The 144179-nt window shown below is 42.1% G+C and overlaps 2 protein-coding genes, 1 non-coding gene and 1 pseudogene across 9 annotated transcripts; 1 reads left to right on the top strand and 3 right to left on the bottom strand.

The window, feature by feature from the left end:
- Positions 1 to 9501: 9501 nt before the first annotated feature.
- PIGV (phosphatidylinositol glycan anchor biosynthesis class V) lies at positions 9502 to 19531 on the bottom strand. Of its 5 annotated transcripts, XM_037135910.2 has the most exons (6): positions 19079 to 19530; positions 18396 to 18480; positions 18110 to 18190; positions 16303 to 16436; positions 12162 to 13283; positions 9502 to 10438 (listed from the first exon to the last, which is right to left on the bottom strand). In XM_037135910.2, exons 4-6 carry the CDS (start codon positions 16378 to 16380, stop codon positions 10157 to 10159), a joined length of 1482 nt encoding a protein of 493 aa, XP_036991805.2. In that variant the 5' UTR covers positions 16381 to 16436; positions 18110 to 18190; positions 18396 to 18480; positions 19079 to 19530; the 3' UTR covers positions 9502 to 10156. The 5 variants fall into 5 exon arrangements, with proteins under 5 accessions (XP_036991805.2, XP_036991806.2, XP_036991804.2 ...); XM_037135911.2 differs by lacking the exon at positions 18110 to 18190 and having other exon boundaries at positions 19433 to 19531; XM_037135909.2 differs by lacking the exon at positions 18110 to 18190.
- A 7767-nt stretch (positions 19532 to 27298) lies between these two features.
- ARID1A (AT-rich interaction domain 1A) lies at positions 27299 to 96552 on the bottom strand. Of its 3 annotated transcripts, none has more exons than XM_037135928.2 (20): positions 96389 to 96552; positions 70484 to 70696; positions 67921 to 68373; positions 66733 to 66849; positions 44545 to 44785; positions 44168 to 44257; positions 43451 to 43618; positions 42448 to 42760; positions 40877 to 41022; positions 40669 to 40778; positions 39266 to 39475; positions 36666 to 36873; positions 35432 to 35564; positions 35083 to 35258; positions 34566 to 34716; positions 34343 to 34477; positions 34166 to 34259; positions 32811 to 33702; positions 32341 to 32471; positions 27299 to 30361 (listed from the first exon to the last, which is right to left on the bottom strand). In XM_037135928.2, exons 2-20 carry the CDS (start codon positions 70682 to 70684, stop codon positions 28634 to 28636), a joined length of 5697 nt encoding a protein of 1898 aa, XP_036991823.1. In that variant the 5' UTR covers positions 70685 to 70696; positions 96389 to 96552; the 3' UTR covers positions 27299 to 28633. The 3 variants fall into 3 exon arrangements, with proteins under 3 accessions (XP_036991823.1, XP_036991822.1, XP_036991821.1); XM_037135927.2 differs by lacking the exon at positions 96389 to 96552 and adding an exon at positions 94950 to 96147 and having other exon boundaries at positions 35083 to 35255; XM_037135926.2 differs by lacking the exon at positions 96389 to 96552 and adding an exon at positions 94950 to 96147.
- Positions 96553 to 109056: 12504 nt separating this feature from the next.
- On the bottom strand, positions 109057 to 109163 carry LOC119042281 (U6 spliceosomal RNA). The gene has a single exon (XR_005081196.1). It is a non-coding gene; the product is annotated as a U6 spliceosomal RNA (small nuclear RNA).
- Positions 109164 to 128223: 19060 nt separating this feature from the next.
- Positions 128224 to 128343, top strand: LOC119042284 (uncharacterized; annotated as a pseudogene).
- Positions 128344 to 144179: the final 15836 nt, after the last annotated feature.

Below are 144179 nucleotides of genomic sequence, written 5' to 3' on the forward strand. Positions count from 1 at the left end.
GGTGGACTTTGTGATCTTCTGTAATCTGTAATTCCAGGGCCAGGCTTCACCTATTTCTTGATGACTGGCCAGGCAGGTGTTTTACGCGGCAAGCAGGAGTGCGTGTGGGGACACAATCTTCTTTGAAAACCAGGGGCCTGTTAACTACCGCCTTGAATTTCAAAGTGCCCGGTAGTTGTGTGTGTGTGTGGGGGGGCATATGCGCTGGCCGCCCTCACTCAGCTCCGTGATCCTAGGTGACACTTCATGTGGAGTTCTTGTCTCATGGCCCCAGTGTCTTTCAGGAATTCTTGGTGTATTCATTTTCTATTGGTGTGTAACAGATTACCACAATTTAGTGGCTTAGGACCACACACATTATCTCACATGTTCCAGGTCAGGAGCCCCCACACAGTTCAGCGAGTCCTTTGCTTAGAGTCTCAGCGAAGGCTACCATCAAGGTGTCAGCCAGGCTGCAGTCTGTCCTGGAGACTCAGCTGGTAAAGAATCTGCTTGCAAGTCCATTCCGGTTGTTGGCAGAACTTACTCCCTGGGGATTATATGACTGAGGCCCTGTGATTTTTGCTGGCTGTCAGCTGGAGGTGTCCCTCAGCCATGTGCAAATCCTGGAGGTTACCATAGTTCCATGTCATGTGGGCTTCTCCAACATGGCTGCTTACTTCATCAAGCTCACAAGGAGAGTCTATAGCTCTAGTCTTCGAAGACACTTTTTTATAGTGTAACTTATTTCACAGTTGACCCTTGAACACCATGGCTTTCAAATGCACATTGATTTTTTTTTCAATAAATACCTGTACCTTTCATCCTTTCATCCACAGTTGGGAGTCCACAATGAGGAGGGCTGATGTATGCCATTTTCTATAGGAGATTTGAGCATCCGTGGATTTTAGTATCTGCCTGGATCCTGAAACTAATTCCCCATTGATACCAAGGGACTACTAAGTTTTTAGGGAGTTGAATGTTAAACATGGATTTTTTACTGCACAGGGGTAGGCGCTCCCAGCCTCCACATCGTTCAAGGGTCAACTGTATATGCAACAAGAGCAACATCCCATCACCTTTGCCATATTCCACAGATTAAAAGAAAAGTCACAGGTTCCACTTCAACTCAAGAGCAGAGGATTACATAAAGGTGTGAATACCAGGAGGCAGAAATCACTGAGGGTCAGTTAGGGTCTGTCCACCAGACTGAGGTTATTGGAAAACCTAAGTAAAAATATAGGAAAAGGGAGAGCTGGAGTCCTCGCTGGTGTGGCTCAGTGGACTGAGTGCCAGCCTGCAAACTGAAAGGTTGCTGGTGCGATTCCCTGTCAGCACATGCCTGGGTTGTGGTCCAGGTCCCCATTTGGGGGCAGGGGCATGTGAGAGGCAACCCATCGATGTATCTTCCATCAATGGATCTCTCCCTCCCTGTCTCTCGGAAAATAAATACAATCTAAAATAATAAGAAGAAAAAGAAGAAGAAAGAAAAGGGAGAGCTGGAGACTAGGGTAGGAGAGAGGAAGGAAGGAAGTCAAAACATGATGGGAAGTGGAAGGCAACAACAGTAACCTCAAGGATCACTAATTGGTACACATGTCTAAGGCCACCCTCTTGGTGCCAAAGATTCTGGATTTGATGAGCCCCACCTTGAAGGAGTCCACCAAGCTGTGGGCTTTCTATCCTCTCACTACTTGTCTATGGAACAAAGTCACAAAACTGGACGTACTGGTTCCAGTACACATTCTTGCTGTCCCACTCAACTGGGTCCTCTTGAAACCCTAAACCTTTTCTTGTTCCTTGTCACTTCATGGAAACCAACTTGACTTTCAGCTTCCCTCTTCTCTACCTCATAATTTGTATTTGAATCAATTTTTTCCTCACATCTTAAAAATGTGGACCTCTGGCTCTGGCTGGGTAGCTCAGTTGTTTAGAGCTTGTCCTGATATGCCAGGGTTGTGAGTTCGATCCCCAATTGGGGCACATACAGGACTCAACCAATAGATGCAAAAATAAGTGGAACAACAAAAATTGATGTTCTCTCTCTTTCTCAATCAATAAATTTTTTAAATTTTTTAAATTCGTATTTATTTATTTTTAGAGAGAGGGGAAAGGAGGGAGGAAGAGGGAGAGAAACATCAATGCGTGCTTGCCTCTTGCAGGTCCCCTACTGAGGACCTGGCCTGCAACCCAGGCATATGCCCTGACTGGGAATCGAACCAGTGACCTTTCAGTTCACAGGCCGGTACTCAGTCCACTGAACTACACCAGCCAGGGCTCAATCAATCAATAAATTTTTAAATAAATTTAATGTGGACATCCCTCTTCCCATAGCCAACCCTCCATTCATGTCTTATCACTTCTGTTCACTGAGACTGCAAACTCATACTCAACTCTCTATCAGTTAAAAAGCAAAACTAAGCTAAAACACTAACAATTGAAACAGCTTTCCACGTTTGGCTACCTCTTTGCTGTAGCTTCAGGTTTATCTTTTTCTTTCTCACTAGAGTCATATTAAAGAGCAGCTACCATTTCCTGGTCACCTATTCATTTCTTTTTTTTTTTTTTTAACCTTTCGTGATTCTCCTTTTCTTTTTTAAAAAATATTTTATTTATTTATTTTTAGAAAGAGGGGAAGGGAAGGAGAAAGAGAGGGAGAGAAACATCAGTGTGTGGTTGCCTCTCATGTGTCCCCTACTGGGGAGCTGGCCTGCAACCCAGGCATGTGCCCTGACTAGGAACTAAACCAGTGACCCTCTGCTTCACAGGCCCATGCTCAATCCACTGAGCTACACCAACCAGGGCACCTATTCATTTCTTAACTTCTTACAATTTATCCTGTCTACATCACTCTCCTAAAACTTCTATCTTAAATGTCCCTACTGACCAATTTCGTGTGGTATAAACTACTCATTCACCAATATTCACAGTTCCCAGGCTCTCTTACAGATAGAAGTGACTGAATTCTGTCTAACGAAAGTGACTGGAAGTGACAGCCTGACCCATAAAATTTCCACGTGCTGACCCTTGCTCTCCTTCCTGTCTGCTAGCAGAATACAGGAGACTCTGAGAACCTAGAAGAAAGTCAAGTCAAATGTCTCCATTCCAAGTTTTAGGGTCCCACTCCTCAATCACAGAAGATTTAGTTTAGTAAGACTAAATTAAACTGATGTAACGCTGCACCATGCATAATTCTTTATTTCATTTGTAGCAAGTAAGTCCAGTGTTTACAAGAAATAAGATATTATTTTATGGCTATTATGGAATGTCTATGATTTTCTGACCATGACTTAAGGGACGAGTTTAAAGACCCAAATTTGTCATTTACTGCAAGGACTCTGATACATTCAGAAGAATTCCTCCCACACCAAATCCCTATAGTCATCATCGCTGCTACTGCAGTCAAGTGCAACAACCATTGGGCCCCCAAGGCACTTGCTCTAGCTGGCACTTTATCACAAATAACCCTAGGTGATAATTTGATTAATCACAATGCCACAGCATGCCATGGATTAGTAGCATCACCTTTCTCATTGGCAAGGAGCCTAACACATTCAAACTCAATGACACAACCAAACCAGCTTCCTCATCCTATCTTTTGAGGTCTACTTCCTGGGACCACTACTAGTACCAATTTCAGTAGCAGTCGGTGTCCAGCCAATGAGACAGCAACCACACCAGCCATTGGACAGAAAGAATTTAATATAAAGAATGGTTGGAATGGTTAACTAAGTATAGAGTTGTTAAATAGATAAGTGAAAGGGTAAAAAAACAACAACTCTAAGATATGGGGACAGACAGCAGGAAGCATCTATAATTCCTAGAGCTATGAGAGCAAAGAGAAGAGTTTGGAATTACTAAAACTTACACACTTAGAAGAGGGGCCTGCCCTGGCTGGTGTAGCTTAGTGGATTGAGCTTGGGCTGTAAACCAAAGGGCGGCGGTTCGATTCCCAGTCAGGGCACATGCCTGGGTTGTGGACCAGGTCCCCACTGGGGCCATGTGAAAGGCAACTACACATTGATGTTTCTCTCCCTCTCTTTTTCCTTCCCTTCCCCTCTCTCTAAAAAATAAAAGGAAAAAAAGAAGAAGAGGAGCCCTACAGAGCTGACACTCAGACCTCCAAGTCAGGTACTGATGTCTCTGAACTTGGAAGAGGGACCAACACCTCTGAGAAAAGGGGTTCTACCCAGTTGGTGTAGTGTCTCTGAGGGGGACACTCTGAAGCTGTTTCTGCAGATATTGGAAAAAACTGTAAAGTGGCCCTGGCTGGTGTGGCTCAGTGGTTTGAGCACTGGCCTGAGAACTGAAAGGTTGCTGGTTTGATTCCCAGTCAGGGCACATGTGTGGGTTGTGGGCCAAGTCCCAACTTGGTGGCATGCGAGAAGCAACCTATGATGTTTCTCTCCCTGTCTTTCTCCTTCCCTTCCCCTCTCTCTAGAAATGAATAAATAAAATCTTAAAAAAAAACACAACTGTCAAGTGCATTCAGCTCCTGCTACAGGAAGGAACTGCTATTGCCAGGATGAAAGCATTGCTGGGGTGACTTTACAGGAACAGGAAGCAAACAGGAATCCTTTCTTCCTCCTCTAGCCTCACTAGCTCCCTCTGGTGGCCCTTATGGGCAGAGCCAAACATAGACCGGGCTGACAGAGCAATGTTAGTCGCAGAATCCCAGCTCCAGTATCTCAAAAGTGGAAAGTAGAAGGGAGGTTTTGGAGCTGAAAGACAGTAACTTAATAACTAGTACAGGTTCCTTTATAAAGTATTATAAATAAGAGGTGGACTTAGGTGAGAATTAGCTGGTATTCAAACAGACATGGAAAGGAAAAGGAAATACAGGGTGGAGCAGAAGTAGGTTTACAGTTGTGAGTACACAAAAGTTTACTCTTGTATTATTATTGTGTATTAATTATTGTATGATTTTCCATATGAACAACTGTAAGCCTACTTTTGCCTGAACTTGTAGAGAAAGTCTAGAGGTGGTGGGCATTTCAGGATGGGAAAAGCTGACTGATTCTGGACAACAAATAGTATAAGATTGGAAAAGGTCTTGAATCACTGGAATTGAAAGATGTTATTACCACTAAGGCACATATCAGGTGAAGAGCATGACCTTCCCACTTATTAACTCACACAGCTTTAATGGAGCCACTATTACATTGAGAGTGAGGCAAGAGGGTGAAGAAGCAAATAAGTAATCAGGTTAAGAAGTCTATCTAGGAAAGAACTTGAGTCTGGTTAGTGTCACGTGGATCTGACTGGAAGCAAATAGAGCAGAAATCTATTGCGTTAATTTTGTGTGTCAACTTGACTAGACCACAGTATGCAGATATTTGGTCAAATATTATTCTAGATGTTTCCATGCAGGTATTTTTTAAAATGAGATTGACATTTGAATCAGTAGGCTTTGAACAAACCAAACTATTTTTCATAAAGTAGGTAGGCCTCATCTAATCAGTTGAAGGTCTTAATGGCGGGGGTGGAAGTCCCAACAGACTTTCCCCTAAGAAAAAGGGAATTCTACCAGCATATTGTTTTTGGACTCAAACTGCAGCATCATCTCTTTCATGGGTCTTCAGCTGCTGGCCTACCCTGCAGATTTCAGACTTGCCAGCCTCCACAATCATGAGCCAATAGCTTACAATCTCTCTCTCTCTCTCTCTTTCTGTCTCTCTCTCTTTTCCTGTCTCTCTGTCTCTGTCTGTCTCTCTCTCAGAGGGCAGAGCCACAAAATGGAAGAAGCCAGGGTCCCAAGTGACTGGGTAAAAATTGTTTCCCTCCCCAAATCTGCATTATACTACAGTGTAAACAAGAAAAAACTTTTATTTTTAAGATACTGAATTTTGGAAGCTGTTATAGCAGTTAGTGGACTTTTCTCATCCTTTCTTTAATCCTAACAGCATGATGCTGGTAACAATTTCTTCTTGAAACTCTCTTTCCCTGAAACTATTTATTTATAGTCCTTTAATAATGATGATAATGATAATACTGATAGCTACCATTCATGAAATTCTTTCTTTTTTTGTTTGTCATGAAGTTCTAAGTGTCAGGCACCATGCTAGTGCTTTATTCAGTGTCTCGTTTAATCCTCATAACTATTCTGTATGATAGGTGCTAATACCCCTATTTTAGAGATGAGAAAACTGTTTTAGAAAAGTTGAGTCATTTGCCCAAGGTCTTATAGACCCCCTTCTCCACACTTTTCCTTTTGACAATCAAATCCAATCTCGTGGCTGCTGTAATGATCATGTCTGGTTAGATGATTCTCTGATCCCTTTCCTTGTCTCTAGTTCCACATTTCCTGGCATATGAATGTGCTGATAGTGTTATAAACTCAATATGTCCAAATGCAGCTATTCCCTTGTTAGTACTGTTTTAAACACTTTTCATTTAATACCCACAACAAGCCTATGAGACAGATAATGTCATTATTCACATCTATGAGCTATAGTGTTACACACATTTTACAGAGAAATAAACTGAGGCTTAGAGACTTACTATCTGGCTCCTATTTGCACAACTAGTATACAGTAGAGCTGGTCTTGGGGCTGATTTCAAGGCCTAGATCTCAATAATGACAGTACCTCAGTTCTACTCAAACTAAGCTCTTCCTGTCCTGTTCCATTTTCTGCTTCCTATACTCATTCTCTGCCCTTAACTTTCAAATCTTATCTGTCCTTCGGAGTCCAGCCCAAAGGCCATTTCTCCATGAAGCCTTTTCAAGTATTCCAAGATGGAAGGGATTTTCACTTTATTTGAATTTACAGAGCATTTACTCTGTACCTCACTTACATTTTCCTAAGCATACCAGTAAAACTTTAATTCATCTTGATCATAAAAAGTTAAAGCAGAGCAATACACAGTGAGACATTTAAGTATTCCTTTATTTCCCAGAATTAATCAGTTTCTATCTTGATTAATATTTCTGTGTATCTGCCAGTAACTCTATGAGACAGTTATTTGAGGGCAGGAGGTATCATTTTATTCCCCTAAAATAGGAATAAACAATTGCTGAAAGAATCGGTCAACTTGAAATCCCTTGAGCCTGCACACATTACATTTTTAGATGAAGGTAAAAGGGTCTGTTCAAGAAAAGGAGTGATTCCCACCCAGGGGACTGGTGAAGACATGTCAAACACTCCCCCTCCTCCCACCTTCATTAAAGAACAAAAAAAAAGAATCAACTTCTAGATACATGAAGCTCTGGTTTCTGTTTTAGCTGGGTCTCAGAAGGAAATTACTTTTGTCTGAAATTGTAGAAGCCCAACCCAGCTGCAGCATTGTTAGACCTCAGGGTAAACAGGAAGCTTCCTGCCTTGGGCCCTTCATGTCCCTCTCCCAGACTATTAAAGACTGTTAGTAGGATGGTAAAAGGACAGCTGCTGACCATAAAATCAGCTCATTCCTTAGATGCTTAGAGAAGAGCAACTCCGTCCCTCCAAGGTCAAAGAGAAAACTGTGTCTGTAGGTCACACAGGTGAATCCACCTAGCTGCGGTCCTGTTATATCCTCCATGGTCAACTGAAACCATAATGATCTTTGCTGGATACCAGAGTGATTTTGTTGAGAAGAATGGAATTCTCATTTATAAGGTCTATAGTCCTTGAAATCACTCCCCCCCCCCCCCGGGGTATAATGAGCTCTAGTATAAAGGTGAAGCTGAGACTGCTAGAGCAGTGAAATCACTCCCTCCCCTGTGGAGTGATTATCCACCAACAAGAGGCAGAGGAGAATGCATGAGAGCAGAAACTAGTGCTCCTTCCTCTGCAATGAAGAGCTGAAACAGAACCTCAGCTCTTCCTGCACACAGGGTGGAAGTCCCTGGATTTGCAGCTGTTGGTGAGGAGGGAGGGAACAATTTCTGCCAACTGGAAGGACACTAGGGCAGGGATGCTCTTTTGCCAAGAAGGGCACTCGCGTGTCTTGGCAGAAGGCAGAGGGCTGCCCCAGTCTGTGTGTACATTTTCAGAAGCATTTGACTCTGGACCAAATTCTCTCAGCTGTGCTAAAGCTGGGGCAATGGATGGGAAATGCTTATTGGCTAGGCTGGCTAGAAGCTCCAACAGAGGGTGCTGGGACTCAGCCAGGAGCTTCCCCTTCAGCTGGCAAGTTTAGCTTTCTGTCATGGTCAGAGGGAGTGTGTCAAAATTCCAATTCTCAGGGTTCTCCAGAGCTGCTTATGATTAACCACTTATTTTGATGAAATTTTTTTTGCTCAAATGGGGAATGAGTGGTGATGATGCAGAGAGCCTCTTACTTGGCTCAAGAGTAGGCAACACTGGCCAGTGTGGCTCAGTTGGTTGGAGCATCATCCAGTAAACTGAAAGGTCACAGGTTCAATTCCAAGTCAGGGCACATGCCTAGGTTGTGGATTTGGTCCCTGAATGGTTCTCTCTCTCCCATCACATCCGTATTTCTGTCCCTCCCCTCCCTTCTAACTAAAAACCAGTAGGCATATCCTCTGGTGAGTATAAAATTAAAATAAGAACAAGCAAAAAATTGCCCAGCAGGAGTCAAGGATCTTACTACCACTAAATGAATGGGCTCATAACCAATGGGGCCAGTCAGATACCATTTCATTCAACCTTGGACTTAACTAGTTTTTCAGCTCATGCTGCCATGTCGGTTCCTCTGACTCATGTCTACCAATCAAGCAAGCACAGGCACTTGGACACAGCAGGCAAACCAGTCACTGTTTTGACCACTTAGTTGCCTGGCACAGGCTTACTTATGCAGAACAGGAGCCTTATTTGCCAGGTATCACTGCTTTCCCTTATTCCGAGAAAAGGTCACTTAAGTTACTCCTCAGAGTTGCACCCAAAAAGAGGCAGAGTTTCTTTTAAGTGCTGAAAGCAGAACTGAGTATTTTCTCCTAAAGTCTCATTTGAGCCTCTATGTAAGTGTTTAGACTGGGGTGATTCTATTGTTTAAGGCTGCTCTTAAGATCTTAGAGAAGAAAGGGACCTACAAGAAAGTATATGGTTCTTTCCCTCTCCCTACCCCTTCCCCCTTATGGGCTAATATCATTTCCCTAGTTTCAGAAAAGGTTACTAAGGCTCTGAGAATTCTCTCAAGGTCACACAGCTGGTAAGTGGATTTTACTGAGAGGACTAGAATCCAGGTCTCCTGCTTCCTTGTGCAGTGCTCTTTCTATTGTGACTTTTTTTCCTGAAGTAGTTTGTATTTTTTTTAAAGATTTTATTTACTTATTTTTAGTAGGGGAAGGGAGAGAGAGAGAGAAACATCAACATGTGGTTGCCTTTTGTGTGCCCCGAACTGGGGACCTGGCCTGCAACCCAGGCACGTGCCCTAACTGGGAATCAAACCCATGACCCTTTGGTTTGCAGGCTGGTACTCAATCCACTGAGCCACACCAGCCAGAGCTAACTTGTATTATTTTCTTAAAAGGCAATTGATTGCTCATATAACCAAAAGTTGTTTAATGTGCATATCTTTATAAGACTTTTCATATAAATACATGAACAAATCATTTCAAAAATAATCAGAAAGTGTCCCATTAAAAATTTTTTTTAAAGATTTTATTTATTTTTAGTGAGAGGAGAAGGGAGGGAGAAAAAGAAAGAAACAGCAATCAGTTGCCTCTCACGTGTTCCCAACTGGCAACCCCCTGAAGAAACATGGATCAGCTGCCTCTCATACGTGCCCTGTCCAGGGATCAAACCTGCAACCTGGGAATATGCTGAGGTCAGGGCAACAATGTCTCATTTAGAAAAGAAGGTCCCACTTTACTTACTACCTGCCACTACACTGTTTGGACCTCTGCCATCATGTGTGGACTATTACCAGTCTGTTAGCTAGAGCCTTTGATGAAATTTACATTTACATTTACAAGTGGATCAGTGGTAAGTTCAAGACTATCTCTGCTGTGCTTGGTTAAAGAGACAGATTCAGGTATACTTTAGACTTAGAATAAGATGTTTGCACTTTCTGTGAAAATACTCACTACTCTAAAAATTTTCCATAGCCAGGACCATTAGGGGGCTCTCTGGTGGCTCATACTGCTCCCATTCCTAACCAACCTTCAAATAGAGAAAGAGGTTCTAATTAATGGACAGAGTAAGAATCCCAAGGCAGTGCAGGCAGTGTATTTATATATTTGTACTTTCAGCCCTCTGGTTTGTTTGGTTTCAAGCCTGTCCCCTGAGATTCTAGGTCATGTCCAAGGCAGGAAGTTGCAATGCAGGAGCAGTCCCAGGAGCCAGTAAGTCAGGAAGTAGCCTAGAATACATCGTGTGACTAGAGAACAGGTTTTCCAGTTGTACAAAAGTCCCATGATAGAATTTCTGGGGACCTTTTGTCCTGGTGGGGAGTCCTCTGCAAGAGGCTTCCAGGGCACCGTCTCTAGGGATCTCAGCAGTGGCTCTTGATCCTGAAGCAAGTGAGCTGGAAACCAGTACACGATAGGTGTGGAAGAGCCCAAAAACCTGGTGAGAACCTGGAAATCATAAGAGGGGGAAACCCACAAATTTATTGGAATGTCACTGCCTCAAATTGGACCAGTCTGGGGACTCCCTGCTGCTGGGTGAACTGTAACCCCATGACTAGACATTTATTACACTGGACACAAAATTTAGTAGAGCTTAGGATCTGCCTTATAAAGCTGTGTGTGATACCAGCCAAGTGACCTCCATGTTACAAATAAACACGCTACAGACTAATTACCACAGTAATGATGAGTCAATACAAAAAAACTTTGTGGGGTCCTATTTTAGAGCATGGCCTGAACTATAAACTCTAGGCTGTGATGTGGGTCTTTAGGAACCTAAGGTGGTTCCCCCATCGCATGAGATAGCAAAGCGGAGGGAAAGGAGGATACTATTTATTGCTCAACATTCTTCCTTCTAGGGGAGTTCAGGGCCAAATGGCCTCCCTCCTCTACCTGGAAACGCTAAACTTTGCTGGCATTCTCTCTAGCTAATCCAGCTACAAACACAGAACATTACTTTCTGTCTCCCCTGTGCCTCTTATTCACACAGCTCAGAGAACTTTACAAACAGCCGATGTGTGCCTCTAAGAGGCAGAAACTCTGGCACTGCTAAGGAATGGCCAGCATAGAGAAAAAAAAAAAAATACTTCCTTGGGGTTAAGATGAAACTGGGGCCACAGCAAGGAATAAAAAAAAATCAAATGATCAAAACCTTCCCATCCCTCTCTATCTGTCCCCCAAACATTGCACAAGATGTTTCCTCTGAAAACTGAGCACCCACTCAGAATACCTCAGAAAGTCAACTACCAAGTTGCAACTGTATTATGGGAAGGTCCCAGAGGTATTTTCTGTGCTTATTCCTGTATCTAAGTCAAATCAAGTCACAACTCTTATGTCTTTGTATACATCCTTCATTTGCCCAGAATGTTCTTCCTTTGCTTCTCAAATGGAATTTCTTCTTATTCTTTATGACCTGGACTAAATCTGACACCCTCTTTCAATCAGCTTTTTTCCTCTGTGCTTCCATAGTACTTTTTCTCCATAAAAGCAAGTCCTTTCCCATTCCACTTTGCTCTAATTTTATCTGTTAAATGTCCATCTCCCATTTCTACCATAAGATCCACTAGGGCAACAACTTTTTTTAAAAAGATTTTCTTTATTTACTTTTTAGAGAGGGGGGAGGGAGGGAGGAAGAGATGGAGAGTAACAGCAATGCGCAAGAGATAGATGATCAGCCCCAGCTGGTGTGGCTCTATGAATTAAGCACTGGCCAGTTGGGGCACATGCCTAGGTTGCGGGCCAGGATCCCCAGTGTGGGGGGTACAAGAGGCACCAAACATTGATGTTTCTCTCTCCCTCTTCCCCTCTGTCTAAAAATAAATAAAAATATTGAAAAAAGAGATACATGATCAGTTGCCTCTCGCCCACCCCCAAATGGGGACCTGGCCTGCAACTCAGGCATGTGCCTGACTGGGAATGAAACCAGGGACCTTTCGGTTTGCAGGCCAGCACTTAATCCATTGACTCACACCAGCCAGGGCAGTTTATCTTATTCATGTTTCATCCTCCATGGCCTGACCCACGGTCTAGCACAAAGAAAGCTCCCCACGTAGTTGAATAAATAAATTAGACATAGGTCACTCAAATGGGAAAAGTTAGCTCTCCTCCCCATCCCTGGTCTAGGGGTTTTGCCTGTATTTACATCCTTTTCCCAGCCAGGAATCAACCTTACCTGAACGTGCATGCACAAACAGCCAAAGAGCAGCAGTGCTACAGCGTGAATCAGGTACACAAACACCTGAGGACTGAGGAATCCAGGATCGGGCTTTTCTAGGGTCTTACTGTTCTTGTTCCTCCGCATCCCAAGTGTAAGGCAGAACCAAGGGTGGGTGGTCACATATGTCCAAGTTGCCCAGGCAACCAGAATAGCCACTGGTGCAGCCAGCAAAAAATTGGGCAACTGCTTAAGCTCATAGTACCTCAAAAAGCCAATATTCCAGTAGATATCCTGGATATAGCTGTATATTAGGGGAAGTTCCCAAGAGCACCAAGGTGGCTTATTTCCCTCTGCAATTCGGTAGCCCTTGTCCAAAGCTAACTGCAGCAAGGGCTTAGGGATGGAGTGGACCGAGCCTGGCAGACAGAACTGGGTGTAGGCATAATACTGAAAAGAGGCAAAGGGAAGGCCAAGTATGAGCATGGACAGGAACACAGAGCCCATTAGCTTCAAGAGCTGTCTCAGAGGATTCAGTACCATGAGAGAAGAGAAAAAGCCTCGGCACTGAGAATGAATGAGGAAGCCAACACTGACCAGCCCATTGGAGCGTACACCAGTGGCAAGGGCAAAGAGGAGTCCACTAGTCCAGCTTTGGCCCCTTTCCAGCTGCCCCATGGCAGTGAACGTTAGGAGGGCAAACAAAGCTTCTGAGTAACCGGCAGTCAGGAAGACATTGGCAGGGCTGAGGCAGAAAAGCAGTGCTCCGTAAAAGGCCTGGCGGGGACAGTGCAAAACCAGACAGCCCAGGTCATGAAGTGCAACTGCAGCCAGAACAGAGAACAAGGAATTGAGCAATGCTACTGAGATTAACAGGCAACTCCGTAGGCTTAGTAACCCCCGCAGGGGTCTCAGCAGTTCACTCCCCACCAGCAAGACCAGGGGGAAACCAGGGAAGAAGGCAAAGTTGTGCTCATACAGGTAGCCATGCTCAGCAATGAAGAGAAAGTGTTCAGCATCCCAGTGAGACAGGCCACCCAGGAGACTTTCCACTAGTTGGTCCACAGAGCCTGAGGGAGCAAGGCGAGGAGGAGAGAAGGCTTCTGCACGGTGATCTGGGATGATGGCATTGAAGAGTGCCTGTGGAATGAAGGAGAACAAGGATTTTGGTTGAAAAACTGGAATAAATTTTCATTTTATTACTACTTAATAAAATGAAAGAGAACATATTTGTTGGGGGGAATCAGTTTAGTTTTGGACTGGTGAAGTTTCAGTTGGACATTCCAGTGCAGAGGTCAACAAGGCAGTAAGATACATGAGTCCGAAGGTCAGGAGAGTGATCAGGGCTAGAGATACAAATTTGGGAGTCATCCGGACCAGGGTGGTATTTAAAGGTATGAGACGAAATGAGAGCACTAGGAAGTACAGATAAAGAAAAAAAGAGAGCCAAGGACTGGGCCCTGGCCACACTGACATTTAGTCACTTGAGAGAGGGTAAAGATTAAGAACAAACAGTGAGGTAAGGGGAAAACCAGGAGAGCCTGGTGTCTTAGAAGCAAGTGAAGCAAGAGCATGATTAGCTCTGTTAAATGCTGCTGACTGGTTAAGTAAGATTGGGACTGAAAACTGACCACTAGACTTAGCAATGTGAAGGTCACTAGTAACATTGACAAGAGCTATTTCAGTGGGGTGGAAAAGAAAGAAGATTGCTTAGGCTGAGTTCAACAGCAAAGGGGAAAGGGGAGATAATGCATACAGACAACTACTTGGAGGAAGTTGGCTATAAAGGGGAGCAGAGAAAGGGTTAGTAGGTGAATGACAATGTGGGGGTAAAAAGAAATATTTTTTTAAAAGTTGGGAGATAAGTATTTGTTTGCCAATGGGAATAATCCAGCTGAAAGGAAAGGAGTACACAAGAAAGGAAGTGGAGGATTGCTGGAGCAGGCAAAAGAGGATGGAATTTGCTGCACAGGTAGAGGAGCTAACCTTGGAGAGGAATACAGACAGCTCACCCAACCTTCCACAGTAAAGGTGCACAGTGAAAATGTAGTTATGCTGATGGAGGTGGTGCAGGCATGCAGAAAATCACTTTTGATTGCTTCAATTTTTCTGAGTTTTCACTTAAAAAGGCAACTTGGAGAAAAGATGTTAGAGACTTGACCCTAATTCTCAAAATAGACTCTGTACTGGAATCACCCAGGTAGTTTTACAAATACTAATGCATGGGTTTCTCCCCCAGAGTTAATGATTTCACTGGTAAAATCTCAGCCTGGGCACTGAGATTTTAAGCTCCCCCAGGTGATTCTGATGTGCAGAAAAACGGGGAGAGGGGGTGAGTGGACCAAGGAATACTCTAACATTGGGTAGCACTAAGGACTCATTTGAGTTAATGATCTTCAATAAAATGAAACTAGTTACTATAGTTTTGTGTTTTACTCTGGGCAGATGCAGGCAAAGAATGGAGAGAGAATTGAATTTAACCAAGGTTGGGCATAGGGAGAAGGAAGCAAGTGAGTTGTGCAGGAATGCCTAATGGAGGATGGAATCTAGCTGGGTAAGAAGTGAAGCTGAAGCCTTGAGGTGGATGAGAGTCAATGAGACAGTGGCAGAATCAATGGATTATAAATCCTGAGGCGCGGGAAGAATTGTTAGAGTACTAGAGAAAGTGAGCTGAAAAGAGAGGAGATAGTAGTCAGGTGTATCAGCTTTGTTAATATTCAAACTACCAAGAAATCAGCAGTTGTGCTGAAAAGAGAAACCATGAACCAGGAGATAAGACCTTAACAATGAGGAGGAATGAGCCATCCTTAACACAGATGACAGCAACAATTAAGGGAAACTAGCAATATATTCTGATGGCATGAACTTTAAAACTAGAAGGTGGGCACATTGGGAGAAATAACAAAATAGTATTATTGTTAAATGTCTTTTTGACCCATTAGATTGTCAGTTATTTAAGGGAAAAGAGACCATAACTACTTTTATGCTCACCACCTAGCATGTGGAACAGAGTAGGTACTTAATAAACTTTGGGTTATTGAGTGAACAGTCTGGAAAACATCCTTGTTTCAAAATAACCAGCTGAATTAGAACCCAGCTGTCTTGGTTTCCTATTCACAGTATTGCTCCACTGGTTCTGCCAATCAAAGTTATCATCGAGCCACTTTCTCCAGCCTGGCACCAGGAGTATAACTCCATTTTTAAAGTTCTTTCTGTTTTTGGTCAGTTTATTTATTTGTTTTTGTAATCAGGCAACTTCAAACAGTGAAAACAACTGGGACAGGGTTGACAGTTAGATAACAACCCTAGTCTCCTAGTTGAAGATACTTCTCACTAAACCTGGGCTCTAGCAAAGCCTGCTATACCTCTTATAGTGAGGGAGAAGAGGAAAGATTTCCACGAAGAAACCAGCTATGAGCCTCAGAATGAAGCTTGTGATAAATGGCACACATAATTACGCTAATATAACATATCTAGGGTGTAGACTACATTCAACAAGAACACATATGGAGAACCTGCTAAGCACCGGGCACTGTGCTAGGCACTGGATATAATTCATATGTATATGAAATCTGATTAAAATATGTATAAGGACAGGCTTCAAGGGGGAGTTTTGCAAAAGTGAGTGCATTCTGAGGGCTGTGTGAGGGTAAGGCAGCAAGGGGAAACACCTGGGAGAAGACCAGGGGACACTACTGACTAACCAAAAGCACACAGATGGTCTCGGGGCAGTGCCACTTCTTTCCCTCTCCACTGACTGACAGAGTGCTCAGTCTCCTGGTTAGGGGACCCAGGGCAATACTTTGAGCTGTCACATCCAAATGGCATCTCTGGTTATGGAACATCATGGTCTGCTGCAAAGACCACTAGATCAAGAGTTAGAAAACCTGGGGTCTGATTCTGGCCCTTCTCTAACTTACTGTGTGACTTTAGGTAAACCACTCAACTTTTCTGGGCCTTTCCTGTTTCATGTGTAAAGCAAAGGGTTAACAGACCATTCCTGAGTCCTGCCCACTTTTCAGCTATGAAGCCTAAGTGTTTATGGTTCCAACCACAGGGAGGGGTAAACCTGAAAGGTAAAAAGGAGATGGGGACTATTCTTAGTGTCTATCCCAGTCATGTGGCAAGGCATGTTCAGGACAAAAGATCAGAGACTGACCTGCAGCACCAGAGTCAGGACACGGCAGCTGGCAGCAAACCTCAGCACCTCTTTTCGGGATGGGTCCAGGAGCCACATCCTCTCACCACAGGAATTCAGGGGTGTTGCTGCCAGGACTGAACTCCCTCAAGCTTCTAAACTCCAAAACCCAAGGAGGAAATGTCATACATAGGCTGAAAGTAAATTCTTGAGAGCATTCTTCAAGGGAGACTCCCCTTTCTGCATTACTGGGCAAATTTAACCACTTAACTTCCCAGACAAGGGAAAAGCATCTTGAAAGCAGATGTCACTCTGAAGCACTATATTCTTCTTGGGAAAGTTTCACACGGATAAGCATGAAACTGGAAAGCTAAACTCAGAGAAAATCTTTAAAAAGCCTGTTGAGTACCCCCTATGCAGGAACTAAAGATCTGGGTTCAAGTCCTGGCTCTGTTACAAGTTCTCATTTAGTTCTTCTGAGTCTCAGTTCTTTACATATAAAATGGGATCAGCCATGGGTGGTGTATCTTAGTGGATTGAGTGCTGGCCTGCAAACCAAAGGGTCGCGGTTTGATTCCTAGTCAGGGTACATGCCTGGGTTGCAGGTGAGGTCCCCAGCAGGGGATACTCGAGAAGCAACCACACATTGACGTTTCTTTTCCTCTCTTTTGCCTCCCTTTCCCCTCTCTCTAAGAATAAATAAAATCTTTTTAAAAATTGGGATCAGATTATTTTGCCTGTCTCACAAAATTATCGTGATGGTATAATGGACTAATGTGTGAAGAAGTACTACTACATCTATGTTGTGGTTGCTGTTATTTGGTGTGTGCCCTTTTCCTCTTGCCCAGAATAATAAACTAGGTCCCAAACCAGAGTCTCAAAAATGAGGCATGGAACTGAACTGGAAGACCATAATCACTATACACTCTAGCTTAGCTCTCTGATGTGTGTTCAGCCAGTCTGTTAAATTAAGTGGAGAAGGGAAAGAAAACCACCACTCAGCAGGACTTTAGCCAGCTCACACTGCTAAAACAAACTCAGAGGACTCAGGAAGATAGAGTTGACTACCAGGGATGGAGAAAACTTATGTCCCATCCCTTTGTTGGAATGGCAGCAACATCCAAACAGTTGCAGTCATTCTGAGGCAAGGAATGCACATCAAGGCTTTTTTCTTTTAAACAATTCCTTGGGCTAAAAGAAGTAGCAATGCCTTCTACAGAACCAATTGAGGAAATCAGAAGCGAGGACAAAAGCATCAGAGGCAATTCTCTGACTTGGTGTTCTTCCCCCAGTTCCATCCTGAAAACATCCAGAATTCCCCATGTGTGTTGAGGCTCTATCCCTAAAGGAAAAAAAATACCTAAACTGAGAAATTAACAGGAGGGCTGGAAGACTTAGTTCTGTCTTCTCTTATCTGGCTAATACCTATCAAACCTCTAGGTATCACTTGTTTCTGGAATTCTTTTCGACCCTCACTATGCTCTCATTGTACTCTGCCTTGTGGTCTTTACTGCTACTGCTTAATTAAGTTGCTTGGGAGGGCTTTGTCTATCTTGCTAACAACTATCCCCAGGGCCTAGCATAAAAACAGACATTTTAAGCCTGTATTCTGATTGAGTGAAAATGGCAAGAACAGAATGTGGCATCACCTGTCATTGGCTCTGGATATAAAATCCCTACTCCAATAGTCCTCTCACCATACTCACGTTAACAGCAACACTACAAAGTCACAGAAGCCACAGGAAAGTAAAATTTCTCCGGAAAGGGAGCAAGACGGGCCAATAACAACAGTACTTATCCTCAGCACCAGGGGGCGCCCGCTGCTTACTCCATCACCGTGGAGCCCGGAGGGAGGGGCAACGAAAGCCGCACGGTTTTGCTCATCAAAATTCAGTTCAAAGGCAAGCTTCTGAAAACCCAGAGGACAGAGGTAGTTTGTGAATCTACCCAACATTTCCAATACTGACTCGCCGAATCGAAAGGAATCCTAGAAATAGCCACAGCCAACGTCACAGGCCGCTCGGTCTCTATCTTGGGTGATTTTATCTTTTTCCCTTCGTTACTTCCCACCCACATACATGCAAAAAAGTTGGGAACAGAAAAGCACAACCCACCTCTGCCTCGTCACCAGGCTGCCATTCTTCCTCTCTCCAGAGTCAAGCTCTAGCCCCAGCGACCACAGGAAACTTGTAGCTTACACTTAGTTTACAGGTAAATCAAGAAGAAAGAAAATAAAGCCAGTGAGTTCTCCCTCTCAGCTAATTGCCAGCCTCGACTTCCCAACAACTCCTTTGCCAAATCACACTCTGACCTGGCAGGACAGGGAGCAACTAGTTTTACACTGTTCACGCGAGATAAATATGCCCCAGAGAAGTGAGTAATAAAAACCTCCCTAGTTTTAAATCAGAGATCTCATTAGACCCTGTGACGCCAGTATAATTACCGTCGCCATTTTATGGATATGGAAACTGAGGCTCGCTGGGGCCCTCAGACACATTCAAGGCTATATTTAAAGAAAATGTCTTAATTTTTTTTCTTTTTAAGTTCTGAAACCTCATGGTGTTCCCACCAGGCCTTACTCCGGCCACAGGGGACGTGCTCTTTCTGAGACATGATTACAACCCGTCTCCTAAATCCAACCCCACTACACTTGTCCAATGGCGGCGCAAGCCTTCTGCTGAGTATTTTGAGGGAAGAGAGGGCCCTATCTGAGAATACAGGGAAGCCTGCTGAATTAAAGCCCTGGGTTCTCTGGGTAAGACTGACATCCTCTGCGGGGTGGGGAAATGGCTCTAACCAAGCGTTCTCAAGGCCAGAGGCCTCGCGGGCCGTAGCGAGCCAGGGACCGCCTGCTGCCAGCCCAGCCGCGCCTAAAGCCCGTTCTAGGCCGCTTCTTTCGGACATAGTCCCAAGCGGGGATCGAGTATATCTTCTTCCCAAAGGCCTCAAGGGATATTTCCGAGGGGGCCGGCGAGACCAGGCGCTGCCGCAGGGCCGGAAGGCAGGAGGGCGGGAGACTCTAAAGGAAGAGGCGGCACTTGGAGGCCGCTATGGCGGAGGGGCGGGTTTCCGCGCTTCTCCGCGGCCTCCGTCTCCTTTCCTTCGGCCTCCGTTTGACAACTCCCTCCCCCAAGAAGTTTCAGTCTCTCACACCGGGGCTCTAGTCCCTAACGCCCACGCCAGCGCGTCTGTGTCTCAGGCAGGGCCCGAACTGTAACTCCTCCATCCGGGACACCAAGCTGGCCGCGCCTGCGCTTTGGCTCCGCCGACGGCAGATCCGCCCCTCACCTGCCCGCACTCTAAGTACCCGCCGCCTCCGCGGCGGCCATGATGACTCCGGGCAAGTGGGGCGCGGACTGCAGATCCCCTCCATTCCGCTCCCCTTTGCCTTGGCACCTTTCCTCCGTGGTGACACCTGGAGACTTCGCCCCCCACGCACTACACGCTCCTCGAGCTGCCTCTCCTGCCTTCAGTTAGTCCCCCGGGCCTTCTGTTTCAGAGTCGATGTTCTTGCCCCTGTTCCATCCCGCAAACATCCACTGAGTTCCCAATGTGTGACAAGGCTCTCAGAATTGGGGACTGCCCCGCGACCTCTTTCTTCACAGAAGCCAGAGCTGCACTTTCCCCGCTGTCAGGCAACAACAGCTGGGCACAGAGTCTGGCACACAATAGATATTCTTAGGGGGAAAAAAAGCTGCCTTGGGGTTCCTGTGGCCAGCAGCGGCACCCTACGTCGTGAGTGTGAAGAAAGTGGGGGATCCCCGACTTTCCACTCCTGCAGCTACCAGGGACCTTGTGTCCTACTTCAAGCCCCAGTCCCACCGCAGGTGGCTAATGAGGGTGGTGAAGGAAACTTCAGAGAACACCCCCAGGACTCCTTTCTTCTTCCTCATTCAAGTAGTTTCTCTCGCAGGAAGTGGGGCCAAAAAAGAAGAAGAAAAAAAGAAGCTAACTCAACAAAACCGTTTGTTAGGGAGGAGCGACCAGTTGGTACCCCCGTAACGGAAACTGTTAGAACAACTTTGCACCCTACTTAAAGGAAATAGATAATAAATCCTTCTCCGTTGGTGAATTTCTTGTTTCTCAGGATTCCAAAACCTTCTGTGGTTTCGGTTATCTGCCCTCCAAACGAAGCTAAAGGCTGGGTTAGCTTCTGGCCACAACCCTGGCTGAGGGAGGGGTTTATCTTCTACAACAGATACTCTTGTGGGTGGGAATAAAGGAGATGGTTGTTGTATCTCTCAGGCAAAGAAACTAGCCCAGATCAGTTTGGGGGGGACCAGGGACTGTATCTTTTGATTCTTTTTTTAAAAACATTTTATTTATTATTTTAGAGAGAGGGGAAGGGACTTGGCCCCAGAACTCAGGCACATGCCCTGACTGGGAATCGAACCAGTGACCTTTAGGTTCATAGGCCCGGCACTCAATCAACTGAGCTATACCAGCCAGGGTCATTGTCTCTTTTTTGTAAGATTTTATTTATTTACTTATTTATTAATTTTTAATATATTTTATTGATTTTGCTATTACAATTGTCTCATTTTTCTCCCCCTTATTCCCCTCTGCCCTGCACCCCCTCCCACTAGCATTCCCCCCACCCTTACTTCGTGTCCATGGATTGTACATATAAATTCTTTGGTTTCTCCATTTCCCGTATTATTCTTAACCTCCTCCTGTCTATTTTGTACCTACCATTTACGCTTCTTATTCCCTCCCTTTTCCTCCATTCTCTCTCCTCCTTCCTCCCCACTAATAACCCTCCATGTGATCTCCATTTCTGTGATTCTGTTCCTGTTCTAGTTGTTTGCTTAGTTTGTTTTTTGGGTCCGGTTGTTGATAATTGTGAGTTTGTTGTCAAGATTTTATTTTTATTTTTTTATGAACCTTAGTACAAAAATTTATTTAAATACCACCAAAAAGCCCTGAAAAAGTTAGTGTAAGAGTTTCAGAAAAATCAAAGTAAATGAAAACAGGCTTTTTTCTTGTTTATTGTTGCTCAGTTATAGTTGTACCCATTCCCTCCCATCTGCCCCATTGCTCTCCCCTGCCCTGTCCTACCTCTGCTCCCAAAGATCCCCCACCTCACTGTCTTTGTCCATGAGTCCTTTGTACATGTTCCTTGGTTCCTTGACCCTTCCTCTTATTTCCCCCTTTCCCCTCCCCTCTGGCCTCTATTGGTTTGTTCTTTATTTCCATGTCTCCAGTTTGTTTGTCTTGATGACTAGGTTCCACTTATAGGTGAGATCATATGATATTTGTCTTTCACTGCCTGGCTTACTTCACTTAGCATAATACTTTCCTGTTCCATCAGCCTATGTAGTATTCCATTGCGTAAATGTACCACCGTTTTTTGATCCACTCATTTACTGATGGGCACTTTGGCTGTTTCCAGCACTTGGCTATTGTAAATATTTTATTTTTAGAGAGAGAAGAGGAAGGGAGAAAGAGAGAGAAACATAGACAGGTTGCCTCCTGCACGCCTCCAACTGGGGCCCTGGCCTGCAAACCAGGCATATGCCTTGATTAGGAATCCAACCAGTGACCTTTTGATTCGCAGGTCAGTGCTCAATCCACTGAGCCATACCAGCCAGGGCTAACGACATGCATTCTTAAGTTTCTGTCTACCCACAAGAAATTCCCTCAAAAATCTATTTATGAAAAGGACAGGCGTCTCTTATGACAAGTCAGAATGTTTTCTAAAAGCTCAACTCCTCAACTGTCACCCTTTAGAGGTAGAACTTTGTTCAGATCTTTAGTTCTACTTTCCTGCAATTTTTCCTTCCTTTCTCTCTCTGCTACACACTCCCCTCCTCTTCCGCTGTTTCCCGTTTCATTTTCTGGCTCCTGCTCTGACAGGAAAACAAGGAAGCTGAATCTTGTGCTCTCAAAGCCCTAGTTTGACAGAATAGAACGCTAGGTGGGATGGGAGGGGGTTCTGGGCCTCCAAGACTATAAGTAGTAGAAGAGGCAATCTCTCTAGTCTGCTTTGAGTCAGCAGCTAAAATGGAGCCTGCACCTACACAGTGAGCCAGCTGAGTGACCAGCACTGTGGGAGAGTGAGGGAGACAGAGATGTATCCCAAGGCTCCAGAAACGCTCTACACCACCCAGCCACTTCCATTAAGAAGGAAATATCCTACACCACCAAGAAACAATTTCATAATACAAATCCCTGACCTAAACAGTGCATAAACAATGCATCACTGTTCCTAGAATCCTAGAAAATAACAGTTACAGAATTTCTGTTTCTTGAAATTGCCTGGCTCTGCTCTTGCTTGAAACACTTCACTGCCAGACCACCCTTTGGCAAGCCCATAGCATTCAGATGTCAGCTGAACGTTACCTCGTCCGAGAGGCCTCCCCTGACTAACCAGCCACAACCAACACCCTGTACTAACTATCCCATTTCCATTTTCTTCATAGCATTTATCACCACCTGGTTATTCTGTCCATAAGTTTTACTTGTCTGTTTTCCTGTTATGGAATGTAAGCTCTGTGAAAGTGGGGGCCTTATTCAAAGTATTACCAGCACTTAGAACAGTGCTTTGCACATTGTAAGTACTCAGTAAAGATCTGGTGAATAAATCAATTTGTTTAACCCGCTACCTATATTTTAAAGATGCAGGAACTAAGATTCAGGGGAAGTGACTGGGCTGAAGTTCCACAGCTAGTGGCAGAGGCGGGACTTAAATTTAGGTTTCTAGCTTCCCAACCTGGTTTCCCCCAAAACCCCTTGCAAAACTCCACACTATTTTAATGTTTCTCAAGTTTACCTCTTCCTCTCTTTTTTCCCCCACATTAACTAAGTATTTACGGGCTATGCCAAGAATACTACACAGGACACACCAATACCTAACTACTCTTTCCTCCACTAAATTCTTATCTGCTTGTTTTACTCAACAAAATGGGAATGTCTATTCTGTCAGAGGGAACGATAACACTGAACAAGGCAGATACAGTTCTTGTCCTCATGGAGATAATATCTACCTCATGGATTGTACAGTGCTTGGTATAAAGTGTTCACTAAGGATGGGCTGTTATACCTCTCTGAATGAAAAGAGGAGTGGTTTTTCCACTGAAGGTATGGAGGAAACTTCTCACGGAATACTCCCCTCCTTGAAGCACCCTGACAACTCATTTCTCTCTGTAGCTGCGTTGCTTGCTCCTGCCATATCTGGAAATGGCTTTGGCCCCAGGCTGAGCAGAGAAACAGCTCAGTCTATCTATTCTCAGTAGCTCAGTTTCCAGACACTAAACCTTCCATGACCCTAGTTGTATTTAAATACTGGAGAAGTTGACCCTGATCTGGAACTTTGGCTTTGAGGCCACGTCATTATGGGACAAAAATGACTATTATACAGACCTCTGATACCTGTCATTGCCAACTGTTAGCAGGCAGTGCTAATGACTGTGATGACAAGCAGTTGCGCCTTACCAGAACAGCATGCTACTTCTTTTTGCTATGGATAAAAGGCATTCAGTGGCAGTTTCCAAGGATCTTGGGTGACATTTACATCCATCCTGAAATCTGGGTTAGCCAAAAGCCTATGTTTTGGGCTTCTGTTACGTCACTTGAAGTTGCCCATCTACACCAGGACAAAGATCCTGCCCTACCTCCCAGATGTAGGACCCAAACACTTATCCTTCAAAAGCCATGGACACAAGTTTCTCATCCTTTCTTTGGTGTTTGCCTTTCAGTAGTTAGAAATCCTTGACCCCACTGAGAGGCCTAGTGGAAAGAGCCTTAGCTGCTTAGGGGTGGCAGTGGCTGTAAGGCAAAAGAGCCAATGAGGTTGAGAGTATTGTTTAGGGCAGACTTGGCTGCTCTCCAGCTATGAAAGAAGGTTAAGGTCATTTAGGGGGTGGGGAGGGAGGAGCCTGGGAAAAGAACTACTGGCCACACCCCTGGGCTCTCTACTGGCAAAGGCTCTATTTACTTCTCAAAAGCGAATTACTCACAGCTCAGTGGCTAGCAGTTCTTGGCTGGTGCTAACACCAGTCAGAAACTGGAGACCAGGCTAGGCTCCCCCTGCATTGCAAGAGAGCAGATGAAAGGAACCCAGGAAACCAAACTCCTAGGCAATGCTCCACACACAGCCCAGAAATGCACTTGCTACACTAGACAGTGGAGTTCAAGAGACCCAGAGCAAAGTAAGCCATTAGCATTATTATTGCTCACCAAAATATAGATACGAAAGTTTTCTCAGTTTTTTTCCTGAAGAGTCCCAGGAAATTGTCTTGGTCCATGGTTAGCCAATTGTTTCTATTTCTCCCTCTCTCAATACAGAAAGACTAGTTACTCATTCCTGTCCCTGACTCAAATATTAACAACCATATGCAGTTTGATGAACACTTGATTGGAATTCTCTCAATAATTTTACCTTATCCTAAATAGAACAAAAAACAAGTCTTGCTTGCTGAGCTCCACTGCTAGATCCAGTTAAGTCTGGTTGTCCTTTGACCCACGAAGGTGCAGCCTGGTGAATTAGGAAGAGCATGGGCCTTGGATTCAGGGAGATCTTGGTTGGTATGTGAGCTCATACAAGCCACCTCCTTCAACTATAAAATGGAAGCCAGAATACTGATCTCACAGGCATGGGACTGTTTTATGTACTATGTCTGGTACACACGTAGGTACTCAATAGAGAGCTGTTGTTTCAAGTTTCACTTTTAAGTCTTCACAATAATTTCTCTGTAACTGGTTCTGGTTTCTTGTTTTCTTGAAGTCGATGAACAGAGAAGCTATATATTGTTAACACTGGCCTATAAAAGTAATTGCATGTGGCCAAGGTCTACATTTTATTAATCAACTATGCACCAGACTGTGCTGTAGGACAGGGATATGGTGAACAAAATAACACCTCCACCCTCAGACAGTTTACATTCCAGTGTAAAGACCACCAAATAAATGAAAGAAAGAAAGAAAGAGAGGAAAAGAAAAAGGGAAAGAAAGAAAGAAAGAAAGAAAGAAAGAAAGAAAGAAAGAAAGAAAGAAAGAAAGAAAGAAAGAAAGACAACGCATAACATGCCAGACAGTAACAAGCACTACAAAGAAAATTTAGACAGAAAAGGGAAATAAGGCAAGGGATCAGATTGCTATTTTATTTTATTTTATTTTAATATTTTATTTATTTATCTTTAGAGGGGAAGGGAAGGAGAGAAGGAGAGAAACATCAATGTATGGTTGCCTTTTGTGCATCCTCTGCTGGGAACTGGCCTGTAGGGAACTGGTCTGCAACCTAGGCATATGCCCTGACTGGGAATCGAACTGCGATTGTCTGGTTCGCAGGCCCGCACTCAATCCACTGAGCTACACCAGCCAGGGCAAGATTGCTATTTTAAATAGAGTGGCCAGGGAAAGCTTCACTGGTGTATTTAAGCAGACTTGAAGAAAACTTCAACCATGCAGTTACCTGGTGAGTATTCTGGACAGAGGAATGGTAAGTGCAAAGGGGCCACGGTGGAGACAGCCCTGTATAGTGCAGTCAGCAATGAGGAAGAGAAGAGCCCAGAGAGGAAACAACAAGCTAGATAACTGAGGGCTTTGGAGGTCATTGTAACAATCTGGAATTTTACTTAGAATGAGAAGCACTTTCTTTTTTAAAGATTTTATTTATTTTTAGAAGAGGGGAAGGGGAGAGGGAGAGAAACATCAATGTGTAGTTGCCTCTCAAGTACCCCCTACTGGGGGGGACCAGGCCTGAAACCCAGGCACGTGCCCTGGCTGGGAACTGAACCGGCAACTCTTTGGTTTGCAGGCCCACACTCGCTCAATCCACTGAGCTACACCAGCCAGGGCCACCAAAGGATTTTGATCTAACTTGGTTTTAAAGGGAGCATTTTGGTTGCTATGTAGAGAATGGGATCAACCAAGCCAAGCAGAAGCATGGAGGCCAGTTTGGAGGATATTTCAAGAATTCAAGAAAGATATGGTAGTGTCTTAAACTATAGTAGTAGTGACTGGAGTGAGGATTAATTTTTGAAGAATGCTAACAGACTGGATATGAAAATTAAAGTAGTCAAGGACTTTTTTTTTTTGCCAAGCAATGGAACTGTCATTTACTGAAAAAACTATGGGAGAGGCTAGTTTCTAGGGAAGAAGATGGCATTTTAGTTTGGGCATGTTCAAATTAAACTTCCAGAGATGTCAAGAAAGCAGCCGAATGCTCTCATCTGTAATTAGGGGAGAGAGCCAGTCTGGAGAAATTAATGGTTAAGTTGGAAGCTGCTTCCAGATAAATGGGTGTCTTATTAACAACTTCTTTTTAAAATTTAATCTTTATATTTTTCCATTACCATTTAATAATGATTTCTAAGAAAAATAGAGATCACCCCCTTTGCCAACTATTACCAAAAGTTTCTAGAGCAGTGATTTTCAACTGGCGTGCTGCAAGAATTTTAAAAACATGTTAATACCTAGCCAGTCAACACACTGAGCTCTTTTCCCTTAGATTGTCAAATTAAAAAATGACAACAGCCATCTGGTGTAAACTCATCGAAATTACACCTCTTTTTTTTGCCCTGACCAGTGTGACTCAATTGGTTGAGTGCTTCACCACAGAGCAAAGGGTCATGGGTTTCATTTCCAGTGAGGGCACATACCTGGGTTCTGGGCTGGCCCTGGGTTGGGGCACATGTGAGAGACAACTGATCGATGTTTCTCTCAAACACTGATGTTTCTCTCCCTCTCTTCCCCTATCTCTAAATAAAATATTTAAAAAATAATCTTTGTTACATTGGCAAAAAAATGTATTTTTTGGTGTGCACAGAATTTTAGTAATTAGCTTATGTGTGCCACGAGATGAAAAAGTTCTAGAGTATCGTCAATTTCTTTGGCTATTTAAACCCAATTTATCTTGTGCTTTTAATGCCTAAAACTTCCTCTTGCAGGTGAAATGATCTCAGCTTTCTTAAACCGACACCGTGGAAAGACAGCACACCAAGGAAGAGTTGCAAGAACCACATCCCCAAAAGGTCAAACTTTTAAGTAGTTTGAAAACAATAAAAAGCCTCACAAATGTCTTACCAAGATTTAATGTACATTTATTCTTAACACGTGGAACATATAGTATAAAGATTTCATACTGAATAAATGATATTCATTAAGCCAAAAAAGGAAAAAAGGAGGAATTTACATCAAGTTTTAGCTACATTGTTTGAAATACAAATATGCAGATTTTATCACTGAAAAAATCTCAATTGTGTTTCTTCATCAGGAACTTCAACTGAACCTAGAACTTCACACCTCGATTAGAAAGAAAACAAAACAAAACAAAAACCCAGAAAAAAATAAACTATAAGTTGATTGGCTGCTGAGACAGCAAGGACTTTTTACAGAGACCTGTACAGCATCGCGCCATGAGGGATGATGTCTGGCAAGAGATTAAATAGCTTTGTCTCGCTTTGTGCAGGTCACCAACTTGTTAACTCGTCATACTATAAAGGGGTAGCTGGGAGGGGGAACCAAACTGTGGGGACCCAAGGGTATGTGCAATGTACAACGTCATATATATACACACGTGGCAGCACAGCGGCTGCAGCTAAAGGTTAAAACCAGTTCTAAGAGGTGATCTCAGGGTTATTCATACAATCAAGGAGGAGAGAAAGAGGTCAGGGTGTTGTAGGTTCACACATGATACTTTGGGGGAAAAGCCTTTTTTTTTTCTCCTCAACATTTAACTAAAAACATTTTTAAAAACTACAGCTTGCTGCTGACCCAGCTTTTTTTTCTGTTTCCATGTGAGACATTATTATTACAGTATGTTTACAGTATCAGGTGTACAGTACAGTACATGGAAGGGTCTACACTCTACTGCACAGGCCTCTCTAGTGAACAGGGTCTGTCCACAATTGCGAAATTCTCGGCTCCTGCAAGATTGTGAATGTTACAACAATAAACCACACACAGTTCAGCAGTCACCTTATTTTGTCCTTCAGAGGCTTTTTTTTGTATTTTTTCTTTTTTTTTTAACCATTAAAAACAGTTATGAAATGTGGCGTCCCATTGATGCAAGGACCGGGAAAGCCATTTTTATTTAATTTTTTTCCCCAAACTCACTGTAAACAACAGTAACTTTGGTTAAAATAAAAAAGTCTTCTATGTAGGCAGAGCTTTGTCTTTTCAAATAGGGTGAGGTCCTGAGGGGAGTTAGGTGAGGACAAGGAACAGAAAGGTAGAAAGGTGAGGGGGGCTGGGAGGAAAGAGAAATAGGAGAGACTTTTTTCCCAAGGGAGAAGCTGGACAGCACAGGGTAAACTGGATTCTGAGGTGGTTTTGCATAAATAAAGGGCAACAGTCAGTTTCTAAGTTCACACACGCACACACACACAGGGAGGGAGGTGTCCCACGGCTGTCATGACTGGCCAATCAAAAACAGTACGTCACAGATGACTTGTGAAACCAATGAGTTCATCAATGGTGATACCGAGATGTCCAACAGCCGTGACTCGTACAGCGTGAACTCTGAGTGGTTTTCGTCCACCTTGGCCAGGGCCAGCAGTGCACGGGCAGCCCGCCGCATCATGTCCACACTAGTTGGCTCAAAGGGTGGGTTCTGCATGTGCAGCAGGCTTGCCTGGCTCTGTTGGAACTGTGTGGCAGCAAGGCTGTCCTCCAGGAAGCCCAGGAGGTTGCCGATGCTGCCCTTCTGCACTGCGATGGCACGGGCTGCCAGGCTGTCGCCCTGCGCCAGGTTGGCCAGCAGTACCACGGCCATCTCCCTGCATACCGGGTTCTTTCGGTCACTGAGGAAGCGCACCATGGTGCTATACAACTTCTCCAGGCGGCTGAAGGGGGGTGTGGCAAGGATCAGGTCCACATTGTTGTCCTGGATGCTGAGTTTGCTGAGGGTTTCCAAGACCAGTCTCTGGGGGGAAAGGACGGCATTGGGGCCCAAGGTGGAGAAGGGGTCCTGGGCTTCAGCTGAAGGGCACACTGCCCAGTGTAGGAGTCCATCCAGGACAGGCAGGCAAATGCTCTCAGGGTACGGGGAGAGGTCCAACTGCCCCGAGATGTTGGCTAGAGTGACCAAGGTGTTTTCCCGGAGCATCTCCAAGCAGTCCCACCACCACTCCACTTTGTTGCAGCTCACCCCTTGGTCCTGTTCCTCCTCCTTCTCATAAGTTAGTGGTGCCTGCTTCCGTTCTGGATGCTTGTGATGTAGAAGGATCAGCTTGCCCAGGATTAGCAGCAGCCCTGGGTGTTTGGACATCTCAAAGTCGTTACCTGGCACAAATGACAGGCTTCGGATAGTATTGGAGACACAGACACAACGCTTGGCAAGGGAATCCTGCCAGTCCAGAAGGGTACACAGTGGGGTCTCATCTTTACTGTGAGGTTCATCCTCTAGGATCTTGATGTTCCGGTGGCTCTGTGCTGGGCTGATGCCAAATGGAAACTTGCTGCTCTCCTTGGTAGCCTCTGTACTCTTAGCTCCCTCCTCAGTCAATGTGCTAGACCGAGTGGACAACATATCATCCATAGTGGCTGTGATCCGTTTTTCTGGGGGGCCATCAGGTGGGGGGCCCTCTTGTTCTGTTGTCCCTTGTGTACATTCTCCTGCTATAACATGTTTCCGGGTGACTGGTAGGCAGGGCATATGAGGCTGAGTAGGCAGAAGCTCTGTCTTGCTCTCAAAGTGGGTCTGGATATGCTCAGTGGTGTCCCCCCCACCAATCCGCCAGTGCAGCAGACCACTGTCAAACTCCTGCACTCGCCCAAGCTTATCTGAGCAGTCCACCACAAACGGGTCATTTTTCTGCACGATCTTTACTGGAAGTTTGTCAAACTTACTAGTAAGTTTCTCCTCGCTATTTTCTGAGGCTGCCTTGTCCTTGCCTGAAAAGGCCATCTCCTCATCATTTTCAACTATTTCCTCTTCTTCCTCCTCTAATTTGGGACCTAGAAAATCTTCCTCATCCTCCCCCTCTACCGGGGCTGGACTAGACGCCTTGCTGAATCTCCCAGGGTCCAGTAGTGTTCTCTGTCCTGGGTCACCCACTTCATACTCCTTTAAAATGCCAAAGATCTCAATCAGGCAACGTCGGAAATATTCCACAAGGAGCTCTAGCAACCCTGGGAGCTAAAGAGAAAGAACAGGAAATAAATTAAGGGAAAAAAGTGAGCTAAAATAAGAATCCTTGACTTGAGAGATCTCCAACGGTCTATCTGCTCTCCCCCCTTTTCTTCCAGGTCAGACATTTGCATCACTGTAAAAGGCAGAGGTTTTCTTCCAAAGACTCTACACAGTGAGTCCTTTAATCTCTCCTATGACCGGCACAAAGTTCTTCTTTCTGCCCACCTAACCTACCTTCACTCAAATCTGCCTCCAGGATGGAAATGTTAACCAACAGCTCTGTGTACCTCACTACCATTGCCACCATCTCTCAGCCTCCTCTCACAACCAATTTCTGCTTTTCTTTACTAGGTCCAGTTTCCTACCCATTGGTCACTGTCCAACAGTGACCAATGGGTCACTGTCATTGTTCCTCTTAGAATACTACATATAGCCCACTGCCAAGTGGAGCACAAGGCTAGGCATGGTGGGATGATCCCTCACAACATAAGCTGAGGGAGGAAATGCAGTATGGACAGATGTTTATCTGTTCTCTTCTCCCCAAGCTCCCCAACATAGGAGGCTGGACATTCATAACTCATGGAACAGAATGAATGGGATGAGGCTCTGATTTGCCAAACACTGTTCCAAACTGGTGCTAGGGTCATCCAAATTCCAGCTTAGATCCTGTATAGGCCATTTACCTCTAGAAGAAAACAGTAATTTCTAATCAGATCAATTTCTGGTAGAATAGTATAGCAGAATGAAAATAGTAAGTGCTTTTGAATAGAAAGATCTAGGTTTCAATTCTGGCTTTTCCAGGAACTAGCTGGGTGATTTAAGTTTCTAAGCTGTGGTTTTTTCCATCTTTCTGGAAATTCCTAAACTTCACAGGATTGTTCTGAGGTCTAAATGGAATGTATCAAATGTGTAGACTATGGAAATTGCTAAATAAATATCTGTTTCTTTACTTTCTTATGGGAGACAATATTATGCAATAAAGTCAGGTTTTAAGAGTCAGAACAACTCTGTTAGGACCTGGCCAGTTAGCTCAGTTGGTTACAGTATTGTCCCAATATGCCAAGGTGTGGCTTTGATCCCCGGTCAGGGCACATACAAGAATCAACCAATGAATGCATAAGTAAGAGGAACAAAAACCTGATGTTCTCTCTCTGTGTCCCTCCCTCCTTCTCTCTCTCAAATCTTAAATAAAAAGAAAGAAAAAAAAAACAACCCTCTCAACAGCTGTGTGAACCTGGGAAAAGATAAAGACTCTGAGCCTATGGCTACACCTGCCTTGGAAGGCTGTTGTATGATATGAAAGAAAATATGAAGAACCTGGCACAAAATGAGGACAAAATAAACAGTAATAATTAATAATAATGCCTCCTTAGTCAGCTCCTAGATAGATGGGTTGGTCGGTAGACACTAAGAATGATTAAAAAAAAAAAAAAAGTAGGATGGTGCAGCAGAAACGCTTCCCAGTTACTGGGAAAACTCCAGGTGCATGTCTTGTGGAGAGAGAGTATGGAGAATCACCTCTGCAAGAACATTTTGAAATATCTCCAGCCCCAAGCACTTCCCATCCTACGCTTTAGGCAAATGGGATCGAGAAGAATCTCTTCTATTCAGAGTAGATGAAATAAGAAAGGGAATTAAGAAACTATTCTGCTCACTGACAAAGATCATAGGTTCTTCTTGGGAGAACTAGAAAACAGTGTCCTCACTGACATCCACAGAATCTTTCTTATCAGTACTAAAGAGTTTCTCTCCAATTCCCTTGGAAGTCAATACTGATACCTTATACACAAATTATTACTGTTCTCAGTACTCCAGGCCCATGGGCAGTGGCCAAGGGCTAGCAAGGAATATATTAGAGAAGGAACGAGAGAGAGACCATGTTGCCTGGGGATAGTGTAAATTCCCAGTGTCACTTAATATCAATGACTTTAAGAAAATACCAGGCCCTTGCAACCTTTCAATCTTCTCCAGGCACCTGTACTCACCTGACTGAGGTTGAAGGTCATGATACTGTTGTCATCATACAACAGGATGTTAATGGTGTCTAATGCCCATGTGCTCTCTGCCAGCAGCCCAGATTTGAGGGACATCATTACTCGCCATGCCTCTGGAGTTCCTGAAATAAAACTTCCAGGTCATCCACCCACCAAGCCCAGGATGGCTGGCTGATCAGTCAGGCTACTATGAAGATAACAAATAGGGGCAGTTCTTATCTGGGAGATGGCAGACATCTACTTCTCAAGGCTTTTAGGCCCTCTTAGGACATCACTGAGTAGCAATTCCTTTAAGTAAAAGCCTGAAATCAGCTGATTTCTTTCTTACACAAATTTCTTTGGTTCTGTTTTAATCAACACTGGTCCGGATTTTATTTCATGCAGAGTATCAGGTCAGAGGGAGAACGATGGACAAGATGGAAGGGGCAGATTACACAACCAAATCAGGCAGGTCTCCTTACCAATGTCTTTCATGGTGAGTCGCCTCCTCTGTTTCAACACAGGCTGTGTGGCTTCAACAGAGCCAGGTGGGAAGGTGATGTCCCGCCGGATCATGGGGGGCTGCACAGGGGCAGGTGCTATGTGCGAGGCAGGTACAGGGGGCCCTGCCTTTTGCATCTTCATCCCAGTGTGTAGGAATGGAGACTTGCTAGGAGAGGTGCGGTTCTCCATTGGCCGAGGCAGGGGAGCAGGGCTGGATACCTGAGGAATGTGATTCTGCATGCTTGGTGGGGGCTGGTAGTTGGAAGGAGGGGGCCTTGTCATGGTGGGCACAGGGGCAGAGGGACCATATGGGGGCTGGCGTGTGCCATGGGAAGGCCATGAGCCTTCATGGTTAGCCCTCTGATCCGTATGCAGCATTTCATCTGTTCGGTTCACACCATGATAGGCGGGGCCTTGTGGGGCAGAGCCTGTGCTCTGCCTATTGGTGTAATTGTAGGTCATGTCATTACGCCCTTGCCACATGGTGCCTTGCTGAGCAACCTCAGCTGATGCCTGTATGGGGCCACCCATCATTTGAGGTGGTATGTTCTGCTGGGCACTGGAACCAGGGGGTGCTGAGACACGGTCTCGGCCAAACTGGAATGGAAACTGGTTCTGGGGGCCACTTGCTGGTCGGCGCTCAGTAGCAGCAGCGGCAGTGGCAGGATATGCATTGCCATACTGGTTGTACACATCTTGCTGAGGTGAAGGCTGGGCAGCTTGTTGCTGGCTGGCAGGCTGAGGCTGGGCTGGAGGCAACTGCTGCTGCTGGGGCTGCCCCTGCCCTGCACTGTACGGCACACTGTACATCTCCCCCTCATGCCGCTTGGCAGTAGGGCCGTATGTGCTATCCATTGGCCGCTTGTAATTCTAAGACAGGGACAAGCAGAGGGAAGTTAATACTTTGTTCTCGGGGACACAAGAACTACAGCTGCCAAGACAGCTATGCCAGACACTCACTGGGCTTGCTTCTGCCCCTCTAGAAGAGACACAGACTCTAAGAGAACAAAGGAATAATCTTCTCAAATTATTTTTCAAAATTATCTCTGACAGCAAGAATTATTCTTTCTTCCTCTTTGGCTCTCCCTTACTCTAAGTAGAACTAAAGAAAAGTTCAAAAATCAAAATAAAAGGCCTGTTTCTAGTTCTTCTGGAGAACTAGAAACTGAACTGGATTCCAAATAGAACAGAGATTAAGGACATGGCTGTTTAGGTAGAACTAGCTATTTGGGTGGGAGAAGACCACCAAAGTATTTAAAGTGAGGTTCTTAGATTTTTCACCTTAAATTTCTAACTGGCTTTGTGTGTCAGTCCACCCTGATACCCTCCTCACCTGCTGCTGTTGCTGATACATTGTGGTCTGCTGGCTGGGGAAGGGGCTGCTAGAAGGGGTGCCTTGAGTGAACTGATTGCCATAGGAATCATGTCTGCAAGGAGGAAGAAAAACAGAATCACGGTCGGAAATGGCAAATCCCAAGGCACAGAGGAATTGAGGCCAGGCTTCACTTACCGTTGCTGCTGTTGCTGCTGCTGGGGAGGGTAGCGGCTAGGAGAATACATCCCCGATTCTGGGTTGGAAGGCATGAGATTTGGCTGTGGGGCTCCAGTGCCCATGTTTCCCTCGGGTCCTATTCCAGGCTCCGTCCTAAACAAAATAGGAGAAGCACAAACATGAGTCCATTAAATATAGCTATGGGGTGCTGGGGTGGGGCAGGAGTGGGGGCCATGCTTACCTCACTCTGTCATAAGGACCTCCATAAGGATAGTGCTGTCGTGGTCCCATTGCCACATTTGCCAGCCCAGGGCCGGCAGCTCGGCTGTAGGGGTCCCCCATCCCGCCGTTGGGGCCCTGCCCTGAGGACATGAAGGGATCACTCCCTGGAGCTGAGTGTAGAAAGGCAGGCAGTGAGCAAACTACTAGATGAGCAAGTCTAGCAATCCATCCCTTGCTTGCCCCAAAGACCCATGCCTTCTTCAGAGCTCTATTTTGTTCCTTTTGTTTTCTTGATAGGTTTAAAACAGAGATCTAAAGAGGCCCCAATCAACAAAGAACATGTACTTCTTAAGGGGTAATAGGGTGAGACTAGGGAGAGGAAGACAAGAAAGAAGGCGGGGATGAAGATGGGTGGTTAGGTTTGAAAATGTCCATCTCAGAAGATGGTTGACAAGAACCCTGAATCACTTTCAATCTATCAACCCACTTCCTCAGCTCTGTCCTCAATGGTAAAAGGCCAACAGCAAATTGGTCACCTTTCCTCATGCTGCCATAAGGATCCTTATTTGGCTCGTAGGACATGCGCCCCATCATGTCAGAGGTATTCATACTGGGCTGGTACCCAGGGTTTGGAGTCATGGAATTCCGTTTCTGGAATGTGGGGTCACCTCCATCAGGAAAAGCATCCTGGATCCCAACTGAATTGCTCCTACTCCAGAGCAAGGAAAGTCAATTAAATCACAAATAAAGCAATTCCTCTGATAATACAGGACACAGGGAGTCACTGGCTGGGCAGCCAGAGCAGAGTCCCCACCAGGCGGCATAGGAGCTCTTGCACTTCTGCCCAGGCTCTCCCAAACCACCTGCCCCTGCTTGTGGTCTTACCTCATGCCTGGCAAGGGGGGGATCTGACTGTGTGGTGTGGATGCTGGAGTCGGTGGCTTCAAGTCTCCCCCTTCTGCCATGGAACTACTGGTTGACTGAGGTGTCTGTGGCCCCTGCATAGACCCTGATCCAGCTGTGGACAGAGATGCAGGGTGAGCAGGACAGTGTTTAACTCTCACAGAGACCCATGCCCTGGGATCTCTTCTGAAAAGACTGTTATAAGGCCAAAGCCAGGGTTCTTTAAAGCCTAAATCACCTTCTCCACAGGAAATCTCATCAAGGCCAGGTAATAAAAAAGGGAATTTGAGGGCTCAACAGTGGTCCTTGCTGTTTCACATTAGGAGAATATGAGTGGTATGGCGATGCCATCACCATGCTGCCGATTCCTTGAGTCTCCACCAGATTCCTTGACTATTTTACTCCCCCTCCCCCATACCCCAGGACCCTGCTAACCATGTAATGCTGGTGCACAAGTTTCCATTCAGAGCCCCTGGAATCATGGGTATAAAGGCCCCAAACCAGCAGTGTACATTAGGAACACAGGAGTTCCCATTCTCAAACATCTAGCAGTGTCACCACTCAGGTTCAAATGTTCCTCTAAGCTGATAAGCACAGAATTACCAATAATTAATGTTTCCATTAGTTAACATCCCCTGAAGCAGACATCCCACTGCTTGGTGAGTCACCTCAGGTATTCATTACACCCCCGGAGGTAAACATCAGAGCACACATCTGTTTACACCAACCTTCTAGGAGTCCTGGCCTTCCCGTGCTTGCCCAGGCACCAGCCTCTTCTCAGAAAGGAGGGTGGGCAGAGACACTCCCATCAGAGTGTTGCATTCATATCTCTTCCCCACGTCCTCCTTCCCATTCATTACCATTTCAGCTCCCTAGGGAATTGAGGGCTCTAGTTTGAGCTGCATTCTAAGGTACTGACATCAGTGGGCCAAAGTTCCCAGATAGTCTTGCCTCACTGCTATTCATTAGATTCCCCCACTCCTCTGATGTCCCTCCTCACCAGATGCACGGTGAAAATGAAAACTTAAAAAACTTAAGGGCTACTGTAGACTACCTCTGAAAGGAGTTGCCTCTGCCCACTCTTTAGTGTACCAACTTGTTATGCCCCATGATAGGAAGAGCACGCATCCCTGGAGGCCAGTGCTGAACAAGGAACCTGGACCCTTGGATACTACCCTTGAAGGGTTAGCCTTGGTAGGGCTCACTCAAACCCTACCTGGAGAAGGAGGCTGGATTTTGGGCTGGGACTTCTTGGAATCAGCAGCTGCAAAGATGTCTGGGGGTGGGTCTTCTCCCCGTTCAATCTTGCACTCAAAGGCATAGAGACACTGGATATACTGCTTTTTCAAGGAGCTGGCAGCACTGCTTGAAGTGCCGACATTGAGGTTGGTCGCAAGTTCCCGCCATTTTTTGTTCTTGTTGACCTGCACAACCAACCAAAAGAGTCGGGGTACATCTTCTTGCCCGCAAGTCCCAAACCCCATCAGACTAACAGGTACCCATCTCTTATGGAATCACAATTCTCAGTGAACCACAAAAGTTAACCCTGCTTGATGGACAGTCCACAGTAAACAATAAATTCATGGCTGGCTTTCCTCTACCTTTGGCAGGCTCTATCCACAGACAACTATTAGACAAGGCTAATAGGGCAAATTTCATATCACTGTTAGAGAGAATGGGATTAAGAAGGTATGGTCTTTACACATGTGTACTACTGAAAAATTACGTGCATATCATCAGATCCAACTCCTATTTTAAATGTACCAATAAAAATTAACATTTCATAAAATAGAGATGTGTAGTAATATCAACAGCTTAACTTGCTTTGTCCAACTGGGCGTTTTCACGTCTGATTTCTTTTTTCAGTGTGCGGCTCTTTGCAATTTGACATTCTATTCCACAACTCTCCTGCATCCCAGTGACATAAAACTGTAAGCCCCTTTCCCTCACCAGTCACTGTCCTGACTGCCCAGGTGCTCTAGGCCCTGTGACTTCTTTTGTACCTTCCCAGAAGCCAGCCTACTCTTGCCTCTTTTCCTCAGCCTCAGGACACCGAGATTTCCAATCCCTAGGGTTACTGTTTCTGCTCTAGCCAAGCAGGTCTCCTTCTTCATGAATTCTTATGCTTATTCGCCCACCACATGTGGTAAGTCTGTGGAGATCTCAAGGGCTGAGAATGCTGGCTTTCCAGTCCCAAACCCACAAAGGAAATTCAGTATGTTTGTGATACCTGTTGATTTGATACCAATGATGCTAGAGAGAAGAGTGATAAGGAAGCAAAGAAAAGAACAAACTACATGGAGAAAATGTGACCAGGAAAACTTCTAGAGCAGGGAGATGGTGTTGGCAGGGTACATTCCAGACTCCCATCTCCAGGCCATCTAGGTCAGTCAACTGGAACATGGCCCCTCCTCCTACCTAAACCCTACTAATCCTTTAGAAAAGCTCAGGACTCATCTTTTATCTTCCTGGAGCCCTTACAAACAACTTGTAACAGCAATCTTTCCCCTCTGAACCGTCTTTAAAGTTCAATTATGTCATAGCACCTAAAAGGTTGGGATCCTTCTGCAAACTAAGATAGGCCCTGGCTTTGAGATTCTCTCCTGTACCCTCATCTTAAGTTCAGAAGCCCACTCAATTAAAAGTATGCTCCCCTGCCCTACAAATAGGAGGCCTGTGTATGAGAAACAGTGTACCAGGGAGAATGGCACGAATAAGTCCAGAGTCACCTCAGAAGTCTTTGTGGCTTTGCTTCCCACGCCACTTATATGGCAGTGCGCACGTGTCTTGTTTTGTTTTCCTTTGTGGGGGAGGGAAATAAAGCCTGAAGGGAGAAGGAATTCATAACTGACTGTTGGTTGGCTTTATTCCAATCACTTTCTTTTCTGCTGGTGACAGCTGTTTTCCTCTTCTGATTTAGAAGGTTTGGAATACATCCCTCCCAGCCACGCCTCCCCTGAGCTCAGCCACAAACTCAGAACCAACAGTAGTCTCCTGGTCTAACAAGTACAGTACACACACAGGAGGAAAGTCTGCAAGTCACAGTGTGCTGTTTTGTCAGGGTTGCCTCACCTGTTTGCCTCCTAGGTTAAGTGTAAAACAAAGCTGTGAGGTATTAGGGTAGAGGCTCAGGGTGCTGTTCAGTTCAGAGGTTTGTAGTAGAGGTGAATTCATTAACTTTAGTCTTCCATACAGATAACTAAACACAATCTCCTACCTACATCTCCTTTCACAAACGATTTCTGTTAAATTGCTCCTGAAATCCCATCTTTACTATGAAGTTTCTTAGAAAGGGTCAGCAACTACTCTGGCTGCCCCTATACAATCTTTCAGACCAATTTATGTGGTAGATATCTTTCTGAAATCTTTATTTTTTCTAGCCTTACACAGTATAGCAAGGTACACTGTCCCTACTTCATAGATCAGAAATATTAGGGCTCAGAATGGTTATAATAAACCTTTATCAAGGTCATGTAATAAGTGGCTAAGTCAGGATTCAAAACCAAGCAATTTCTCCAAATCTTGCCCTTGTGTACTAAGCAAGATTGTCTCTCATGGAATCAAAATGCCTACAGACTTTTTCTATCTTTGCAACCCAGTAGGATCCTAGACATATGGTAAACATAATGCTAACACTCATCCTAGCCAGGAAGTCTCAGACTTCTGGGAGCCTGTGCTCTCAGGTCCATCAGTATATGACTCAAAGAGCAGGAGAGGAAAATAACCCTGTGGGATGCATGATGCTAGGTGAAGCCACTCAGTACCTTAAGAGAAGCTTGAGGAAACCACAGGGGAAGCCAAGTGCCAGGCACTCACCTGAGTCAATCCACCAATCTCCTTCACAGACACATAGAGGCGATAGAGGTCCAGAGGTTTCCTACCCACAGCAGGCAGATTTGTCATGCCCATGGCCTTCTCCTCAGTGAAGGCCAGATAACGGTCCACCCACATCTTCCTCTCAGGCTCACCACCCAGCTCATACAACTTGGTGATCTTCTCATTGGTTGTAGTAGAAGAACTGGATTTCTGGAAGGAGCAGGTCAAGATTCTTAGGAACTGGTTAGATCCAAAGCCTATGCTAAGGGTCTTAGAAGTCCCTTAATTAAAGCAGTAACAAAGCCTCTTATTCTGGAATGGTTACTAACGCCTACCCTGCCTTCGTAAAGTTGAAAGACCAAAAGGAAGCTAGACCTTCTTCCTATAAAGAAAGAAAAATACTATATATTATACAATGTGTGCTGTGCTAGATGCCTTTACATATCAGGCATTTATAAATTATCCTCCTCTTAAAAGATAAAGAAGAAGGCACAAGGAGGCCATGCCTAAGATCTCACAGCTTTGAAGTAGCAGGGTTGAGTCAAATCCTTGTCCACCTTACATCGATGTCACTCCCACTTCCACACTACTTACCCAGGAGCCTGCATAACTTTCATAGATGGTTTCAGAGAACTCAATAAACTCTAAATATGATCTTAAGACAATGGGATACACTAAAACAAAAAGAAACTCTACCTCCTCTCAAGAAAGAAAAGGATCTTCCAACTGTTTGGAAGGCTTTGCACAGTATTCTATCCAAAGCAGGAAGATGACTAGAAGGGCCTGGGAGCCAGAGGTGAAGGTCCACAGGAGGTGGTAGCTGTGATTTTTTATTTCCTCTATTTTATAATGTAGGGGAAATAAGGTATGACAAAGGACAGAAAAGTTTCAAATGACTCTAATGCTGAATAGGTCCCCAGTTTGCCACATGGCCCAACAGAGAGCACGCTTAGGACCAACCTATGGGGGGGCTAAGGACTGAAATCCCACCTGCCTCATCTCCCCGATAGAATATAGGGTACCAACCATTCCCGTGGCTCTTAGGATGGTATAGGAAGAGAAGAGCAACTAGGTGTCAATGGTACATACCATCTATCAATGCATAAGGACAGAGGGTACAATTTCACAGAGAATTCTACACTGCAGATCTGACATTTCCTCCATAACAGGCAGCTGTGAGAAGATTATGTTTTATATATCAGAACCCTTAGAATAACTCAAACCTAATTCAGTGAGCTATTATAGTGGGACCCTTCATGATAACAAGAGGAAACAACAACCTTTCTCTGAGACAATCTACTTGGTGTCATAAAAAACGAGAGTCTAATCACCCTCAACTTTTTCCTTTCTATCACTGGAAAGGATGGGACAGAAAGTTGAGGAGTCAAGCTATAAATCATTACTTTGGATTTGGATTCCGTCTTGGGCGTTCCATCAGCTTTGTTGTTCATTTTGGTGGCTGGAGTTAACTTGACATCCCCAAGGCCCATCATCTCTGGGCTGGCTGCCATCCCTACGAAAGAGAGAAAAAAAAATCCTAAGTTTAATAGGTTTGTGACATGAAGATAACTCTGGAAGAAATCCCTGGAGTGAACAATGACTAGAACTTACCTGCTGAATTGTTGGCCATGGTTCCACCCATGGGATATGGAGGTCCCTGAGGGTTGATCATGCCAGCCATACTATTAATCCCTTGTCCATAGGGAGGTCCAGTTCCCATTATGCCGCCTTGATTCATATTGGGGTAACCTGGTGGCCTGAGAAAGAACATGGAAGAGAGGGAGTTAGAGACACTGAGCTTTCAGATTTGGACTTGAGCTAAATATAGGCTTCTGTGAGCCAAGATCATCTAGCTAGGCTTACAAAAATAAAATGTGTACGGGACCCTCAAACGATAATCACAAACTACCTAAATATTTTTATCTTTTACCTCCCACAAAAGGTTCTAAGAGGATTCAAGCCCCAATGGGAGACTATAGGTTAATCTGAAAGGAAACACTCCTTCAGGAATGAAGGCCTACCCTGTCTCTTAAATAGTCTCAGCCTCTAAGGCACCTGGAGAGTCATGTGTGTTTCCATTTAAGAGCCCTCTCTATGCCAAAGAGGACTATATCGCTCAATTTTACCACTCTTTGTTACATCAAATCCCAACTAAACTGGAGCCCTCAACAGTAAAGTACCTGGTGGTGGCAAGGGAGGCTTTGCTTTGCATTCTTGATGGGCCTACTACATACTGTGCTTTTATCATTCTGAAGTACTAACCAAACCCACCTCTTCATAGTTATAGTAAATCACCCTAATCTACCTTGGTTCATCAACATCCCAATACGACCTGTCACTTTAAGAACTGTAGGCACCAAAAATGGAGTACAAGGACAGACCCTCCAAAAACAGAGAAATCAGATCCACTGACATCCATGGCCAACAAAGAAGAGATGAATCTTCAAGTCATTAACCGTATCACATGAGCCTTCTGCACTTTAGCACCAGAGTCAAATGCACAGGGCCACACAGAACAGTAGAAGAAATGGCAAACCATAACCCTACCATTCTTTTATTTCTCATACCACAGATCCAAGTCAAGTGTATCATTAAAAATCCTTTCAGAAACTAAGACACTAGATGACAAAAGAAATGAAGAAACTCTGAAGACTTATTTTTACTAGTCAAAATAACCTGTGCTTTGTGAAGTTCTTTACACATGATATCTGGTGATATGAAATTTGATAACAATTTTCTAGGATGCTTAAGAATCAGAAATTTTGCCCTGACTGATGTGGCCCACTTGGCTGGGGCATTGTACCACAGGTTCGATTCCCAGTCAGGGCACATGTCTGGGTTGCAGGCTCAGTCCCTGGTAGGAGCGTGGGGCATAGAAGAGGCAAGCATGAATGATGCTTGAATCATTCACGCGGGGAATAGCATGAATGATGCTTTTCTCTCTCTAGGAATAAATACATAAAATCTTTTTTTAAAAAGTTGGTGTTTACTATAAAAAAAAAAAAAGAATCTAAACTTTTGTTGTGTTTTCCACTATAAGGAAATCTAGTTTTTAAAGAGCTCTTAATAAAATGCATATTTAACAGGATGACATGGTTTAGGTCCAGAAGTACCTCAATAACCTGAATGATGCCACAATTTATTTCCTTGCACTAACACCCTCTTCACTTGCAAGGCCTTACCTGTTTTGGATAGAGTTGGCAGCAACATGCATGGCGACAGCAGTTTCTTGAGTTTTCCGGTTCATGCCCCCTGGTGGGGGACACATCCCTGACCCAACCTGAGGTGGCATATTGGCCATGTTAGGGCCATATGGCCGGTTGCCCATGGAGGCGTGACTCATTCTCCCTGGAGGGAGTGTGCCATAAGGTGGGATGCCAGGCTGTCCATGCATCTGACCTCCAGCACCCATAGGGTTCATACTTCCAGCCATGCCTGCACTAGGGTAGTTAGCATTGGGCAAGGCATTATAGTTTGGCTGCCTGGGGTAGCCTCCTGGAAGAGGAAGAAGGAAAGAAGATACAGTGACTTGGTTAGTGATTCATTAGCAACTCACTAATACTGCTTAAACTCTCAAGTTCTAAAGATGATAAACAATGGGAATCATTAGAGATTTGGTCTGAAAAGAGACAAATTTCATGGCGGCCTTTACCCCATTAGAAAAAAAAAGGGAAAGGGGAGGGCAAAAGAATATAAAGAGAGGCCGCAATTGTCCCCTCATCTTAAAGACAGCACAGAATAAGACTGACTGGCAGGCAAGGCTGGTTTTAATCTTATCCAAGTCCAACAACTCCCAGAATTCTCTCCTTTCTACATTTTGCCTTCTGTACCATGTTATATGAGAAACATTCAGCTTTAGTTCATTGAGGGCTAATTTTGAAGACAGATCCATTCTACTGGGACTAATTTCCTAAAAGCAAATATAATAAGCAATAAGTATCATTTATTAAGTGCCTTTGCTCAGTGTCTTGAGTTAAACTTTATCCCTGTTGTATAGATGAAAAAGAGGCTCATAGATGTTCAAGAACTTTCCCATGGTGACAGTCCTTCCTCCCCTACTTTAAAGACTGGTCTTGGTGAATTAAAGGCAAAGAACACTCTTATTCTTACATCCCAGAGAGCAGCGTATCAAGTGACTGTTTTCTTGTCTCATCTCTGTGTACTCCTGAGTATATATATACTTACCCTGTGGGCCATACTGACTCCCCTGGGGACCATAGCTCCCCATGGAGTTCTGCTGGTAGGAGCCCATGCCTGTGTGCATCTGTCCTCCAGAAGGCTGACGTGGAGATAAGGCCGAGCCGGGCTGGGGGGAACTGTACTGGGGCATCTGGGGATTCCTCTGCATGTAACCTATTTGTGGGTAGTGCCCATATAGTTATTACTTTAGTACAACGGAACAAATGTTCTCCCTTATCCTAGGACTTCACCATCTACATTTTAGCAACTAATTAAATGAACTCTCTATCTTATTATATAATTGCATGACATTGAAGGCACCCTCCATAGCTATTAGTGCCTCCATAGCTATTAACCAGATCATGACAAATCTTTCTACTAAATGGGGATTTGAAAAGACAAACAGCAATTACACAAAAATAAAATGGAGCAGGATTTAAAGAGTAAAGATTCAGTGCTAAGTTTTAACATCTGCTGACCCAATTAGGCACGATGTATGTGGGGGAATTCATCAAAAGAGAAACATTGAGAAACAAAAGAATGACTGTGGGAGAAACAACACAGTTTTGGAGCTACAACATAGCCAAGCCCAAGCTTAACTTCACAGTTGTTGCTGGGATTGTCCTATGCTTCATGGTCATACAATTCTCCAAAAGCTACTGCACTGGATAATGAAGTGTCAGCCTTAGGCCTCCACCCCTCCCTCAAAGCCCAGGCTCTTACCTCGATCTTGGGCAATGCTTGATGGGTTCATGGAAGGATGTATGATGCTGTCCGACTGGCCACTGGGTGGCCGAGGTGGCATCTGATTGCCTGCTCCAGACAGAGAAAGTAAGCCAATCGTGGCTAAGCCTGGAACTTCTAGCTAGGAGGTCAATTCAGAGCTGGAAATGGCTCCTGGGAAGGCCAAGCACCCCCCAGTATCACATGCATAGAATGTTCCAACCGAGGGGCTCCCATCTCCCTTCTTCAAATGCTAAAGGGAAACTTTGCAGATAGGACCAGAGATGTTTTCTCTGCCAGTGGAACGCTGGGGCTCCTTGATATTGTTGGAAGCCAGTCCCCATTCCCTCTCCCCAAAACCCAGCACTTAAAGGTACCTGGCACTGCAGCAGGCGAGAGTGGTCCTGAGCGAGACTGAGCAACACTGGCGGGAGAGCCAACAGGGGATGGGGAGGGGCCTCGGATGCCAGGCAGGTGAGGGGAAGTATGAGGAGAGAAAGGAGACTGAGCTGGATTACTCTGTTCTCCTTGGCTGCTGGAAATCCCTGATGTGCTCACTCCAGGGCTCAGAGCTCCTTCTGTCCCCATGGGGAGATCGTCTATTGAACCAGACAGATCCTGAAACATACCATACAAAGACATAAGATTAGCAATATTAGGCAGAAAGATTCTTCTTTCAACAATGCTACTGAATGATTAGTATTTTCCTTAAATAACCAAGGGCAAGTACACTGCACACATTATGTTGTCATGATACTATAGTTTATATATGGTAAACTCTCTTAAGGGCCATATAGTCTTCTTCAAGTACAATTACTCAATTCTGTCATCGAGTGCAAAAGCAGTCACAGATAATATACATAAAGTTTTACTGGAATATAGTCCCATACATTTGATTATTTATAAAAACAAGTCACTGGCCCACAATCTTTAGTTTGCTGACCTCTGATCTACCCGCCAGAATTAGATCTAGTACTTTTATCTTCTTTCCCAGTCTCAACTTCCAGTCATGATGGAACAGCATTTCAGTGAGCCTTTAGTGCTTTTCCACTAAGGAACCTTGATAAAACACTGCCAGGATAGTACCAGGAGCCACAAGAGAATGTGAACAAGTAGGGGCAATAATCACAGATCCTCTCTCCATCAGATTATTATAACCTACAATTTACCAAGGACTCACTTTTTCCAAGTTACCATATTTTAAAATATAAGGGGTAGGAGGTGAAAAAGGGATATACTGCACAGGAATATATAAAGCTGGGATGCCTAGGCACGAATAACAGTGGGGAATGCAATAGTATTAATATTATCTCTCTGATTTGATTGATTTGAAGCCAATCTCTCAAACTGTCACTTTCATCAGATGGTAATGGGTCAGCATGGGGGTAGTTGATTAAAAAAAAATTGCCACCATCACCAAGCCTTTATTATATGAAATGTTAAAGGGACTTATCTAAGGAAAAGAAGATGATCAAAATATGAACAATAAAATGATAACAAACTTACAACTATCAACAACTGGACCTAAAAAAAAACAGAAACAAACTAAGCAAACAGCTAGAACAGGTACAGAATCACAGAAATGGAGATCACATGGAGGGTTATCAGTACGGAGTAAGAGGAGAGAGCACGGGGGAACAGGTACAGAGAATAAGAAGCATAAATGATAGGTACAAAATACACAGGTGGTGGTTAATAATAGTATAGGAAATGGAGAAGCCAAAGAACTTATATGTATGACCCATGGACATGAAACTAAGGGTGGGGGGAGGTGCTGATGAGGGGGTGTAGGGCAGAAGGGGAATAAAGGGGAGAAAAAATGGGACAATGTAACAGCATAATCAATAAAATATACTTTAATAAGTAAGCAAGCAAATAAACAAACAAACATGAAAAAAATTGCCCTGGCTGATGTGGCTCAGTGGATTGAGTACCAGACTATGAACCAAAGGGTTGCCGGTCCAATTCCCAGTCTAGGTAGGACACATGGCTGGGTTGGAGACCAGGTCCCTAGTTGGAGGCACGTGAGAGGCAACCACATATTGATGTTTCTCTCCACCTTTTTCTTCCTTCCCCTCTCTAAAAAAAAAATAAATAAAAAATAATAATAATAAACAGCCCTGGCTGATGTGGCTCAGTGGATTGAGCACCAGCCTGTGAACCAAAGGGTTGCTGGTTCAATTCCCGGTCGGGGCACATGCCTGGGTTGTGGGCCAGGTTCCCAATAGTGGGGGTGCTCAAGAGGCAACCACACACTGATGTTTCTGTCCCTCTCTTTCTCCCTCCCTTCCCCCTCCCTAAAAATAAATATATAAAATATTTAATAAATAAACAAATAAAATATTTTTAAAACATTAGAGAAAAAAAGAATTAGTCCTGGCTGGTGTGGCTCAGCAGACTGTGTGCCAGCCTACGAACCAAAGTGTCGCCTGTTCAGTTCCCAGGCAGGGCACATGCCTGGGTTGCAAAGCCAGGTCCCCAGTTGGGGGTATTCAAGAGGCAACCGGTTGACGTATCTTTAACATATTAATGCCTCTCTCCCTCTCTTCCCAACTCTCTAAAAATAAATAAATAAAATCTAAAACAAAAACAAAACCCCAAACAATTAGAACCAGCATGTTGGAATAGGAAGGGACAAAGAATTTACATCAATATTAACAGTAAATACCATTTGAGCATCTACGATGTGCCAGGCACTTATAGAGTTACTTAATTTTCTACAATTCTTGGGAGTACATACTTCTACCACTAATATGTTGAAGATGAGCAAGCTCATGCTCAGACAGATTGGGTTGTGTGCCCAAGTCATCCAGCAAGTAAATGGCAGAAACTAGATTTTGATCCCAAGTCTGCTGAACTCCAGAGCCTATGTTCCTTATCTCTCTGTTATGCCGATACTATATGAACTAAGGAAAAAGCACCACACCCCAGCTGGGAGACCAAGGCCCAGCTCTTGGTACTTATCAGTGGTGACCTTGGACAAGTCGGCAACAAACCAGGCTTTGGTTTCCTTACTTATCCAACAAGAGGACTGGATAAATCTGAGTTTGTGACACCTCTGAGGCATATTCATGAAACTCCACCTGGTACTATATGGTCAGGGTCATATGAAATATACAATACCAGTGGCAATACCCTGGAATTAGAGATACGGCAACACACAAGCAGTATAAGATGTAAGACGTACCCTTTAGTCCCCGTGGCTAATCACAAGTTAATGTTTTCATTGGGAAATGGGAGGGAGTTATAAGGGTAGACTCCAAAAGAAGTCCCACTCTATCTACATGAACAGATATTGCTCTGAACTCCATGTCCTTTTATTGCACAGGACACACCTCTGCTTTCTACCCTACAAAAAGCCAGTTTTTCAAGTCTTTTGTACCACAAAAAGCCGGATGTCTGGCTGTTGAGTCAGATCTCAATGTGCTTAATAAGTTTGGCTTTCCACAACATACTCATCACAGACAAAATTCAATCAATCCTAGCCCCAATACTCCCTAGTGGGGAGGTCACCTTTAACATTTCAGGACTCAGGTTCTCAGTTCTCTCAAAAGGTTCCACCTAACAGTTACCTTCTAGGACTACTGAAAGAATTATAGCACTGTCTCCTAAATGGAAAGATCTGTTTCTCTGGGTTTGCTCTCCTCCAAGTATAATCCTGCTAAGAGATGGGAGGTGAAGATCAGCTCACTCAGTGCCCTGCCAGTTCCAAGGAAGCAACAGGGCCAGGGAGGATTTCCTCACGTGTTTCCAATGTGTTTCATGCATTTTATTGCTCATCTACCATGTAGATCAAAAGCACTGGAGCAGGTCCAACTATTTCACACAGAATCTCACACTCCAGGCTGGCTACAGCCCTGAAAGCCTTCGTTTCTTCACTTGAAATACTGCCCAATGTTATTTTGGGATGTGACCTGATAGAGAAAGCCCATAGGGACTCTATGACGATAACTGTTCCAGCTGTGATTGGTTGCCCAGTCCCAGCAAGTGCCAGCATGGGTTTGTCAGGCTCTACAGACAAACAGAACCCGGCAGCTAACACCTTCTCTTTACACCACAACAAAACCATGCCCTAAATTACACAGTCCATACCACACTGAGGGGTGTGTGTACGGGGCGGCATGGTGTGCAGGGACGGGTTTGCTAGAGCTCTCACCAGAAGGCCTGCAAGTTCCAACATGAATTGGCTGCCTCATGAAGAACATTTTCAAGCAGGAAGATACCAGTTCAGGGTTAGATGAGAGGGGTTTAAACAATCTCCCAACAGAGCCTCAAGAGGATGACATCAGTTCATTTTGCTGAGCAGATTAAATAACATCAACAGGCAAATCTGAAGACCAGGCTCAAGGCAATGCTCAGATTCAGCTTTTTCTCATAAATTTGGCGGAATCTTTGGGAAATGGAGCTTTTGCAAACCCCCAGATGGGGTTCTTGTATTCTTTCATTTGTGAAGAGCTTTTGCCAAGTTTGCTAACTACTGGCAGGGAAACCAAACCACCCACCAAGAGAGCCAGGTAAATCCTACGCACATGCTTGTAGTAAGTTTGTATGTATGTATTTGTGTGGTAGGAACCTTCCAATTCAACCATACTCACTTATATGATGATCCTTGAATGAAAAGTCCAAACACACAGCTTGAAATGATCAAATCTGCACTAACAATTTGTCAAGTATTTTCCTAGCCTAACAGATTCATGGCCATGGCAGGAGGCTGCTTCCATGCTGGAGAATGGGAAGAAATCCTTAAGAACACAGAAAGGCTGGGAAACCTAACACTTAAGAAAGGCAGATGGTAGAAAAGGAGGCAACAGCTTTGACAAACTTCAAGACAAACTTAATGACATGGGAATTACTTAAGGCACCTAAGATTTTGGGAGACCTCGTTTTTCCATAAAGCCTTCCTTAAGCAACATATTTGTTAAGGGTCAGGTGGAGAAGTGGCTACCCTCTCTATCAAACACTTCTAAAAAATATTCAGTACAATAAAGTGTCGGTTGTGGGTTCTCTGGGTCCCCACCCCACCCCAGTCTTTGCTAAATAGAAGGAAGGGTGCTCTAATGCACCCCACATTGGTAGGGGCTCCAGGGTTTAAAATTGCTGCACTGACCCAATGAGTGGTCTCAGCCATCCCTGCCTAGAGAGCACACTAGCTTGTGCTGGCTTAAAAGCCAAGAACAAATCAACACACAGAATAGGCTGCTTCTTGCCGCTGGTGGTAATTCTACATCAGGGGTTAAGCAGGTAGTTAAGGAAGGGGAAAGAAAAGATGCAGAAGCTGATACCATCCTTTTAGCTTAAGATTGTTCAATAAGTGCCATCTCTTGCCTCAACTACACTCACTGTTTGGAATAGCAGAAATCACTCCAGGAAAGGTTCAGATAACTCTATTTCCTAAGCCCTAATCCCAAGTTTCCAACCCCCCTCCCCCCCACCAAAGCCCCTCTTCTCTTTTTCTACAACAGGCTATTGTTCTGGGGATAATGGATCATTTCTTTCTGGTATCTCCTGGCTGCCTGGTGAGGATACACGGCTGAGAAAGCTCAGACTCTTCTTGTCTTCAGAATTTCTAGGGCCCCGCCTCCAAGAGAAAAATCCCCTTTATATGCACATCAGAATGCTCAAACAAAGCTCTGGAAGACCAAATTTCCAAATTCAAAGGATGGTGAAAAGAGGAATAGAGCAAGTCCTTTTGTGTCTCCCTCTCAAAGGGAAGCAGAGCTGACATAAATATTTTGACTACCATGTATTCAACCCTAAAGTAAAAGATTAACTCACATTTTGTTCTCACAATCATCTCCTGATGTATATATCAATCCTATTTTTGCCCTGGCTGGTGTGGCTCAGTGGATTGAGTACCAGCCTGTGAACCAAAGGGTTGTTGGTTCAATTCCCAGTCAGAGCACATGCCTGGCTTGCAGGCCAGGTCCCCAGTAGGAGGTGTGCAAGAGGCAACCACACACTGATGTTTCTCTTCCTCTCTTTTCTCCCTCCCTCTAGAAAATTAAAATTTTAAAAAAAATAAACAAACCATTTTTACATAGAAGCAGGAAGCCCAGAAGTTACATGACTTTCCCAAGGACAGAGGGCTATTAGGAGAACTGAGGTCCAAACCCATAGTCCTGTGATTCCAAAGCCTGCACACTCTTTCCATCATAAGGTGGAACCTTGCCACTATCAAAGGTGCCATGTTCCAAGATCAGGCATCAACTTGTCTCCAAACATGCTCAGTGATTAGCTACATAACTCTAACTGGCTAACCTTACTAGGCCTCACTTAGATCTTCTGTAAAAAGAAAGACTAAAACTAGATAATCCAACTCTACAACGCTATGTATTCCTTTCTTAGCCATCTTCCTATAAACCACTCTTGCTTTCTAACCCTTCTTTCATGTTTACTTCAAATCGGTCCTTTCACTTTAACTGTTAATTTACACTAAAGAAAATGTAGGTGTAACTTTCTCTGGGTCCTTAGGAAGGGCACTTAATGTACAGAGGTGAGTGGAGAGGAATGTTAGAATCTAGGGAGACAAGCAGGAAATTAAGTCCCAGGAAGGTAGGTATCTAGTCTTCACTGGTTTTCATACTGAATAGGCCCCAATCCTATTAAGCACAAGGGTGTGGCCCAAAGAGAGACATTAAATATCCCTGACCTCTAGGTGGCCTCATCCCAGGCAATTTAAAAACCTCATGCTTTCCTCCTCACCAAGCCCTGCAAATACCCTTCCAAACTTCAGGATGATCAGGTCTTTTTTTTTTTAGGGTCTCTATGTCCCAAACTACAAGATGGGAAAGCTCCTCTCTGAGGGCAAAAGCCAAGTAAGCTTTACTCTTCTGCCCATAGACACACTCCAACAATGGGGAAACAGAGCTCTCCTCTATCACAGCAGTGTGACCCATTTCCCAGCCAAGGAAGAGAAATGGATGGGAAAACCAACTGCTTGAAGTTGCACATTAGGTGCAACAACTGTAGACTAAAATAATTTTTTGCCTTGGGAATTCCAAAGACAAGAACAGCCTTGTGATGGCAAAGCCTCCATAGCCATAGTACAACTTCCTTTGCTCCTCAACCCACAAGCAAGGCCCTCCCAAGGCTCCTCTAGACCCAGTGTTACAGGACTCATGGCACCATGCTGAATTTGCCCTTTTTGCCACTAGCCTGTGGGACCAGAGCAGGACCAGGCTATATTCTTCTATTACTAGTGACCAGAAAAATGTTAGGCACACAAAAGACAAAATGCCTGATGTTACTGAACCAATAATCTACTCTAAAGCATTCTTTTTAGACCCAATCTCTTTCCTTTGATCATCAGTCCCCCAACCCAATCCTGCACCTTAACTCTAGACCTCCACATTGAGGGAGGTACTCTTGGGGGATGACATCAAGGGAACCGACTGTTGTCTAATACTGAAAAGAGCAACCCCGAATGGTCCTTGGCCACTTGGGTAAGAGCTCTTGACAGAACTGCAGTTCAGGGGAAGACATTCTAGAAAGGAGGCTGTCAGAAGGCATGGCTCTGTGTCACTGGAGCAAATTCAACCTAATTATAAAAATACAAAACCCTACTGGTTCTAATCCACCCCAGCAAAATCTCTTGGGGTAGGTCTGACCCTTTGGGTGGAGGCTGAGGTTGTTGGTGAGGTGTAAAAGGGGAAGAGAAAGACTGTTGTGCTGCCTGCATTCCTGTGGTGGGAGCCCCTGCAAGTAGCAGCTCAGACACTGCAGCAGCCATTGATTTTCCAGGGGTCGATATTCTGCTCCCACGGATCTGCTCAGCTACAGGTTTAATCACATCGAGTGCTTTCTGCTCAACATCTCCCCTGCACTTCCCCCTCCCCAAACCAATAAAACAAAACATCAAACACAATGAGAACTGGCAATGGAGAGACAGTGCTCCCCATAGTTGGCCCCCCACCCCCAGAGAAATTCTAAGCACCAGCTCCATGGGAGCCAAAGCTACATTGGCAGTCCATACGAGGAACTACAGGAATAGATCCACAGGGCCCAGAGAACATTCTAATCCCTTGCCCAACACTCCTACACAGACCCTTCTAATAATTCAAAGATTTTACATTAAAAAATTCAGGTTCCCAACAGAAAAATCCTAGAAATCCCACAGGGCACTCACAACAGCTGAAAGCTTGCTTTCTAGTTTGTCAGTCCCCACCAGGCTTGCATAATGCCATGTTATCAATATGACCACTTTCGCTGGAAAGCGAAGCTTTCCCTCCCATGCAAAGGCTTCTCACTTGGGCCAGAAGAGATGTCTCATCTAGTCAGAAACCACCTCTTGGCCAAAACCGTACAGTGTTTTAAGGGTCAATAGCTAACAGACTCTTCATTCCACATATGAAAAAAATAAAATAAAACTGGGTCAGAGCTGGGCCTGAGTTAGAGCAGTCAAGAGTGGTGCATATTTATGGAATAGGGCTGTTCTAATCCCAGCAGGAAATGAGCAAGATAAAGTTAGAGAAAGCAAAGAAGTTAGGAACTTCCTACTTTCTTCAAGTCAAGCATTCCCTTTTAGGAAGGCCAACCACACAGATCTTGTTTCATCAAGACCATCAGCTTGAATCCTAGAGCTTAAGTGAGGAGGGCAGGAAAAAGGGGAGAGAAAAAGAACACCAAAAAGAAAGCAGAATTCTAGGTATGAGAAGTGTAAGGAGAAAGAGGGGTACTGTCTTAGGCTTCTACCTCATCTAGTTGCCCCTTCAAAATTAGAGCAACCAGAAAAAAAGCAAAAATGTAATAACATACACAACTGGGAAGACAAAGTTGGCACTGTGTTCAACATAGCTTAGACAAAGGCCTAGGTGGATGCATGGCCTCCCTGGTTTGGTACTTAAAGCCTTAAATTTATATTTGGCCGTGGTCTTCTCTACCATGGGCCCACTGATCCAAATAAAATCTAAATAATTGGGGGAGGGAGTGGAATAAGCAGACTGGTGAGTGGAGAATAGATATAGTAACCTTAAACCAGAAAAGACAGATACCAACCTCAAAGGCCATTAAAACCAAAAGAACAACTTGAACATAAAAGTGATAGTTCTAAAAGCAGAAAATGGTGGGAGGGGGAATGAATATTCTTGATAACGGTTCCTCTGAGCACTGATCTCTTTTATTTGGAACTTGCTTTCTCTCTTACCTTCCTCAAAATGTCAGGAAATTACCTTCACTCATCTCAGTAAACAATATTCAGTATTCCTCCCACATCAAAGCTGGCCTTAAGAGAACTGGCAATGGAGACAGGTTTGCTGACTCTCAACTGGAGCCTTCAACGCCTAGTTTCCATCTTTAAAGCTTCCTTGGGAAAGGTGAAATGGGAGGGAAGCTTGTAAGTCAGTTCTGCCTCATGGCAATCAAAGATTATGTCACAATACCAGCCAATTCCATGCTGACAGCACAGGTAGGGAAGAGATGGAATAGGTTTAGGCCTTGAAAGCGAATAAAGCAAGAGACCAAGTACTCACTGGTCCCCAAAGGGACAACACTAGATCATGTACCAGATTCACCACAGCTATCAGGCAGAACACCAAAGAGTTTAGGAACATGAGAAAAAAAGACAATAGAGCTAATTCTATACTTGATTTATCAGGTATGTTAACATAGGTCTAAGCCTAAGGGTCCCCCCATCTGGACCAAGCTCAGAGGAACAAATTCTCACTCTGTACAGAATCCCTAGTAGTTTCCATTAGGATTGTTATCTCAGGGAGTGGTGGGTCTTGGTTTATATCCTGTTCAAAAGCACAAGCCCCCACCCCTGACCCAGTACAACAAGAAATACCTTGGCAATAACACGTCTAGTAGGCTGGCTTTCTGATTTTGGTTGGCCTTTTGGGAAAAGAACGATGGCCGCATTGCAGACAGCACCAATAGGAGGGTAAGGGAAAGGGGAAAAGGGGGATATGGGGAATGGGTGAAGAAAGCTACTTTTACCAAGGCAACTGAGTTCATCCATATGTTGACTCAGGAATTTCAGTAAATTCTAGTTTTTGAGGTTTCTTCCTTCCAGAGTAAATGCTTCCTACACATCATCCTGGGGAGTAGATCTAAATCCAGAAACCACAGTATCACTTACTACCTTAGCCTAGAAATCTCATCCCCATGTCTCTCCGTATCTTCTTCCCTTTCTCTAAAGAGTGTATGGAAGACAAAGTGTCTGTTTTCTGAATTCTTCCTTCTCTTATTTTTCCTTTTCTTTTTTTAAAAAAAAATTTATTTATTTATCTTTAGAGGGGAAGGGAAGGAGAGAGGGAGAGAAATATCAATGTATGGTAGGCTCTCGTGTGTGCCCTGCTGGGAACTGGCCTGCAACCCAGGCATGTGGCCTGACTGGGAATCAAACTGTGATACTCTGGTTTGCAGGCCCGCGCTCAATCCACTGAGCTACACCAGCCAGGGTTTTTTTTTCCTTTTCTTTACCCATCTGAAAACTGACCCTCTGCCTGTCCTAAAACTAGCCCCTGCCTGCCTAAAAACTGCCCCTTTGCCATTTGAGGTGACTTCTCTCAGCATTTTTTCTTTTTTAAGATTTTATTTATTTATTTTTAGAAAGAGTGGAAGGGAAGGAGGAAGAGAGGAAAAGAAAAATCAATGATGTGTGGTTGTCTCCCATGCACCCCCTTCTGGGGATCTGGCCCCACAACCCAGGCATGTACCCTGATAGGGAATCGAACCAGTGACCCTTTGTTTTGCAGTCTGGCACTCAATCCACTGAGCCACACCAGCCAGGGCCATTCTTTCTTAAAGGAGCTTTTTGCTGATCCTTTATAAGAGTTGGTCCTAATAGTAAAAGCATTGGATTGGATGTCAGGGAACCAATGTTCTCATTTACTAAATTGGCCTTGGGTAGGTCTTTTCTCTTTTTTGGGCTTTAGGTTCCTCGTGTGTAAAGTGAGGGCTAAGGGAGAAGTAGTGGTATTTGTATTAGTGTGGTAAATATTCTGTGGACTAACTCAAGCTGCCTCTACTCCACTCTTTTCCTAATTTATTGAGGTTTTAAAAGCTGAAAACTACATTTCCCAGAATCCCTTGAGAATGGGTTTGAATATACTTCAGGTTCTGCTAATTAGAAGCAGACTCAAGATTAGATTAAAGTATAGCAGAGACCATGTTTCTGTCTCCTTCACTTGTTTCTGCAGGAACATTTTGGTTTCATCTCCCAGTTAACTGGGTGCTGGATTTGGCAGCGGCAGCTGCTACTTCTTGATTCCAGTTTACTGATCCCCAGATAGCAGATTTAGAGCAATCAATCTGGTAGTGGCTCATAAACAGGAGATCCCTGGTGGGTAAGCCTAGGTCTAGGTTCTATTCCTGAAGGACAAGCCTAGAGGCTGGTCCTTCAATCCTTCTAGCAATCTTGTAAGACCAATTCCAAATATTAAATCCCTATCGAACATACCCAGGTCTAAGGTTTAAATTAATGTAGAAACCACTCTATGTGATTTTATCAGGTGATCCCAAAAGAACAGTTGTAAAGGAAAGAGAAAATAATTATTCACAAACATATTCTCTGCTAAGCCAGCATCTTTTGGGAAAAATAGGCAAGATGGGGGAGCCTTAGAACTTTAAAATACATTTGTCCAGGGCATCCACATTAACTTCTTCCCTGTTTATAATCTCCTTGCACCCTCTCCCTTCTACTCTAAGCTCTGCAAGGGTGGAATTGCTCACGAGATGATGGTTGAATCAGCATATGCTTTCCTTTTCATCCCTATATTCTCTGCAAGCTTTTACTCTGCTGAGGATAGTATTACCTGCCCAACCCAAAGTATTCTCTAGGCTTCAGGGAGGCATGGGATAGACAGGGTACCAAATGTCTTCCTCAGGAGCAGGAAATATGTTTATCTGTTCTAGGTACAAAAGAACAAGAGGACACCTGTCCTGACAGCTCTGCGCAGATTATGAATGAAGACAAGTCTGGCCTGCACAAGATCCCAGTTTATCTTTTTATACCAATTTCTGGAAACCACCAGCTTCCTACAGGAGGGCTGCAGAAAACCAACCAACCAACCAACCAAACAAACAAACAAAAAACCCAATTTAAATCCAAGTGGTATGCTTGGTGGGGAGGTAGTGTAACTTTCCACCAGTCCTTGGTAGGTAACTGACCTCAGGGGCCATCACACTATAGGTAAAGCTCTATTAATATTCAGACTTAAGTTGTTCTGAAGAAAACAAAAGGTTCCAGCAAGAGGAATCTGTGTGAGACACACAAGCAGGAAGCTGAGCCCAGCCACCAGAGACTAGAATAGAAACAGGAAATGGGCCCAGGAACAAGCATACAGAAATCTGTTGCAAGCAGCAGAGGCTCCAGCAGGCACCAGGCAGTATCAGGGCTGGAGAAGCATGACTAAGATGGGGAATCAGATTGGTTGGCACTGCCAGAGAACCAGCTTTCTAGAGAAGGGATGGCTACCTGCACAGGGTACATGCTGCTCTGAACATTCTGGGCAAATATGACGGAGGTCGGGGATTTCCTTTTTCGGACTTTGTGAGAGCACCTGGGCTACAATTCAAGAGGAACGAGCACAGATACATGGTCAGATATAGAGAAAACAGAACAGCCTAGCTTCTCTGGGCACCAAAATTGCTAGTGGCATTCCTGTTATTCCTTTAAAAATATGCTGGCAAAAACCATTGCCCTGCCTCCTTTTACCATGAAATTTGACAAAAGAGAACCCAAACAGTATAAACTTAAAATCCTTCAAACATCCCAATTTTCTAAGTTTTTAGAAGTTTCTTCTCACTGCCCCCCTGCCCCAATAAACCCAGATGACAAAAAGCTGGCTCTCCTAGGGGCTATTCAGCAAAAGTTTTGCTGAGTATGTGATACAGGTAGTCAGATACAGACCTAAGTCCTCAAACAGAGGTCCCAACAAAACCTATGTGAACATGAACAAGCATCCACAAAACAAATGGTGGTGGTTGTCTACTCCTATCCCCCACACTCATCTAGAGATTATTTAAATTTTACTAAGCACAGAAAAATTTATTATATTCCAAAGTTTCAGATTTGAAAACTTCACTCTCAACACTTGGGGTCTAACTCCTTGCTTCTAAACTATTAGACAAATAAATTACCTGGGGACCTTGTTACAAGTATTCTATTAGGCTGGGGTGAGGCCAAGAATCTGCATTTCTAGCAAGCTCCCAGGTGATGTCTGTGCTGCTAGATAATGGACCACATTTTTTTTTTTTTTTTTTCAGTAACAAGGATATAACTGATTATAAAGGACACCATGTTCTAAGAAAAAAGGCACAGAACAGGATTTGCTCCCATCCAACACAAGGAAAACCAAAGAACCAAACCCTAGTCAAATTTCCATTGTTTGAGGTGATTCCCTAGTTGGATAGTTCCTTCAGCAGACCTGCTGTATGGATTTACTCACCTTCCCTCTCCTAGCCCTTCCTGTCCCTCAGCTGCCCTTTCTATAACTCCCTATGCTTCCATCATGAGGTCTGGGAAAACAAAAGTGAGATGGAAATCCATTAATTTATACTCCTCCTTTTAGAACAAGTCTAGTGAATGTTAAATGGCAATGGGGTTGAGGCTTTTGGCAAACATTAAGAGAGGACAGGTTATCCGTGCCTTTCCTCTGCTGGGTGGGATTCTACAGGAAGTATTTCAACTGAAATATCGCAAGAGTTGGATTCAAATCCTGGTTCTGACCCTTAGCTTCTTCTTAGGTAAAATGGAAGCCATTACTCAGTACATTTCAATTCCTGCCCTTCTAGAATTGGTATAGGCTGTAGCTTCTTAGCCTGGCCTTACTCTTGCCCTCTAAGATTTGGATCCTATATAAGAACACAGTTCCCTCCTATTTCCTCTTTCTGGATCCGTGTAGCCCAAACTATCAGGGCCTGAGAGCATCACAGTAGTAAAATATGAGTGCTAATAGCCACTATGTTGCTAAGTGAAACCTAAAGAGCTTGGAAACTCAAATGATAAAAGAATATCTATAGATAATTTAATGGACATTGAAGATCCTAATCCTCCTGTTCTCTACCTCACTGCTGCCATCAATAACCTCCATGCCCTACCTAATCAGACAAAACAAGTATGATCTATCTAGACCTTCAATAGCAGCTTCTAGGACTTTTTTAGTCAAGGGTATAGTGTCCCTTATAAATTAACTCAGTGAGTGCCCTTGATTCCTTTCTTTCATTTCTTCTGAAAGATGTGCCTTGTTTATACTCTCCAATTTTCTGCCAGCATCTTCACCCTGCTATCTACTTTATATACTTGCAGGTCTTGAGATGAAGCTGAGGCATTTGGGATCAGTCCTCCTTCAATGATTTTCAAGAGTGTTCTTTATCTTGACACCTTCCCTTGCTCAATCAATTCCTTTCCTCCAAGGGAAACCAGGTCCTCTCCCTACCTAAAAAGGATCCCAATAACCTCTTCACAACAAATCCAACTCCCTATTCCTTAAAATATAAATATGATGTGGACTACTTTCCTCCCTCCCTTGGCTTCCAGAAATAGGACACTACTCCGGTCCTCCCCCCACCTCTCCGACTTTACATTGGGCGCTTCTACACAATGACCACAGGTATTATCCAGGCGTCTCTCTGGCTCTTCTTTTCATATTCCAGAGCCTGGGAGGCCTATTTCATTTACAGTATTAACCATTAACCGTTAAACAGACAACTCTCAAACTCTATTTAGGTTCAGCTGTTACTCAAGATTGAGTCTACTGTCTCTAACTAGAAACTAAGTATTTGTTTTTAGACATCTCATTGTAAGGAACCTAACTTATCCTCAAAAATGAGTTTTTCTATTAACCTTTCTGGTTCTGTCATTGAGATTTCTCTTTCTTTTTTCCACCCAATCAAGCTCATTAAATTTTCCACCTAACAGAATCTACTTAATCTCAGTTTTATAGATTCTTCCCTGCACATCTCACAACTGGGACTAGGTAGCTATGCAAATGAGAAAGAGGAATAGAGAACTGCACACTTCTTGCTAGAAGTACAATATTTCAACAATTTATCCCCTTTCCAGACTCTCCCCCTTTCATAACAACTACACACCAATGGATCATTTTTTAAAAGGATAATTTTTTAAAAGTTTATTGATTTTTGAGAGGAAAGGAGAGAGAAATATCAACGTGAGACAGAAACACCAACTGGTTGTTTCCCATATGCATCCCAACTGGGGATTAAGCCTGAAACCTACGTATGTGCCCTGCCCAGGAATGGAACTGCCAACCCTTTGGGGTATGGGACAACAATCCAACTAACTGAGCCACACTGGCCAAGTTACTGGCCAACTAACTGAGCCACACAATGGGCTTCTATAAAATGTTAATTTTATCATGTTATTGATCTAATTACATACAGCAGGCCCGTAATATCAGATCCAAATGCCTCACTTATTAGCCTACCAGGACCCGAATCCATGTAACCTAGCTTTCCTTTCTTAACTCCCTTATCCCAAGAAGCCTGATTCTGATCAGTCCCCAAATATCATCTATACTGCGCACCCCCACCTGGCCTCTCCTCAGTGTATATTTTTCGTTTCCAAACACAAAAGTATGTCCATACTAGCTCATTCCAAACTTCTGCCACAATGTCTTCCTCAGCTATTTAGACATAAATGGATCACTGACTTCACCAAACCTGGCAGCACTCACTGAAACATTCAGTCACACATTCGTCTATTTCACTAATGAAACAGGAGGATCTTTGAGGGTAGCAGCCATGTCATAGAAGTACAGATTCAAATTTGGGTCATCTTAGAAGTCACTGAAGTTCAACCCTTGTCTATTACCTACCTGCCTTCTATATAACACCCACAGCAAACAGTGCTCCAGGTTTTATAACCAAGACAGGAAACATGCCTACTTTAATTAAATAATTAATTTTTAGACAGAGGGGAAGGGAGGGAGAAAGAGAAGAGAGAAATGTCAATGTGTGGTTGCCTCCTGCATGCCCCCAACTGGAGACCTGGCCTGCAACCCAGGCATGTTCCCGGTAACCCTTTGGTTCACAGGCCAGCGCTTAATCCACTGAGCAACACCAGCCAGGGTGCTTTTATTTATTTATTTAAAAAAATTTTTTTACTCTTAGAGAGGGGGGAGGGAAGAAGAAAGAGAAAGAACGAAACATCAATGTGCAAGACAAAGATGGATTGGTTGCCCCTCAAACACCTCCAAGGGGGACCTGGCCCACAACCCAGGGATGTGCCCTAACTGGGAATTGAATCAGTGACCTTTTGGTTTGCAGGCCCATGCTCAATCCACTGAGCCAGACCAGCTGGGGCTAAATAGCTTTTAAATATGCAACTCCAAGTCTTTCTCCAAAACTTACTATAATCAAAACTCAGACACCAATTTCCAGAGTCCCTTAAAGATTTTGTCCCCAGAAAAAGAAAATTAAAACTTAATGAAACACCTGGAGATTTGATCACCTATTTCTTTAATATAAGGTGAAGTGGTAGCTATTTTACAAGATAAATGACAAACCCTAGCCCTGGCTGAGTAATTCAGTTGGTTAAAGTATGGTCCAGATACACCAAGGTTGTGGGTTAGATCTCTGGTTTAGGGCACATACAAGAAGCAACAAAAGAATGCATAAATAAGTAGAACAATGAACAGATGTTCCTCACCCGGTCCCCAGTCAATAAATTAAAAAAAAAAAAAGGCAAACCTAACCCCTAATTCTCCCTAAGCCACTGTCAGGAGTTACAAATAAATTAATCCATTCTCTGAAATGGAGCTTGGGTCGTCCCATAATAGTCTGTGATACTTGCCTTGCCCTAGCAGTGAAAACATATGGTCAAGCTGTCCTCTGTCAGACATACACTTCCTGAATGAGCAATGTAATGGATACTGTTCAGGTTCCTCTGTTCAATAAGTTGGAACCTACTATTTGCCAGGTACTATGATGGCAATGAATGAGACAGACTGAGTCACCCTTCACTGAGTCTCCATTAAATAAGTTGCTGAAATTAATATTGAGATAAGTACTAATAAGAAGCACACGGCAAAGGAACCCAACGTGGTTTGGACTAGTGGGGCTGCAAGTCAGAACTACTCAGGACAGCTTATAATCATACAAAAGCCCAAGCCCCCTCCCAAATCAATAAATCAGAATTCTGTGAACCCTGGCCATTAAGTTTAAAAATCATTCCTCCCCAGGTAATTCTAACATGCAATGCAGCCAAGGAAGAGAACCACCAGTGTTGGAAGTCATGTGATAGGTGTTGGGGGCACAGAGGTCAATAACACAGTTCTTGCCTTCCAGGAGCTTACCATCTAGTGGAAGAGACCCAAGTATATAGAGATATCAGCAAAATACTCTTGGAAACATGCAGCAAAGAAATCTCAGATGGTGCTTCTTTGTGTACAAGGATGTGGAAGTAATCCCAGAGGGTTATACATATGGGATTTTACCCATGTCAACAAGGTTTAGCTTCTACAGATGAGTACTTAGGCACTGAATTATTCTTACTCTTTTTTGTTTTAAATATTGTAGGTTTTAAAACAAAATAAAAACTGCCTTTAGTTAGTGGAGGCATCATAGAAATTATTCAAGTTGTTCTGAAGCTTAATTAGGAAGGAGTTTTCTGATGAAATGATCTTGAAGATGTTGTCTGAAATATGAACTGGAGGAGTCAGAAGGAAAAGTGTATTAGGCAAAGAGAAGTGTGTACAAAGAAAGGTCTGGGAGCAGAAAAAAGCACGGGGCCTTATAAAAACTGAGAAAGCTGAGAGCAAGGCAGGGAGCAAAAGAGGACACAGTAGAGGGTCTCAGAATGTTATCCCTGGAGGAGCAGCATCAGCACCATCAAAGAATGTTGGAAATGCAAATTCTCAGGACTCACACCAGGCCTACAGAATCAGAAGTGGTGAGGTAGGGAAGGGAAAGGGGGAAGTACAGCCTAGGTAATGTTAAGGATGTGGGACTTTATGAATAATTAAAAATAATTGAGAAGGTTTTTTTGCCCTGGCCAGCACGGCTCAGTTGGTTGAGCATCGTCCCTCAAAGCAAAAGGTTGCTGCTTCAATTGCCTGTCAGGGCACATGTCAGAGGCAACTAACAGACGTTTTTCTCACACATGGATGTTTCTCTCCCTCCCTCCCCCTCTCCCTCCCTTCTCCCTCCCCTCTCACTAAAAAAAAAATAATAAAATCTTAAAAAAGGAAAAAGAACAAATAATTGAGAGGCTTTAAACAGAGAGATAACAATCAGGATAATAGCAATTAAATGGTTTGGCATTTGTAACTGCATGAAAACCCCCCCAAAAGTCTAATTTTTGTAATAATCAGGATCAGAAACCATACTGAATCTTTAAGTCAAGGGACACAATTATACTGCTTTAGGGCTAAGCAGGGTGAATGAGTAAAGAAGGCGATGTGGAACTGGAGGAGCTGCCCTCCAGTCAGCCTAGCAAAATTTTTCTCTGGAGCCAAACACAAACAGGTGTCTGAGTAAAAGAATACACTGGCAAACCTTTAGGATCACTTAACACAGCTACTTAAGAAAGGCGAGAGCCCTTTGTAGGGAATCCTGACTTCTCCTTTCTTCAGATGTGACCGGTTCCCAGCCTGGCTAGGCAAATCTGGCATCGAACCAAAATTTAAAAGAAAAACTACCTTTTGTTTCTTGGTCCAAGTAGCAGAGGATAAAAAGCAATTCAACAAACAAGATGCCAAATAAACCCAGCCAGCTCACCTCCCACATGGAGCTTCTAACACAGAGCAAATGACCTATTTGGATGAATCTATAGAAGCCTGAATTTGGGAATGTTCCTTGTGACTGGCTGCCCAGGAATAACCTTCCCTTGGGCCCACAAAACTGGCCAACACCTTCCCTTCAGTAGGTCAAATCAGAAGCTCTTGGTCTCAATGATACAAAGGCTCTCCACCCTTAGAAGACATGAAATGTGTTTGTATGCTAGGCTTCTTCTCAGCACTAGGAGCAAGCAGAAACTTTTTGGTGAGGAGCAATTTACAGCACCGGCAAAATCCACCAATTTGGGTTTTTGTCACAATAGCATCTCACCCAGATTTAGCTACAGACCATAGATGATGGGGAGTGGTTACACATGTCTGACTATATCAGGTTGAAAAGCACATTACAGTAAAGTTCAGAATGCAGAAAAGAATTTCAACAGACATTAATGAGAAATGAACAAAGAGAGATTGCCTTTTTCAGACACTTCCTCCACAAATCCTCAGCTGAGAAAGTCAACAGTCTCAAAAGGACAATCTGACAGTGGCTCTTTATCCTGACCTCAGAAGACAGAATGACAGGTGCCAAGGGACTCCAGAGATGTTGTCCTAACTAAGGTTATGACTCAAAGATATTCAAGAAAAACCAGGAAAGGTAAGGTGTCATGATAAAGAGTGTTCCTGACTCCTACCTATTCCTGAATGATTCCGAAACCATTTTTTCCCAAGTCAAAATAACCAAAGAGATAGGCTTCAATTCTAAGTAGAATCAAAATTTCAAAAGACTCTTCTTGTCTGGGCATGTGCAACCACACATTGATGTTTCTCTCCTACTCTTTCTCCTTCCCTTCCCCTCTCTCTAAAAATAAATAAATAAAATATTTAAAAAGATATATATATATTTTATTCATTACGCCATTACAGTTGTTCTATTTCCCCCCTTCATTCCCCTCCACCCTGTATACCCCTTCCCCACCATTCCCCCCTTTAGTTTATGACCATGTGTCCCAAGTTCTTTAGATACTATATTTCCCATACTAATCTTGCCCTCTCCCCTATCTATTTTCTACCTACGGTCTATGCTACTCACTTTCTGTACTTTCTCCCCCTTCTCCTCCCACTGCCCTATTGCTAACCCTCCATGTGATCTTCATTTCCATGGTTTTGCTCCTGATCTAGCTGTCCTCTTAGCTTGTTTTTGTTTTAGGTATGGTTCTTAATAACTGAGTTTGCTGTCCTTTCACTGTTCATCTTTTTTTTCTTCTTTTTCTTAGGTAAGTCCCTTTAACATTTTATATAATAAGGGCTTGGTGATGATGAACTTCTTGAATTTGGTCTTATCTGAGAAGCACTTTATCTGCCCTTCCATTCTAAATGAAAGCTTTGAGATCAATCTTGGATGTAGGTCTTTGGATTTCATGACTTGGAATACTTCTTTCCAGCCCCTTCTTGCCTGTAAGGTCTCTTTTGAGAAATCAGCCGACAGTCTGATGGGAACTCCTTTGTAGGTGACTGTCCCCTTATCTCTTGCTGCTTCTAGGATTCTCTCCTTGATTTTAATCTTGGCTAATGTAATGATGATGTGCCTTGGTGTGTTTCTTCTTCGGTCCAACTTCTTTGGGCTTCTCTGAGCTTCCTGGATTTCCTGGAAGTCTATTCCCTTTGCCAGACTGGGGAAATTCTCCTTTATTATTTGTTCAAATAAGGTTTCCACTCGTGGTTGTTCCTCTTCCCCTTCTGGTATCCCTATAATTCAGATGTTGGAACGTTTAAAGATGTCCTGGAGGTTCCTAAGCCTCTCCTCATTTTTTTTTTTGAATTCTTGTTTCTTCATCGTTTTCTGTTCGGTCATTTTTTTTCCTCTTTCTGGTCCACTCCTTTGATTTGAGTCCCAGTCTCCTTTCCATTACTATTGGTTTCCTGTGCATTTCCATTCATTTCAATTAGTTTAGCCTTCATACATTCCTCTAATTTGTGACTGAAATCAACCAGTTCTGTGAGCATCCTGATCACCAGTGTTTTGAACTGTGCATCTGAAAGTTTGGCTATTTCTTCATTGCTTAGATTTATCGGCTCTGGGGCTCTGAGTTGTTCTTGAGCCATGTTTTGATCTGTTCGTGCCTGTTATGTATGAGGAGAGGAGCCTTAGTTGTTCACTAGGGCGGGGCCACCCAGGTCGCTTGTTTGTGACGCTGCATGTGGGGGCGGGGTCAGAGAGGGACAATGGTGGTCCCCTCTGCCACTTCCCAGCACTGGGGCCTGCATAGTCTGTCTCACCGCTCGCTCCTTCACCGGTTTATCTGCGCGCAAACGTGTGACCATAGTCAGCCCTCAGTGAGTCCACCGCCTTGCGCCCTCAGTGGGTCTGCCCGCTACTCCACACCTGGGTCGTGCGCCCAGGTTGGTCCAGTGGATCTTTCCTGCCTGACTCCACTCTGTTGCTGGCTCTGCCCCTCTTACCGGTTTGGCTGAAGGGCTCGTTGTTATCAGACTTCCGTATAGTTCAATTTTCTGTGGTTTGGCTGCATTTTTGTTGCTAAAACTTTGTTGTGCGAGGAGGCAAACAGTGCTTCCCCCTACGCTTCCATCTTGGCAGAAGTTGCCCTATTGCCCTCTTGAATGATGAGAACAGCTGACTTTTATGGAATGCCTATACTGTATTGGCACTCTATATTAACCTTAAAAAAAAAAAAAGATTTTATTTATCCATCTTTAGCGAAAGGGGAAGGGAGGGGAAAAAAGAGAGGGAGAGAAACATCGATGTGTGAAAGATACATCAACTGGTTGCCTTTGCACACCCCCAATTGGGGACCTGTCCTGTAACCCAGGCATGTGCCCTGACTGGGAATCTAGTGGCAACCCATCGGTTTGCAGGCTGGCACTCACAAAACCACTAAGCCACAGCAGCCAGGGCTATATTAACCATTTTAATGTTAATAACCACCCCATGAGCTGCGTACTTTTACCATTTTTAATAAGTTTTTTTTTTTTTTACTGATTTGAGAGAGAGAAAGGGAGTGAGAAAAACATCCAATTGTTGTTCCACTTATTTAGGCATTCAGTGGTTGTTTCTTGTATGTGCTCTGACCAGGTATCAAAACCACAACCTTGGTGTATTGGGATGATGTTCTAACCAACTGAACTACCCGGCCAGAACTTGGACTGGGTACTTTTACATTCACTTCACAGATGTGAAACAGGTATGAACAGGTTAAGTGACTTGCCCAAAGCTAGAGTTAGTGGCAGAGTCAAAATGCAAACCCAGGAACTCTGGCTTTAGAGCCTGAGCTCTTAACCAGCAGACTACATAGCCCTTCTCAGGATACAGCCAGTCCATTCCATAAATACTAATCAAGCATCTGGACACCAAGCATTCCAATAAACAAAAGCACCTATTCATACAAAACACCGACCAGAAAAACTGCTTTTATTCTGCCCAGGTTCAGTGTAACAATCCATGTTGAATGCACCCCAAATCCTATCTCTTAGCTAAACACTAAGACAAAAACCTAAAAATTAAGCCCTTGAAAGGTTAAAAAAAAAAAACAACCCTCCAAACTGAGACTTCTCTAAAACTTTAATGGGGAGCAAAGAGAGCTTCCAACATCTCCATCTTCTCTTTTACATGATCTATACCTAAAAGGCCATGATTTAAAAACAAAAACAAACTTCTAAACACAGCACAAACATTTCCTGAGCACAGTGTCAAAACAGACACTTTATAAGGTTAATCCATAAATTCCTATTCACAATTTTGCACCTGAATTCAAGAAACAGCTCATTGTTGACTTAGCCTAAGGTAACCAAAATATCCAACCAGAAATTGGTTTTCTTTGCTTTTCTTTCTGCCCCCTATCATCTTTTAGAGAGAGTGGCAGGCATACTTACAGGCAAGCTTGAGGGTCTTGACTGAAGACTCAGGTTCATATCTTCTTGCCCTCCCTTACTGGAGGTCATTGAGGGGGTTGAGGATGCCTGAGACCCAAATGAATCTTGAGATAACTCCTAAAACAAGAGAAAAACTAAAGTTGTGAAGGCATGGCATTGACAAACTGGGCAAAGCTCATTTCGTCGTGAAAGGGCTATGAGACTCTCACACAGGAGAAACTGGATATGAGAGACTGCCCAACTGTACATGCGATGCCATCTGATGGCAGAAAAATACTAAGTGTGGCTCTCTAGACAAGAATGTCAACAGTGGATACAAGAGTTTTTCTGATGGCACTATTGACCATTTACCATCACTCAGACAGAAGTGTTCTTTGGGGTGAAATTCTAAAGTATGGCTAACTATAAGTTAAATCTACCAAGGAATGAGGCCAATTAATTAAAAAACAAAAAATCTTATACTAGGAACTTCTGCACTAAACTGACTACCACTTCCTTCAAAGTCATCACCTTGGAATGAGATATTTTTCCAACGATGCCACCAATGCACAAAATATTTAGTGGACCTATCATCATTCAGTCATTTTTCCTCTTTTTACTCTTCAAAGAATAAAGTCCAAATTGTTATTTTTAGGCTTCAGCATCTACCTTGTTCGCAGACATGGCTACAAATGAATTTTAGCTATTTCTAAAAATCAAATCTATCCTCCAAAAGTAAAAGGACTTGCCATCACTGAGGATATTCTAAAGAATGTGCTGGTATCTCTGATGGCAACTGCATATGGAGGGATCCATAATCTTTTGAGCAATTGCAGAATAGAATAGTTGGAACAAATGTACGGCCTCCCGAAGTTAGTGTTTTACAAAAAGACCAAACTTACTTGGATTCTCAAGTTCTAAATGCTAGTTAAAAACAAAAAACAGTCCCAATGTCTTCAATTTATCTGTCTATACAACTTTCCATTGACCCATTTCTTCATCACCAAGGAGAGGTACAGGTTTTTATGCAGTTAAGAAGGTTATGCCTTTATTAATTCAATCAATCCAGTTAGCATGTTTATCCAAAGTTTAACTGGTTATTTATTAAGTGCACTTTAGAGAACCCATTTGTATGGCAAAGTTCTCATGACACCAACCCCAAGCTGTCTGTGGTCACACATAAAGAAGGCCAACAGATGGGCATCTTACCTGTGGTGGAGGGAAGCGCTGCTGGGAATAAGCAGTTTGCTGTGACTGCTGAGACTGGGGCTGAGGGTATGCAGCCTGCTGGGAGAGCGTTGAGGAAGCTGGCTGCTGAGGTTGTTGCTGCTGGTAGGGAGACTGTGCCTGTGGCTGTGAGTAGGGGGGCTGGCTCTGGGGATGCTGCTGGGTTGTAGACTGTTGGGAGGGGTATGGAGTCGGAGACTGCTGATGTGGAGGCTGGGCTGACTGCTGGGAATATGGAGGCTGAGCAGACTGGAGCTGTGGTGGCTGAGACTGTGGCTGCTGCTGATATGATGGTTGGGCATGAGGGGTCTGAGATGGAGGTTGCTGGGAGTAGGGTGGCTGCTGCTGCTGAGGGTGAGGACTTTGCTGGTTGTAATACGGAGTCTGGCCCTGCTGACCATATGCGCCGGGACCTTGTTGTCCATAAGGAGGAATCTGTAGGAAAAGGAAAGAATACATTTTTAGCATGGACTCTTCTGAATGAAAAAAGATGAGGTTCTCTCAGAAGCTATGCAAATGGACATAGAAAGCAAGCAAGCCAACCCTCACACTTAGAAGGCGCAGGGTTCTCCTACCATCCCTATTTAGATTGAACCAGGAAGGATGGCCAAGCTGGATTATTAGTTGGTTTGTTTACGAGTGCACTGCATTCAGTCACTGAAAATTTACACTATTTAATATCTGAACCATTTACAAGAGTTCAAGAACAGTTGTTTTCACCATAGAGCCTACCCTTTCTATCCTGGCCTAGACGATTTTTATAAGCACTGGGAATCTGTATCCTAGCCACAATGAATAGTCAACAGCAGCCTGGCTCAACAACTGAAAACCTAGGGTTTAGTTATCCAGTGTGCAAATCACTAAGCAATTTTGGTTCTCTTTTTTCATTTAATCTTCAGTCAAAAAATACTTGAGAGTCTACTTGCTTAGTTGTACCAGGCACTATTCTAGATACTGGGAATACAAAACAAAACAACCCACAAACAAAAAACCACCACAATAACAAACCCACCAAAAAAACAAAAACAAAAAAACCCCCAATGATAAATAGAAGTGTCAATACCCCATATATTTTTACATTTAAAGGCATACTTTGCTTTAAAATTTTAGTAGTAAAGTTAGATTGTATATTCTGTCTCTCACCATTTTCACTATGAATTTCACTAAAATATAAATAAATGGTAGAAAAAGCTGTCAAAACAAAAATAACAATAAAAAATAGTAGTGTGGGTGACCAGATAAAAGGAGGTGAGAAAAATCTTAACATTTATAACAGTCCTATTAGAATCTTTCCTGTTCAACCTTCCCTTTTGTTTCTTCCTCCCTTCCCATCTCCCCAGTCCCTTCTAAACATTCACTGTGAACCATACAGCTATACGCTGAAGAAACATAAAAGGCTTCTTCCATCCCCAGGGCACATGTTATGAGCAGTTTTTCATGGTAGCAATGGATAAGGTGTTCAGCCACTGCCTTCCTTTCTTCCTGCCTCATTCAGAGATCACCATTTAGTGGGTACAAGCATGCCAGGTCAAAGAATAAGAAAGACATGGACAGTCTGTGGCCTGGGGGCAGTTTTCCTTCCAGCACACATGGAATGGCACCTTCAACATCAGCCTTGTAAGCAGCACATTGTAAGTAATAGCCAGTTGGCCTATGATCCTTTCAAGAGGTTTAGAAACCAAAAACATGTTGTTTTTTTTTTTAACAGTACAGAGAGGTCTTTTATTTTTATTTTACACTTATTACAACATGAATTCATAGGGAATGGGTTCTAGCTGTTCAGGCTCCTTTCCATTGGTTCTCACAAAGTGTGCTTCTCTGGGTGGAGCAGAATGGTGTTTCAGGTGAACCGGGGTATCTTTCTCTTTGGCTTCCTTCTTTTTCTGATCATTTTTCTTCACACATTTCAGTGAGCTCTCTCAGCTCTTAAGAGTACTTAATATGCTCAATACAGACATTTATTCTTTTGGCAAGAATCCTGCCCTTGTTTGTTTAAAACCATGCCCACTGCATCCTGGTGACACTGTCCAGGGGTGTCTAACCTTTTGGCATCTCTGGCCCACACTGGAAGAAGAGTTGCCTTGGGCCACAGATTAAACACACAAATACCAACGAAAACTGATGAGCAAAGAAAAGGTCCGTGCATAATTTACGATTTGTGTTGGGCCTGATTCATAGCCACCTTGGGCCTCATGCAGGCCGCAGTTGGACACATCTGGGACTCTTCCAGTTTAAATATGGTAACATTTGTGGGGCATTCCTTTTTGAACAGTGCCTATTCCTTTGATGTGTACAATATCACATTTCTTGTAGATTCCCACTTATGTGGCCAAAGGAACAACTCTATATTTTCTAAAAGGCCTAGAGAACATATCTGGGGTGGGGGGGGTGGGGGTCTCTCCTCTTTCCCTTTGTGTTATCATTTTGGCGAAATTACTGAAAGATGGTGGTTCTAGCCTAAAAGCCAAAGACATGTTCTGTTTCTACTGCTGAAGACCAGATCACGGACAGATTAAAGATTAAGGTAATAGGAGTCACCACCTACCTGCTGTGCATACGAGAGGCCGCCCATGGTACTCTGTGCCCGACTCTGCATGCTCATCGGGTACCGCTGTGGGGTCTGGGACCCATATGGCTGCCCTGGGTACCCATGCCCTTGCTGTGGTCCTGATGGAGGTCCCTGTTGTTGCGAGTATGGGTTAGTTCCACCATATGGCTGAGGTCTCATCTTGCCCATCTGATCCATTGGACTGGATGGCTACAAAATAAAGAACATTTCATTAACCTGGAGTTTTCATGGCCTCTGGCGAATAAGAACACAAACCCAAACATACAGGTCTGTATGCCACATATAAGAACAGTAACTATGAAAAAGTAATAGTACAAACCCATTAACCATTCCTTAGAACCTTAATTTATCATATGTAAAATGAAAATACCACCACCCTATGATAACATCTCATGAGCTACATACTACTTTGTGGTATTATTTGAGATCCAAAGGACAATCCAGGTGTAGAACAATGCACAGATACCCTATGGTATCAAAAATCAGAACAAAGACCCTGCAGCTGGGACAGAATGGTGCTGCTATACTGCCATGATCTTGTTCAACACCAAAACCGAGGCTTCAAAATACTGTGGGAATTCAAATACACATACATGTAGATGTTTCTGTTCTTTAAACAGTGAAATCTTTTTTCCTTGAATATCTATAGCTTGTTTGCACTTTGATACACGCACTTAAATTTATGCTTTCTTCCAAATGGGTAATGTGCAAAGTTACAATTGTTAAGGGAATTGTGACTTTGACTTTACAGCCTTGTATATCTCATCTGAAAAGTTCATGTCCTTTAATATTCAAGAGTTTAAGGGTATAAGGATAGAACTTTTGTCTCTTCAAAGAACAAGATACAGAGGTACAGCATAGTACCAATAATGAAAGCTCAAAAGTTCAACTCACAGGTATTTGGCTACAAACATAGTTTCCTTTCAGCTCTTTGTGGGGCAACAGGTTCAATCAGCTCATTTGAGTTCTTGATATTAACCTCTTCCTACTGGAGCTATATAGGACAGAGCCCCCAGAACACTTTTTCTCTGCCAGAAATGCCTAACTATATCTACTAGTGGTGTGGCAGGGAGGGAGATTACCTAAGCACCTTACAAACAGATACCATCCAGGTTGGTGAGTAGGCCTGCACCTAACATAAAACTTAAAAGTTGAATCTTAAATCAGGGGTGGGGAATAGTAATGCTCCGGGCTTGAATATCATTAACTCTCAAGAAGTTGAGTGGTTCTCAAACTTTAGCATGCATCATAACCACCTGGAGGGCTTATTAAACCACAGATTGCTGGGACCCACCTCCAGAGTCTCTAATTTTGTAGGTTTATGTTGGGCCTAGGATATGCATTTGTAACAGTTCCCTTATGATATTAAGGGAACTGCTGTTCTGCTGGTCCAGGGACCACACTTTAAGACCCACAGTTCTAGATTATACATAGGGTCCCTTCTAGCTCTGTTACTTTATAATTAATAAGTAATTTAAGAGTATAAGACCTTAAAAATAAAAATCCTTTCAAAAAAGGGGGGCATTCAACAATTGGCTCTCTGTACATGTCTGGGGCAGGGGAAGAGTACTAGCTAAATGTTTTGTTATAGAGGAAGTCAAGGTGTCATGAGGAAAACAGGTAAAACAAAAAGCCACGAGGACTAGTCTTCTAAACATTACAAGGAAGAAGTAGAAGTGAAGTTTTCTTAGGTTGCAGCTGAAATCTCAGCTAAAAAGGTAACAGTGATGATAGGAGTACTTTCATCTATACTACAATCATAGTACAACCTGTCCTAAATCACTACTACACGTCAATATTAAAGTACCATTTCCAACACAACTAAAACAATTTTTGCCAAGTCCTGCCTCTGTAGCAGAAGCTCCAATAATATTTCCAATCATAATTTCAGAGCTACATGAGTTCTTTTGGGACTGTTAAGGAAGTTCAGATTTAACTACAACTGGACTGCTAAGTAATGAATAGCATGTGCTCGTCCCCAGATACACCTGGAGCCAAAACATCACCACTCCTATAAAGAGCACAGGGGCTTACATGGCCACATCATGCCACACATAATGAGGAGATCTGCATCTCATCCCAGACTGCAGCAGCTGTCCATGTGGCTCTCAGGTGAAGAGACAACATTACCAAACAGAAACAAGACCACTCTGGGTATCTATCAGTCCTGATCTCTCCACAACACTTAGGGACAGTCATTACCATGGTTATCATAGTTTCTAGAACAGTAGCTATTTATCAGGGCTACAGATGAGAATTTTCTGTGAAGCTTCACAAATGACTGGGCCTCTCCCTAGACATTCCAATTTACTGGGTCTCAAAGGGCTTTGGCTCCCCCCACCCTTTAAGATCCTTGGATGATTGTATACTAGCTGAGAATCAGTGATCTAGAGAAACACTCAATAAAATTTTCTATGATGTGTGATTATTAAGTACTTGAAATATAGCTAGTGCAACTGAGAAACTGAATTATTTTTATTTACTTTTCTTTTTTTTTAAATTTACTTTTCATTAAATTCAAATAACCACATGTAGCTAGTGGCTATCATACTAGACCACACAATTCTAGAGCAATGCTCTCATAATTTTCATCTCTTCTTGCTCAACAACAGCTCCAAACTTCTTACAGACTATCCTACCTACTATATTCTGTCAGAGTGAAGTATAATAAATTGATAGACATGGGTTCAAATTCTAGATAAAAAGCACATCATTTTTTAATCTACAATGCACATAGCACATTTCACACAATGCCTGGTATTTAAATGTCCAATAAGCAGTAGCTATTGAAGCTCTCCATAGCATGCCCCAATTCTGCACATTTTTTTCAGTCTCACACAAGTCCCCAACCTACGGAACATACCCAGCTCTATGCCATGGTACCTTCCTGCCCTGCCCTCCTGTCCACAATGGCTCCCACTAGCAAAAACCTAACACTTCGACATGAAACCACTTCATACTTCTTCAGCATACTCTGATCTCTCACATTTCCAAATGTCCTATTGCAAATCCAGTCAGAATTATACGGTTTATTTAGTTGTCCAGCTAACTGATTGAAACTCTCAAGAATAAGTTCTAGGAAGTCAGAGATCAGGTTTTTTATTTTCAAAGACCTCAAATGTAGAGCTAAGGCTCAGTAACCTCAATGTGCTGTGCTGCCCTACTGCAACAAGAGGGTAGGGGATAATATGGAGAGAAAGACCAGATCAAACCATCTAGCCATAGGGTCAGGGGCACACACCCTAAATCAGGTTATGACTTTGAGGGCAGGGAAAAAAAAGTGAATAGCACTGAAAGAAGGGAGGGTAGGATACTCAGCCAAGGGAGAACAAGCACACCTTTGAGAAGAATCTTATGTGCCATTTTATACAAGAGCGTCTTCAAAGTATATAGGCATCCCCAACAGCCTGCTTAGAAACAAGAGTCAAGGCACATTACCTTTCTTCTCTCACAGCAGGAGAACCGTACTCCCCTCCCCTTAGGGGACAGCTAATTACACAGGGGACAGTTAATAAAGAGTTCAGGGATTCTTCCATCAACTTTAGAAATCTTTGCAGACCAAAAAGAAACACAACTCTCTAAAGAAATTTTTATTCTAAAACTAAATGAAAACATTTCCCTTTGGCCCTGGCAGGGTAGCTCCATTAGTTTATAGCATCATTAGGATACCCCCAAGGTTGCAGGGTTCAATCTTCAGTCAATGCACATACAACCAATGAATGCATCAATAAATAGAACAATAAATCGATGTTTTCATCTCTCTTCTTAGGGGGCAAAAAAGACATTTCCCTTTCCTGGACATCAGATTTCTGACCCCCTACCTTCACCAAAGGGTTATAATCAACAGAATATGCAATTTAGCAAACAAAAATATATTCAGTTCCAACAATCAGATTACTCTGTTCTCATGTCAAAGTTAATACCTGTTCATATCAGAAGGGGAGGTGGTCAGGGACCTAACGCACACTTCTGACATTTGAAACCATTATGAAAGATTTGTGATTTGCAGTTATAGATGAAATGCCATCTTCCAATCTCTTAAAAGAGACAGGACCTTAAATCTTCACTAATCAGTTTATCTGAAAGTAGCCATTTTAGACTAGAAAAATCCTGACTACACGCAAGATAGAAAAGCCAGTATCAGCACTCTGCAGGGACCAAAAAAAAAAAAAAGAGACTCCTCTCTGGGAAAGACGGAGAGGAAATCCTTTCAATGGGAAACCACGGGCATAGATTACTGTGATTACACTTCAAAAGCAAAGGCTCTGCCATAAAGACACATAATTGAGAGAAAAATGCCACCCCCTTGATCAGGGAAGTCAGGCCCCCTGTTATATACCCTTATGCATTCATAAAAAATAAAAATAAAAAAGGGGAAAAGGGCCATAAGAACCCCCCACTCACCTCCATCCACCACTTATCTCTTTCCAGATCACTGGCTGTGTTACAAACTGGCTGCCAAATGAAATTCATCAAAAGATGCAGTTTAGGGGCATCAAAGGCAAGGATGCCTAGCAGGCCAGTCTCTCTGAATATATTCAGAACAAACAGCTTGCAGGCTAACCACTTGCAAAGAGAGTTCCCCTGTTCCAAGCAAATGGAAATATAAGCCCCTCCAGACCAGTGAGTGAGCTAATGGAATCTCTTACAACTTCTTATTGCACCAAGGAAAGCCGTAATGACCCTCAGGAGGTGCAGAGATATAACAGACTAAACTTCAAATTCTCTAATCTCTGACCACGGCTGATTGACAGCCAAGAAGATAGGGCCAGGAATTTATTCAAGCAAAAAGCTTCTGTTCACCAAAATGCACCATACCACATGGCAGTGCATTACGAAAGTGAAACTTCATAATTTTCTTGAAATAAAAGTCCAACTGAGGAAAGCTCCAGGCCCCAGTCCCAATTCAAAGATGCAGAAAGGAAGAGACCGGGCAGCAATCCTAAGGAGTCTGATCTGGACTGGCAAGAATGCTGTAGAGAGAAACGGAACAGGGCTGCCAAAAGGTGTCCGTCCATCAAGAAGTCCATTTGTTCTGTCACTCTAAATGCCAACTAGCTAGGGCTAGTATAAACTTAATCTTGATTAGAGAGCCCTAATCTTGGATTTTGGACAATTACATACTACTTCTTACTCCTTGTGCTTTCAATTTATTCCTGGCCAGATTTGTTGTATGACTTTTAATAATAACAATAAAAAAAAGCATCCCTGGCTCTTTAATCGAAAGAACCCCCTAATTGATTCCCACAGTAATTAACCTGCATTTTACCTCAGAGAGCGGTAGTTAAGGAAGTCGGCACTGCTATTTATAACTCATCTCAAATTGAGGGCAGACTGCCTAAAATCTAACACATCCCAGCTGTACTCCTGTTTGAACTGGGGCCAAGGGAATTTTTTAAAGCAATCTTGGCACCGAATGAATGACACCAACAGTATGAGAGCACGAGCGGTTGTGTTGTGGTGACGTAGCACTGGAGGTGGAATGGGAGGGGGCCAGTGTACTGTGATCCCTCTCGTGCATGCCTGCTGCTAGCCGAGTCCCAGTACAGTAAGCTGGGAACCGCCCACTGAGAGCCAAACACAGGAAAAGGCTTTTCCTGTGGAACGCCTGGAAGTGAGAAACACATGGCTAATCTGCATAAATGCAAAGCCACACCGCCCCTGCCAGGAAGGTTAGTGCTCGTAATATCTGGCCATGAAGCTGGCTGCCTACTAGGACTTGGACTGGCGCCTGATAACCCAGAAAGAGACGAGAGAACAGATGGGTAAAGGACCCCGGCAGAAAACAGCCCCAGGTCACGTGACTTGCCACATGGCCCCCGCCAGCACAAACTATTGTCTGGCTGTGGAGCTCCTATACAAAGGCACCCGGCCTCAGCTTCCTGTGATTGCAGGGACAGGCGGCAGCTGTTGAGCCAGTTCCCATATTGGGCCCTCCTCTGTTGAGGAGCATTCCAAGCAGGAACATATATAAAAATTAAGGCCTCAGCCAACTAAGGCGCTAGCTCCACGTGGCTCCACACAAATCTTAGGATGTACAGAGCAAACTTCCATAAAAGCACTACCCTTTGTACCCTCATATACACACATCACATATTATGTATGTATGTATATATGTACACATGTATATATGTATGTATGTGTATATATATATACGTTGACCAGTATAAATCACTTTCATTGTACTCCCCTCCCCTTAGAAATCTGTAGCCAATGCCCCCTTGTCCTGTCTTTTCTCACTCCTCCAGTATTTCATGACTTTGAAGACTGGTCAAGGACTTATACCCCAACTGAGGAGAAACTGCCCAGAAGCCTGCTTGTTTAGTTCTATCCCCAGACCCAGCCTCCTAAAATAATAAGACTCCCTTCCTTTTGTTTTCTGTTTATTTACAGTCATGTTTCCCCATCTAGGATAATAAAAGGCTCCTTACCTCCTATGTGGCCTCACTAGAGACATTATTAAAGATTTCCTGAAGTTAGCCCTGGCTGGTGTGGCTCAGTGCATTGAGTGCTGGCCTGTGAACCAAAGGGTCGCCAGTTCAATTCCCAGTCAGGGCACATGCCTGGGTTGTGGGCCAGGTCCCCGGGGGGGGGGGGGTTGCATGAGAGGCAACCACACACTGATATTTCCCTCTCTTTCTCCCTCTCTGGAAATAAATAAAATCTTTAAAAATTTTTCCCCTGAATTGATGATATTAAAATAGTCTTTCATCAGACATGACAACACCTGACCCAGGAAATCAAACCCACTCAGATTATCATCCTTATATATGATCCTTATGATTCTCCTAACAGGAAAATCACCCTTCAGTTTTCCACTTCATAAGAGATGGAAAACAATTCTTTCATTCTAGTTCTAGGTCATTCCAGTTCTGCCTATGGTGAGAAAGAAATTATCAACTAGCTTGCAACTACCACACCAAAGACACAGATTACAAAAAAAGCTTCCAAAGTTCCATAAGTATTCAATTTGAATATAAATAAAAAATCCAAAGTCAGTGAAAAGTGCTAGCTATCCTATTCTGCTTACAGAAATTATCCTACAAGAGCACAGCACATTCCCCTTTATGACCAAGAGCCAATTTTAAAGACATCGCCCATAGCACCAGCCTGACCAAACTCCATAGGAGGGGCTGCAACCAGACATCAGACTCAGGACCTTCCAACCCTGACTGTCTAAAGTGATAAGAGAACAAAACAAGAAGCCTGGCTCTCTCCCAGGCTCAGAGGCTACTCTGCTCCAGCCTTCCAGACCAGATCTGAGAAAACTCACCAAGGATAGAAAAGAGAAACCAAAGGGGGAAGAGTCACTGAATCATCTAGCAAAACTCAGATTATGAGAGCAAACTAGTAACCACCTCCAGCTGTCCACCCAAAAGAAGCATAGGAGAAAACCACAACCAGGTGGCTAGTATTTCTTTATTTTTTCTTTGGTTGCAGAAAGAATCCTTCAAATAAAGCTGCTACAGCACCAAAATAATGAATTCCTCAACGAATGATAAAGTCTTTCTCCTCTTCCAGAACAAAAATGCTCTCCCTAAAATGATAAAGATAACTTTTTTGGAAGACCAGACTTAGCTAACCAACGTCTCCCAATTTCCAACAAATTACAAAAGACTAAGGAAAACCACACAATCCACGAAAGAATTCTTCTTCAGATACTGCTTAAAACCCAGGGTTATAAAAAAAAAAACAGTAAGGCCCTGGCTGGTGTAGCTCAGTGGATTGAGCACGGGCCTGCTAACCAGACAATCGCGGTTCGATTCCCAGTCAGGGCACATGCCAGGGCTGCAGGCAGGTTCCCTGCAGGCCAGTTCCCAGCAGGGGACGCACGAAAGGCAACCATACATTGATGTTTCTCTCCCTCTCTCCTTAAAAAAAAACAAAAAAAAAAACCCCAAAAAACCAGTAAGGTCCCAAGAATGATGATTAAACAGGAACCAAACTATCATTTACCCAAAATACCCTCTTCTTTACAACTTTCAAATTGTTTTTCACTTACTGATTTTAGAGAGAGAGAGAGGGGGGAGGAAGAGGGGTAGGGGAGGAGAAGGGGTGAGGGAGGAAGAGAAAAAGAGATATCAATTTGTTGTTCCACTTATTTATGCATTCATTGGTTGCTTCTTATGTATGCCCTGACCGGTATCAAGTGGTGCAACCTTGGCATATCGGCACAACGCTCTAACCAACTTTCTAATCTCAAGAGTTAAGGCAACAGTACATCAAAGAGAAAAAGAGTACTAGACTGAGAGAACACTTGAGTTCCAATCCTAGTTTTCTGACCAACTCTCTGAAGAGGCAAGCAAGCACTAACCAGCTACATAACTGACCCCTGACTCCAGATTCTAAATCAGCAGCCCTAGGATGGGGCCAGGAATCTCAGGCAATTCTCATGTCCAGTTGGGTTACATGGCCTTCCCTCCAAAGCCCCCCCCCCCCCATCTCCAGCACAGAGCGACTCTAGAACTCAGATGCAAACAATGATCTGTCTGAAGAGGGCAGTGCATGGCCAAGAGGAAAACCAGGAACACACCTCAGATTCCCAAAGTCTCAAAAAAGCAGTATTCTCAGTCAAAGCCAAGCTTTCCTAAATTCGTATAGCCAGTCCCTAATTACTTTGTTCACCAGAGCACATATCACTAACATACTATATGCTTTACTTTTTTATCATGGTCGCTGTCTGTATCCTAGACTAGAATATAAGCTATAGGAAGTAAAGAATTATGTGTAAAACAAACTTTCCTACTTTAAAGGTAGGAAAGGAAAAGGGACTGTGGAAGAGAAAATATAATTCCAGAAGCCTTTCAAGTCCTAACCTACTTCACGCTGAGAAAATGTTTTGGTTCTACATGGCCAGTCCTTAGGCAACAGTTAAAAGCTCTGGCCCAGCAATGCCTTCCACTTCTCTGTGCCTTAGTTTCCACATCAACAGAATTGTGATAATAGCAGTAGGGGCTGAAAGAGTTCATACAATAAACACCAAACACTATTTCCTCAGTCCATCTGGACACGCTCTAGCCTCAGAACCTTTGTACTCACTGATCTTTCCACCTGCAATACTTCTTTCTCCCAGTCTGTAGCATAGCTCACTCTTTCATATGAAAGATCACTTCAACTTGGCATTCCCTGCTGAACCCATCTAAAGTTTCAATCTTGCCCACTTTTTATACTTGGTCCCTGATAAAACTTTTTCTCCTGAGCATGTTATTACTAGATACTATATGGTTTACTTATTTATCTTATTTAGTATCTATATCCTAGTGTAGAATTAAGTCCCAAAAGGTACATATGTGTCTGTGTGTTTGACTACTTTATCTTCCAGCACCCAAAATGTCAGCTATTATCATCTACATGGTCCCAGATTTCTAGCAGTAAAACTCAGAAACCACAACAGTTAAGATCTGGTCCCTCAAGACCAGAAACCTGAGTGGTAAACTACCGGTTAATTAGCAATCAAGTAAGTTAAGGTTATGCTTTAAAAAAAAAGAAAAGCACAAGCTTTTAACACCTCTTTGAGCAAGTCACTTCATCCCTTGGCACCAGAACCATCTGTAAAATGGGAATCTAAAAACTGTCTAACAAAGATGAGTTAGTTCCAATGATAAATATGTGGAATACTTTTTACAGTACCAGTTTATAACAGACACTCCCCTCCTCCACCCTCAATAGGAGAAAAGCAGTTTCAAAATACCTCCTTAAAAAACAAGAACACTGTGGGAACATGGAGAGAAGGGCAGGGGAGAGCAAAGGGGCGGGGAAAGGTGAGACAACTATAACTGAACAACAAAAATAATAATAATATAATAGCCCTGGCTGGTGTAGCTCAGTGGATTGAGCATAGGCCTGCGAAGCAAACAACCAGTGTTTGATTCCCAGTCAGGGCACATACCTGGGTTGTAGGCCAGTTCTCAGTGGGACACATGAGAAGCAACCATACATTGAGATTTCTCTCCCTCTCTCCTTCCCTTCCCCCCTCTAAAGATAAATAAAATCTTTTTAAAAAAGACTAATAAAAAATCAATTAAAAACAAAAATAAGCATACACAGTTAGACACCAAAAGAGCTGACCAGTCAATTTCCATGCTCCACTTACTTTCACTCTATTCTCCCAAAGGAAATTGTTGAATAGCTCCTTCTAAGAATCCTGAGAGTAAAGCCCAATAGTTTTCAACCAGGGCAATACTAATAATTCCTGAGAATGTTTGGAAATAATGTATGAAGGAGCCTCCCTTGGTTATAATAGTGAGTCGGTGGTACTACTGGCATTTACTACCTGGGAGCAGGATGCCAAATGTCCTGCAATGCACCTCCACACAAAGAAAAGCCTTGCTAAGAAACAATGGACTCTAGTCCATTAGAGCTCACTAGAGGTAACGGACTCAAGACCAATCTCAGATGGAGAATTTCCTGTAACATTTGACCCTGGAGCAGTTAAGGGAAAGAACTGACCAGTAACCATCCCAAGAACCTAGCAGTACAACACTTTAAGAAAATAGCTGGAAGATAATTTATTGAAGGTGGTACTTCTTCAGAGCATTTATTACAATTATAATTATAGTCATTTGTGATTACTTATTAACATCTTTGCCCACTAGAAAGTACTTTGTTGGGGACAGGAATTATGAGGCCTATGTTCACAACACAGTGCCTAATACACTGTAGAAGTTCAATAAGTATTTACTGCATTACGATAAGCAACTGGCATATGGTAAATAGGTACTTACAGGTTTTTCAAAAGAAGTTTTACTTTAAGATTTCTTACACTGGTAAATCTGAAGTATAGTACGTTTTATATCAGATGACATTTCAGCAAAAGGATTAGGCAATTAAGTGAGCTTTTAGCAAGTTCTCATCCTGGAAATTCTTGAGAAATAGGGAATATGACCTAAGTCTAGGAAATCTTGATGGTATGCAAGAAAGACAGGTTTATGTACTGTGTCTTAGTACATGCTCAATAATCAAAAGCTTAATAATGTACAGACCTTGTTACCACATGAAGTGGTATGGGTTGACACCAGAAAAAGGTACTTCCTCCCACAAACCATTCTTTGGTGCTTCAACTAGGGAAAGGACCTTAGTGTAGATGGACCACAAGCCCAACCCAGTAAGGCAGTTTTTAATGACATTTATGCGCTGCTTACTTGTCATTTATGATTAAATGATATGGTACACTTAAGGAATACATGTAGAGGCAAGGGTCATGTATCCTAACAGAGCTTCACCCAGGAGGGTGCAATACCAACTTTTCAATAAAGATAATACTTCTAAATCATACCTAGTTGTTCTAACCTAGTTTCTAAAATACTCCTCTCTCTTCTCTATTAAACTGCTTTGTAGATACTACTCAAAACAAACAAAAAAGGCTAGGTAAAAACTGCTCCTAAGCCAAAGAACTTTGTCTCATTTGCTTTCTCTTTAAAAAGCTCTCATTCTCTCCACTCCTTTTATTTTACCTGTAACTCCAAACATGGACATGTCTTGCAGGGGTTATGTGAAAAGATCCTAAATTTCTCTGAGTGCACAATTCTACATCCTGCTCATTTTTTTCTTTCTATACTAAAAAAGGTTATCTGACACATCACTGAGCTGGTATGTAGGAACTTGATTTACATGCAGTCAGGGATTCCATTTATCACAGGTTGATTGTTATCAATCTAATCGTCTTGTCTTTTGATAAAGACACTGGGAAGCTGCAGCAATGTCACTGTTATCTCATTAATTCCTAGGGCTGCTTTGGACCACTTTCCAAAAATGCCAATCTTTTACCTGGTCCCCCTAAGTCCACTCTGAACTGTAACAGGCACAATTACGTAAGTTAAAGAATGGCCCAGGGTACAGCTGACCTTATTAAGATTACAGGTGTCCCCAAATCCTCAGGCTTTTTTAACATCAGCAAAACCCTAAATGAAAGTCCTGTAAAATTTTCCAGTTCTTTTCAAAGCTCCGAAAGTAGTGCATTGGTACCAATCTCTACTCCACTGTCTACACAAATGCAGACAGGAGACCCTGGCTTCATTATTTATGCCAGAAACACATGGTTTCAGACCAAAGTTGCCAGCTGTCTTTCCTGAAGCTTATTGGTCTCTCCACTTTATTTGCTATCTCTGGCCAGTACAATCAAATTGGGGTGGATTTGGCATGTTAGCCTACGGAAATCTATCAAAATGTATTCCTACCCCCATCCGACCCCCACGTCTGTTTTAGCTCATACACTCTCTCGAGATTGTCTTACGCAAGGCACACAGAGTTTCCCTTTGGTGAACATGCCTGGGTGGGTGTACCCAGCTATCTCAATCTCATTTTATTTTAACCCAAAATACCATGATGAGACCACATATTGGTCACTTGAGGCTTTATGTAAGGGTTTTAAAGAAGCCAAGCCAAAGCTGCACTAGGAAAGCAGATTTAAATCACAGACTAGAAAGAAAAACAAGAGAGTTACAAATCTATCCTGAACCAACAGAACCTCCAAAACGGGGTAGGGGATGGGGTAGGTAAGGAATGGTCTCCAGACCAAAGACAAAGCAGGAAAAGAGAAGAGGTAGAGATCATCAGAAAACTTCTGTTTATTAGTTAGACAAAGGCACTTTCTGCCACTAGATAGCCAGGCCATTCCAATCAAAGTAAGCAGATATCAGGAATCTTCACTGAATGATGCTGATCTGAAAGTGGTAAAAAATGTATCTACAGCCCTGAAATGAGACATCTTACTAGCAATGGTGTGGTAAAGTTATTGAGGTATCCATGTGCTTTGCATTCTACTAACAGAGACATCAAAGGAGAGAATGAAAAAGTTAAAAATAAGAACAGGGAAAATAAAGCTAAAAGTCAGAGGAATGATAAAGTGAGTTTAAAACACACAAACACACACAGAACCTAAGAATCCCTACTGGAATATTTGTCTGTACATACAAGTACCAAATCACAAATCAAATTGTCAGTATACTTCCTCCTGGAAGCCTCTGTCTTCATCATAGCCAGGTCACAGCCAGTCTTCATCATAGCCAGGCTTTGCTTCTCAGGCAGGAGGGAAATGCAGCCTGGTACTTGGAAATTTGTTTTTAATGGGATGGATACCAAAACCACATTAGGTTTTCAGAAAACCCAGATGAACTAGAACACTGGTTTTCCAGTCTTTGCATTGTTAATGTTTTTCTGTAACTTCCATTTCTGTGCCAGGCACAATCCTTTAAAAAAAAATTTATTTCCTTGCATTGATTCTAGAGGGAGGGTAAGGGAGGGAGAAAGGGGGAGAAAAACCAGTGATCTGTTGCCTCATTCATACATCATATCCTGGGGTCTACACCTGCAACTCAGGCATGTTGCTGACCGGCAATCAAACCCATGACCTTTTGATTTGCAGGATGATGACCAAACAACTAACCCGCACTGGCCTAGGCAAGCACAATTAAGTCATACAACTGGGAACAAGACATGACTCAGATGTCCACTCCTCAGAGAGACCTCATTCGCATCAGAGATGGGTTGACTTGTCAGGAGTCTACTTAGAGGATTTATTTGCTAGGACTGCACAAGGAACTCAAGGAAAGGAATCACGACAAAACTCAGGGTGGCCTTTGGGGATTGGGGGTGAGAGAGGCCTACTGAGGGAGAGATCACCAGATCACCAAAGGCCCTATTCTCAGATCAGCTGACCACTATCACAAGCAGAAGGGACATCGTGGCATTTAATTAATGCTCCAACACTGGCCTTTGAGTAGCATTTTCAATAATCACTTTCTTGTGCAATTTACTCAACTGATCATACTTGGAGAAATATCAGACAATCATCCTAAAATAATTTTCTCCACCTTCATCAAACAACCAGGACCACAGATTCAGATTATCCTCATGCTATCACCAGGGAGAAAGAGATAAAATGGAAAGCAGGAAGACCCCAAGTCCTGTAAACAAGCAGACATGTTTTGTCACTAGTCTATCATTATTGCACAGAATATTCATTTCAAAAGTATTTTCTTCTCCCCCAATTTCAAGCACTTTTAGTCTTGTCTCCATTCAATAACACTTTAGTATTAAGGGAAGGGAAGATACATACATCTGAAACATTAGCCTATGATACAATTTGAAAGAAGCCCCTGAGGTAATGTGGATATACTCCACAGCCCAAAACATATATTTGCATAAACCCAGTAGTTCTTGAACTTGAGCATGCATCACAATTGTTTGGAGGGCTTGTTAAAACACACTAGCCAGCCCTGGCCAGGTGACTCAGTTGGTTGAAGCATCACCCCATGCTCCAAAAGGCTGTGGGTTCCATCTGGGGGGGCCACATATGGGGAAGCTACCCATCCACATTTTTCTCTCTCTTTTCTCCCCCTCCCTCCCTCCCTCCCTCTCATATCCTCAGGTGAGAAGTTAAAAAAAACAAAACAAACAAAAGACAGTAGCCAGAGTTTGCCACAGGTCTGGGTTTGATAGGTGTGGCTGAATATTTGTACTATAACAGGTATTTAATTTTTTTAAGCACTAATATAATTCAGATGTTGCTAAGAACTATAGAACAGCTTTTAATTTAGTGAAGACCAATATTGTTTTTAACCACTCGATTCTATCCCGCTATCAAGCAGGGGCCTCTACCAAACAGGGGTTGTGTTTGAATTTTATTTGATAATAGTACTTTCACGTATCTTAATTTAATATTTACTACAGCCTACAAGGTAGATATTTTTCTTCACTATATAACAGGATACAGATTCAGAAAAGTTAAATGACTTGCCTAAAGTCACACAACCTAAGGGGACTTCAAATCTTCGTTTTAGAGCTGCATCTACTATGAAACTTTGTATGTACAGGCAATTGACCTTTACATGTTCACTTTCCCCAAGTGGAAAATTAGAACAATAATCCCTGCCTCCTCAGTGAGTGCTCCAAGTTATGGAAAGTAAAATCACTCTGCAAATGTTTTCATAATGCAAGTTACTCTCACTTAGATCAAAGTGACAGGCTCTATCTTTGAACCTGAATCTCACCCCAACCCCATTCTCCAAGATTCCTCCCAAAAAAGGAGCCTGGGGACCAAATGCTGCCAATTTTCACTATAAGGATCACATAGCCATTCATCAGAAGCCTAAGTAAAATCCTAAATGGAAGGGACATACAGGACAGAAATCTAGGCATAATGTCAAGTTGTAACTAAAGGCTTTTCAGTCTTTCACCGTGTTTAAGAGTTCCAGGCTATTGCAAAACTAATGTCCCAACAAGCCTTAGTGCTTGAATAATTTATTTTAGAGAAGCAATTTTAGTAGTTTACAGTGTTACAGCTCTGGAGAATCAGAAAAACCTGACTCAAATCCAAACTGTACCTTTTACCAGCTATTTGCCCTAGGGCAATTTTTCTGACCTGTCGCTGATCCAGTACAAAGTTGTAGATAAACCACCTATAAAAATTACTCCACAAATCCTTTATAAGCATTATCTTTGGCAGCCCAAATTCCTAAACAGGTAAAAAGAAGTCTGGAGATGAAAGGCAGGTTATCCAAATCTAAATTATCAAGAGTGTCACACTCCTGCCCTGGCAGGTATGGCTCAGTAGCTTGGGCATTATCCCATGAACCAGAAGGTCTCAGGTTCAATTCCCAGTCAGGGTGTGTATAGGAGAGAACCAGTCAATGTTTCTCACATTGATGTTTCTCTCTCCCTTTCTCCCTCCTTTTCCCCCTCTCTAGAGTCTATAAGCATGTCCTCAGGTGAGGATTAAACAAAAGTTTCACACTCCTAAAGTAATGCTGGACCACCTCACAAACTCTACCACTTTAGGACCAGGACTGAGTATTGCCCAAAGAGGAATAGAAAAAGCCATCTGTGTATGCCAAAGATGATAAAAATCAACTAATTCCCAGCATTTCTGCTCAGATGACTTGTTCTCTATAAACAGAAAGCCAAATTAAAGTCTATGCAAGAGAGAGGGGAAATCACTGGGCAAGAAGAGACCAAAGACGTATCTGTTTCCTCTAAAAGGAAGCAACCTGCATGACTTAATCTTTAATTCTCCACCACGTGGCTGAACTCACACTTTTCTTAAAAGTCAAAGTACACTAGGCACGAGTTAGCTGAGAGTAAACAGCTGGACCCAGATGCACTCATGCCTGGAAAGCAAGTCATGACCTTAAAGAAAACAGGAGGCAAAATAAAAAAAAAAAACACATCAAGTACACAGCAAATGAGTTTTTAAGTAACTAACATACATCAATCCCTAAATTCCCCTGCTGCCATCATGCTGGTGCTAGGTCTTGGTGGGGTAGGGAGGAGTTCCTTTTAACGGAGATGTCTATAAATAAGTAAGCTGAAAGCTAACAAGTTTAAGAGGGAAAAGCATACAAAAATTTTGGCTGCTGGTGATAAGCCACAGAAAATCATGAATGTGCCAGGGCTAAGGAAGGAAGAAATCTAATATCTAACACTGCAGACTTGGGAACCCAGAAGGAATGAAGCCATAAGGAAGCCCAAATGCAAGAGAAAAAAAAAGCACACAGCCCACATTTCCTCTTCATATGGGTGGCCATTCAAGCAGCCTGGAGAGCACATGGCCCCAGTGCCCAAAGCCCTTCAGTATTTCATATCAACATTAACTTCCTGAAGGGCGACAAAAATCTGTCCTGGATTACTGGGTGATTTCTAATATGTACCATAACCAACACTAAGTCAACATTTTAGGGATCACATTTCCCACTCTTCAGCATGCTGGAATGCATTTTTGGCAACAGACTTCTTCCCATTGTAGTACACCCTTAGAAAATGCAGAAGCCACCCAGAAATAAAGACTCAACCTGTCCCAAGACCATCTTCTAGTAGGTACAAATGATGAGCAAAAACGAATGAAAGTTCACCCAGATGTCCCTTAACATTCAATAAAAACTAATTCTATCCATTTAAATGAGGGGGCGGGGCAGCAAGGGGGAGCAACTTAAGAGAGGAATAGTCAAGACAGTTAATAACCTGGATTACTCTAAAACCTCCGATTGACTAAGGAGTTTACCTCAAGCCCCTACATACCTGCTGTGGCAGATGAACCATGGTGCCAGTGCTACTAAATTACTAGAAACTCACTTTCGCAAAATGCCAGAATGGCAAGACAAAAGAAGTTAGAAGAAATATTTCTAAATTAAAATCTGTATTCAAGACTAGTTATTTCTATACTGGAACTGAGTAACTTATCCTCCTCTTCCAGGTGGAAGCACTGTAGCCTGGCACTGGACACTCCAAGCTGTTCAACATCCACTTAGAGGCCTCAAAAAGTGCCAGAAGTCATACGTGGTCCAATCGCATATGAAACAGCACAGGGGAAGAAAAACCACATTTCATAGGCTCCCATAAGGAATAAACATGTATTTGCATCATTTATGAGCTTCTTAGCCATAGCCAACCTCATGAAAAAATAATATTAAAAGCCATTTCTGTGAACGGAGGAGCAAACTGCATATGTGCAGGCTTACCCACCCATCAACCCTCAATGTAAGGCCTGACCCAAGCAACTCAGTTCAAGCTCAGCTCCCAGCCCTTCAAAAATAGCAGTAGTTCCAACAGGTACTTCATGGCACATTTTAAGAAAGGTCCACTAACTCTGCCAAAAAATAGAAACCCCAGGCTCCCCAACCAAAGTTGAACTACTGTCACTTCAGAGTTGTCCAGGGCTCACAACTATAAAAGTAACATGACCTTCCAAACCCAAAATTACAACAAAAGAGCCCCTGAACTGGCCAAGAACTTGGCAGGTTGTACTAAAGGCCCCACAGAACCACAGGAACCACTAAGATCCTGGAAATACTCTCTTTCACGGAATTTTAGTTAGAACCCAAATGTTCAGTCACTGGAATGAGGCAACTATTTGGTCTGTGGATAGATGTGTAATTTGGATTCTGTCAAACCCACAGAACTCAGAGTAGCATTATGAAAAAGCAAATTAATATTTTAACTTTCCCCCTCTTAAACATTTAGCTTCACAAATCGCCGCCTCCAAAAGTTGTCCCGAGATAAAATATCTAACTCTGATTGCTCCTTATTCTTGTATTCCTTTGGCCCATAGTCTTAGTCTGGTCTATATTCATTTATAAAACCTTACTTCACAAAGTTTTCCAGATGTGTGCATATAAGCATGCTTCCTCAAGAAAACTAAACTCCTCCAAAGCAGAGATTGCTGCTATTTTTTAAGTTCCTTCTTAGAATGTAATTGGTATGTTCACACAGAGCAATTCCCCACCCCTGTTTCAATCTCCAGATCTCCCTAAACTATAAATCATGCTCTCAACAAGTCTAAAGTTCTTATGCCCTCACCACCACCACACTGGGAAAGGCCTGGGCAACCAATGTCAGTGTCAACCCAAGTTTTTATATCTTGTTTTAAAACAAGCTGATAGCCTTTGGTGAGTTAGCTGAACCTAAAAATTATGGTCAGCGCCATAACTACATTCATATTCCCTACTACTATGGTAGTTCAAAAAGGCACTTCTAGGGCTCTGGGCTCTAAAACAGCTCATGTGAAGAAAATTAGTGTCAGAGTCAGTGGATTTAGTTTAAAAAAGGGATTTTCAGGGGTAAATTTGGTCATCTCACAAGGCTATCAAAGGAGAGTATACCACAAGCAGACAGCTAAGACACTGTACTTCTAAAATAACTCCATAAAAAGAGTGTGTCACTGAAGGAACCATAAATGCATTTAATCCTAAAACGGCAGTTTCAAAAACAAAGTCTGAATCTACTCACATAACCCTTCAGGCAGGATTTAGTGAGTTCCCAAACATTTGGACTTTGCACTGGCCCAGGAACCTGGGGGCATTAATTTTAATATTCATATAAGTAATACACAGGAGTCCAGTAAAAACTATATAAATAAACCCAGCCCTTGGTGTGGGCTTATAGTCCTGAGAGCCACAGCAAGACAAAGGCTGAAGATGAAGTTGCAGTAGACCTTTTTTCTACTTTCTGGTCTTCCAAAAATGCAAACCCAACCCTGAAAACATCTCAACAAACTACGAAACCTTTCTCAAAGAAAAAGGCTTTAAAGCTCAAAGTCTCATAAACCAAGATTTTGGAACACACTTACCTCACTATTGAAATTTAGGGTGCCCTTCTTTCCCAACTTCTATTTGTTTTCACTCTAAAACTGCAATTGGTTTTGAACAGGGCTCCACATGCCCTGAACTCAGCATGGAGCCAAGGGTCACAGAGGCTTCTCTTCCAGGGCAGCATCTTTTAAGTTCAAATCTCTCTTAGATCATCTTTTCTTATCTCCATGTTCTACATGCCCCCTGCACTACTTACCCTCTTCCCTAGTCTCATCTTTTTCCTCCAATGTTTTTATTTCACCACATGAGAAGAGAGTAGCATTATCTTTGCTTGAAAACTGTTTATTAATTTGCCTGTCAAACATTCTATAGAGCCATTCACATCTTACTACAGAAACCTCCTGGGTACATATTGACAGCTCAGCAAGTATTTACACAAAGCTCTGAAACATTTGGTTCCTTCAGAGAGAAAGAAGCTGCTGTGTCAAGCAGAGAATTATCAAACAACTTTCACGGTTACCTTTTTCCCTCTTTTATAAAGGGAAGTTTCCTTCTAATACACTTCTAATATGCCTAAATTATGCTTCTAAACTACTAAGCCAGGAGGAGAAAAAATGGAAATTCAGGTGTGCTAGAGAAGAGAAAGAACAGCATCCCCAAGACCACTTGCAAAACACACCACATAGTTTCAAAACCCAGGGGCATGAGGAAAGGTGGCAACACACCTATGAAAATGAACCTGACACTAGTAGCTTTTCCGAGTCTCAGGAACTTTTGCTCCTCTCTCAGCAAAATTTGCAGGGCAAGTTCAGGCACTCAGATTACAACCAACTGCCCAAACCAGACCTAGACCTGCCCAAACACCAGATAGTCTGGAGAGCTTAACGCTACCTACCTCTCCCCACCTAAATAAGCAGTGCTAATTCTGAACTTATGAATATCCACTTCCCATCCCCAATACACTCCCAAAATTCCCTCTTGGGAGATTTTTAAGCAACAATTTTTCAAGTCCTCCTTTGGTGATGTCTGCTTAATTTTTCAATTATTATTTAGTGTTTTTAAACCTCCAGCAGGTGGAATGACTAATGACAAACATTAACAGCTCCATGGCAAACAGTTTGGTGGTATTTGCGTTTTCTGTGAAGGGCCACAAACCGCCATTGCACCTAGCTGTTCAGAGCTTATTCCTGTAAATCCTCAGGAGAAAACAGCCTTGTGTTCCTTAAGCTCGGGGTAAAAAAGATGGTCTCAATACCCCTAGTTATGACTGTAGAGGAAGAAGCTACCTCATAACAAGTCCAATACAGAAGCGCAGAGAGATATGTAGCATCAGAGGGCAGTCACGCAATTCTCCAACCTCACTTTACTGATGAAGAAAAAATGCAACAGAGAAGGCAAATAAATGACTTGCCCACAGTCACATAGCTTAATCCAGAACTGCGTGTGGAACCAAAGCCACCTCTTCCTCCTGAGTTCTGTGTTCTTTACTCCTCACCACTGTGCCACACACAACTCAATGTGTATTGGTAATGACATCGACCAATCTACACACGGTAAAACCCAGAGATAAAAAGGAAACAGTACTCCAGTCAGAGACTGAGGTATCCCACTGGCAGGAAAAAATCGTATGGTGTCAATTTATTTTGAATACCATATTTTAACCATATTTGCATGCTTCACTTGTTTCTAAAATTTGAGGATCTGAAGACAATCAATACCACCTTTGGGGCAGGGGGATGGGAATAAGAAGGGGCCCTGACCATTATTCCTACATTTAAAAAAATTTCACTAACTTCTTTGTAGAAGACCACTGTAGACATCCCACCTTATAGGAGTTCAATGCAACAGATAAATGTTTAATGCAATCCAAGACATCTTGTTACAGCAGGTGCCACTTATGATGGTTACTGTGTGTTATACTCAAAGGAAGGATCCTAAAAAAGTCCTCACAGGGCCCAACAGAAACAAGGCAACTTTGGTCCTACATGCTTTCTCTTTTCTCTTGTCACCATCCCAATCTCTATCACCACCAGTACTCTTATGGACAGTACAGAAACATGAAGCCCTCAAAACTAAGTGCCCTCTCAGTGGTTTTCCTGTTCCCTCCCACTTGAGAGAACTCCAAGAATCCTGTATTTCAGCCAGCCCAGAATTTCTGCCAGTAGGTATTCTCATAATAAGCCCAGAATTCCTGAATGTTTCCCAGTAGTCAAAAATATCATTTGATATTTCCATAGCAAGAGCTAACAGCCAAACTTTTACAATCAAATTAAGCTTGATTCTGGACTACATATTCTATTTTATCTTTTTCTTTGATGACCTGGTACTATTGGCAAAGTACTACAGCTAAGAGCATCCCAAGTAAAAAGTGATACATCAGGTTCAAGCACAGAGGTGACCTACTGAAAAGTATTTCACCAGTAGCAGGATTCAACAGCTTGAGATACAATACTTACAGAAAGAGATAAAGTTTGTTTACTGGGATTTTCCCAGCTCCTGTGAAAAGGACACAGCCACAATATACACACTTACCTAATCATTATTTGAAAAAGGCAAAGTCAAATGAGAACATCACCACCTTAGCTGTGTTAATCAAGTCTCTGCAAAATGTTCATAACCCAAGACTGAGTTAGGGAAAGAAGGGGATAGAAGAAGACCCTATTATTTTAGAATGCTTAAGAACAGGGCATCACAATCTGACAAGAGATTTATCCTTAATGTAGCAAAGAGGAATTCGGAACAAAATCTACCTATAACCCTCACGTAAACTACATACCTGAACTGAAGCAGCCCACAAAACTGGATGTTTCACTGCCTTCCACAAGTGAATGCTCACCAACCCACTCTCTGTGTCTCACGGTAGTAGACAACTGAACTGAACTTGAACAGGAATCTATGGTGTATGAAGTGCCAGGTCTGGTGATGTTAAAAGGAAATCAGAAAATTCACCCAAAGACAGCACAGACAACTTCCGAACGGGGAGTATATTTATTTCCCTACCTTTTTACCCAGCACAAAGCATATTACCTAGCACATGAAAAGTTTTCAAATATTTAATAACTGAAAAACAGAAATTATTACATGGCAAATCTTGGATTTATCAAAACAAACATGTGTGTGCTAAACCAGTAAAATTCGAATTAATTTTTGCTTTTAAACAGACTCTTGACTCACCCCAAATTATTTTCTGCAGTAGTTTAAGAAAGGTAAATTTCTTACCACCCCCACCAAAAAAAGAAGTAATGAGGGGAAAGAGATGTAGACTACAGAATGATCCAGAGACAACAGGATGTTCTGTGTTCTAAGACAAAAAACAAACAAACAAAAAAACCCCCCACAACTTATCCTCCAGACACTAGAAATCCAATTGAAAATTCCTCTTTCTTGCCCAGATGTACATCATCATGGAAGGCACGGAGTCAAGGCATAAAGCTCTAAAAAACCTGCCATCTAATAAAACTATTTTCAAAATACCCCACTCAATGGAAGAGTAGAAAAGCAGTTCTAGATGGAGAGGGAATATAGCTACTTAGGCTGCCTAAGTGAACATATCTCACACCAAAAAGTTACAACTGAGTACTGCTGTAAGGGGGCAGATATGAAGGGAGGAGCATTTACTTCTTTTTGAAAAGATACATGACTCCATAAAATACTCAATATTTCTGACTAAAGTATTGAAAACAACACGATGGAGAAAGAAGAGTAAAATAAAATGCTTTAAAAAGTATCTAAAAGCTGAATTTCTGAGTAATTCTTAAATATCATTGTAGGTTGTTACTTCTTTATCTTGGAAGATAGAAAAAAACTGAACATACCTTAAAATGCAAAACAAAAACTGGTCAATCTCTACTTAAAGCTCTGAAATGACTGATGACAAAACAGAAAACTAGTCTTTTTGATACTTCACAAGCAAATGATAAAGTTCACCAAACCAAGCTTTTAGGAGAAAGTCCCTCTCAAGATCATAAAAAATGACAGCTTCCCTTTAAATTCAGCTGCACTCACAAAATTCAATTAACAAAAGTAAAGTGTTAACAAGATTCAACATGTAAACAAAGAATGAGGCCAGCCTTTCTTAAACCTAACATGAAATTCTTCCAGAAAGCTTCCATTTCTCAAAAAAAAATTTTTCCCTCCTACCCCTCCCATAAAGACCCCACATTTGTCACACAATAAAAAAGCCCAGTAAAATAATTTCAGTTCTGCTAAGTGAACAGGGTCAAAATTACTCAAGACAAATGCATCTTCAGAGCCATCAAAGAAGTCATTTATACCATCAGGAAAGTCACAAAACCAAAACAAACAGCAAACCCATTGTAGAGAAAAAACCCAGCTACTGTTCTAACAACACAGACTCTATTTCAGGCTGCATAAAACATAACAAGCAAAATAAATCTAAGGTACAAGCAAAATGCCACCGCCTCCTCTTTTGTTTCGGGCACAATGTAACAAGGGCAGGCTGTCTGGGGCTCTGCTCCTGCTGATACAGTATTGCTGCTTAAACCTCATTCCTCAAGGTCACAGCCAATTTCAGCTCTGGAATAAAAGGCAGATAGTGGCAGCGATGGTTTGGGTTATCACTGGCAGAAAAGCAGAGTGTAAAAGTTTATGAGCTCATCAGGATTGTTGTACCATTACATCAGAGGCAATTATAAATGGCCAAGAGCAGGAGATGGGGAGCCAATCAGATCACAGATAGGATGTCAACCTAAGACCAACTGTCTCCTGGCTTTGACAGAAGGATTTTACCTCCATAATTCAAATCCCAAACCAAAGCAATCTGCACTTACTACTCCAATCACTCAGCTGTTTACCAGCACTTCCAGGGAGAAGACCAGGCCTCTGGGCCCACGGAAACTAAGACAAGAGATGGCCCGGACTGTTCTGGGTGAGCCGCAGCCGGCCTCTAGCTGCCCCCAAGCAGGCCCCTACCCTCCCTCGAGGCCCCCCAAGCCGAGGGGCCCCTTTATGAAAGCACAGATAGGGGACGGCCTAGAGAAAGGCAGGGGGGCGCAAAGAGGAGCTGCAGGTGAGCACAGAACTGTTCACTCAACTCCAGAGCTTCTAGCACTGCCTTTACCCCTAATCTGAGTCCCAGCACCCTCTCACTACGGACCAAGTCCTTCCCCGCACATTTTGCTCCGCACCCCCTTAAAAACCCCTGGAGTTCGAAGGGACCAGGGAAGAGGGAGAAGGGGAGCAGACACCTTAGGGAAAGCCCCACACAAAGGCTGAAGGAGGGAAGGAAAGGAAGGCAGACAGGCAGCCATTTTAAGAGAGAAGACCTAGACAATGGCAGCTCCCCGGCACTGGGGGCCAGGACTGAGGGTAGCCCATGGCTGTGGCCTGACGCCGGCAGCCGCCACCCAACCACCCCTGAACCCCGCTCGCCCCAGTACCCTCCCCACTCAGCTGGGTACCTGAGGGGTCCGGGCGAGCGGCTGCCCCCCGCCGCCGCTGCTCCCGGGGCTCATGGGCGCGTGGTGGCTCCTTTGTTGGGCCCCTCCCGAGGCGACTGCCGCCGCCGCAGCAGCAGCAGCCCCCCAGCACTGCGAGGCCATGTCCGCCGGGCCCTTGCCAGCGCCCCCGTCCTGGGGCCCGCCGCCGTAGTCGCCCCCAGGGTAGCCCTGGTAGCCCCGGGCCGAACTGGGCGACGTGAGCAGTTGGTTGAGGGTGGGGGTGGCGGTGGGCTGGGGGGTTCCCCCGCCGGCCGCTGAGGAGCCGCCTCCCCCCATGGCCCCGAAGCGCTGCTGAGCGAAGGACGAAGACGACGAGGAGGCGGAGGCGCTGGAGGATGGAGGCGGCTTGGAGCCGGCGGCCGCCGCCGCGCCGGAGCCCGGAGTGCTACCTCTCGGGGAGCTCAGCGCGTAGGCCTGGGGAGGCGGGGGGTAGGCGCTGCGGTTGGGGTAGTAGGAGTTGTACTGGTGGTTGGGGAAGCCGTGGTCGTGCGAGTTCTGCTGGGGCCCCGCGTAGGGCTCCAGGCCCCCGCCGCCGCCGCCGCTCTGCAGCGCTGCCAGGGCAGGGCTTTGTTGTCCGCCATGTTGTTGGTGGAAGACGGCGGCCGCCGCGGCGGCGACGGCAGACGGGCTCCGGCCGTAGGGTTGCCCGAAGCCGTAGGCTGGGGGCGGCAAGGCGGCCGCGGCTGAGTGAGGAGGCGCCCCCACCCCATCGCTGCTGCTGCTGCTGCCGCCGCCGCCACCGGGCGGCTCCGTGAGGTTATTGTTCAGGGCGGGCCTAGGGCCCGCGTTCCCGTTCGAGTTCTTAAGGTCCGGCTCCGCGCCGGGCCCGCCGCCGCCGGCTCCGCCGCCACCCCCATTGCTCTCGGCCCCGTCCTGCAGCTCCTTTCCCAGTGGCTGCGGCGGCCCCACGGTGGGGCCCTCGCTTTCCTGGCCGGCGGCTGCCTTCATTTCCCCGCGCTCGGCCGCTGCCGCCGCCGCCTCGCCCCCCGCCTCCTCCCGCTGCTGCTGCTGCTCCGCTTTCTTCAGCTCCGAGGGCGGCGGCGGCGGGTTGCCCAGGCTGCTGGCGGCGGCGGGGGCGACCTGCGCGGCCATGATCCCCGCTGTCTCGTTCGCGAAGAGACCCGGCCCTGTCTTCGTCGTCTCCCCCCCTCCCACCCCACCCCGGGGCCGAGTCCCCCGGGTTGCCCTCCCCACCCGCCCGGGCGGGCCTCGCGGGGCTCCGCTGCTGAGCTGCTCTCGCTCGCTCGCTCCTCTCCCCCCCGCCCCGCCGGCTCAGGCTCCGGGCTGGCGGCGGCGGAGGAGGAGGAGGCGGCGGCGGCTGAGGCGCCGGCGGCTCAGCTGCTCCCGGCTCTGTAGGCTCGGGACCCGGCTCTCCCGGCTCATTCCCCCCAAGCCCTTGCCTGGGAATGAGGGGGGCGGTGGAGGCTCCGCTCCCCAGGGCCTGGCCCCGCTGTGACTCTCCGCTTTCTGCTGCCGGAGAAAGGAGGAGGGAGGGAGGGAGGGAGGGAGGCGAGGGGGAGGGGGCGGGGAGGGAGCGGGGGGGAGGGGGACCCGGGACGGGCGGGCTGGAGGGCGCGCGGCTGCAGCCCGGGCGCCGGGAGGCAGAGTCGGAGTGCGAGCCGGGCGCCCTGCCTGCCCTCCCCGGCCGCGATGCAGGCCGAGGCTGCTGCGCAGCAGCCGGCGGGCGAGCGAGCGGGCGGGCGGCTGGACTGAGTGGCTAGAGCGCCCCACTCTCCTCCGAGTCCCCCTCACTCCGACACGAGGCTCAGCACTGCCATTTTACCCAGCGCCGTCGCGGCCGCTTGGCAAACCCGGAACGGAGTGCGGAGCGGGCGCAGGCCTTGGAACGGACTCGCTCCCTTCCCCTCACAAAGGAGGGGAGAGAACTAGTCGCTGTGGCGGCAGGCCCACTGCCGCTTTCGCTCGGCAGCCCCGACGCCGAAGGCTACGGAGAAAACCCGGCCCGGAGCTTGTGTCTCTCCGGAGCCCGTGCCGCCTTCCTGCCGGCGTTCCGATCCGAGTCGGTTCCCTTCAGGCCGCACCGAGGGGAGCGGACAGCGTGAACTTTACTCGTGGCTGCAGAATTGGCCTGAGCCCGAGACCGCGGCCGTCTCGGCCCAGGCCTGACCCCCTGGCAGCGGGCCTGGTCTCTTGGCTGCTACTTAGCACCTCTACAGCACTTTTCTTTTTCAAAGTCTTTTACAAACCTGCTCTAAAGACCCAGCTGAGGGAGGGGAGGGCAGGGGCGCCTTACTTTTACCCCCCTCCCGCCCCCAACCCTTTATAAGCCTAGCCGAATGGAGTGACAGATTATTGTTCAGACTTTCGGTTTTCCCTCTCCCCTGCCCTCACAAGGCTCTAGGGGCATGAAGTCAGATCATCCCCATTTTACAGAATTGAAAGAGGAGAGGGGACTGCCCCATTACTTAAAGTTTCAGGGCAGAGGATGGTGGCTTTAAAGCTTCCCCAATTTAGCCTTAAAAAAATCAAGTTATGTCATATACAACAATGGGATCAGAGTATCAGAATGGGTTTGAGGTCAAAGCTGATCATCTCAACGCTGACTTAAAAGAATCACTGAGGCTGCTCCTCTAGGGTGAGGCTGCTACTCTAGGGTGAGGCTGCTACTCTAGGGGCATATGATAGCCTTCCAGCAGGATAAACCAAGCCTCATCTTTGCCGCCTAAGAGAATTTAGCCCACAGTGACCAGTAACCCCAGTCTCCAAAGACAGTACCTGTAAGACTGTAAATAGACCACAGAAGAGGATCCAAGGACTGAAAAAAACCATGGCAGAAGGATAGCCAGAGGGAAACCATTTTCTCCTTAAAAAGAGAAAAGGGGCAGTCTAACAATTCACTTAGAAAGTGATGCAACCCAAATTTTTCTATCTGCACTAAAAGATTCTTCAAAGTTTTACTATTACATTCCAAGAACTACAAATTGAGCTGGAGGCTTACACAGAAAACTCCAGATCTATAGGCGCCACCAAATCCCAGAGCAGCCTTTTCTTCCTCAGGCGGACTTGGAATGCTCTGACATGACAGTCTACAAAAGCCAGAGGGAATTCAAGCTCTTCACCAGGCCCAAGGCTGCTTTAGGAGAAAGAAGCCTAGGCCTTAATAGTCACTAAACACCAGGGCCTTTTCTGCCCTCAGATTTTTATAATCGGACACTCCTTGGCCACAGAACCATTATCTTGGAACTTCCGGATTCTGCAGGCCCTGGGAGTTCTGGCTGTGCCACTGGTCACTGTGAATAATTAAAAAAAAAAAAAAAAAAAAAAAAGCCTGAACTAATTCTTACCCTCCAGAATATTTAAGAGCATCTTTCACTGAGAAGGCAAAACCTTTCTGTTAATCTAAAAGTGTTTTCTGCCCCAAGCCAAGAACCAAACCCGCCTACCAGGACCTGATTGACTGGAATGGGCCAGTGGCCTCTTTTCACTGTCCTCTGGGGCAACAACTCTCCTGGTGCATTAGGTCCTAGAAACCAAATTATAGGCTGCCTCATAAATGGTGCTGGCTATTTAATCAACTGCCTCTGAGCTGGCAAACAGTCCTGAGTCCTGCACACAAATAAGGAATTTTTTACATGCAATTACCCTGCCATTTTCCTCAGAGCTGGAGAGTAATGGGAAACCTGGAGCCCATGAAAATCTGGAAGCCAGAATGGGTGTCTCCAGAGGAAGCCTTCACCCCCTTTCTTCAATGGCTGTGAAATTAGGCAAGTACCAAAATCTTTTTCCTACCCATGGACAAATTGTTTAGAAAACAACCACCATTTTTACCTAGCAATAAAGTGACCAAAGAATCTAACCACTCTGCTTGGAGGAGGTAATGTGGGATTTCTCCATTCCCACTATTTTTTTTTTTTCTGGGATATTTAAGTAGGTACTTTTGTTTTTTTATTGTTGTTCATTACCATTTTTTTAAATCTCAAAACCGTTAGGGTCTTCTTCTACCCCTACCTTTAGAGCCCCACATGAGTATCCCAGGGAATGCCGAGTTAAAGGAAACTTTCCTAGAAACTGGCCCACCAGCTTTCCCCAAGGGCAATGGCAGCGGGAAAGGGGGAGGGGCGGAGTTGGGCACGTGGCTGGCCGGAGCTGCAAGCCGGGGTTTGGAGCTGTGGGTCTTCCCCCTTGGTGGAGTTTTTCTCCCCCACGGCCCCTGCCTTTTAACCCCACATCCAGGCAGCTCAGGAATCCCGGCGCAGATTAGAGAACTAGGACTAGGACAGCGCGTACCCTCACGAAAGCGCCTCTGCCACCAACAGCCTGATGGCAAATATGGACTGAATCGTTGACATGGAAACCGGACTAAAGTCTCGCTCACTCCCTCACAAGAGAGTTCTTATCATCAGCCCCGACCACAGGGCATTTGGCAAACGTGGAGTGGATTTCCGACCCGGAGGATCAGCGGAATATCAGCGCGCAGCACCGACTACTGTGGCTGCAATAGCCAAGGAGGGGGGCAGGGCGGCCAGGACAAACCGACTGAAAAATGTCAGAAAATGTGCTCTCATTTTATCTGGCTGCACAGTAAGCGTGAATTGGGCCGAAGAACAAGGGAACAACCTATTAAAATATACCCGGTCAACTGCAAAATGTGGAACGAGGCCTGGAGCGTTTGCCAAGAGAGGGAAACGTTTGCAGAAAGGACAGCCCTTCCTCTCTCGCGGTGTATCTTCCCTGAGTATCAGAAATGCAAAACTCAACAAACAAAACATCAGGTTTGGCTCCTTCGTTTCCCCACTCCTTTGGAGGGGTTAGAAGTTTTAAGCCCAGGGACCCAGCAAGGATTTGCCTCGATTCTGAACAAAGGCGCAGAGCTGCTGTGGAACATCGGGTTATGGCCCCCACACGTGTCCCCACCTCGGCAAAGCAGCAAACACCCAGCAGAGCTCTCTCCAGTGAGAACTGGAGCTGCAAGTTTGAGCAAAAGGGCAACTCTGTCAGTTGACGGAAACCAGAAGCCGAGTTCAAAGCCTGGCGTGGATTTCCGTCTGGAGCTGTATTTCTTAAAGTTTGCAACTCCGTATTCAGAAACAGCCCCAGCGGAGACTTGGGAGCGCTGTGAAAGTCTAGCACTACCATCTGACAGCGAGCTGCAAAACTTTGGGCTGCACATTAAGCGAGGAAAGTGGATTGAAGCTAGAGTCTAGGCAATTCATTATATTACCGGCTCCCAGACGGAAGCTGTAAGATACGAACTGGATTATAACGGAAAAGTGGAACGGAGTCTGAACGAAGCGCCACAGTTCCTCGCGTTAAAAGTATGCCTACCCGGCATCTAGGATCCTCAGAGAGCAACTCCAGAGGCAACAACCACTTGTTTAGGTGATGCTTTGTACACTCATCTCAAAGTTTTAAACAATTTGAAGGAATTTACGTTTCAGAATAATAAACATTTTGAGAAAAGTTAATTTCTGAATTAGTTTTTTCATGAGTAGCTCTGAAAAAATACCCTTAGACATTTCAGTCAACTTCCTTTTTTTTGTACCAATATAAAATAAGAATTATCCTCACCATTACCTCCCCCAAAAGCTAAAATCAAGTAAAAATTAAATAATGATCCAAGCTGGTTTGTGGTGAATATAAAATATAACACACAGGGTCAATTTAACACAAGGAAAAAGGTATCAATTCTTATGTTCTAATTTGTATATTTTTCTTATCTACCAATCTCAATGATGAGCTTCCTGACAGAGTAAAACTACTAGTAATATTTTAAAGCCAAATAAACCTGGACCGGAGCTTCATAAAAAAGCTGAGTAGATGAGAAACTTGAACCTTTCTGCTGAGCCTCATTGAAGATTTACATTCACCGATACAAAAATAATATATGAAAAAACTGCTTAAAAAGCTTGAAATCCACTCTATATCAAAAGAGAAACCTAACAACTTTGTATTTGGTACTTATCACATTAAGTTGTTTTTAGATTTGGAGAGTTTTATATTACCAAAAAAAGATAAAGCCACCAATGTTAACACTGAAGGCTATTGCTCAAAAACAGGAAAAGTCTGTTATCTTTGACTTCACATATTAAGCCAATGTAGGCTGCTTTTGTTTTGCTTTATTCTTTAAAATCAATCTAGAAAAATGCACACATGTAAAGTGATTATAAGAAACATTTTTGAAATTTGAGGGTGGAAAGGAAAATCAAATATTCTAAAGAGTATTTCCACGCTGATTGCATAAAGCTTTCTTACTGCCATTTTACTGAGATAGGAAAAAGAATCAGAGTGGGTAAGTTTCTCATAGCAACTCTGGAATGGATCTGGAATGGAGTCTTTTCCTCCAACACAAGTTATGTAGAAGAGAATTGGAAAGAGAAGGAAAAACTATGTGAGCACTGACAAAATGGAAGGAGGCAGTCATGCAATCCTGTGAAATAGGATACTGCTTGTGCTCTGCAAACACAGCCACCTCAAGAGAATACTCTAGCATCATCATCTCAGTCTTTTATGTAAGAATCAAAGAAAATCCAAAGAAACCTATGAGGCACAGGACAGGAAGTGACTAGTCCCTAAGGGAAAGCATTCTGACTGACTTTAATAGAGTTTAAACCTATCCCAACAGAAAATAACTTCTACCAAAGATAAAAGAAAATTGGATCAAACGAAAAAGTGACCTGTGGAACACTGTAGTAGTAGTGGTGTGGCAGTCCAGTGAAATGTAGAATTTACCAATGACACCAAGTGAAAGCTGCCAGGAAAAATTACAGTGGATTTTGGCATTTTTCCGAATTATTACTTTCTGCCCTAAAATTTAACAGCATTGAAACTGAATTCAGAAGCCACCATAGGGGCCGTTGGGTGGGGAACAGCAGGTTGGTTCTTATTGGCCTACCCCTCTAATGAGACTACTGGAGGCCTATGTACAAATGTGTTGTTGTTCTTCCAATCTTGTTGTGGAGGAAAAGAACAGGAGACAAAGGGGAAGTGACCCAATACGCTTCATCAAGCCTTTCCAACATGCCTTTTAAAAAACAGTGCTGAAACACACACATTCCTCTCCTTTAATAGAGTCCATTCAATCTACAAACTACACTAAAAGAAAAGAGTACATAGCGCCATACAACATTAGGCACTAATTTTGCCCCCAAAGATCAAGACCAGGATATAGATTACATGTTTTTTAAATGAAGTCCCATTTGACCTCAGAATAAAGTTCAAGATCTCATTGAAGTATTTTTTTCCCAGTCACACTTACTAAAAATAAGGGCACTTTGTACAGCAAAAACTGGAGTGTGGGGCTGATGTTTTGTTTTCCCCTGAGCCCAGCTAAAGTTGAAGATCTAGAAAAGAAGGATTCTAGTTAATTCCACACCTACTCTCTCTTTTTTGTATGAACTAGCAGCTAGTGTTTCCAAGATGAAATCATAGGAGAATTCAGGTACTACATGGCCTTCAAAGAGAAGGTATTCTCTAGGAAGAAGCTTAGAGATAAGGAAGTTGCAACTGAAGATTTTTGGCTACTGAAGATTTTTATTAATCTATCATTAGCATAATTTATAACTGATTATGGAGAGGTTAGATACAAACCATTTTATAAACTTAACCAAATACTGCAGACTCAGGGCACATAGTCTCCATCTTAATACTTACCTTTTATGATGAAGCAACCATACCCTATGTGTCTGCCCTTCTTCAGCAATTCTTGAGTTTCATATGCTGTTCTGACCCAATTTTCACCAAAACAAGCCTTCTACAGAGCTTTAGAAATCTTGTGAGCATGTTATTTTTCCAACTAGAAATTAATAGTATGACTGCTACTAATAAGATCATTTCAAACCCATATTTATAAACTTCATTAAGTACCTTGTTCCTTGCTCTGACTGTCTCCTAGAATGCTTATTAATGCTATCCTTGGCAGTAGATATTTCTAAAGTCCCAAAGTAAAATTCACAGGAGAGCCCTGCAATAGTAATAGCACTAAATGCAATAGAAAAATAGGGGCAATCATGCTGAGCTATAACCATTCACTGACATCACCTTTTGACCTCTCGTGAGCGATTCATATCCTCAATGATCTGCTAATTGAAGATTAGTAAATTCTTCACCATTACACACACTATACTGACTGACCTAGGCTTTCTGCCTCTACTACAAATTCACACATACACGCACCTCTGACATCATGTGTTGGTATGTGATGCCAAAATATGAGAAATATTTAACGGCAATAACAGGAGAAACATTTTTTAAACAATTAAAACTATGGAAGGGACCTGGTTAATAAGGGATATTTGTTTTATTTTTTCAATTTAGTTACTTTTTTATTGAATTTATTGGGGTGACATAGGTTAATAAAATTTTATAGGTTTCAAGAGTGTAATTCTGACTTCCGCCAAGATGGAGGTGTAGGTGGAAGCACTGTGCCTCCTCCCACAACCATGTTTAAAAACAACAAAGTTTTAGCAACAAAAACACAGCCAAAACCACAGAAAATTGAACTTCACGGAAGTCTGACAACAATGAACCCTTCAGCCAAACCGGTAAGAGGGGCAGAGCCAGCAGCAGAGCGGGTTGGGCAGGAAAGACCCATGGACTGACCCGGGTGTGCGACTGGCACGCCGGCAGCCGTAGGTGGATCGCAGGTGTGGAGAAGCAAGCGGACTCACTGAGGGATGACCACAGTCACACATTTGCGCGCAGATAAACCAGTGAAGGAGGGAGCGGTGAGACAGACCGTGCAGGCCCCAGTGGCAGGAAGCTGCAGAGGGGATGGCCATTGTCCCTCTCTGGCCCCGTCCCCACATACAGCGTCACAAACCAGTGACCTGGGTGGTCCCACCCTGGTGAACAACTAAGGCTCCGCTCCTCATACCTAACAGGCACAAACAGATCAAAACATGGCTCAAGAACAACTCAGAGCCCCAGAGCCAATAAGTCTAAGCGATGAAGAAATAGCCAAACTTTCAGATGCACAGTTCAAAACATTGGTGATCAGGATGCTCACAGAACTGCTTGATTTTAGTCACAAATTAGAGGAACATATGAAGGCTAAACTAATTGAAATGAATGGAAATACAATAGGAAACCAATAGTAATGGAAAGGAAACTGGGACTCAAATCAAAGGAATGGATCAGAAAGAGGAAAAAAATGACCAAACAGAAAAGAATGAAGAAACAAGAATTCAAAAAAATGAGGAGAGGCTTAGGAACCTTCAGGACATCTTTAAACGTTCCAACATCAGAATTATAGGGGTACCAGAAGGGGAAGAGGAACAGCCAAGAGTGGAAACCTTATTTGAACAAATAATAAAGGAGAATTTCCCCAATCTGGCAAAGGAAATAGACTTCCAGGAAATCCAGGAAGCTCAGAGAGTCTCAAAGAAGTTGGACCCAAGAAGGAACACACCAAGGCACATCATAATTACATTACCCAAGATTAAAATGAAGGAGAGAATCCTAGAAGCAGCAAGAAATAAGGGGACAGTCACCTACAAAGGAGTTCCCATCAGACTGTCAGCGGATTTCTCAAAAGAGACCTTACAGGCAAGAAGGGGCTGGAAAGAAGTATTCCAAGTCATGAAATCCAAAGACCTACAGCCAAGATTGCTCTGTCCAGCAAAGTTTTCATTTAGAATGGAAGGGCAGATAAAGTGCTTCTCAGATAAGTTCAACTTTGAGGAGTTCATCATCACCAAGCCCTTATTATATGAAATGTTAAAGGGACTTACCTAAGAAAAAGAAGATAAAAAAGATGAACAGTGAAAGGACAGCAAACTCACAGTTATTAATAACCACACCTAAAACAAAAGCAAACTAAGAGGATAGCTAGATCAGGAGCAGAACCATAGAAATGAAGATCACATGGAGGGTTAGCAACAGGGGAGTGGGAGAAGGAGAAGGGGGGAGAAGGTACAGAAAAGAAGTGTCATAGATGGTAGGTAGAAAATAGATAGAGGGGAGGGCAAGAATAGTAGGGGAGATATAGAATCTAAAGAACTTGAGACACATGGTCATAAACTAAAGGAGGGGAATGGTGGGGGAGGGGTGTGCAGGGTGAAGGGGAATGAAGGGGGGAATAGAACAACTATAATGGCATAATCAATAAAATATATTTTTAAAAAGAGTGTAATTCTATAATACATCATCTGTATATTGTATTGTGTGTTCATCAACCCAAGTCAAGTTTCCTTCCATAACCATTTATCCCTTTATCCTCTTCTAGCTCCCCTCAATCTCCTTTCCCTCTTTTTTCTATTTTAAGATTTTTACTTCTTTTTTTTAAGATTTTATTTATTTATCTTTAGAGGGGAAGGGAAGGAGAGAAAGAGAGGAATATCAATGTATGATTGCCTCTTGTGTGTCCCCTGCTGGGAACTGGCCTGCAACCCAGGCATGTGCCCTGACTGGGAATCGAACTGCGATCCTCTAGTTCACAGGCCCGCACTCAATCCACTGAGCTACACCAGCCAGGCTAAGATTTTTACTTCTATACTTTCAACCCCAGAACAATACATACACATACCATATATATAAATTATATATATACATATGCGTGTGTATATATATTTTAAGGGATTACCAAGGCTGGCCAGGATTAGTGTTATACCAAACATATTTAACACTGTCATTTTCCAAATTAATGAAACAGAACAAAAACATGAAGAAGGAATTTACAGGAATGGAGTACTACAAAGACATAAAAACTCTGTTAGAGGTGTTCTTCTTGTGGATGAGTGGGGGTTGGGAAAGACAAAAGGGAAGAAAAGAGTTAAAGGAGTATGACCTACTTAATATCTAAGGTAAAGATCCTACACTTCGACAAGATGGGTAGGTGAGTGGGGGTGTTCAGGGTGATATGGCCACACATAAGAGCCTACACTTAGAAAGCTATCTCAGCATTTGAAGCAAATATCCAAACTTTCATTCTAAGTCAAATTTCCAAATGGCTGTATTCATTTATAAACTGTAATGATCAAGATTTCAAATAGCCCTGGCTGGTGTGGCTCAATGGATTGAGTACAGCCTGTGAATCACAGGGTTGCCAGTTTGATTCTCAGTCAGAACACATGCCTGGGTTGTGGACTGGGTCCCTGGTTTGGGGTGTACAAGAGGAAACAAGTTGATGTACCTCTCACACATCAATGTTTCCCTCTTTCTCCATCCCTTACCCTCTCTTGAAAAATAAATAAATAAAATCTTAAAAAAGAGAAAGATTTCAGATAGACTCACAAAATCTAGTCATATGGACTATGTATGCCTAGAAGTTTCCCATGAGCCAAATAACTATCTCTTTACTGTGATGCTTTGAACCAGTCTAGAATTTTGCACTTTTTGATTTTGGATATCAATCCTCTCATCTAGTTTACTATAAATGGGAGGTTACCCTACTGTGAGGTATGACACTGTATATATACTACCTTTGTGCCTCCCATAAAGTACATTGTAGGCTGATGTCTACCTGAGAGGAAAGATATACCTTCCAAATAGTAAAGGCTTTTTCCACTGAAAATGTGTAAGTTCCTAACACTCAGGTCAAGATTCCTTATTTTTCAAGAAAGCTGATGAACAAAGAGAAAAGGAAAAAAAAGGAGAATTTGAAGACATGGCAATTTCATTCGATGAGACCTTAAAGAGATTTCAGTGAATACAAAGAAAGTGGATGTTAAAAGTACTTTGAGATCACTGGCCCAAATATCTCTTTTTATTGTTTGCTTGTTTGTTTACTGACTTAGTTATCAAGGCTATATATTTTAAATATTTTATTTACTTTTTTAGAGATAGAGAAAGGGAGAGAAACATCAACGTGTGAAAGATACAGGGTTGCCCATCATGCACCTCTAACTGGGTACCTTACCTACAACCCAGGGATGTGCCCTGACTGGGAATCAACCGGCACCCTTTCCATTTGCAGGTCAGCGTACAAGCCACCCACTGAGCCACGCCAGCTAGGGCAAGAATATTATTAATATTATGAATGCTCTTATATTCAGGTTATATTTTAGTTATTTTTTCCTCCTTAGAGGAAAAGAGAATGAAAATAACTTCTGTTCCTCCCTCTTCTCTCTCTCTCTCTCTTTTTTGTCTCCATGTCACATAGGCTCTCACATTGGGTAATATGTACTTGGACTAAATGGCACAAAAATGTCTAACAAGGTACAATTTACACCACACTGGCTGCTCTCAAAGCTTCTGCTCCTGGGCATAACAGCACTCATACCAGAGATTGTTGTCTACATCAACCCAGTGCTCCTGAGGCAGCTACATGGAATTATGAGATAATTGTTCTACCTCTTTGGCCAACTCTGGAGTTAGAATGGTCTTTGGTCTTTGTAACAAGGGAAACAACTATCCACCAAAAGGAATGGCTAAGATGCACAAAATCAAATAATGTCCTTAATTGGAAAGACAAGAAAGGAAAGAATAAGCCCAGCTTAGAGTCCATTTAACTGCAGCTCTCCCACAGAATTATGGTGCTAGATGAGGAAACAGAATACACAGCCTTCCGACCTTTTGATCCTTGCCATTGAAGATGAGATTTTGATCTTTATATCAGTGTTTAGGGGGTTTCAAAATTAGTGACCCTGAGAAGTCCCCCACCAGCAGATAGCACTTCCTCACTCCATGAACCTGTGGCTATCCTTTTCAGGGAGCTGGTGCCTCCAGTTCAGCTTTTTTGACCACCTCATGCAGCAGTGACACAAAGCAGAATTGTAACAGAAGAAATCCTAAATATTCAAAGCTGCAGTGAACGGACAGGATCCCTTGTTTTCTTTTTCAAATTTGAAATTTTGTATTCAACAGAATTCTCTATAAAACAGGTTTCTAAAAATGGCATGTCCAAAACCAGTTTTTTATTAAGGTACTTATAAAAGTTGGAATGTTTACCTTAAAGCTGATAGTATGCAACTCCTCTATAATTTAAAAAACAAATAGAAGAAAAATTGTTAAGTCTTCATACTGTTTAGGCCTTCATAGAGGTAATGCTAAGTACACAGTGATAGAAAGGTGTTGACAAAAGGTTAAATTTATAAAAGTTTTTTAAAAAATGAATAGCCAGCCCTGGCTGGTGTAGCTCAGTGGATTGAGCATGGGCCTGTAAACCAAAGGATCGAGGTTCAATTCCCAGTCAGGGTACATACCTGGGTTGCAGGCCAGTTCCCAGGAGGGGACACATGAGGGGCAACCATACATTGATATTTCTCTACTTCTTCCCTTCCCCTCTAAACATAAATAAATTTAAAAATATTAAAAAAAACAAATAACCAAAAGGAAGACACAAATTTCACTAACACTGCATACCAGAAACTTGCTAATGACAATTAATATTTGCCACAGTTTCTTTCAGAAGCCAGAAAAACCAAGGAGATAAAATCAGCCTAAAAGTAGAAGTATATAAAAAAGAAAGAAAGAAAAGAAACAAACACATTGGTCAGCATCTTTCATCTCTGTAACTTTCAGAGAATAGTCCATGTATAATAGGGGAACAAGGTACCTGGTGCTCACCTATTGCTGCAGTCCATAACCCCCCAGGTCAGAGAGCCTCCAGAAGGAAGAAGCAGCAGTCCTCACTCCAGCCTAAATTGTGCGCCTGTGATGTCATGTACTTTGCAGCAGGAATCCCTCTTCCAGAGAGAGCAATTGAGGAGGTCTGTTCCAAAACAGGGTGTTTCAAATTGCCTCACTCTGTAGACTTCCCAGAGGGCCAGGCATTAGGAGAATTTGCCTGCTGTACCACAAAGGAAAAGGAAAATAACAGAGGTCCTAAAACAAAATTAAGTAACTCAGTTTGAAAAAATTTTTAATTTTTTTAAGTTGTTCAAGTACAGTTTTCTGTCTTTTACTCCCTTCCCAGCCCACCCGCCTAGCTAGCCCTCCCCACCTCCCTCTCATTTCCACCCCCCCCAGTAAAATTTTTTAATGTATTCATTTGAGAGAGAGAGACATCCATTTGTTGTTCAAGTTATTTATGCATCCATTGGTTGCTTCTTGTATGTGCCCTATCCCATCAAACCTGCAACCTTTGTGTATTGGGACGATGTGCTAACCAACTGAGCTACCCACCTAGGGCTGAAAATTTTCTTTCTTTTTTCTTTTTTTAGTTTTCTTTGAAAATATGAAACACTTCATGAATTTACGTGTCATCTTCGTGCAGGGGCCATGCTAATCTTCTCAGTATCGTTCCAATTTTAGTATATGTGCTGCTGAAACAAGCACTGAAAAAAATTCTTAACAAAAATAAAAATTATTTCAGTTTTGCACTTAAGAATCAAGAAGACTAAAATTCCTTATTGAATATCCGAACTTTAACTTTGAATCCCTTAATATCAGAAACAATACCCACCCCCCAAAAAGCACACACCTATGTGTTAAAAATTATATTTCATGTGGCCTTGACTGGTGTGGTTCAGTTGGCTGGGTGTTGTCTCACAAATTGAAATTGAAAAGTTGCTGGTTCTATTCCTGGTCAGGGCATGTGCCTGGGTTGTGGGTTTGGTCCCCAGACAGGGCGTTTTACAAGAGGCCACTGACTGATGTTTCTCTCTCACATGGATGTTTCTCTCCCTCTCTTTCTCCCTCTTTTCCCCTCTTTCTAAAAAATAAATAAAACCTTTAAAAATATATATTTCATGTGTATTTTACCAGAGCTCCAAACAACAATGCCTTTTTCAAATGGATAAAGAAAAATAATCTTAGAGAAGCATCTCCTACACAACCAAAATTTAAAACTTCAGGAGATTTAAAAGAAAATATGGAATGATGCAGACATGTAAAGGAAAATGGGCTAGATCCTCCCATCTCACACAAAGTTGATGACAATAATAGTAGTTACCTCATGAGTGACTATTACTAGTGTCTCTAGTACTTACGAAAATCCACTGAGCATTATTATGTCCATTCTATAAATGGAGAAACTGAAGCTCAGATGGATTAAGTAATCCAAGGCCATGACACTGGTAAATAATAGAGCCAAACTTAAACTCAGCTCTCTTACAAATTCCAAATCTTGAGCTTTTCAATGAAATGAATAATAAATCCCATAATGTTAGTAATGTACTTCTTCAGGATACTAATATTCACTGTTACTAGAAGCACTAGATATGTGTGTATAATGCCACTAGCATGTATGAGAAAAATTAAAATATGTAATTGTTATTTTAACTTCAGTACAGAACTGACACAATGCTGATCCCAAGGAAGAAATATAATTTCATTGGGTCTCTTAAAGCTTCTCTGGTCAAAGCGTGATTTCAGGACTAGAAGTTTCAGAATCACCTAGGAGCTTCTTTCTCTCTCTCCCTCTCTCTCTCTCTTTTTTACATTAATTATTGTTCAATTACAGTTGTCCTCATTTTATCCCCAAGAGCTTCTTAGAAATGCACAAGCTAGGCATTTTTAGTAACAGCTTTATTGAGATATAATTCCAATTCATTATTAAGGTGCACAATTCAGTGTTTTTTAGCTTACTCAGAGTTGTGTGATTATCACCACAATCAATTTTAGAACATTTCGTCACCCCAAAAGAAAACCCATACCCTTTAGCAGTCATTCCTCACCATTCTCCCCAGCCTCAAGCCCTAGGCAACCATTCATTTACTTTCTGTCTCTATAGATAATGCCTATTCTGTATATTTTGTATCAATGGAACTATACAGTATATGGTCTTTTGTGATTGGCCTCTTTTACTTACCGTTTTAAAATTCATCTATATTGTTCATCGATTCATCTATATTTTTCATCAATTCATCTTAATCCTTCTTTAGAAGTGGCCATTATCCTTTCAACAGATGTGTGGGTATCAGGCAATATGACCCCATCACCCACTCCTCTCTGGAGCTCCTGAGTGCCACCACTCCCCTAGGAGAAGATTTTCTCCTCCCATTACTAACTATCCTTATTAGGACTTCTTTAACAGAGTTCCCTTTTTCCACCTTCTCACTGGAATTTAGCAGCTTAAGTATAACTGGCCCTTGGCCAAGTTTCTCTCCACAACACCTGCAGGCACTACCAGTGCTGCCACCTTATGCCCATTTCTTGAAGTAGTGGACACCGGGTCAGACGTTGTCTTCCTTCCTAAGAGCCCCGCTCTTTGCTGTTTCCACAGCAATCAAAGTTGTGACTCATTACAGTGTGACCAGGAGAGGTCGAGGGTGTGCTGTGTGAGAATGCATGCCTGGCTCTTTTAAACAACTAAGAGGCAGAGAAAGAAGCAAGTGCAAATGCACTTGGAGGAAAAGGGGCGGGGGGGGGGGTTGTTGGGGGGGGTGATTTTGTAATCTTTCTTCCTGAGTCTCTTGGCTGTTTCTTCAGCTCCCATTTCTCTTCCTCTCCTCAGTTCACTTTCATTTCCTTATAATAGTCTTCACAGAATAGGGAACCTAAATTTCTCTCTCCCTGTTCATTTCTACCTGGATTGTTTGCTCTTGCCACTTCCAGTAGCACACCAGTTATGTACTTAGACATTTGAGTATGTTGTTACTTCTCTGAAAAAGATTCTAAACATTCTGCCCTACTGAACAGAAACAAGGAAAGTTTTCTGTGCTCCAAAATCAAGATGACTTCTTCAATAAGTGAAGGTATCCAAAGCCAATTTTTCTTATGAAACATAAATTGTTAGTCCCCCACACCAAAAAAACCCCAACAAAGAAACAAATCTCCCCCCAAAAAACTAGCATAGTAATAAAAGTACCTTTCCTAAATGTTCATGCCTGGATTTGGGATTTATCTGAGTTCATTCTGGGGCCTACAGTTCCCTTACGGATTGTTGTACACTACCTGGTATTCTCTGAGTAGCCCAAATATCCCCAGGTCATGCCTTCATTTCTAGGAAAGGTTTTCCAAATTAAAGTTTCAGATACCTCAACCTTTCACTGCTACTCAACCATATTCATTCAAGCAATATTTGTATGGTATTACATGCCATCCCTTTGCTGTATATAAGGCAGAAAAGGTTCCAGCTCTCATGATGTTTTGTTACAGGGGTGGGGGAGAACATATAATGGTAGACTTGATAGACACCCTAATACACTTGTCATGTGTTTGGTTAATTCCCTCAGTGTGTTTTAATGAGTCTTGCTCTTCTGAGTGAGGCAGGCAAGAAAGACCTTGCTGTTTTTGGACAGCAAGGAAGAAAAAACAGATGGATTTGTGCAGTCCTGGCTGGTAGCCTTGCTGATCCTTCTGCCTTCAAGTTTTGGCCTTTGGATAACTCCCTGAGAACAGTAGAGGTATCACAAAGGCTGAGAACCATAGCATTAATGGACTTCATGACATTATTGAGTTCTTGAACAAAGCTCATTTGCATTAGGCCTTGCTTAGAAAATGTTATTATATATAATCTTTGTTAACTTATATACTTTTATATTATTTAGTAGTATAAATAATTTACATTGTGGGTATTTTGGTGTGATCATCCTTTGAGCCTTGGGAACTCAGAGTAAGGTGTTACATAACTTTCCTATTTTCTACTCTTTTTGTCTTCCACAGAGCTGGGCATAACAAGGAGAGCCCATTAAACTTTTATGGTTAATCCTGGCTGGTATAGCTCAGTGGATTGAGTGACGGCTTGTGAACCAAAGAGTTGCTGGTTTGATTCCCAGTCAGGGAACAAGCCTGGGTTGTGGGCCAGATCCCCAGTTAAGGGCATGCAAGAGGCAACCACAGGTTGATATTTCTCTCCCTTTCTTTCTTCCTCCCTTTCCATCTCTCTAAAAATAAATAAGGAAAATCTTTTTTAAAATGTGCACATCTTTTAAAAAAAAACAACTTTTATGGTTAGTCAGCTTATAGAGCAGCAGTGTCAAACTCATTTTCACTGGAGGCCACACGAGCCTCCCAGTTGCCTTCAAAGGGCCGAATGCAATTTCAACTCCTTAACAGTTAAGGGGTAGTTACATTTATACAGTCCTAAAATTATTTTTGCACTTTGAAGGCAACTTTGAGGCTCATGTAGCCCATGGTGAAAATGAGTTTGGCACCCCTGTTGTAGAGGAATACATTATTCATTCTCTTGCTTGGGGGTCAAAGCAACCAACCAGATGTAAAGACACCTTTGGAAGACATGTCAATGTGAATGGGTTTACATTGATATTTACTCTGACTTTGCCATTACAATTTAGAAAACTTCATTTATCTACACCTGTGGAGAATGTGAAAAGTCTGACTTAAATTTCTAAATAATTGAAATTAATTTCTTTAAATACAAAAGGTTTAAATAAAATATTTTAAATAAGCTCGATCATAGATCACTGCCTTTTTGAAAAGTATAGCAAATATCATTTAACCTGTAATTTTCTTGGTCATCATTAGCATTCTGAATTAGAGTGCAAAATAATGGATCTTTGGGAAATATTAAAATTTTGCTCCTGCAGTGATCCCAGGATGGTGTGTTTTTGTGTGTGTTTTTTTGTCCTTCTAATATGTTTTTTGCCACTTTTTAAAAAGTTATTAGTACTTGCCACTTACTGGCTGCCTGGCTTCGGCAATTCTCTTCCTAATCTCCGTCCTGGTAAACCAGATAACCAAGTTTATTGCATTATGTGTAAAGTAAGAACAAATAGTTTCTGAACATGAGACTCTTTCCTAAAAGTGAATAGTATTGACTTTTCAAAAGCAGTTCCATGTTCCTTTTCATTTGCTTCAGTATTCTCAATTCCTCTACAGACATCCTAGATCCTAGATAAATTACCTCCTGTAGGAAACTGAGGTATTGTCATAATACTTTTCCACTAACATAATTCAACCAGATATTATTTTCTCCATCAGAAGTTCTCCTAAGGCCCTGTCTGGTATAGCTCAGTGGATTGAGCGCAGGCCTGTGAACCAAAGCATCGCCCGTTTGATTCCCAGTGAGGGCATATGCCTGGGTTGCAGGCCGTATTCTCAGTAGAGGGTGCACAACAGACAACCACACACTGATGTTTCACTTCTCCTCTTTTTCCCTCCTTTCCCCACTCTCTAAAAATAAATAAATAAAATCTTTTTTAAAAATTAAAGAAATTCTCCTAGTGCCTTCTGATTTCCAATTTCAAACCATTAGTCCTTATAATATGGACATAAAGGAAACCTAAATAACTTAGAAACCCACTAAGATTTAAAGATCTTATGGCCCCAGCTGGTGTCGTTCAGTGGATTGAGTGCTGGCCTGTGAATCCAATGGTCGCCATTTGATTCCCAGTTGGGGCACATGCCTAAGTTGTGGGCCAGGCCCTGGGTGGAGGGTGCACAAGAGGCAACCATACACTGATGTTTCTCTCCTTCTCTTCCTTCCTTCTTCTCTCTTTAGAAATAAATAAGTAAAATATATTTATTTAATTTTTAATATTTCTTACAATTTATTTATTTTTAGAGAGAGGAGAAGGGAGGGAGAAAAAAAGAAACATCAATGTGTGGTTGCCTCTCACATGGCCCCACTGGGGACCTGGCTCACAACCCAGGCATGTGCCCTGACTGGGAATTGAACTGGCAACCCTTTGGTTCACAGCCCACACTCAATCCACTGAGCTACACCAGCCAGGGCAAGTAAAATATTTTTTTAAAAAAGATCTTCTTATAGATTACAGGGAAACTTCCAAATACAATTATTTTTCTGATAGGAAAAAGGCCCAAGTTTTAGTCTTAAGTTAAAGCCAATGTACTCAATTTTAAAAATGTAACAGCTACCATTTAAAATTGAGAGTCTGTTATATGCCAGATGTACATATTTCCTTTCCTATACTTAGGACAGTGCTGCAAAGTATGTAACAACCCTATACTTTACATTTGGGGAAAACAAGCTAATACACTGTTAAGTATCTTAACCAGGGTCAAAGGAATAGTAGGTGTAAAAGCTGAAATACAAATTCGGCACTGAATCAAAAGTCTTCATTCTCTACTCTTTTTTAAAAAAATAGAAAACAGAAATTTATTTCTCAAATAGTCTGGAAGATTCTGGAGAACGGACAGCTCTGCTCCATCTAGTCAATCAGAGACTTAGGTTCTTTTCAGATTGTTGCTTGCCCACTTTAAGAATTTCACCTTCATTGCATGGTCAAAGCTCAGTCTTAGACACATCTCGTCCAGCTTGCTTTGAAGCTGTGGTGGCTAGACAAGAGTGGCCAAGGAAGCCTTCAAGTACCTCTGTGCTGACTGAAACAAGGACTAGGGTATCTGAGAGCCACTGGATGAATGAGGAGGGTTAAAGATTGGGAGTATCCATCTCTCCACCGCTACCAACCTTTATCCCTCTTCTACCCAAACCTAGAAAGCTACTCTCCTTTGTATCAAATCAAATTACTTTCCTTATATTTTGCTGAGAGGTAACAAGAGGGTATTCAGTATGTATTTTGGTTATGTGGGCAAACTGGTAATAAATGTTAACCAACCAGCTGTGTCTGTAATCAGGAATTATTAAGTATAAAGTTAAAGTGGTCTTTCCTAGCTGCCAGAATCTCCTGCTGAGGGAGGGAGTTTGGGAGTGACCTATACTAGCCCAGCTGGTTTAGACCGGATTGGCCAAATGATTTAAAGGCCAGGATTGGGTTCCATAAGAGCAGATCCAAAGCCACCTAATTAATGAAAGCCAAATGGCCATCAGGGATATGAACTCTTCTACCCAGAATACAAAGGCAATTACTAAATTGATGGAATATAGACTTGAGACTTTGGTGAGAACAATTAGAGGAGTACTTTTTTTTTTTAATATAATAGAGGGGAAGGGAGGGAGAGAGGGAGGGAAACACTGATATGTAGTTGCCTCTTGAGCACCACCTACTGGGGACCTGGCCCACAACCCAGGCATGTGCCCTGACTGGGAATCAAACCAGTGACCTCTCGGTTCACAGTCCGGTGCTCAGTCTGCTGAGCCACACCAGCCAGGGTAGAGGAGTACTTTAATAAGAAGGAATCTTAGGCAATTTCCTAAAACACCTGTGATTGCAAGATATATAGAGGGGTCAACCTGGCTAACAAGAGACAAGTTCTTCTGTGAAGATGTATGAGATGACTTAACTCATAGGAGACAATGGTAAGTACTGTCAGCCAGTGGCATAGTCCCCTAATGAGTACATGAGAGTGAGAATTGTGCTTTTCTGAGTTCTCACTTAATATTTATAACAGATTTTTGAAATCTTTAATTCTTTAGTTTTTCTTCCTTTAATTGTGACAAACACCAACTCTGATTTGTCTTAATTCATGTTCTTTGTTCGATTTTCTGCTTCAGCTTTAGGTTAGTTTTATGCCATAATTAATATATATTAATTATACAATATTCTATACAGTATGTATTATATACAGAATACATAATATATATTATATATACTGTATCAGAATTTCTGCCCAAACTGTTTCTACCCAGTGCGCTATTTTATTCCATTATTATCTGGCCAACTCCATCCTTGGGGTTTTTTTCCACGACTTTTAAAAAAATTGAATTTATTGGGGTGACATTGGTTAATAAAATTATATATATTTAAGGGGTATAATTCTATAATACATCATCTGTATATTGTATTGTGTTCATGACTTAATTTTAATTCATATTTTCAGATTTACAGTTTTGTCTGTTACTTGACCTTCTGTGCACATTCTACCTTTCTACCTAGAAAATGTGAAACATCTCATCTTCCTTTTGGTAAACAAGGCTGAGATTCTACGGTTCTCTTTTCTTCAGACTCTCTACCACATCAAAATTGGGGGCAAAACTCAGCTGTAATCAAAACTCAGTTTAATTAACAGTTGACAAAGGTCAACAATTCACAATTCAAGCTTTGCTTCAGATCTTTGTGTGAGGAGGAGGAAGTGAGGAAGTGGGCCATGAGCTATGGCACCATTTTGATATTGTGTCAGGTTTTCCTATTAGTTTCTTGTCCCTTCAGTTCCTATAGCTTTAAACTGCAGTGATTGAGAATGGAGTTAACCTAGTATAGTCTTGCTGTAAAAAAGGCTCCTCTTCAGTGTTTTATGGCTTGTCTCTTTAGACCTTATAATGCTGTTCCCTTCAGCAGAAGTACTTCTATGGTTCCCCTAAGCCTCATGTTAAATATCACCTCTTTGGGAAGCAGTCTTTAATTCCTCTAATCTGGGGTTAGCAAACAGTTTTTGTAAATAACCAGAGAGCCCTGGCTGGGTAACTCAGTTGGTTAGAGCATTGTCTTGATATGCCAAGGTGTGTGTTTGATCCCAGGTCATACAAGAAGCAACAAATGAATGTATAAATAAGTGGAACAACAAATGGATGTTTCTCTCTCCCACTTCCCCTCTCTCTCTAAAATCAATCAATAAATTTAAAAATAAAAATGGGTGTATCTCTCCACATCATGCCCCTCTCCTTTCTTGGAGAGTAAATACAAACTTTCCTCTCTACAAAAAAAAAGTGAATAATTTAGGTTTTATAGGCCAAGAGCAATGAGAGTGCTATGTAAGGTCTAAGTCCCAATGATTCAGTTCTGTTGCAATACGAAAGCAACTGTAGACAATAGATAAATGGGAGTGGGTGCAGTGCAGCAAAACTTTATTTACAAAAATAAGCAGTGGACTAGATTTGCCACATGATCTTTGGTTTGTTGATCCCTACTCCACTTAGATATTTCATTGTTAATGCCTCCATATTCACATTTGTACTATAAGTTCGACTCTATCAGAACACGAGAACCTTGAGGGCAAGAATTCTGTCTTTACACCTTTTTGAACTAAACGAAACTGAGCTCCTAATGATGATAGGTACTCTATAAACATTTCTCAGAGAAAGTGAGGAAGAATGATAGGAAGAGATAGAGTTCCTAATTAAGCAGGAAACTGGACTATGTAAACCCTCTACTAATATGCAGTTGGCTATGACTTTCCCTCAGTAACATAAACGGATGCTGTTTATAAAATGGTGGCATTTAGCCCTGGCAGAGTAGCTCAGTTGATTTACATGTCATCCTTGTGTACCAAAAAGGCTGAAGTTCAATCCCTGGTCAGGGCACATACCTAGGTTGTGGGTTTGATCCCCAGTAGGGGAGCTGATGGGATGCAACCAATCCATGTTTCTCTCTCTCCTGCCCTCTTCCTCTCCTTCTAAAATCAATAAGCATATTCTTGGGTAAGGATTAAAAAAAACAAAATTATTGCTTTGGATTCTTCTTAAAGGATTGAGTTCAGCAAGCTTGTGTTCAGAGATTCATATATGTAATAGCCAGCCTCCAAGGCCTGCAATGATCCTTATTTCCTGGTGTTTCATGTACCGTCCCATGCTAAATAGGGCCAATAGAATATTGTGTAAATAAAGATACACGACTTCTGAGGTAAGTCATAAAAGACATGTGGCTTCTGCTTTGCAATCTCTTGGATCACCCTTTGTGGAGGAAGCTAGCTACTATGTCTTGAAGACAAGCAACCCAATGGAATGGTCCATGGGACAAAGAACTGAAGCTTCCTGCCAACAGCCATATGAGTGAGCCAGCCTGGAACTGGATTGTCCTTCCTCAGGTAAGCTTCACATGATGCAGTCTCAACTTATATTTTGATTATAAGCTCATGACAGACTCTGAGCCGCACAACTTAGACACCCCTGAACTCCTGACCTATAGAAACTATATGAGATAATACATGATTACTATTGTCTTAAGTTGCTAATTTTGGAAATTATTTATTGTATAACAATAGATAACATACAATATGTAAGTGGCTTTCCTTCTTTCCTGTAGTCTTTAAGAACACCTCGTTCTACTTAGCATTTAAAATATCTAATTCTGTATTTGTTTAATGTCTGTCTATATCCTTTACTGGGACAAAGATGATATCTAATTTTTCATCAAGCACAATTCTCAGCATCCAAATATGTTTTTAGCAACAAACAAAATAAAGAATCTGAAACCCAAAAGTGAGTTGCTCCCAACCTTTTGTATTCCTAAGATATATTAAAATGGTATGTTTCCCCAAATGATTCTTCACACAGAATTAAAACATTTATGTTCCTCTACTGTAGCATTATCACACCAAGTAATAGTTGGCAGTCTATGAGCTCCATGAGGCGAGGAACTTAGCATATCACATTTGTATTTCCAGTATTTGCAAATGCCCACCATAAAAGTATTCAATAAATGCTACTGAATGATAAATTAAGAGATATAATCAATTTTTAGGATGAACTTTCCATAATACTATTCAAGACTTGAAGTTAAGTCATTTCATTAATTATTGCAGTTTTGAGGATTCTTTGATTTGGTGTAGTATCAGTTACACTGAATTACTAAAGCCCTCTAGCTCTGCCCAGGTAGCTCAGCTGGTTAGAGCATTGTCCCAATATGCCAGAGATTGTGGGTTTGATTTCCAGGCAGGGCACATACAAGAATCAATGAATGAATGTTTAAATAAATAGAACAACAAATTGATTTTTCTTTCTCTCTCTTTCCTTTCTTCTCTCTTTCTCTAAAATCAATAATTAAAAAAATAGTCTTGACTGATGCGGCTCAGTTAGTTGGGCAACATGCCACAAAGTGAGAGATCACTGGTTTGATCCCCAGTCAGGACACATGCCTAGGTTACAGGTTGCAGATTTGGTGTTTCTCTCCTACATCAATGTTTCCCTCTTTCTTCTTTCCTTTCCCTCTATAAATAAATAAATAAATAAATAAATAAATAAATAAATAAATAAATAAATCCCTCTAATAAAGCTTCTTGACCAAACCAAGTTTGAATGAAAGGTTCTACTTAGAGAAGCGGTGAATCAGAAGGATAGTAGAGTTTCTAGTACAAATGCTATTCCAGTTTGGCAGATGGAGCATGGAAATACACATTTCATAAGATATGTGGATCCATAGACTAATCTGTCCCTGTTTATGCTGAACCAGCAAATTCAAGTATACTAGGTACAGATTCTGTAATTAGAAGGGCTCCCTTGAGAGATAATGCCATTCAAAATACTAGAAAAGTCCAAGTGGTAACAGTATTTGAATGATTTATGATACTGGAAGTTAAACCCAGAGCAAAATTCCTCAAGACTGTAGAGTAGTTACAGTAATACTCATAAATAATCATGGGTGTAAAAACCATTATTGTGCTATCAAAAAGAAGATACTTTTAAAATTAATTTTTATTTTACGTTACTGTGAAAATTTACAAGATAACTGTTACAGTTACTCTGAGTGGAAAAAGTACATCTAAGTGTCTCTGGTTCAGTTCTCAGTCAGAGCACATGCCTGGGTTGTGGGCCAGGTCCCCAGTAGGGGGAATGTGAGAGGCACACCACACACTGATGTTTCCCCCTCTTCCTCTCTCCCTTTCCCACTCTCTCAAAATAAATACATAAAATCTTTAAAAGAAAAAGTATATGTACTAATTAAAACTAGCAAGAGTATCAGTTGACTTAAAGAGGACTGAGAGCTGACTCAGTTGTTTTTCCTATTACTTACAATGCCTATTACAGTGGCTAGTATAACATATTATCAAAAATAATTAGGACATATCTTTCACTGGTGGTTCCTCTGACTGTTGATGACCTTCTCGTACCATATACAAAGAATTGCCATAAAGCAATATCCAAAACAAATCCATCTTAAATTGCCAAACTATAATGACCAGCATTAAACACAGATCCTGGTTAAAAAAAAAAAAAGCAAAGATAACATTTAAGCCGACTCTTTGAATGTGCTCCCATGTTCAAACATTTTCATTTAGATCATATCTAGCTAAAAAAAGGGCAGACATCATAGTAATGCCATCAGTGGACCACACAGCTTTGAACAAAATCAGAGGAGCCACCAATGTACATATGGTATTTAAGCAGAACATTTAAGGACTGGACTCTGTTCATATGAAGCTGACATAAAGAGCATCTCAGCTCCAGTTGTGGCTTGCTCACCAAGAGTCTTTCACTGCAATGGTCACGAGGGAAGGAGTTCTGTTTACTGATAAAGCCAACAAAGCTGGCAGTTAACAGTTCCTATGCCTATGAAATAACCATGAAGACCTGAATTCTACCCTTCACAGAAGTAGCCAGCTTCATTATATCCTAATGTAATATGTCCAATTTATTATATATTCTCAAGCTACAATGTTAATCACTCATTTTATATATATATATAAATTTAAAAAATATATATATTTTATATATATATATAAATTTAAAATATATATATATACCATATATATTTTAAAGGTCTGTGTTTTGCCTGACACTATTTTAGGTGTTAAGAATACAGAATTGAATAAAGTAAACAAAAGTCTCTAACCTTAAAAGCTTACATTTTAGTGGTGGGAGACAGACAATAAAATAATAATTAAAATATAAGTGAAATGTATGTCAATGATTCATCAGATAAAGAAATGAATCAAGAAAAGGGGAAAGAGCCCTGGTTGGTGTAGCTCAGTGGATTGAGCACTGGCCTGTAAAACAAAGGGTCCTGGTTCGATTTCCAGTCGGGGCACATGTCTGGGTTGCAGGCCGGGTCTCCAGTGGGGGACACATGAGAGGCAACCACACACTGATGTTTCTCTCCCACTCTTTCTCCTTTCTGTTCCCTCTGTCTAAAAATAAATAAATAAAACATTTAAAAAAAAAGAAAAGGGGAAAGAGAATGCCAGGGCTAGGCAACATCGCAACTTAATTAATTAATTAATCTTTGAAGATGGAAATGACTATGTCTTTTTTTGTTTTGTTTTTAGAGAGGGCAAGTGAGGGAGAAAGAGAGAGAGAGAGAAACATCAATGCGTGGTTGCCTCTCACATGGCCCCACTGGGGACCTGGCCTGCAACCCAGGCATGCGCCCTGACTGGGAATTGAACCTGTGATCCTTTGGTTTGCAGCCTGCGCTTAATCCACTGAGCTACGCCAGACAGGGCAGGTTGCAACTTTAAACAGGACAGTGAGAAAATACCTCAGTAAGAAGTGAACATCTGAGCAAAAACCAGAAGAAAGTGAGGTAGTATATTAAAAAGCTCAGGTTACCATAAGGAAATACCATAGACTGGATAATTTAAACAACAGTTATTTTCTCACAGAGCCAGAGGCTGGAAATCTGAGATCAGGTTGCCAGCAAGCTCAGGTTCTAATGAGAGCTCTCTTTTTGGCTTGTAGACCATAAACTTGTTGTGTGTTCACATGGCCTTTACTTGATGTTTGTACATGGACAGAGAGCTCTCCCCAATCTCTCTTGTTTTACTTTAAAATTTTATTTATTTATTTATTTATTTATTTATTTATTTATTTATTTATTTATCTTTAGAGGGGAAGGGAAGGAGAGAGGGAAAGAAATATCAATGTATGGTTACCTTTCATGCGTCCCTTGCTGGGAACTGACCTGCAACCCAGGCATGTGCCCTGACTGGGAATGGAACTGCAATCCTCTGGTATGAAGGCCCGCGCTCAATCCACTGAGCTACACCAGCCAGGGCTCTTTTTTTCCTTTTTTAAAAAATTGATTTCAGAGAGAGAGATGAAGGGAGAGGTAGGGAGAGAAAAACATCAACTTGTTGTTCCACTTATTTACGCATTCATTGGTTGATTGCTTTTTGTATGTTTCCTGACGGCGGGGTGGGGTGGGGTGGGGGATAGAACCCACAACTTTCGTATATTGGAATGGTGCTCTAACCAACTGAGCTACCCAGCCAGAGTTCCCTAATTTCTTCTTATGTAGACACTAATTCTATTACATCAAGGCCCTATTCCTATAACCTCATTCAACCTTAATTACCTTCATAAAAGCCCTATGTCCAAATTGTTACATTGGAGCTTCAACATACAAATTTGAAAGGTAGGGAGACACAATTCAGTCCATAGCAGGGAGTGAGTAATGAAAATATCTTGGCAAAGAACATTTTATTTTTTATTTTTTAATAGATTTTTAAAATTTATTTTTAGAAAGAGGGGAAAGAGAGGGAGAGAAATATCAATGTGAAAGAAACACCAAATGCACAACACAGGCATGTGCCCTGAAAAGGAATCAAACAGGTGATCTTCTGCTTTGTGGGACAACAGCCAACCAACTGGGCCACACCAGTCAGGGCTGGGGGAAGAAAATTTTAGGCACAGTTTGGGCCAGAGATATGTTAGGGAGTTGTCAGAATATAGATAATATTTAAAGCTATTGGTCTGGATGAAATCACCAATAGAGTAAATGTAGAGGAGAAAATCAGGAAGCTTCCAGCCAAGACAGAGGTATAAGTAGATATGCTTCACTTCCTTGCATAATCAAAAGAAAGATAATAACCAATTTTAAAACAAAAAAAAAACCAATTAGAACTATCAGAAAATCGAACTGTATGGAAGTCCATAGCCAAGGAGTTAAAGAAACATTCATCCAGATTGGTAGGAGGGGCAGACATGGGAAGCCAGGTGGTGAGGACACTTGGTAAGGCAACAGCTAATGGAACAGGGTGGGCCAGGCAGACCAGGATATTCCACATTCATGCGCAGAAAAGCCAAGAGGAAAAACTGGGAAGCAAGACAGACTGCACAACCCAGGGTTTCAGCATGGGAAACTAAAGCCTCAAAACCCCTGCCTGTAGAAATCTGTGGGGGTTGTAGCTGCAGGAAAAACTCCCAGTATCACAGGAAGAGTCCATTGGATGGGCTCACAGTCTGTACACAAGCCCACTCACCCGGGAATCAGCACCTGAAAGGCCACAATCCACTTGTGGGAAGCCAGGGAAGAGACTGAAACAGGGGCAAAAGCCAAGTAAGAAGCATTGTTCCCTCTCTAACCCCTCTCCCACATACAGTGCCACAACATAGAGAAGTGGCTTGCCCCACCCTGGCAAATACCTAAGGCTCTGCCCTGTACAACTTAACAGATGCAGTGAGACAAAGAAATATGGCTCAAGTGAAAGAACATCAAAATTCCAGAAAAATAACTAAGCAGTGAGGAGCTAGTCAACGTATCACATGCAGAGTTCAAAACACTGGTGATCAGGAGGTTCACAGAAATGAACGAGCTTCTGCATGGCCAAAGAAAACAGTATTAAATTAAAAAGACAACCAACTGTATGGGAAAACATATTTGCCAATGATACCTCAGACAAAGGTTTAATCTCCAAAATACACAAAGAACTTACACAACTCCACTCTAAGAAGACAACCAACCCCATTAAAAAATGGGAAAAGGACTTGAACAGACACTTCTCCAAGGAGGACATACAGAACATCCAGAGTCACATGAAGAGGTGCTCAATATCATTAGCTATCAGAGAGATGCAAATTAAAACCACAATGAGATACCACTTTACACCAGTCAGGATGGCTATCATAAACAAAGCAACAAACGACAAATGTTGGAGAGGTTGTGGGGAAAAGGGGTCCTTAGTTCACTGTTGGTGGGATTACAGACTGGTACAACCATTATGGAAAACAGTATGGAATTTTCTCAGAAAAATAAAAATCGACCTGCCTTTTGACCCAGCAATTCTGCTGCTAGGATTATATCCCAAGAATCCTAAAACATCAATTTCAAAGAACCTATGCACCACAATGTTTATAGCAGCACAATTTACAATAGCCAAGAGTTGGAAGCAACCTGGGTGCCCGTCAGTAAATGAATGGATCAAAAAATTGTGGTACATATACATGATGGAATTCTATGCAGCAGAGAGAAAGAAGGAGCTACTACCCTTTGCAACAACATGGATGGAACTGGAAAGCATTATGCTGAGTGAAATAGGCCAGGCATTGAAGGACAAATACCATATGATCTCACCTTTAACAGGAAGCTAAATAACAAAATAAACAAGCAAATAGAATAAAAACAAAGACACTAAAATAGAGAACAAGTGGGCAGCGACCAGAGGGGAGAGGGAAGGGAATTTAAGGGGAAAAACGGGGAGGGATTTGGAGGAACAAGTATGAAAGACACAGGGATGAGGACTGTGGGGGGGGGATGGGAGGGAGGGGGGAGACGGGGGGGGGCTGGGATGGGAGAAATTGACAAAAAAAACTGTACTTGAAAAATAACTAAATAAATTAAATTAAAAAAGAAAATAAATAAATAAATAAAAAGAAATGAACGAGTATGGTTGCAAAATAGAGGAAGAAGTAAAGGCTATGCAAAGTGAAATAAATAAAAATATGCAGTGAACTAACAGTGAAGGGAAGGAAACCCAGACTCAAATCAACAATTTGGAAGAGAAAAAAAGAAATAAATATTTAACCAGAACAGAATGAAGAAATAAGTGTTCAAAAAAATGAGGAGAGGCTTAGGAACCTCCAACGCAACTTTAAGTTCCAACATCTGAGTCACAGGGGTGCCAGAAGGAGAAGAGGAAGAGCAAGAAATTGAAAACTTATTTGAAAAACATAATGAAGGAAAAATTCCCCAATTTGGTGAAGGAACTAGACATGCAAGTCCAGGAAGCACAGAAAGCCCCATAGAAAGTGGATCCAAGGAGAAACACACCAAGCCACATCACAATTAAATTACCCAAGATGAAAGATAAGGAGAGAATCTTAAAAGCATCAAGAGGCAAGGAGAGAGTTACCTACAAGACTATGGAGTTCCCATAAGACTATCAATTGATTTCTCAAAAGAAACCTTACAGGGAAGAAAGGGCTACAAAGAAGTATTCAAAGTCATGATGAGCAAGGACTGACAACCTGAATTACTCTATCCAGCAAAGCTAACATTTAAAATGGAAGGGCAGATAAAGTGCTTCCCATATAAAGTAAAGTTAAATAAGTTCATCATCACCAGAGCCTTATTATATGAAATGTTAAAGGGACTTTTCTAAGAAAAAAATAAGATCAAAACTATGAACAGTAAAATGACAACAAACTCACAACTATCAACAACTGAACCTAAAAAACAAAAACAAACTAAGCAAACAACTAGAACAGGAACAGAATCACATAAATGGAGATCACATGGAGGGTTATCAGTGGGGAGGGAAGAAGGGGAGAATGGAGGAAAAGGTACAGGGAATAAGAAGCATAATTGGTAGGTGCAAAATAGACAGGGGGAGGTTAAGGATAGTATAGGAAATGGAGAAGCCAATGAACTTATCTGCACAACCCATGGGCATGAACTAAGGGTGGGGGAATGCTGGAGGAAGGGCAGTGCAGGGTGGAGGGAGATAAAGGGGTGAAAAAAAGTGGGACAAATGTAATACCATAATCAATAAAATATACTTAAAAAAGAAAAAAGAGAGAAAAACAAATCGAAGACCTGAATCTTAGTGTACTCCAATGAGGAAGAAGTAGCAAAGGGAACTGAGGAGTAGCCAAGCCAGTAAATGAGGTGTGAGGAAACCAGGAGAGTGTAGTTTCCTGGAAGCCTCATGAATAAAGAATAGCATTTCAAGTTCTGTCAAATAAGAATGAAGGCTCAGTCTTGACCATTAGATAGACAACACAGAGGTCACTGGTGACCTTATCAGGAGCAATTTCAGTGGAGTGGTAAGGGCAAAGCCTGATTGGAGTATGTTTAGACAGACTGAAAGAAAAGAAATTCAAAATGTTGAGTGGACAAGCAACCAAAATTTTAAAAATACATAAATTGGACTATATCAAAATTTAAAACTTTTTGCTGTAAATGATACCATCCAGAAAACGAAAAGACAACCTACAATAGGGGATAAAATATTTACAAATCTCCTAAGGAACTTGCATTCAGAAATATATTGTAAAACTCATAATTCAGCAATAAAAAACAACTCAAGTTTTTCAAATGGGCAAAGGACTTGAATAGCTATTTCTCAGAAGATATGTAAATGGCCAATAAGTGTATGAAAAGATGCTTAACATCATTAGCCATTAGAGAAATACAAATCAAAACCATAGTGAGAAATCACTTTACATCCACTAGGATGGCCTATAATCAAAAAGACAACAAGAGTTGGTGACGATGCAGACAAAGTGGAATCCTCGTTTATCGCTGCTGGGAAGGCCAAGTGATGCAGAATTTTAGAAAACAGTTCAACAGTCCCTCAAAAAAGTTAGTTTTCCTATTAGATCAGGGCCTCCTCTATTACCTAGCAAGTCCACTTTTAGGTCTTCAAGTATATCCAAGATAAATAAAAATATATGTCCACACAAAAACTTGTATGCAAAAAGGTGTACATGAATGTTCACAGCAGAATTTTTTACAATAGCTAAAAAACTGAAACAATTCAAATGTTCATCAGTTGATTTATGGATAAATAAAAATAGTATATTCAAACAATGGAATAATTATTCAGCAATAAAAAAGAATTGAGTACAGATATACGCTACAACATGGATGCACTTGAAAACATTATGCTAAATGAGAGCATCCAGTCACAAAAGACCACATAGCATATGATTCCATTATATTAAAAGTTTAGAATAGACAAAAGCATAGATACAAAAAGATTAGGGATTGTGTAGTGTTTTATATGATGGGGAGTGATTAATGGGCAGGGGGTTTCTATTTGGGATAATGAAAATATTCTAAAAATGATTGTGATAATAGTTACACATCTCTGAATATATTTAAATTATTAAATTATACACTTTAAATGAATATACTTTATGATATGTGAACTATATCCCAATGAAGGTTTTTTTTAATTGCCTAATGATGGCTTGAAGAACAGAAATAAAAATCTAGTAGATACTTATCACCATTTGGAATTCAATTCCAAGTGTATCTGACTCCAAAGCCTCCATGTTCTTAATTATCCTGCTATTCTGCTTCCTTGGGATTATCTCCTTAAGTTAGATTCCCAGCAGCAGAATTAATTATTGAGATAAAGGATATGAAAAATTTACTGGAGAGGCTGAAGGAGTCCATACAGCCATTTAGGCTTGCCAGGTACATGGTGACCTTCTAGGCAAAATAAACTGTTCTTTCCTGCTTAAGTGCTATGACTCACACAGCCTGTTTTGAATGAAACAAATCCTACTATCATAGCTGATTAACCAGCATCTAAGTACAAACCAAACATATCCGTACAGACTAACCAACCTCTAAGGCAGTAGCAGTAGCTTAGTGTTCAAAAGCAGTTCTTAATAACAAGTAATGATAAATCAACCCAATCAAATTCTTTCTTTACAGGCAATATAAATGCCACATGAACAAAGAAAAGGCAAGTTATTCAAGACCAAATTGTTGACTTTTTAGCAGCTGTGTGGTAAATACAGAATATGAATTATTTGTGAAGAAGCTTGCAGTTGTCATCCAGAGCGTGAACCCAAACACCTCTTGAAGAGAGGGTCACCCCACTAGCAACACGTGCATAGCACATTGAAGCCAAGTCCTTTATGCTAATCTGTTCATACTAAGCATTCTCCTAGGATAAAGGAGTTTTCAAAGGAAAATCAAGTCACTCCATCAGATCAAATCATTGTATCAATAAAAACTTTAAATAACTCTCCTACAAAGGCATGTCTGTGGTTCCCTGTCTTTGGACATATAAGAACTAGATGTAAAGAAATGAAGTCTGGGACCAGCTTACTCTCTGCAGGCTCAAGATCAACTATCTCACATACAGAGAAAAAAATAAATAAATAAATAAATAAATAAATAAATAAATAAATAAATAATCTTTTGTTCCAAGGTGGGGGTGGGGAAGAGGAGATAAAGAAAAGTTAGAACATCTAATCCAATAAGGACTCCAAGCCTTTTAAATCTTCATCTTTCCTCAAACCTGAACGACCTAGCCCTGAATTCAGCCAGTGAGTTTGTCTTTTATGTCACTGGGAAAATACAGGTAATCAGATAGAAGCTTTCTCATCCTCTCACTACCACATCACATCCACCAACATCTGTACTGGTACACATATTCTCTGTTTTCTCTCCTGTGACAGAGGAGAAAAATAGACCTTATTTCTATTCAAGGTCAATTATCTCATTTAGGCTCTATAGTCCATCCTCTCCTAGCCCAGTCATGGACTTTACTCCTGAAGTTTTCCCTAATCGTTCCTGCATCATCAATTCCTCCCTTTTTATTGAAAACATGTAAGCATGCTCTTAAAAAATGCTCTATTACCTCCTTTTTCATACTTAAAAAACTCTTCTGGGATATTTAAAAAAATACTTTTAGAGTGAGGAAAGTTTTAAAAGTATGACAGCCCTGAATGGCGTGGTTCAGTGGATTGAGTGCTGGCCTGTAAAACAAGGGGTCTCTCGTTTGATTCCCAGTCAGAGTACAAACCTGGATTGTGGGCCAGGTCCCCAGTGGGGGGCACTTGAGAGACAACCACACATTGATGTTTCTTTCCCTCTCTTTCTCCCTCCCTTCTCCTCTCTCTGAAAACAAATAAAATCTTTAACTAAAAATAAAAAATAAATTTTTTTACCATGTAATATAATCTATTCAAAAATTTGTTTTCATTAAAAATATTTTTAAAGTTTTCTTTTCAGCTATCACCCTATTTCTTTACAAAACTACTCAAAGGGTTTGTTACTACTTGCTGTTTCTACTTTCTCATCTCTATTCTCTCTTCAACCTATTCAAACCTAGTTTTTGTTTTCATCATTCTACTGAAACTGCCTTGTCCGGGTCATTGTAATTTCCATCATACCAAACCCAATGGCCATATCTCTACCTCCATCTTAACCTCTCAACACTTAATATTCAGCACTGTTGATGACACCCCCCCCTTGAAATAATTTCTTTTCTTTGCTTCTAGATTACTTTATTCTCTTAGTTTTCTTCTTGCCCACTTGGTCACCCCTTAATCATCTTAGTTGGATCCTCTCCTCCTCTACCTAACTTGTGAAGATTGCCTGTGTCTTTGGCTCTTTTCTACTCTATCTAAACTTTGCCCTAGGTAATCCCATTTGCTCCATAGCTTTAAATACTGCTATTTGCCACATAATTTGTAATCCAGCCTCATTTCTCTTCCCTTAACTCCCAGACTCATGTTATACACCAAACAAATCTACTAGGATGTCTAGTTGGCATCTTAAACTTAATATATCTAAAATAGAACTATTGATTTCTCTCTATCTATTTTGGTATTCTCCAGCTGAGTAAAAGGTTCTTCTGGATATTCACAATTGCTTAGGTCCAAAACCTAGCAATCATCTTTGATTCTTCTTTCCCTGATACATATATCCAATCATCAATAATTCTTTCAGTTTTACCTTTGATCTATAACCCAGCCATAGCTGATGTAGCTCAGTGGATTGAGCACTGGCCTGCAAATCAAGAGGTGACCGGTTTGATTCCTAGTCAAGGCACATGCCTGGGTCTTAGGCCAGGTCCCCGGGTCCCCATTTAGGGGCATGGGAGAGGCAAGCAACTGATGTATCTCACACATTGATGTTTCTCTCCCTCTCTTTCTCCCTCCCTTCCCCTCTCTCTAAAAGTAAATAAATGAAATCTTAAAATAAAATAAAACCCAAACCCATTCACTTCCTACGTCCACGGCTTCCTAGTCTGAGGCACCATCATCTCTTTAAAAAAATTTTTTTAATGTTGTTTGATTGCAATTGTCCCAATTCCCCCCCCATTACTCTCTCCTGCCCAGCCCACCTCTCCTCCCTCATTCAATCCTTCCCCCAACCATTATCCTCATCAATGGGTCCTTTATACTTGTTCCTTGACTTGACCCTTCTTCTTCTCTCCTTCTTTATTCCCCTCACACATCCCTTCTAGTTACTGTCAGTTTCTTCTTATCACCATCATCTTTCTAGTGTGGTACTCATCTTTTAGCTATTATTTGTGATTTAGTAATTCTACCTCCCCAAATATACCATGAGCTTCTCAAGAGCAGTAGCCATGTCTTAGTTATTTTTGTATTCTGTTATAATACATTATAACTGTTTAATGTGTGTTAAATAAGTAAATAAATTATTAGAGGAATTAATGAGTGAATCATGAGAAGTAAACTATGACTCAGTTTGCTAATAGCACCAACATCCAATGCCTTTGTTTATTTCCTTGTAGTTCTTTGCAGGACAGGCCACATCTTTACAATTAGTAGGTACCCACTAGGTTTTCTGTCCAGCATCCTATTTTTTGTGAACTGATTTCTCCACCTCTCATCACAGTAAATTCACCTGATAATTCTCAGGTGAATTCACCAGATAATTCACATTCACAGTCATTTTCCGAAATTTTTTAATATCAAAAGATACCATAAACTAAATCATATGTAAGAAAAAGTCCTTGTAGACAAAGGGCTAATACTAGTAAAAGGAACATATAAATTGATAACAAAATGATAAACAACCCCACTAGGGAAAAAATGGGCAAAGGATAAGAGCAGGCAGTTTATAAATGATGAAATATAAATGTCCCCCAAAAAACAAAACAAAGCAAAAAAAAAGATGGTGATCAACTTCACTAGTAGTCAGGTATATACAAAATAGATTTCTTTTAATTGTGGTAAAATATATATTACATAAATGTTATCACTTTAACCACTTTTAAGCATACAGTTTAATGGCATTAAGTACATTCACATTGTTATGCAACTATCAACACTATCCACCTCCAGAACTATGTCATCATCCCAAACTGAAATTCTGAACCTATTAAGCAACAACTCTGCATCCCCTCTACCCTCAGCCCTTGATAGCCACTATTATAGCATCTGCCATGAATTTGACTATTCTAGGTACCCTGTATCAGTGGAACAATGTAATATTTGTCATTTTGCATCTCTTATTATTTCATAATGTTTTTAAAGATTTTATTTATTTATCTTTAGAGAGAGGGGAAGGGAGGAGGGGGAGACAAACATCAATGTGTGGTTGCCTCTCACACATCCCCAATTGAGGATCTGGCCTACAACCCAGGCATGTGCCCTGACTGGGAATTGAACTAGTGACCCTTTGGTTCGCAGGCCAGCACTCAATCCACTGAGCCACACCAGCCAGGGCTATTTCATAATGATTTTTAAAATTGATGTTTGAATCAGAGAGAGAGAGAGAAAGAGAGAGACATCTATTTGCTGTTCCACCTATTTATGCATTCATTGGTTGATTCTTGTATGAACCATGACCTGAGATCCAACCTGAAACCTTGACTATTGAGACAATGCTCTAACCAACTGAGCTACCCAGCCAGGGCAGCATAATGTTTTCAAGGTTCATCATGTTGTAGCATGTGTCAGTACTTCATTCCTTTTTTTTAAAATATTTTATTTATTTTCAGAAAGTGGGGAAGGGAGGGAGAAAAGAGGCAGAGAAACATTGATCAGCATTCTGACTGGGGACTGAACCCACAACCCAGGCAGGTACCCTGACTGATAATTGAACCATTGACCTTTCACTTTGTGAGACAATGCCCAAACAACTGAGCCACACCAGTCAGGGCAGTACTCCACTCCTTTTTAAGGATGAAAAATATTCCATTGTATGTATATACTACAGTTTGTTTATTTATTCATCTGTCAGTGGACACTTGGGTGTTCGTATCTTTTGGCTATTTTGAGTATTGCTGCTACGAACCCTGCTTTCAGTTCTTTTGTATAATATACACAAAAATGCAATTGCTGAATTACATAGTTAATTCTATGTATAATTTCTTGAGGAAGGGCTATACTGTTTCCTAAAATAATGCACCATTTTACATTCCCACCAACAATATATGAGGGTTCCAATTTCTCCACAGTCTTACCCATCTTGTTAATTTCTGCCTTTTTATTATAGGCACCCTAATGGATGTGGAGTGATATCTCATTGTGGTTTTGGTTTGCATCTTCCTGATGAACAGTGATGTTGAACATCATTCATGTTCTTATTGGCCATTTATATATTTTCTTTGGAGAAATGTCTATTCAAATCCTTTGCCCATTTTTTAATTTAGATTGTTTTTTTTTGCCCTTGAGGAGTTCTTTATGAATTCTGAATATTCATCTCTTTTCTTTTTATTTATTGATTTTAGAGAGAGAGACAGAGACAGAGAAACATCATTTGGTAGTTCCATATACTTATGTATTCCTTGGTTGATTCTTATCAACCTGACCAGGGATGGAACCCGAAACCTTGGCATATGGGGTCGACACTCCAACCAACTGAACTACCCATACAGGGCTAGATATTAATCTCTTATCAGTTATATGATTTGCAAATATTTTTCCCATCTGTGGGTTACTTTCTTAATCTGTTGGTAGTGTTCTTTTTGTTGTTGTTGTTGATAGTATCCTTGATGCACAAAAGTTCTTAATTTTGATGAAGTTCAATTTATCTTTCTTTTGTTGTCTGTGCTTTTAGTGTCATATCTATGAAATCATTGCCAAATCCAATGACATGAACTTTTCCCACTATGTTTTTCTTCTAACAGTTTTATAGTTTTAGTTATCACATTCAGGTCTTTGATCCATTTTTTTTTTAGTTAATTTTTGTATATGGTATAAGGTGAAAGCGTTTGCATGTGATATACAGTTTTTCCAATACTACTACTTTTTTTTCCCAAAGATTTTCTTTATTTATCTTTAGAGGGGAAGGGGGGGAAGGTGAGAGGGAGAGAAACATCAATGTATGGTTGCCTTTTGTGCATCCCCTGCTGGGGACTGGCCTGCAGGGAACCGGCCTGCAACCCAGGCATGTGCCCTGACTGGGAATCGAACTGCGATTGTGTGGTTCGCAGGCCCGCGCTCAATCCACTGAGCTACACCAGCCAGGCCAATACTACTACTTTTTGAAAAGAATATCCTTTCCCATCAAAATGTTTTTGACACACTTGCTGAAAATCATTTGACTATATAGGCAAAGGTTTATTTCTAGATTCTCTCTTTTCTTCTATTGGTCATATCTGTTTTTATGCAAAACAGACTTTTTAAGATACCATTTTTAACTCTCCAGATTGGCAATATATCAAAACATCAATAACATTTAGTAATGGAAAGAATGTGGGAAGATGAGAACACACAGATTGCTGGGGAAAATGAGAATTGCTCTGACTTTTTTGGAAAGTAATGTGGCAGTACCTTTCACAACTTAAAGCATCACTTTAATGTAGCATACAGGATCTTTTCTATATAAATAAAAATACTAGTGCATAAGCATATGTGTACAAAGATATTTATTGTGTCATCATTTGTAGTGGAAAGAAGCTGAACTGAAAATAGTTGGGTAGCTATTCTCTCTGCATTTTTCTCTCTCTGAAGTAACATGTTTTCTCACCTCTGTTTCTGTCTGTATCTCTTCCTGGACTTGCAGATAGACCAACAAGATCGCCAGACTTGAGTCTCACTGATGTTACAGATTTCAATGTTCACCACTGTCTCAGTCTAGAGTTTTCATTTTATTCATTTACAAATCTGCTGTTGTTGTCTTTTTTGTCACTTTTTATAGCTTCTAGTTCTTTGCCAAAGTTTTCAAGTTAAAAAATTAAATATGTGTGTGTATTTTTTATACATACACATATACACACATATAAATAGTATATAAAGCAAAATATTAATGTTAACATTGATAAATTTAGGTAAAAGGTATATGGCATGATGTTACACTTTCTTTCCAACTTTAGGTAGATTTAAAATTTGTAAAAAACTAAAAAGTTTGGAAAAATAATAAGAGTACTTTTCTGGCTTTATATTTATTTATTTACTTACTTACTTACTTGCTTATTTATTTATTTATTTATTTATTATCCTACTGGGGCTGTGAGTTATTAGAAGCAGGACAGTTATTTCAAAAAGTTTCTTGGAAGTCCCAAATCAAAACCAGCAGGATCTGCAGCCTTATATCTCTGACTCAACCCTCAGGATGGAAGGGCTATGAAAAGTAACTAACACTTCTGAGTGGCAGGACTTCACAGACTTTGTATTTTACTTAAAAACTGGGGTAGCAAGGAGAGATAGACTGGCCCGTTTAAATAAAGCCAGAACAAACTGAGGAGATAATTTCTGATAATTTCTGATTATTTTCCATTTCAGACTCATGATCATTTGCATAACCAATAATTCCACTTGCACATATAAGTCCCTCTGTAACCTACCTTCACGGGGCTAAATACAGAGACTAAGCTGAATGGTGCTAATATGATTAAAACCTTCTGGGAAGGAAATACAAACCCAAAGTAATAGTGTGTAAAAATAATATAACTAGCCCTGGCTGATGTGGCTCAGTGGACTGAACGCCAGCCTACAAACCAAAAGGTCTCTGGTTTGATTCCCAGTCAGGGCACATGCCTGGGTTATGGGTGGGTCCTCAGTTGGGAGTGTGTGAGAGGCAATAGATTGATGTATGTCTCTTGCATTGATGTTTCTCTTCCTACCTTTTCCCCTCCCTTCCCCTTTCTCTGAAAGTAAGTAAATAAAATTATAAAATATATGTAACTATTATAAGCAGTAATCAGACAAAACAAATTCAGAGACCCAGTTAAATTCTTTGCTCTCAAAGTTGAAAATTAAGTGAAAGCAATTTTTGCAAGGAAATCAGGAAAATAAATACTGTGAAAGTGGAGAAAACATGGACTAACCAGCTTAATTCTGTAATAATACATGACCAAATGGTGTCTGTTCATGTGACAAATCACAAAAGAAACCAAAAGTGAAGAATAGCCCTAGCTGGGTAGCTCAGTTGGTTAGGACATTCATTATCCTCATGTGCCAAGGTTGTGGGTTCAGTGCCTGGTCAGGGCAATTACAGGAATCGACCAATAAATGCATAAATAAGTGGAACAACATCCTTGACCAGTGTGGCTTAGTTGGTTGGGTGTCTTATGGCAAAGAAGGTTGCCAGTTTGATTCCTGATCAGGGTATATGAGAGGGTTGCTCAGGGTACATATGAAAGGCAACTGATCAATGTTTCTCTCCTTCTCTTTCTCCTTCCCCTCTCTCTAAAAATAAATAAATAAAATCTTTTAAAAAATAAGTGGAATAAACAAATCGATGTTCTCTCAAATGAATCAATCATTTCAAAAAATAATTAAGACTTTTTAGTTGCAAAGGATGTTCATTTGCATTCATATGCATTGCTAATTTAAAAAGAGAATTAGGTAAATGTCTTTCTGGATCTTTATGTTAGAAATATGATCAACTATTTCAATTTAATTTTCCATTCATTCAAATATTTTTTGAGCACTTGCTATGTGGAAGGCACTGGGATGGGGGAGAAGGGATTTGAAAATACCAAGGTGAAAATGAGCTCCTAACTTCAAGATGTATGAGCATTTTATGTATTTTTTAATTGACATAATTTACATACCATAAATTTTACCTTTTAACTTTAAAGTGTACAATAGTTTGAGTATATTCACGAAGTTGTGCCATCATCACCACCACTATCTAATTCCAGAACATTTTCATCACTTCCCAAAAGAAACCTTGTATCTATTAGAAATCTCCCCCATTTTTCCCATCCCCTTAGCCTCTGATGATCATTAATCTACTTTCTGTCTCTTCTGGATTTGCCTACTCTGAACTTTTCATATACATGGAATTATACAACATGTGGCCTTCTGTGACTGGATTCTTATACCTAGCATTGTGTTTTCAAGTTTTATCCATGTTGTAGCAAGTATCGGTGCTCTCGTCCTTTTTATTTCTGAATAATATTTCATTATATGGATATACCACATTTTGTTTACCCATTATCAGTCCACAGACACTTGGATTGTTCCCACTTTTTGGCTATTATAAATATTGATGCACAAAACTTTTACGTAAACAAAATTAACACAAAATGGCTAATTAATTTACTAGTTATATATTAATTATTGTATCAATGTATTAATTAATATAGAAGTAATAGAATGTGATAAGCATCATGTAGTGGATTTTTATTGGTTTTGGCTGCCCAGCATCTATTCATCCTTCTTAGTAACAATACCCATATTCTCTTATGTGTAATCACATAAGGAAGCTTCCAAGAAAGCTGACTTCACACCCATATCCAGGGTAAACCCTATTTAGCTTAAGACCAGCACATCAGCCTTGGCAGATCAGGTTAGCTCAGTTGGTTAGAGTGTCGTCCTGATATGTCATGGTCACAGGTTCAATCACCTGTCAGGACATGTACAACAATCAACCAATAAATGCATAAATAAGCGGTATAACAAATTAATATTTCCTTCTCCGTCTCTCTCTCAAATCAATCAATTAAAAAAAGAGATCAGCACATCCTACCTCCATGGACATTGAATTGTTTAGTGATGGTCAAGTAACCTTGATTCAGGCCAATGAGATATGAACTGATCCTTGCTGGGGCTTCTGAAAAAGATATTTTCTTGCTAGTCTGAAGTAACTTCCTTAAAAGTTGTTCTCTTCTTACTAGAGATGAGGGAAGCACATGTAGCTTTCCTAGAAAATGTTGTAGTCATATTGAGATTAAAGAGCAAAATGTACAAAATAAACTATTTTAGAAGATTTTGGTAGCATCAGCTCTTTGGTAACATCACTGAGCCTCAACACTGAAGACAAAACTTCATCTGTGTTTTCAGTTGATGACAGAAATTGTTTAAACCAGTTTGAAATGTTTTTTTGTTGCTTTCAATCAAAAGATTATATCATAATGGCAACAAAAACTAAATTTTATAGTCCTGACTGGTGTAGCTCAGTGGATTGAGCACGGGCCCGAGAACCAGAGGATCACAGTTCGATTCCCAGCCAGGGCACGTGCCTGGGTTGTGGGCCAGTTCCCACCAGGGGACTCACAAAAGGCAACCATACATTGATATTCTCTCCCTCTCTCCTTCCCTTCCCCTCTAAAGATAAATAAGTAAAATCTTTTTAAAATTTAAAGAAAAACATTAAATTTTATAACACTTTTAAGATTTTATTTATTTATTTTTAGAGAGAGGGGAAGGGAGAAAGAGAGGGAAAGAAACATCAGTGATGACCCCAACAGAGGACCCAGCCCACAACTCAGGCATGTGCCCTGACTGTGACTCAAACTGGCAATCTTTCAGTTTGCAGGCCTGCACTCAACACTGAGGCACACCAGCCAGGGCTCTAACACTTCCTAATATAAGTCTGAGCTATGTGATTTCAGTGGTAGGCACATTGGATGCTACCTGTGGAAATCATGAAAGCCTTCATGTAGAAAGTAACATCTGAATTCCAACTTGAAATTTAGAAGGTATTTACTAAATACACTGGACTAAACAAAATTAAGCAGATTTCTTTTATTAGAGTCCTCAGAGATTTTAATATTCACTCACCATATATTCATAACATAAATTATAAATATATCCAGGAGAGAAATATAATATACAGTATTTCCCAAAATATTTCACCCTGAACACCTAATATCTTAAGGAATCCAGCTGGCGTCTGTAACACTGGTATGTACAGTGTGTTAATGAATGGCTAGAAGAGAATAAGATCAGGTTGGCCCACTTATTAGGAAGTTTGTATGAAGATTAGGGCATGTGAACCAAATTTTAGGCAACTGGTAAACCCGAATAAGTAAAATAGATATAGGTAGCTTCTTGACTAAGTCAAGTTTATCAGCTAAGCTCTTTAGTCAGGAAGAAAGTCTGAAAGGGTATCCATTATGGTGAATCACTCCTTAAGCTTTATCAGTAACTCCTCTGCCCCCATCCCCTGACACAGTCCTGGAGCAAATTTAAGTAAAAGAAAACTGTTAGTAAAATAACTTAAAGTGAAAAAATTTAAATTGCCTGCTGCATTTGTAGGAAATACCTGCAGAATAGAGGCATGAGTAATGAGCAACTGATTCCTTTATATTTAATAAGGTAGCTGGGAATGCACTTGTTACATTCCAGCTTCATTATATAACTATGAATGTACCCTAAAATAAATACCACATATTTTCAGCTCTAGCTATCTAACAAGAACAATTGATAGCTGGGGAAAACTGCAAGTTTGTAGTTGATAAAATTAGAGAATTAAGTGTTTTTACTTTTTAAAGACAGAATGATTAAGTCTCTAAAACCCACTTGCAATAATTGGTAGTAACTCCATTTACTACAGATGAAGAGGTCTTTCCTTCTACATTTTTCCAAATTAGTTCTATGAATAACACGGTGATTAAAGCTGGAAAAGGAAAAGAAACCAGAGATATTCACATACATATACATCTTTTATTTTCCAAAGAAAATTATACAACTTTGCCATAAATTGCTTTCAACAAAAAGCAATACTTTATACCTAAAAAGATAGTTGGAGAGGTGCAAATGGGCGTTGGTATGGGGTGGGAGTAAGAAATTAATAAAATAAGCCCCAATATTATATCTAGTAAAGTTACATGGCAAAAGCAAGAAAATACACACACTGACCTTTTCTCTTTAAAAGGAAAGCCTCCATTGACTCACACCCAGCAGCCAGTGCTTATCCAAACTCTAGGTTGAAGTAGTATCTTTCATACAGCACACCTATGGACATAAGGCCAATTTGTCCCAAAGCCGGAAAAGCACACAAAACCAAATTCCTGGGCTGCAAAGATGCAAATGCTGACAAAATAAGGGGTTTACAGGGAACCTCTTATCAACAGGTAAGGTAAGTCTTTAAAGTCAGAGGAAACCTGAGATACCACTCAAGGTCCCATATTGATACATCATTCATTCCCAAGTTTTGTTACTTAATGGCTGAATCTCTAGCTGAACTATCTTAAAAATACACAAAAATGCATAAGGTAGAAGAAAGCAATTACCTCTGTTCTGTCCTTTACAAATTGTTACAATATTCTTAGGATCCAAAGGCTTGTTCATTACCCTAAAATCTTTCACTTCCCCCATGCTAAATTTCCTTTTTTTATTTTAAAATTTGATTTTGGGGGGCTGGGGGGCGGTGGCGGTGCACCCCAGGGAGCGCGGACGGAGGGGGCCGGGAACAAAAAAAAATTGATTCTAGAGAGCAAGAGGAAAAGGAAGAAAGAAAGAGGGAGAGGAAAGGGGGAGAGAGAAAGAGAGATGGATGGGGAGAGAGAGAGGGATAGGGAGAAGGAAAGAAAGATTTGTTGTTCCAATTGTTCATGTATTCATTGGTTACTTCTTGTATGTGCCCTGACCAGGTATCAAACCCACAAGCTTGGCCTATTGGGATGACACTCTACCCAACTGAGCTACCTGTTCAGGGATTTAAATATATAAATACTTTAAATATTTTATTCAGCTTCCCTGAACATGATTCCTAAAGGTCTTTTCAATTAAACAATTCAGTATTTTAGGAATAAAAACATGGCATATTGAGGTTAAAGGCAGGGAAAAGGGGGACAAATGGTGTCAACAATAAAAAATGGTATATTTTCATCAGAGTCAAAAGGCAATTCAAGACTCTATTCTTTGAGGCTTAACAAAAGATCACTCATTCATTAAAAAAAAAAATAATACTCTGATTCTTTTCAATTGTTTCCATTGGGCTATGGAAGTTTTTATTGTAAAGGCAAATATTATCAACCACTATTTTTTAAGTTGTTTTCAAAATATTCGGTAAGTATAAAACAATGCACAATAGATACACAAATATATGAGTATCTTTCATTATCTTAAAATAAAATTATCCCAGATACTCCCCCATTTTATCACCCCAGGAAGTAAAAATTAGGGAATACAATTGTTTCTTCACATTTCACTAATGGCATAGATCAAAAGAGACAATGCACAAGCAAAGGCTGCTCTTGAATAGAAACAAAGGTAAAAATGAGGAAATAGGAAAGATGCAGGGGACTGAGTGAGAAGTGACATCTAAAAAAAAGACAGGGGAAGGAAAGACAGAGATTGACAGACCCAAGTCCGTATTAATTGAGCTGTTGAAAATACAAGGTCCAGAAATGTGTGTGCTGGGATAGAAAGACCACTATACTGGGAATCAAGATAATGCATTCTTCTTTTTTTTTTTAAAGATTTTATTTATTTTTTAGAGAGAGGGCAAGGGAGGGAGCAAGAAAGGGAGAAAATTTGCCTCTCACATATCTCCAACTGGGGACCTGATCTACAATCCAGGCATGTGCCTTGACTGGGTATCAAACCTGCAACCTTTCAGTTCACAGGCCAACACTCAATCCACTGAACCACACCAACCAGGGCTGGATAATTGCATTCCTGCCACACCTCTGAGATAAAAGCTATATGATGTTAGCCTCTATTCTCTCATCTGAAGTGAAGGATAAGAAGATTGAACAAACTGCCTCTGGTATTCCATTTCTAACTTTCTAGGATAGCTGAAAGGCTCCCAGGCGTTGTAAGCTAATATAAGCCAAAATGGAACTTTGGAGGAATCTGAAGCCTAGAAAGAACCTCAAAGAGTGTGTCAGGACAGAATAGCCATGGTAGGAAAAACAACCGAGAAGCTGAACAGTCAAAAGCAGATACCACATGAACTATCTCCATTTTTCTACCATTGCTATAAGAAGAGAAAGTACATCACTACCTAATAATATGCTTGCTTCTATCAGGTTGAGCCATATAAAATTGTTGATATCCAATTGTTATAAAAATCACAATTTCATATGGTTCAATGAATATTTCCCATTATCTCATTTGGAGATGAGAGACCTCATACTGATAACAATTACCTGATTTATACTGATTTACATAGAAAATTATAAATTTTATTTTTTACTTTTTTATTTTTTATTGATTATGCCATTACATTTGTTCTATTCCCCCCTCCGTTCCACCCTGCACACCCCTCCCCCACCATTCTCCCCTTTAGTTCATGAACACGTGTCTCAAGTTCTTTAGATTCTGTATTTCCCCTACTATTCTTACCCTCCCCCTATCTATTTTCTATCTACTGTCTATGCGACTTATTTTCTGTACCTTCTCCCTCCTTCTCCTTCTCCCACTCCCCTATTGCTAATCCATCACGTGATCTTTATTTCTTTTTTTGTTTGTTTTTTAAATATTTTATTTATTTATTTTCGAGAGAGGGGAAGGGAAGGAGAAAGAGTAGGAGATAAATATCAATATACGGTTGCCTCTCATGCGTCCCCTGCTGGGAACCAGCCTGCAACCCAGGTATGTGCCCTGACTGGGAATCGAACCGCGATACTCTGGTTTGCAGGCCCGCGCTCAATCCACTGAGCTATGCCAGCCAGGGCCTTCATTTCTATGGTTCCTTCTGATCTAGCTGTCCTCTTAATTTGCTTTTGTTTTAGGTGTGGTTGTTGATAACTGTGAGTTTTCTGTCCTTTCACAGTTCATCTTTTTTATCTTCTTTTTCTTAGGTAAGTCCCTTTAACATTTCATATAATAAGGGCTTGGTGATGATGAACTCCTTGAATTTGGTCTTATCTGAGAAGCACTTTATCTGTCCTTCCATTCTAAATGAAAACTATGCTGGATAGATCAATCTTGGTTGTAGGTCTTTGGTTTTCATGACTTGGAATACTTCTTTCTAGCCCCTTCTTGCCTGTAGGTCTCTTTTGAGAAATCCACTGACAGTCTGATGGGAACTCCTTTGTAGGTGACAGTCCCCTTATCTCTTGCTGCTTCTAGGATTCTCTCCTTCCTTTTAATCTTGGCGAATATAATTATGATGTGCCTTGGTGTGTTCCTTCTTGGGTCCAACTTCTTTGGGACTCTCTGAGCTTCCTGGATTTCCTGGAAGTCTATTTCCTTTGCCAGAATGGGGAAGTTCTCCTTTATTATTTGTTCAAATAAGGTTTCCACTGGTGGCTGTTCCTCTTCCCCTTCTGGTACCCCTATAATTCGAATGTTGGAATGTTTAAAGATGTCCTGGAGGTTCCTAAGCCTCTCCTCATTTTTTTGAATTCTTATTTCTTCATTCTTTTCTGTTTGTTCATTTTTTCCTTCCTTCTGGTCTACTCCCTTGATTTGAGTCCCAGTTTCCTTTCCATTACTATTGGTTTCCTGTGTATTACCATTCATTTCAATTAGTTTAGCCTTCATATGTTCCTCTAATTTGTGACTAAAATCAACCAGTTCTGTGAGCATCCTGATCACCAGTGTTTTGGACTGTGCATCTGAAAGTTTGGCTATTTCTTCATCGTTTAGATTTATCGGCTCTGGGGCTCTGAGTTGTTATTGAGCCATGTTTTGATCTGTTCGTGCCTGTTAGGTATGAGGAGCGGAGCCTTAGTTGTTTACCAGGGCGGGGCCACCCAGGTCGCTGGTTTGTGATGCTATATGTGGGGGCGGGGTCAGAGAGGGAGCAATGGCGGTCCTCTCCACTCGTCCAGTCCGTCCCACCGCTCACCCCCGCCCCCCTTGTTTATCTGAGTGGAAATGTGCCAGCCCGCCGCCCTGCGCCCTGCGTTCTCAACACTCGCCTCTTCACTGGTTTATCTGCACGCAAATGCTCGACCGACCGCAGACAGCCAGCCTCGCCTCTTCCCTGTGTCCACCCATTGCTAGTCCGCACCTGGGATCCAAGCCTTCCTCGGCTTGTGCACCACCCCAGTCAGGGATCTTTTTGGCCAACCCGCTCCGCTGCTGGCTTCACCCCTCTTACCGGTTTAGCTGAGCATTTTGTTGTTTTCGAACTCCGTATTGTCGATTTTCTGTGTGGTTTGGTTGCATTTATTATTGTTAAAACTTTGTTGTTTTTAGATTTGGTTGTGCAGGGACGCAAGGTGTTTCCACCTACGCTTCCATCTTGGTGGAAGTCTCCAAATTTTATTTAATTTTTAATAAAGTTGATATTACTCAGCAACTAGTAAAACTATTAAATGGTCCCACCATCTATTACCGTGGTTAATTTCCTCATTTCAAGACTGTAATTCTGAGATGCTATATTCCTTTCTTTTTACTATATTATGTCTTCATGTTCCATCAATTAAGGAAACCAAGTCATAGACTCACAGAAATGAAAACATAAAATTTTCTTTTGACCATATTGAAGAGATCTTGAAATGGAGTGTCCTATGGAAAGACATTTAAACAATGATAAACCATTAGTGGTCCTCATCAGGTAGCACAGTTTGATGGAACATGGTCCCAATACACCAAGGTTCCAGGTTCAGTCCCTGGTCAGTGCACACACAAGAATCAACCAATGAGTGCATAAATAAGTGTACCAACAAATCAAAGTCTGTCTGTCTGTCTACCTGTCTCTCTCTCTCTCTCTTCCCCTCTTCTTCTATCTCTAAAATCAATAAATAAAAAAAATAAATAATACACCATTACTCTCTGTGAAAGAGGATACAAATAATATTGTACCATATAAAAGAAGCCAAGGCTGGTAATAAGAAAAATGTTGAACCTATAAGAGTAAAGGGATATCCCAACCCGGTCTTTGCTTAATCATAAAGGAACTGAAAGAAGCATTCAGTTGTTTCTCTGGTTCTCTAGTAGAAGGAACTAGCTCTGAGGAACCAAGAAAATAAAAAGAGAAGTAAAAAGGGGTGGCTCAGTCTTTGCCAGTCAAACACAAATACCAATGGATTCAGTTGAGGACCCATATCTGGAGATCAGAGTTTTGGCAGTAACCTCGTCACTAACTTGTTAGTGACAGGTCTTCACCTTCCAAAATCTAAATTTTCACCTCTTCAAAGTAA

The sequence above is a fragment of the Artibeus jamaicensis genome, unplaced genomic scaffold (assembly GCF_021234435.1).
Source record: "Artibeus jamaicensis isolate MK-2021 breed Jamaican fruit bat unplaced genomic scaffold, CSHL_Jam_final scaffold_847, whole genome shotgun sequence".
NCBI lineage: Eukaryota > Metazoa > Chordata > Mammalia > Chiroptera > Phyllostomidae > Artibeus > Artibeus jamaicensis.

What these genes read in the sequence shown, in the direction of transcription:
- PIGV (XM_037135911.2), bottom strand. Translation starts at nt 16,380, where the DNA reads ATGTGGCTCCTGGACCCATCCCGAAAAGAGGTGCTGAGGTTTGCTGCC. An exon ending in TCCTGACTCTGGTGCTGCAG is followed by an intron (nt 13,284 to 16,302) that starts GTCAGTCTCTGA and finishes TTCATTCCACAG; the next exon opens with GCACTCTTCAATGCCATCAT. An exon ending in GTTTGTGCATGCACGTTCAG is followed by an intron (nt 10,439 to 12,161) that starts GTAAGGTTGATT and finishes TATGATTTCCAG; the next exon opens with GTTCTCACCAGGTTTTTGGG.
- ARID1A (XM_037135926.2), bottom strand. Translation starts at nt 96,080, where the DNA reads ATGGCCGCGCAGGTCGCCCCCGCCGCCGCCAGCAGCCTGGGCAACCCG. An exon ending in CATGGCCAACAATTCAGCAG is followed by an intron (nt 40,779 to 40,876) that starts GTAAGTTCTAGT and finishes TCTCTTTCGTAG; the next exon opens with GGATGGCAGCCAGCCCAGAG. An exon ending in CCCCCCTTGCCAGGCATGAG is followed by an intron (nt 35,259 to 35,431) that starts GTAAGACCACAA and finishes CTTGCTCTGGAG; the next exon opens with TAGGAGCAATTCAGTTGGGA.